Source organism: Chiroxiphia lanceolata, chromosome 7, assembly GCF_009829145.1.
Source record: "Chiroxiphia lanceolata isolate bChiLan1 chromosome 7, bChiLan1.pri, whole genome shotgun sequence".
NCBI classification, from domain to species: Eukaryota; Metazoa; Chordata; class Aves; order Passeriformes; family Pipridae; genus Chiroxiphia; species Chiroxiphia lanceolata.
The window spans coordinates 18,239,972-18,348,909 of record NC_045643.1 but is presented as its reverse complement, the minus strand read 5'-3'; the positions used below and the strand labels follow the sequence as shown (position 1 = coordinate 18,348,909).

Below are 108,938 nucleotides of genomic sequence, written 5' to 3'. Positions count from 1 at the left end.
TGGTTTGTTTCTAAGGAGAAAACATTTAAATTGGAAAGAAGGGATATAAAAGAAGAAGGGATATATTCTTAATTTTAGCTATCTGACTGATTTGTCCTGCTCAGTCAGTAATGTGAGTACTACAAGTTATCTTATCTTGGACAGGATTTTACCTCAGGTTAGTTAACTCGAGACCTTGGCTAATGTGGCACTCGAGAGACCTCTGGCTTCAGTCACCACAGGGCCTGCAGACATGAGGGAAGAGGTGATCTGGCATGAGCCCTTCCCCTCCTGAATACTCCTTAGGATGGCTGTACTACTGCTGGGCAAGCCCTGATGGTGGCCAAGTGCACGCCAAGGGAATGACAATGTTCAAATGGCAAAAGTCTTTCCAATTGCATTCACACTAGTTGTGTGCTGTGGAGCTGGTTGTCATAAAACTGATTAAGCCTGAAATTAGAAGCTGCAACTATTATCTCATAATTACGCTTCAGAGATGACCTAATTGATATAGTCTACATTTTGCTTCAGACAAAGAGTATACTTTTCTTGGCATTGAGCAGGACTGTGTGGAGTCAGTATACACATAAATATTTTTTTATCTATAAAAATAACTGCATCCTTTTAGTCGAAACATAAATTCTGCAAAAGCTGAGAGTCACCAGGGAAATGCTGACACACAGAACCACAATCTGCTCGCTACCTGCGTTCTGCAAAGGAAAGAATTACACAGTTAAGAAATATTCTGCAGCATGATGAAATAATTTATTTTAACTTTGCTGTCTGACTAGAAGTTCAAGATGATTCAGAGGAAAACCAGCTAATAACACAGAGACAAATTTGTGTCTTATTATTTCAAGTGAGAAATATTTATTTCCATTTGTACTGTTCTATGAATATACTTCATATGCCTTTTTCAAATACAAAATCTTCCCAGAAGCAAAGTATGCAGTAGAAGAAACTACAGGGACACAATTAATTCAAAAGGCATTTTTATCTTTACAATCAATTTGTAACATTTTTGAGTTCATGATTTTATTTGTTCCAGATTTGTTCCTATTGTTTAGACTTTCATTTACTTCTGTGTTAGCTGGTTTATAAAGCTGCCAAGTTTTGGCTTGGCTCTGTACATAAACCGATTCTTCATCTGTTTAGCATGTTTTTATCCCCTCGATTTATTCTTTTTTTCTTTAGAATCTTGATCTGTTTTACTTAATTGTTGCCAACAGTCTCTAATGTGTAGATATATCCCAATGATACAAAGACAGGTTTTATGGCACCTCCATATCAACAAATGAATGCAGTTTACCTATTCAATGACACTAGTATCTGACATTTTTTAATTTTCCAATAAAGGGTGCTGTATAAATAACAAGTGTTGCTATCTCTCTGTATCTAACTCATTCAAGTGACTCAGATAGTTGCCATGGTGTTGATCACTGTCTACATAGTTAGATGAATAAAATTACCTTGTGGCTCCGGGATCTTCCTGGGCTTCTCTTGCTCCCTGTGTTGACTTTACAACAGGAAGGCAGCTGTCAGTATATTGCTCTTGCTGTATGAAGTCCAAACAACTGTTGCAATAGTGTGAAGAATGAATAGGAACTCAAGAAACACTGAAATGTCAAAACGCCCATTCTGACTTCACCCTGTGCTCGTGGCAACTTGATCCTGCTTCAGCGAAGACACCCCTTTACCTGCTGGCTCAGGGCTGGTCTATAAGCCTGGGCTCGGAGACTGTGCCAACACAGACAAGCTAAAGAGAGTTGGCTGATCCCCAGCACTGCTCTGCTCATGGTCCACACTGCTTTAGTTGCAGCACTTGGCCTGGTTTTGGCCCATGCGAACTAGCAACAGAGGAGACTGTGTCCAGCTGTTATTTGTGGGGGAGCATGCACCAGGGACCATTTCCAGTGGGAACTACAGACAAGCCTGTCCTTCCGATTTCCACATCCCCCCCCAGTCCTCTAGTGGGACCCACTTCGCGCCTCCATCACACCCACTTGCATGAACAATATAAACACTGCAGCACAGCCCCCTCTGTATTTCAACACTGCAGGTGGAAATACAAAATGTATTTTGTATTTTCACTGTTCAAAATAGTGATTATACCTGAGGGTCACAGGCCACAGAGTGCTAGTATGGCTGGTCCATGCTACTTGGCCTCAGGCTCCAGAGCCCCTGACCCTGTTTTATTTACTGGCAGGGTCATAACTGTAGTTTTCATATGAGAGGTGACTGGGAGGCAGTGTCCATAATAAACATCCACTGCTGAGGACCACTGAGTCAGGATGGCTTGGGCATTTTGGAAAATGTTCTGCATTACAGGGTTCCACTGTTGACATGTTTTTTTTGCTCAGGCAGCAATGGAGAGGACAAACATTTCTGTTTAGGGCTGCAGAGCCCAAAGAGTCACAAGGGTACAGCTCTCCCTACCTGGCACATTTCGCTAGTGTCACTTTGTTAGCATTTGCTCTTTTTCTCAATGACTAGGCCTGGTGCTGACAAAGGCAGGGAACAAAGGTTAAATCCAGGGAGGCTTGAATCCTTCATACCAGGAGGCTACAGCTGTTTGGTAAAGGCAGGATCCAAAATATTTTCCATGGACATCTTGTTCAAACCCAGTCAGCCCCAAAGACATGATAGTGCCAGATAAAAGAGTTCAAATGTGTTTGCAGGACTCTGCACATTGAGGATTTGGGTTCTTCCTTCCTAAATAAAATACTGTAAAGGCACACTGCGTCTGCAGATCAGGTACAAAGAGAGAGACAGAGATTAAAAAAAAATTCCCTCTTTTCAGAGACACTGGCAAAACAACCTTTAAGTACAAGAAGTTTAAATATAATTTAGAAATCTTACAAAATAAGTTAGAGAGAAATCAAAAGGTTTAACCTGCAGGGGTTCCAAAAGAGATAATGAATTTTGCTGGGGAAAAAAAAATTAACAAAATTATAAATCTAAATTGTTAACATAGCTTCTTAGTAAGGTCAACTGCATAATATACAGCACCTTAACCTCTTCCAATAATTTTTAAACACCATGCAGCTTAAATAGACTACCTCTGAATTCAGTAGTATTTCTTCTGGGAGCTCTGAATGCAAATCAAGAGGTAATAGTGGAAGAAAATTAAAAGATGTGCTATTCTCATTTTGGTTTTTGTACTGATAATAAGGAAACCAGCATAGAGTAACGTGGCAAAGCGAACCTCTAACTTGAATAGCTTTTCTTTCACTGTTAATCTGAAATGCATTACGCTCTGCCTTTTCAAATAATCATAATGTTCTTTACTGTAGCCTGCATTAAAGTTTAGCAGGCATAAGCAGCAGCTGTCACCAGAGGTCAAGGTATTAGCAATCAAAGGGAATAATGACCAGATTAAAAAGTTATCATTAAAATTACTATACCAGAAACTTCTTCAGTAGCCTATCTTTGGAGCCCTGCCTGCAGGGCTGTAGCTGTGCCTGTGGAACCTGTGCCACCGTCAGACACCTCACCACAGCACCGTGGGGCTGGCCACCCCTTGGCTGGGATGATGACATGGGAGCCCTCACTCCTCTGCCTCTCCTGGAAATGTGCATTGCTGCCCCAGCACAATTCCTGCAGGACTGGTGGTTAAAGCCTGACCTCAAGCTTCTCGTGTGCTACAGGAGCACGCAGGGTACGTCCCGCATGCGTTTACCTACACGCCATCCAACAGCACCCAGAGACTGGCTCCTACTGCATCTGCCCTATGCACTGCTTTAGCAATTACAGACAGTTTTCATACACCATCTAACTAGGGAAGCAACTTGTTAATTCACAAAGGAACATAATCCAACCATGGGCTTGGCAGTTTATGACTCAAGTGATGGGGGGACTACTGTAAAAAAGAAGATTCTTAAAAGGGAAAAAAGAGCATGTACAGCTACAAAATCTATCACATCTAACTGCTAAAGGATATTTCAAAAAGGGTTCGCTTTTAATAGGCCTGGCATTCAAAGGTAATTTCTGAATTCAAAATAAACTCAGAAACCGACATGATAATGCATAAAGAACGAGTAATTACTGACGCAAATTGGAATATTTTTCTTGGAAACTCCATGTAATAAAAATATGACACATGGAGGTACTGGTAAGAGCTTGACCTTTATTTCCTGGCCCTAATCCATTTGGGTCAGAGTGACAAAAAGCGAAGCCTTTGTCACATGGCAGGGGTCAGCCAGTCATAAAATTTTTTTCCTCTTTTTGCTTTCAAATGCAAATAAAGCACATTACCAATGAAAATAATGATTGTAAATGAATACCTCAATTAAAGGAAATTTACATAAAGATACATAGGATAGAGGTGATAGTAGATACTCCAACATCCTAACAGACAATAATCCATTTCTTAATCAACTTCTGTCAATAATCATAGGCTTCCTGCTCTCCATGGTTTCCTCATTATAACACCACCTCTTGTGTTTTTAAATAGTTCTTTCTTCAGATGCTGTCCAAGCCAGCGAGTGAATCCGCTAGCTGTATTTGCCGACTCTTTGTGGTTTTTCACAGGTGTACATTATTTCTGCACAGGAGTACCGTCGGCAGCATTGTGGATGTTCTCAGATAACAGAGAGCCAGTGTTGCCTTGGGTTTTCTTTAGATGTCCTCATTCTCTGTAGGACTGACCCTTGAGGGCTGCAGTACTGGCAGGTTGCTGTCTCTTGTCTGTTTGAAATCCAACATTTCCTTCCATTTGTGATTCCTGCCCTAGTGTTTCTCCTGTTCCAGTTGTCTGGCATGTAACTCCTTTGTGGTGCTCCTGATCAGTTAGCACTGTTGCCAGAAACGAGTTAGAGGTTTGCATAGATTTTTGTTTCCTTCTTGTCATAACTAGATGTTGTTAATAGTGTGCTTGTGTTTGGGGGGGGCGGTTGATCACCTTTTTTTGGAATCACAGGCAAAGGGATTGAGATGATATAGCTAAAGAGATTTATCTAGAATAAGGGCTTTTCTGAGGCAGTCTAACATTATGGACATTTTCTAGTCTTATTTAATCTCTAAATCCAAAAAGACATGATCTCAAATAGATTTGTTTCTAATTCATGTACTCTGGATTAAACAAGCAGCAAAAAATGTAAGCTACTAATACTACAGTACATCATTAAATGGAGCTAATATTTTCATTTTAATTCAAACTGATTCCCTGTCATTGCTGGCCCGAAATTTTCGTGATTCCAGTACCTGCATATACTTTCAAAGGAAGATAAATGTGTAAATAGTTAAGCACTAATTGGTTTTAATAAAGAAAATATAATATTATGCTTTAAATCAGTTGTTGAAAGTTATGTGATGTCATCTTCCCTTAGTGGTCCTCAGAGGTGGTGGAATTGTGCCTGCCTCTCCCCAGACTCTCTGTGACTGAGCAATCTATTGGAAAAATTTTGAGGGAAAGGAAGGGACTGTCGCTTCAATGGAGCTCGCAGTAGTGTGCATTAGAAAACACAAATGGGCACAACTACAATAAATTCAGTACAGCTTTAAAACAAAGGAAACAAGGTTAAGCTGTATGACATTTTAGAGAAAAAAAGTGCCAAAATTAGAAAAACAAATTAAGTCTATTGGACCACAAAATTTAATATAAGAAGAAGTATAAGATATATATATACAATTAAAAGTAAGTCATGAAATGGTAACTGAGCAGAGTACTACCGAGTGGATTACAGCTGAGTCTAATGATCAGCTAAAAATTGTGGTGCCAGAAAAAGATAAGAAAACCATTCTTGTAAAACAATCAAAAATTGGATTGCTTGTTAATATTTTGCCATTTCATGGCTATCTCATTGTTAATTATATTGACATTTTTGAAGAAGTTATATGTGCTTTTTATACTGCACACATGCCTGATCAAAAGGCAAACAGTGTACAAGCTGTAGCCTGCCAGTTCTGAAAACCACTGTGCACAAAGCAGGTGTTTGATCCACATGCAATACACCTACTGCACACAAGCATACTCTGCCACATGAAGGTCTGTATTAAATAATTCTAGTCTATATTTTAGAATTCTGTACTTAACAATTTTATGATTAATTAATATTAAATAATGTAGTTATTATTTTATATTAAATATTCCATATAGGCAATTTCACAAATTCCTTATTTTTCTCTGTAATAAAAAAAAAAGCAGACAAGAAAACAACAGCAACAAAGAGGAGTCTAAGAGATGTATGATGGTTAGTATGAGCCCTTTCTTCATTTCCCATGAAAGTTGAGAAGAAGCCATTTCCCACAGCACTGGGCAGATGAAGCAAACGAGAATCACAGCCTGCATGTGCAGGCATGGGGGCTGCATGTAGCATCAGGCCAGTGTTTGTGGGTAAATTTACAGCAGGAATGGCAGGACTGCCTCAGAGCCAAATCCAAAGAGAATTCCTTAGATTTTCCACTTGCCATCTCTCAGAAAGAGAAAAGGCAGCTTATTTTGGCTATCAGTACCATGCAAGTTGTCTTTCAGTTATGAAATCACTCCTGCCAGTTGTGTTCTGGGGTGTAATTGCAGAAGTGGATTGCAGCCTATGTGGACATACCTGCATGAATTTCAGTCAGTAAAGTGCAAGCAAAAATAACATAGAGAGGGCTTTCATGCCAGCCACTCATCTACCTCTTCCAGGTCACAAACCCGATTGAATAAATGGCATAAAATTAATGCCACCACCTTGTTACTGCTAATACTGCTCGAACTAGCTGCATTACCACTAGCATACACTAGTGCTATACATCTGCTACAGCAATGTGTGCACAGCCTTCCCAGTATACCCCAGGCATGACCTCCACCTGGCCAATGGCCACCTGGCCAATTTTTAAGCTAGAAATGGAAGCAAGCCATAGCAACCAGAGAAACGGCAGTGCTTCAAAGAAACCTCTGTACTAAGCCCGAGATGAACTCTGAGACAGTCTTGAAGGAGAATTGAAAAATACGGAGCAGGTGTCCACCTCCAGATTATCTGTGTCTAGAGTTTCACGTACAGTTTAAGCTGGCATAAACCAGCACTACTGCTAAAACCACTTCCAGGTTCCATCCTCTCTCAGCTGCTTATATCAGCCCTTTGCTCCTTTCCTGCCTTTGCACTGGCACAAGTCTTCGTGCAATTGCCCAATGACCTGCATGCTGATCAGGGTGAAAACTGATTGCTTTTCCCTGCAGTAGCTTCTCCACAGCCCAGCTCCCTGTGCAGCCGTGCAAACACCGTGCTGGCAGAAGGTGTGGGCAGCGGGAACAGGGCTCGACAGGCAGGGGAGGGGTGTGCCTGCTGCTTTTGGCAGGCAGGATGATTTAAACCTCCTGGACGCATGCATGAAACTGTATTTTCCATGTTGAAAGGTGGTGAGACAACATTGCACACCCTGTGATGAGATGTAAAGAGACAATTCATATGAATCCTTTCAAGTCTAAAACTGAGTTAAAAGTTGCTAGAGCTGCCTTTATCCTTTGCCAATTGTTGTGGCTTTACAATAACTTAGCTTGTTAGCTCGTTAGCTTTTAAATATTTTCTTTTTCTGCCTGTTCCTTAAAAATTGAAGAAGTCTGAGATGAGGATTGAGCAATCCAGAGGTAACTTTTGAGTTTCTCAGGTTGAATTTGCTGCCTCAAAAAGGAGGGAAAGCATAACATACCGTGTGTTGGCTCACTGTTTTGTATCTTATTATGACCACTTAAGAAACTCTGATTACGCTGGTTCCTGGTTGTTTCTTGAAAATATGCAGATTAACTAGCCAGAAGGCAGAAAGAGTACAAGCTCCAAAATGCACACCTTGTTGTAATAATTCCATCTTCACAATAGTGTAGCACTTGGCTTGGACACTTCTCGTGCAGGCTCCTTTGCTTTCTCTCACTTGTCCTCTAACAGAGCAGGTGCAGTTCATGTTTTAAACAAGTGGCATGTTAACACAGTGCCTGGTGCAGACTCTGCACTCCTACTCTTGAAGTAGGAAATATTAACCACCCCCTCATTTCTCATGTGCTACTGGAATAGTTTTTCTTTCTGCAACCAGGGCCTAAAGTCAGACATGATAAATCCCAGCTCTGCAGATACATAGCTGTGGACAAAATACCTGGACCAAGCATGCTGGGCAAGAGACCTCTGAATGCAAGTGTTCAAGTCTCTGAAGAAAATGCCTATGAATCAAGCGATTTAACATTCAAATAGATTTTTAAATCATTTGACTAATTGGCAATTGCCTCAGCAAGAAGGATAAGCACTTAAGTCACAGCATTTAAGAGACTAAGTATGTGGCACTTCTCCTCCTCCAGAGCATGAGTTTCATGTGACTTGTGTTTGATATTTGTGTGTTCTTTTAAAATGTGGCACCTTTGACTGGAGACTTCTCCAGGCTCACCAGCATATCAGTTCATAATAAAGCACAAGCGCTCTCAGATCAGACAAGAAGGGCCTGAAACTTTTGTAACCAGGGGAAGCCAGAATACTGAACCTGCAGATGGGCAAAATGGGGGTCACCAGTGCCCACTTTTTGACTTTCTTACCATCTTCATGTACTTGTTGCACTGAGTGCTTAAGATGTTGCTGAACTTTACTCCTATTAAGTTATTACAGTTCAGTGAAATGTATACTTAAGTACAGAAATGTATACTTGTGCTTATGCTCCACTGTTTTGACTGGTTTTTACCCTCTCTTGTACCAGACTATCACACCTTGGAGGAATGCCTCTGATGTTCATTAAATTATTGTATTTAATTAATCAGTAAAGTGTTCTTCCATGATTCACCCTGATACCATACATCTTTGAGATGTACAATTAATGTATATGATTCAGTGTGACGCTGTGCACCTCTTTGTGAATCACTGTGCTACACAGCTGGTTTTATATGGCAGATCTACACATGCATGTAACAATAGTCAAATATGAGAGATAGCAAGGAGATGTGATTCTCCAGTGAATGGAAGATCATAGTGTACAGTCACCTGTAGATGACCTGGGGAGTGCAGAGTAAAGTGGAGATAGGCATTGAATCTTGCACGATACTGATACAGAAAATGTGCTGTCACAGCCATGTGATGTGCTTGCCTCAGTAGAAAAATTGTTTGCCCCCCAAGTCTTTTGAGTCACTTCCTTTAAGCATGACAGCCTATTTTCAATTTGCAAACAGTTTTCTGCAATGGCAGAGTACTTCAATGCCATTTGGCTAAGAAAGGATTCATGTGACTTCAGAGGGTAGAGGTGGGTTGTCTCTCTGTTTCATTCATGACCTGGGGTGATCGTCCGGAGGGCAGCTGGGGAATATGGACAAAGAGTAGGAGGGTTATAATCGCCAGTCAAATCCTCTTCTTCCACATTCCTAAAAGGAGGACTGCCTGTAGGAGCACAGCCTGCTCCCTTCCTACTCCTGGGCATCTCCAGACCTGTAGCCACAGCAGCTTGGCAATCCCAGAATTTAAAGATGCTGCATCTTGTGGAAACACCATCCCAACTCCAGTGGCACAAGAACAGTGAAGCAGGGTTTTTTTAAAGTTACCACCTTCTGGTCATTTTGGTACACAATTTAGCCATACTCCTGTCACTGAAGCAGGAACCCTGGATGAAAGAATTGTGCTTCCAAAGCTGTGGCTGTGGCAGCGCAGCCCCTGTGCCTGGACTCCCTCAACCTGCAATGTCCAGGCTGCACTTGTCAACTGGAAACACCTAAGCAAACAGCCCTGCTTGATCCAGAGGCTTTTCCCAAGTTTGGCATGGCTGACCAACAAGTAGACCACCACTCAGCCAGAGGCCATCCTCCTTGGTCAGCCCAAGCCAGGAGGGCCAACTGTGTCCTGGGGGGCATCAGGCAAAAGCACTGCCAGCTGGTCAAGGGTGAGGATTGTCCTGCTCTGCTCTGCTCTGCACAGGGGTGGCCTGACCTTGAATATTGTGGGCAGTGCTGGGCACCACAAGATAAAAAAGATATAAAGCTATTAGAGAGTGTCCAAAGGAGGGCAACGAGGATCACGAAGGGCCTTGAGGGGAAGCTGTATTAGGAGTGGCTGAGGGCACTTGGTCTGTTCAGTCTGGAGGAGACTGAGGGGAGACTTCATTGCAGTTACAACTTCCTTGTGAGGGGAAGAGGAGAGGTAGACACTGATCTCTGTGGTGACCAGTGACAGGACCCCAGAGAATGGCCTGAAGTTGTGTCAGGAAAGGTTTAGGTTGGGTATTAGAAAAAGGTTTCTTCATCCAGGGGCTGGTTGGGCACTGGAACAGGCTCCCGAGGGAAATGGTCACAGAACCAAGCCTGACAGAGTTCAAGAAGAATTTGGACAACACTCTCTGGCACATGGTGTGACTCTTGGGGATGGTCCTGTGCAGGGCTAGGAGTTGGGCTCGATGATCCTTGTGGGTCCCTTCCAATTCAGAACATTCTGTGATTCTATAATTCCGTGAAGCCGATGCTCCGTCCTGCTCGCCTCGCGCCAGCCCCGCCACAGCGCTCAGCGCCCCGTAACCCGAAGTGTCGTGGACGAGGGTGGGGGGCACGCGCTGCCCCCCGCCCGCCACACCCGCACCCCCGGCCCGCGGGGCGGAGGCGCTGCCGTGAGGCCGCTCCGCGCCGTCTCCGCCCGCCCGACCCCGGCCCCGCGCCCCCTGCAGCCGGGGCACCGCGCCGCCCGCACCCCCGAGGCGGGGCGGACGCGCCTCCCCGCGGGGCCCGGCGCGGGGCGCGGGGTGGCGCCCCTGCGAGGCGGCGCGGGGGCGGCGGCGGCTCCGCTCCCGGCTCCAACCGGAAGCGCGGGGGACGGAGCGGGAGACGCGTTCGCGCCGGTTGCAGCTCCCTCGGCGGCTCCGGGATCGGCGCCGCTCGGGTCCCGCCAACCCGGAGCCCCTCGGGAAAGGTGAGGACGGCGAGGCGCCCCCCGCGCTGGGGGCGGCGGCGTGGTCGGTGCGCGTTCGGCCGGGCGGAGGGAGGCGACGGGCAGCCGGCGGGGCCGGGCCGTGCCAGGGGTGTCCCCGCCGGGTTGAACGTTCCCCGTGCTGAAGCAACTCGGGAAGCCCTGGGGAGGGAGGTGGCGCGGCCTGACCTTGCGTCGCCCCCGTCCCGCCGCCCCCGACAAACCCCGCGAAGGCAGCGGCGCCCACGCGCGGTGGGACGGGGGTCGGGAGACGGGCCGAGGCGGGAGCACCCGGACGGGCAGGCGGGACGGCCCGGCCGCGGGAGGTGCTGCCAGCGGCGGTCCGTGGCGGCGGGCAGCGGGACACGAGCAGCGGGACACGAGCAGCCGGCGTCCCGCCAGGGGCTGCTGCTCTCGGCCACCCCTACGCTGCTCAGGCCGCGATTCAAACGTGTTCACTTCACACGCACCTGCTGCGTTTTGCTGTTATTTTGGGCATGAAATCCCCCGGGTTGGGCTTTGAGGTGTATCTTTCATTCTCTCCATTTTTTTCCTTTTCTCCTTCATTTTTTAAGTAAACTGTTGATCTTTGTTTTTGCTGTGTTGGCTCAAGTTAGCTCGTTTCTAGCAGTATGCCCTTTTATTAAGCACGGGTGTGTGTGAGCCATCCATTACCCCTGTATCCAGCATGCTCTGCTGGGAGTTTTAGCGACAGAGCCATCGGGAAAGCCATGGATCATTACTTTTTCTAAGTTCCAGAAGCAGAAATAATTTGAAAGCACTGGATTAACTGGGTCACTGCCTGAAAGCATCATAGCTTTCCGCTGGAGGCATGCAGTTAGATGTTTTTAGGACTTTGTCCTTAAATTGTAAGTCCTTAGAAGCTTACTTGTTTTATCTATCAGTAATGTGCTTTGCATACTGGTGGCATTGTGTGAATAATGGTAACCCTGGAGAGCCTGGCTTACTGACTGAGGGGAAGGCTGACAAAACTAAGGCCTGGATCCTGCAGTCTGGTCTGTGCCAGGACTAAGCTTTGCTGTGGGCCTGGATGCAGGTTTAGCTGCCTTGTCTTTCTTGCATGCATGTATACTCCTGTCAGACATCACTTACAAGGTATAGTGTAAGTGAAGTTTAGGGTTTTTCTGAGATAAAATATTTTCTATTTAAAGCAAAGCCTTTAAACCCTTCGGTCTCTGCCATTGACACAGCTTGGGTTGAAAGTAATTCTTTTCCTGAAGTAGTCAAACTGTTTAGGCTGAGTTGAGCCCTTTTTCTGTAGCAGTGCTTATATAAATTAAATTAAAATTAGGAATGTTATTAATGGAAGTTATGCATAATTCTTAGGTTCTGACAAAGGACAGGCTCAAATGTTGTTGCTTCTGTAACTAAGGTAGGCAGAGCCATACCTCCAGTCTCACCATCTGCAGGGCTGCTGCTCAGTCTGATTAAGAAAGTTTAGGAGTTGTAGGGGCTGTTGACTTTATTTTAACTTCTTGGGAGATTAGAAGATTAGAATATATTTAATTTGGAGCTGTACTTGGAGTTTGTTTGCATCTTATTCATCAGCAGTTCAAGATATGATTAAGGGGTTTTTTATTTCTAAAAACTACTTTCTGCAATATCTCTTGTAGCTTGATATCACTGTAACCCCTTTTATGTTTTCTATTTGGACAAGACAGTGGCTAACCATGTTTTGGTGTTTGAGGGTGGAGGGGTTTTTGGACTTTTTTGTTTGGGGGGGGGATTAAATATATATTTTTAAAAAGGCTAAATAAATATGCTGCTGAAAAATCCAGGTTGATATGTTTGAGGACTGTAGGCCATGCTGGATACAGAGGATGATTTGGGTCTAAAAATGGATGGTCAAAGATACTGAAAGCAAATGGGCTGTTTTGCCAAATAAGGAAACTTGGCACATTCGGCTGTGTATTTTAAGATAGCACAAGTGTGGTGTGCTACTACTTTATTGGCAATATGTTGGCAGTGTGCCTTCCTGAAAGAAGCACTGAATCCTGCTTCGTGGAACCACACAGTGAAGTGAGGGCAGTGAGTGGCGTGGTTGTGACCCTTAATAAATTACAAAGGGTGTTCCTGAAGTAATTGAATGCTTGAGCAGCGTCAGGTGCACGTGCAAGATGAGGGATGCAATTTTCAGTTCCGCAGCCACGCACTAAGCAAAATATGAGTTGCAGTTACTGTGCAATTTGTGCTGAATTCTTTCCTGCCCCCTGCCTCTAGCTTGTAAGTCCCTCAAGCAGAAGTTCTCTAAACTCTGGGAGCAGTAGCTGAATGGCAAATAGAAGGGTCTTCTGGTTTGTATGTGGAATAAAGCAGAGTGTTGGTCATGGCAGCACTTCCCCTAGTTGCAGCCTGTTTGTAGGGAGCTGTGAGGTACAAGTTCTTCCAGTGTCACTGTGGTAAGATGCAGGGCAGCCTTCAGGAGGGTTGGTGTGCAACCTGTCTGTCTAGGTGCTTAGGGGTTCCCTCACTTTGTGGGGGCCTGGGTGGAGCAGAAAGTGTGGGAGCTCAGCAGGGTCAGGCCCCCACATGGGTTAATCCCCTAAACTACTGTAATCACAAGAAGCCAGTGATGGCAGATGGTTTCCTACACCTACATTTTTTAGTGTACTGAACTGAGCTTGTGGTGACATAATGGCTTGCTGCAAAGTGACTCTGTGTAATGGAACTAACATGTTAAAAACTAATGTTAAATAATGCTAAATGATTACTTGAAATGTTAAATGCTGCCAAGGGCAGCTCAGATATTTTACTTTTTGGTATGAAATGAACAGCTTCTAACAGCATGCTCGAGTAAGTTACCATGAGGGAAAAGAAAGACTCAGGAGAAGATGGAGATGTTGCTGCAAGATGACAAGCTCATGTTAACTGTTAGAAATAAAACAGAAAAAAGAGCAAATGCTTTTTCCTCCAGGAAGATCCAACTGAAATAACCAGCAGTTGAGTTGTTTCCTGAAACACCTGCCATTCACTGTTTCTGAACTGTCATGTTTTCATTTAGTCAAGAACAAGCAACACCGTCAGTCAGTGTAGTGTTCCCCTGGCTGCGCAAGGACGGTGGCTAAGCGCTTGAGACCATGTGAGTGTGGAAGGATGGTGTGGGTGCCAAACCTTCCTTATACTGTGTATGGGAGAGTTGCTGTCACCCCGGCCCCCAGTGCTGCAGAGGACTGCTCTCCTGGCTGCAGAAGTGAAAGATGTGAAGAAGTGCCACACTGTTGTTGGAATGCTGTACTTGTTTCAGATGCAAATGTAAGACTGTGGAGTTAACTGAAATACCTGATCTATTTTTTTCCTCTGAACCAGTGGTATAAACTCCGATTGTTTAAGAAGGATGACAAGTTAATAACTGTGCAGATTTATCACGTGCAGTTGTTACTCTAAACAGTTGTTTTCTTAAACATAACAAAGAGATTGATCTCTCTAATTGAGGATTAACTAGCTTGCATCCGAAAATGTGGAGTCATGTTTAAACAGGTCTGTTGTTTCATCTAGAAGGAGAAAATGAACTTAGGCTGTTGTTAATTACAGATCTCCAAATAAAGAGTGTCCCTTGTAAGTCTCCTCTACTTTCTCTGGAAAAAAGCATCTGGAAGAACCTGATACAAACCAATGAATCATTCTTTAAATAATAATAATTTATTGTATGCTGGTGCCTATAGCATCTCTACTACTGCTTGAAAGGAGGTTGCAGCCAGGTGGAAGTCAGCCTCTTCTCCCAGACAACTAGCAATAGAACAAGAAGACATAGTCTTAAGCTGCACCAGGGTAGGTTTAGATTGGACATTAGGAAAGATTTTCTTCACAGAAGGGGTGACTAGATATTGGAATGGGCTGCCCAGGGTGGTGGAGTCACCGTCGCTGGAGATGTTTAAGGAAAGAACTGGATGTGGCACTCAGTACCATGGTCTGGTTGACAAGGTGGTGTTTGGTCACAGGTTGCGTAGGTTGGACTCGATGATCTCAGAGATCTTTTCCAGATTAATTGTTTTGTGATCTGCAGCTGGTTGACTGCTGTAGGTAAATTTGAAATTGGGGAGGTGTTTAAAGGGTGAACAGTAGCTTCTGCAAATGCTTGTGTGCCGGGCAGAGCATTGCGAGTGCATTAATGTTTAGGTAAAATCTGAAGCACTAAGGAGGACCTGTCAGAAAAGTTCTCGCTTGTGTTTGTTGTCTCAAGTGTCTGGTGTGCATATTTTTCTGTGCCGGTGTAACTTCCAGAAATCAAATAATTTACTGGTTTGTATGGGTGATTTGGTTCTTCTGGGTGAACAATAATGTTAAATAATTTGACGGCTCTTCAGAGCTATTGAATTCAGATAGGCCAGAAATACTGGCTTCCTGTGATATATTTTTCAGTTGGTTTTCTGTTCCTTCTGCCATCCCAAATGCAGCCATCTATAATCAGCTGTTCCCACTTCCCTGTTAAATTTATGGTCCAGTTAAATTATGGTGCGTATGCTTTTGCCTATGAGTAACGTCACTCTTCTAACTAATTTTATTGTCAGTAAGGATATTGTTCATTCAAGTGTAATTACCCACGTTCGTAAATATATGCAGGGCTGTGGCCTTAAATTGTGAGGTCTCTGGTTTGGGAAGCTGACCTTTTTCATTTGTCTATAAAGTGTCACATATGCTTGAGACACCATGTACACAGCATTAACTTGGGGTAACTGCTAGAGTAAACAGAGCAAATGAGCTTTTGTTTCTGAAGATCTGCTAATTAAGCAGCACTGGCAGAGAGCAAAATGTTGAAACTGGCTTCACTACTCTCTTCGTAGGAGTGACCAATTTCTTTTCCTTTAAGCTTTCTCTAAAGAAAATGTATGCAGGACGGTGCGAAAGATGACTCTGGGATGGCAGGAAATCTTACATCAGCAACAAGGTTAAAACAAGAACAGAAGGTCACTAGGAGAGTTTGGGCACTTGTATCAGGGAAGGGGCTGCAGAGCTCTGGAAGAATGAACTTTATTTCATATCCCACTGGTAACCCCTACTCTGACTCACAGTGCTGGGGAGAGAGCATTCATATTCCCTCTCCAAGAGCTCTGCAGGCCGGCTGCCAATGAAAGGCTTGAAATCTGCCCCTTCCTAAAATGCCTTCTTGTAAATATAGTCAAGTTGTCATGGTCTGGTCAGCGTTTGCCTTTACCTTTATGGGTGGTCAAGAGTTATGAAATTAAGCAGGCAGTTTCAGGAAAGGCTTGATGTTATCTTATATGTTGAAAAGTGTTAGTATCTTCTCTCATTTGGAGAATAGCTGCAACCAAATAGTACCAGAAATTCATGGTCAGATGATGTCTCAGTTTTAATCAGTTTTAGCTGCACAATAAGGAAAGCCAGGGGGCAGATAATGTCTTTGTGTTTCTTACAGAAGGGACTGGCATAAAGGGGGTTTGGCTGTCAGTAGTACTGGGTGTATTACAGGTGCATTTCCCAGCTCCGGACAACACATAATGTGTGGATTCCATCTCAAAAAGCTCTATAGAATGGAAGCTCCAATAAGACATAGTATGTTTTGGTACTTTCATTTACCATTGAAACTGGGCGTGTGGTTTTCACCAGTAACCCAATATCTCGGGTTTTGGCTTGTTTCATTCAAACCCATTTCTCATTTTATGCTGATAAATTTACTTTCATTAATTGCAGGTATAGTAACTTTTGGTGGTAATTAAAACTACTTTGTCTGAAATGCTTCTGAAATGATCCCATGGCAGGCTTGCAGATGGTTCTAGAGGATGCCATGTCCTGCAGTCCCACTAAAGACCTGAGCTTTCTGATCTTACATCATTACAAAAAGGAAACTTAAAATTAGTCATTCTTCATGCATTTAGGTGATGATATTTCTTGAAATTCTCTACAGCCATGAGCTTTATCACCGTGAAATCTCGGAGAGGGACGTTCTGTTCCCGTCAGCAGGCTTGGGATCCTCTCTTCAAACTGCCGACACCAGTCTTGGCACGGGCTGCAGAATTTCACATATTGTAACACAGATCAATTAGCTCGTACTTGCGCTTTGTTGCAACATGCAAACAGAACTGAGTCACTCGGGAAGAGAGATTTACCACGGCCAGGTTTTTCCACGTCCCTGTGCGAAGCGCTCCGGCCTCGGCCCGGGTGCGCGGTGTGTCGCGGTGTGTCGCGGTGTGTCGCGGTGCCACCGCTCGGCTGCCGGAGCGCCGCCTGCGCGTCCGGGGCGGCGAGTGCCTCATCCCTGGACACTGCGGCGGGAGCGCGGCGTGCCTGGCGTGCCTGAGCTGCTAGGCAAGCTCCGAGCCCGGAGCACGCTTCCTGTCTGTCGGCGCGCTCCGCTTGCCACGGGCAAGGCAGCGACCCGCCTGCCTCTCGCAGAGCCGCTTTCAAGGTGTTCGGGAAACGTCAGTATCCCTCTGAGGAATACTTTTAGTCGTTTCTGTCTCCCAGCTGCTCCTAATAGCTTGTGCAAATTATGCAAACGTTTGCACAGCCTGCTGGAGTGCGAGTTTCCAGATTGTTTTCCTTCTGTGCCCTGTGGATTTTACTTGTAGCGTGCTTGTGATTCTGATTTTGGGATGTCTGGGCATGGGTAGGAAAGTCCGTAAATCCTTGGAGAATGTGTGTTAATGAAAGCTTTTCTTTTCACAGGTTTTGCTGTGGGATATTTTGTCATTATGAGATGTCGTCTACCAGTGCTTCATTTGTGCAAATTAAATTTGATGACTTGCAGTTTTTTGAGAACTGCGGTGGAGGGAGTTTCGGGAGTGTCTACCGAGCCCGATGGATTTCTCAGGACAAGGAGGTGGCAGTAAAGAAGCTGCTCAAAATAGAAAAAGAGGTAAAAGTTTACTTTCCATTCACTTTGTCTGCTGTGGTAACAAGAACAAAAATTCTTTCCTAGTGTCTTCCATCCTCTGGATAGTGCAGGCAAACTACCTTGGGCTTTTACTTTGTTTAATTACAAAACCCTGTAAGTGGATGATGTTAGAGTTGAGCGGTCTTAGCCGAGGGGGCTGATTTAAAGCATTATTGTTTTTACTGTTCACTGTTCTCTCCCACTTTTTTTATTTAGCAGCTCCTCAGAAGGAGAGCTAGCTGTGCCTGTGGAGCTAGTAATTTCCCCTTGATACCAGCAGGCATGTTGCTAGATAGGGAGAGGTAGTTTTCACTGTCATGGCCTGATTCTGTTTTCTCCTCGTGACTTCTGGTCTCTTACGGGCTGTGGTTCATATCTGTATGTTCACCATGGGCTTAACATTGTCTCTTCCCTGCCTGCTGCAGGTTTTGATCTAGAAGCTCCATAGCTCCGAGTTAGTCGTAACCACACTTCAGCTTGGTCTTGCAATGAGATATTTTTAAGACTAACTGTTCTACCAGCCAACTCTCTAACTGTTCTACCCTTGTGGCGTCCTGTGCACCTGGAAAGTTGGACAGGTCCTTGGCAATCCTGAGGGAAAAGGCAGAATTAACTTACTGCACCTGTTCTAACGAGGATTGGTCTATCGTTTGTTTTTTGGGTTTTTTTTTCAAAGATTTTTAGATTTGCCTAAAAATCCTGTTCACCCCTCAGCTTTGTACAGTTCCAGTAGAGGCATGGTGTATGTGGTCATCACAGTGCTCTAGCCTGCCTGCTGGTCACCACCACAGATGGAGCAGTGAGGACACAGCAGTCTAGTGATGGACAACACAGTTAGTGGACTGCTAACAGCGTGACTGTTTCTAACTTGTATACAGTGTCCTCCAAGTATTTTAGGAAGACGGTTACAAGCTGGAGGATGGCAGAGCAGTGCTAGGAATAATAGGCTTAGTAAATAACGAGACACGAAAGTTCATCCACTGCTGCAGCAACTGAGCTGTCATGATAACACCATGCTTAGTGTTGTGATAAGAATGTTTCATCGTGATTAAGGAAATTACTGTCTAAAATAATTTAGAAGGATCTTGTGGTTTTTCCAGGATGGTGGAAGATTTATACATTCTGTCCAATGACGGTTTGGACTGTTCTCTTTATTTCTATTATTTTTTAATATCAAAAGATAGAGGAAGACAAGTAAATTGATGCTATGCAGTATCAGTACTGTGCTCCTTAAAAATCATCTGGCTGGCAGGTCTCAGTAGTGGTCAGTGAAATACTGAATATGTGTGTTTCTGGTGTGATTACAGCTGTGTCTGGGATAGACTTGTACTTAAAGCATTTTTTGAAAGTAGATTTAAAAACAATATTACTACATCTTGTGATGGCATAAACCTTAATGGAATGGGAAAGGATGGAGAAAGGACAGTTCTGTGTATTACTTGACACAGTTAGACCATTCAACAAAAATATATTTTTTTAAGACAGCCCAATACAAAGTTCAACTTGTAGTAACAACGAACACAGATTGTTCAGTAGGAAAAGGAAATCATATGCTGGAAAGAATTTATTATAATTTAAGGATTTATTTAGGGATTAATGAAGACTTGCAACTCATTAAGAGGTCATATTGCATTAGGCAAATTTGGTTAAATGTCTTGCATATCCAAATGAGGATCAAGTCATTTGTAAGAACCAGGTGTGCTTTATCTTGGTATGTGGCATTGGGTGAATTGTTGTTAGGCAGTAGGTGCAGATGTGGTTCTGTTTTGTTTAAAAGAGTGTAAATGAACTGGACGGGCAGCCCAAGGGGATTTGCAAAACACAGAGTGGAATGTTAGAGATGGTGGGGGTGTCGAAAAGGGGTGATGAATGTCATCCATCAGAATGAGTTGACAAAAGGGGAGCAAGGGTCTTCCAGCACAAAGTTGTTTATTTTCCTTCAGATTGGTTACTATTTGCAACTTAAACTAAACAAAATAGGTTGTGGATGGGACCAGGTTGGTATGGGCACTTTCTCTTGAAAGTTTTCTAGGAAGGCAGCGGAGAGGCAAGTGGTGATGCCTTAAATAAGTCTAGCAAGCTTTGGCAGAACTGTCTGTCAACAGTCGTGGAGACTTAAGAGCTTGTTTACAAAAGTTGCATTTTCATATGGAAAAAATGGTGGACTCAGTGTAGTGCAAAAAGTTATTGCAAGAACTAATGGTTGGACTTTGTAGCCAGACAAATTAGAATGGAAAAAGAAAAGCACAAATTATCAGGAGTGAGGATGAGTAACGCTTGGCACAGACTACAAATGGAAGGAGTGAAGATGGAGGATCATTTCCATCTCTTTGTCTTCTCATTGAGATGTCTTTTTAGACAGTTGGTTTTGAGCTCAACACTCAGTATCTTGCTGTGTGGTATGGTGGCCTGTGCTGTACCAGAGGCCAACCTTGGTGACCTGAAGGTCTCTTCTGACCCTAATGGCTGTCATATGTTTCCATATGTAGTATGTTCCTCTATAGTGATGACAGTAATGAACATCTGTAACTGAACTGCACTGAAAGTCACGGTGAGTCAATGGCTGTTCTGATAACAATACAGAAATACCTTGCTGTAACTGTATGTGTTTAGCAGATATTTGGATGCATTTAGTCCAGAAAACTAATTATTGCTCTTTCTGGTGTATTTGAAAGGAAGTGTCCTTTTAACTCCATGACTGATTGTCTTGTATTTCTGTTAACTGCTGCCAGTAATCCATAACAACTGATCAGAGGGAAAACAGAGGAGAGTTATGAAAAGCTTGCTCAGAGGAATTTCATGCTAGCCAAGACCAAGGGCACAAGCCAAGTCAATGGAGCTGTGGTATCATTCTGCAAATATGTTGTATCTGTGTGTCATTTTATTAAACAAGCCAATCACAACCAGCAAAGATCTTGAAGGTTTTATATTAGTCAAGGGGCTAACAAGTGCTAACATGTGAAACAAGGCAATTTTTGTTCCAGCACAGCATACTAAAATATGTGCTTAGAAAAACTTATGAATACTTGGAAGAATGTTGCTCAGACACATTGCTTCAAAACTCTTTAAAATTTGAGAAATACCTCTGCAGGGCATTAAGTTTTTATAGACAGGCAGTAAAATGCGACTTTACAGGAGGATGTGTGTGTTTTTGTGAATAAAATACACCTAAATAGGTCTGCTGAGAAAAATAAATATTCTACAAGGCCTTGACTAGAATAGCAGATCTGAAACTGGGCATGACTTCTGCTGAGTGAGTAAAACGTAGAAGTACAGCCTGAGTGATTAAACAGCAGTAAAACCAAAATTAAATTGCCATTTTACTATCTAGTACAAACACTCTAGCAGTTTTGGGTTTTAAGAAGGGAAGAGGAGTTCCTTGTGAATTGTTTTATGGAAAATCAAACTGTTGGTGTGATGTTTGTGATGCATGTGGTGGAGTAAAAATGCCTCCTGTAGTAGGATCTGTGCTTTCTCCTTTTGCCCTAAGTGGTAATTGTGTCCTCTCATGGAAGAAAATCGCATACCTACTATTCAGGAAGTTATTTGGCATTTTTGAGAGTGATTTATATGAATTATTGGGTAAGCCCATAATTTGGCTCCCACTGAAATGAATGGGAGAGATTGGGCCCAGCGTCCTTATTCTGCAAATTGCTAGCAGTTCTTTTGACTCCATTATCTTGAGCAGATAACTGCTGGAGTGAAGTGTTACAAATGTTGTTTTATGCCTTACCACATTAGCTTTTCACTAAAGAGCACTCACCTCCTTTGATTGTACATCTCTGAAGTTCACCCATTATTTGTCACTGCTTTTGAAGGTTGTGCTTTTGATGGTAGTTTGTTGGCAGCTGGAGTGTTATCTGGAGTGTGGTTCTTCACCAGGAGATTTATTCCTGCTGGAATTTCACCTGAAATTTTAATTTAATTTTAATATCACAGCTCTTTGAAAGTATTCCATGATCCATGAGCTGTCTCTGTGCTATTGATGAGCAGCAGTATTGCATCTGGTTTGCTTGCTTCAGCCATTACAACCATGGTACTTGGGTACAAGATCATTTGATTTCATGCAGTTCATGGACTCCTTCATGGAGTTCATGGACTCCTTCAAAATGCTGGCAGTGGTCTGTGCAAACTGCAGGAGAGTGGTGGAAAAAAACTAGTAAAATGTAACTGTAATCTTATTGGGAAATACTTAAATACTTCTGGTAAACTAAGAGAACTAACTTGTGGATAAAAGATATTAAATTGAGTAGGATTAACTATGCATGCTTTGTTCAGTCATGTCTCTGTAATGCATTTAAGTTTTATGAGACTTAAAAATAAAAACATGTTTTCTCTAGTTTTGATGCAGTATTGCCTGAAGTCTGGCTACCATGGAAGTTAATTTTATATTGTTAGGGTTCCTTATATATAATACATGTGCAGTAAGCTTTAGGGGATCTTTTAATGCTTCATAAAAATTTTCATGTGGAATATAATACAGCGTGTTCACTTTTTTTTTATTTTTATGATCCACTTCTGAAAAGAACTGTCCAGAAAACATGGATTGTGCCTCTACCTTCTGAAGGGGATGAGTTAAGTCTAACCACATGCATGTCACTAGACTTACTCATGTTTGTAGTGCTAAAAGTGAGCATGTGGTAATTTTAATGTGGGTCATGAGAGTAAGGACTGGGAATGACTTTCAAAAGTAACAAGAGAAAAACAACAGAGTAAAATAAAGCAAACCAAACCAAACTGAAATTGATGCTTAGTCCTGACAGGACTAAAAATAGTAGACATTCTTTTTGCTTGTGGTTTATAGCTGGTATGGGTGCCAGCCTTGGATATTCAGCTCTCCACACTGAGTCCTGGCTGTAATGAAGGGCAGATTTGACACTTTTTATTATATTATTAGCTCTTTTTAGGGGCTCCTATCCCCTTACCTCTCTCATGTTTGAGTCATCTTGTATTGAGAGTGATTCAATATAATACCTGGTTCCAACTCACCATGGTGGGAATGACAAACCCCGTGTTTCCAAGTAGTGATCCTTTGGTGCTGGTGGTAGTGAACAGTGAGAAAGGGATTAGAGTGTGGGCTATGTGAAGGTACACAAAGTGTAGGAGTCAAATATGTGAACTTTCCAGAGATATCTGCACCTATACGGAAAAATTGCAAAGTTCACAGTAAGCGATTTTGTGGGAACCCTTCCAACCCCATGTTAATTTAAAGAAATACTGCTGTATCTTGTTAACAGCTGAAAGGAAGTAAAACTATTTATTATACCAGAGAGGTGTCTTAAAATGTCTTAGTTTCTGTTTTACAGAGTGGTAATTTTGCAGAATTTTCTGTTTGTTTGTTTGTTTTGTTTTGTTTTGGTTTTTAATTTGGTAAAGAAACTGGCTTAGAGCACTCCTTTTGGTGCTAAGGTATTCCCAGAAGGTGTCAAGAGGATACTTGGAACCCATTAGAGACTGGAAATTGTCAAAATTGCTTCAGATGCTCCAAGTGTTGTGTATTCTGGATCTTGTAGAATAAATAATTTTGGGTAGCACAGACTTCTGCAATAAATCTGTGACTGATTCTAAGTTTGCCTTACTCTTGGCTTTCATTCACATGGTATTTGCTGGAGGACTTTATTTTGTAAATGCATGTCATGTTTCCAGGTGTCACTGCATGAGATTTTCTGTGTGCTTTGGGTAAGACTGTGTTGTAAGTGTCGAGTGGCACATGGGTTGCAACCAAAATATTTTCAAAACCCCTTTGGTATTTGGGAGACACTAGTATAATGAAAGTTGATGTAGCATTGCCAGAATACAATTATTCTTAGGAAGAACAGACTTTAATTTTGTCTGTTTTAAGAAACTTCATTCCTGTGCCTCTGCTTCCTAAAACAATCTTGGAAACGTAGCAATCCAGACACAGAAACATATTGGTCTGTATTTTGCTGTATTTTACTGTAGTGGAGTTTTTAACTTGTGTATTTAAACATTTTTGTACCAAGTTTTTCATTAGATGAATAACATCTTTGGGAGTTTGCTTTGTGTAATTAATGAGTACTCGTAGTACGAGTTGTGTGGCTTACTAATTTTTTTGGACCAACTTAATTTGAGATTCTTACTTACACAGGCTTGCATATACACATTCTTTTAAATCAAGCCAATTTTGCATTAATTTGATATAGACATCATTGAAACTGGCGTGTCAGGACCCAGACTAGCAATCTGTGGCTTCAAAAGTTATTTTGAATCAGTTGAGACATAATAACTGCCAGTGTTGTCATCTTAGCTTGCAGTAAATGAAAAGTAATTTCACACGTGCTGGAAATCTTGCTGTAGCCACATTTAAGAAGCTTATCCTTTTTTTTATAGCTAAACTACCAGGTTTTTTACTGAAATTCTAAAGGGTCAAGTGCACATGTCCTTCTCTTGACTGGTGGCAGCTTTGAACAGTTGGTACCTAAATAAATTTGATAAACAGACAAATTAATAAGCTAAATAGGGTGCAGTAGATATGTCTGTTGATTCCTTTTGCTTATCTTTTGAATTGCCTTAAACTTTGTATGTGAGAAATGAAATTACCTTGCATTTGCTGCTGATCAGGAATATCAGTACAGCTGCCATAGCTTGGTGGAGTCACAAGAACTTACTGTGTGCCTGATCCCTGGGCTAGGAATATCTCTGTGAGGTTTGGACCTTTTTACCTCAGTTATCTTTAATTTTGGTGGTGAGTTTTTTTGTGGTTTGGGTTTGGGTTTTTTTTTTTTCTTAGAAGGTACAACCTCTGCAGGTGAACGAGTTTTTATGCCTGTTTCCTACAAATTATGAATAAATTTTATTTAGAATAGGGAGAAAATCTGTCTCTGATTGTTTAGAAAGCACTCTTTCTTATCCATTTTGCTATCCACAATATGCAACTTGTTAGGATATTATTAAATATTCTTTAGTTTCGTAATTAGTTTAATTCCATCGTATATTCTGTCACTCTGCTGCAAGTTTTTGTTTGACAGTGGGTTGCTTGCATTGCCAGTAGATACTTAGCTGCAATTAAGGGTATTTTTCCTAGGGTGTTTTTTTTCTTCATTTTGGTTTGGTTTGGGGTGAGGGAGAGAGTTTGGTTGGGTTTTTTTGTTTGGTTGGGTTTTTTGGTTATTGTTGTTGGGGGGAGGGTTGTTTTTATTTATTTTTGGTGGTTTTTTTATTTTTTTTTAATTTTACTCTAGATATGTTTCTCCCTTTTCTGTCTTCTTTTTGCAGTTGTTATTTATAATTTGAAGGAGAGGTTGTGTTGCTTATTTTTCCATGCCAGCAACCCTTAACATTAAATGGCAACTCTTTTGTTTCCCCTCCCACGACATTCTCTGACCCCAAGCTTCTGTTGAAGCGATTAACTGCAAAATGGTATTTTTGGATGTTTAAGCTGTCCTGAAGCTTTTCTGTAGAAAAGATCCTTTTTCTTCAAAGTGGTGTTATAAGTTGCTGCAGGTTCCAACAATTGAGGGTTGGTTCAAGTTAGACTTATGTAGACATTTATCTAAGTATGTAGTTTTCTTAAAACAAGGTTACAGTAGAAAATTGCAATGGCAGATGAGTGATAACTTTAGAGATGGTGATTGCATGTTTGAGTCTTGAGTGCTTTGATGGACAGCTGACAATTTGTCTGTGACCCACATTGAAATCTGTTGGTGTTGCAGTTCCTGGGGGTGCTAATTAAATAGCTTGCACTGACTGCAGCATATGAAATGACGAATTCCAGAGTTGCTGTTGAGGTGTGTGGAAGTATTGTTTGAATATGACACAATGTCTGGGTTGTTGGGTGCCTGTGTGATGGTTCAGGTGAAGTCTGGGATCTGTGCTGGAGTTGATGTGATTCTGTGAGTCTGGGACCATCACTCTCCTGGAGGGCATTTTCCACAGGTTATTCAAAGCTGAGCCACGACTCTGGTTGGGGTCCCCAAACTACCTGCCATACACATGGTAGCAGTGGAATCTTGAGCAACATACTTTGTCCTTTTAAGAGGGCAGTAAAATATTCGACAGGACTAGATATAGATAGGCCCTACTTTACTTGCCTTTTTTTTTTTTTTTGTCCTTAATTTTAGACTATCTGCATGTGAGTTGTTTAAGGGTCTGGGGCAAAAATTTCACTGAAAACAAAGTTGAAGGAAAAATATATATATCCTAACTTTAAGGCAAGCCTGAAAATCAGTCTTTTTAGTTGTCATGACACAACTAAGACTGTAAAAGTTATTTCATATTATATATGAATAATATATATGAATAATATTTCCACTTATTAAGGTGCTGATAGAGAAAGTTTCCTTTTTAAGATGACAATATAAATAGTAACAAGAAACATTCAGACCTGTTTATGTTAACCGGAGGCTACAGAGGAGCCCTGAGAACAGCTTTAACATTAACTCTTTCTGTCATATTCAGTTAACTGTGCAAACATACCAAGGAGATGAGGCCAGTAAGGACAAATATGGAGCTGCACTTCTGATCTAGCTGCCTCTAAACTGTTTAAATGTTTCATCTGTTACAGTTCAGCTACTGGGGAAGAATCATATTGGCAAATACATGTTTGTTTACTCGATTAGTGTTTAGAGAATCTACATTCTGCATTATTTCTATTTAAGAAGGTCAGCTCCACAGGGAAACTGGGTGACTTGCACACAGGAGGGGCCTCCCTATGGCTGCACCTCCTTGGCAAAGTAGGGCCTGGCCCCTGGATGTCACTGAAGTGGAACAGTGCCACATACCTCCACACTTCTCTTCTACCTCTGATTGCTTATGTATTTTACTCCAAAACTTCTGAAAATTGGGGTTCCTTGTGGCTAAATGATGTAGGCAAGGGAGAGAAAGAAATCATGTCATGATATACACACCTGACCAAATACCTGTGGGTTTTGTGTATTGGGCACCTGAGTTCCAGTAGCCACATCAAAAATAAGCATGGTTTGTAAAAACCCTTGAGCTGTTGTAGGAGAAGCGTGGAAGCTCCTGGTAGACACCAGAAGACGAGATGCAGTTGCTTGTACAAAGTTGCTCTGGGAGCTGGGAAAACCAAAAGGCAGACATGCAGGCTGGGCGGGTGGCAGCCTTTCAGTGAAAGCTGAGGCGCTCTGCAAATCATTATCTGGCAAAAGCAGAATAGGAGCGATGAGTAGGTTGTTCTGGAAATTTGTTAAAATAATCTAGTTGCTGCACCCTCGAGTGAATGACTGACATTTTCCAAGAGGTTATCTTTTCCTCTTCCTTGGAAGAACAGTAAAGCAGAGAAAGTATAGAGCATGCCTGTCTGTGGTCAGAGGGGAAAAAGCACAGAAATCACTTTTTGTCTACTTATATAACAAGCTTAATTTTAGTAATACCGGTAGCATTTGAGGCAGTCCTGTCAAAGATGATGGCTTATAAGTAGTGATTGCTGGGTTTCAGTTTTTGCGAACTGTGTACTTTTAATCTCTTAGGCCAAAGAACAGGCTTTTTGGTCTCTTTGTGATGATGTGTCTGTGAATGCTGAGGTGCTGCATGTGATATAAGTATATAGCAACAGATGGCTAAAATTCCAAGCTGTTGAATTTCTCTTTCTTTTGGATGTTGCCTTGCTAGTACCCCCTTTAAGTGTTTGTGAGGCCCCTAAAGGCAAATAGAGGATCCAGAACCCTACTCAATAGGACCACACATTTTGGAGTTCTGCTCTTAATTTTTGCTTTTTCTGTTGTTTATGTATTTGTACCAAAGTCTTTATTGTAAAATACTCTTTCCAAGCCAGTATCTCATCTGTCCTGTGCAGAAGTTGGCAGTAATATGGTTTCTGGCACTGTGTCCCAAGTGGTTTACTCTGTTCCCATTGCAAACCACTTCCCTGTAAGCACTGTAATTCTGGAAGGAGTCCTACAGTTTTTCACCAACTGGGAATAAGGCTCAGTCCTCCTGGGATAAACAAGCATTCTGTTGTTACTTAATAAACTTGAAATTCGCAGTATGAAATCTGCCTTTTCATTACTGTGTTTCTGTGCTGTACTGTGAGAAGGGTTGTCTTGCCTGCCTGTTACAGCTGTTAGCGAGAGGAACATGAAGTAACAGCCCTAACAGGGTGCCTGACTCAAGAAATTCAGGACAAGTGACACTTGATTCTGTAGCAACACTGACATCGGCTGTTAGCTCTAGTGACACGGTCATTGCCTTGAAACTGTGACCTGAGTTCCCTTTTTGGGAAAGGAAGAACCTGCAAAGCCCTTTCGAAGACCAGGGCAGCTGCTTTGTTTGTCTTTTAAAAATCTGTATTTCTGCCTTTTTGCTTGGTCAGTATTTAGATCCATTGAAAAAGTAAATGTGACATGGGGACTGAGATCCTGCAGCTAGAGCTCCTTTATAATTACATATTCAGCCACAACCGCACAAAGGAAAATGAGAGTCCCTTTTCCTTTATGTACCATATTTCGGTTTTCCCTTAGGTTTAAATTGGCATTTTGGACTACGTTTGCTCAAGCCACTGAAGAGCTTATCAGAAGAGGAAGGAAACAGAGGGAGGGAAAGAAAGATAGATTTCCAAATGACAAGCTTTTGAATAGTTGAAGTTCAATCCCTAAAACAAAAAGTGGAATCTTTTTTTTTTCTAAATAATGTGCTCTACAGTCTCACCTCTCATCTTGAGAAACATAAAAGAGCGAGCAAAAGAGATGACCCAAATCACAGAGTCCTTTGAAAGAAGAAATTCAGCTGTTTTGAACACTTACAATCAAAGGAAGTGGTTTCCCTAATTACATGAACTATGTGAAAGCTCTCAGAATAGCTCTTCCACCCCAGGATTCCTTGCACTTTAGAAGTTTGCATAAAAGCTCACATGGAGAATCAGATGCAAAGTGTTTGATTCAAATTTTATTAGGCAGAAGTGAGCATACGTTCCTGTCTCTGGGTTTGGCAGCTGCTTGGGTTTGGACCACAAACCTGGGTTTGATGGATTTCAGTCCTATACTTTTAAATCTTTCACTCTTCAGGTCCTCTGGTGAGACACCCCTATCGAGAAAAGTAGAAATGAGAAAATGGACAAGGGATAGAGGGGTCCCTTTGTGAGCTTTCAGTTGAGGATTCTTCACCCTTATTAGGCTGTTCATTTTTGTGAAAACCCATCCCTGTACACAGCTTTTAAAAGAATGAGGAATTTTGCTTCCTCACATTTTAAAGAAACTGTGTATCTTAAAATATATATTTGGAAGAATTGGGATCATAATTCTACAACTTCAATATTATTCTAGCACCACCACTTACTTCAACCCATCAAAATTCTGAATTCAGTAGAGATTTTGAATAAAAAAGCAATATTTTCAGAAGGCTTTTACACCTCATGGTCTCTTTCTGTATGTACACAATAATAAAGGTATGTTAGTCTAAACTAAACAGTGAGGACATATGAAAAGATGCAGGACACTTCTAAAGGCTTAAGTTCTCTATTACTGTCCCTGAGAATACAATATGGAATAATTAATGGTTGAAATATTTTAAAATAATATTTGCAAGGTTTGCAATAATATGCAAGACTATCACACTTGCTCTGCACAACAGTGACCTCAGAATGGTCTCATATTCTCCCCTTAGAGCCCACTATGGTACTTATATCCAGATTTGCTAAAGACAGAGACAATTGTTAAAACTGACCTTGAGGAGAAATCTTGAAACCCTTCAAAGTGCAACAATTAAAACTCAAGAAGGAAAAAGGCAGAAGGGTTTTGACTGTCTTCTGGATATATGGGATCAGCCAAACCCTCTTTATAGTAACACTGTATAATCATTGCAAGGTACCGCTAACTCTTCTTGAAGAGAAGAAATGTTTCTCTGGGTCTTTTTTTTTCTGCCAATACTGCATTTTTTTTTTGTCCCTCCCTTCCCAGGCAGAAGGAAGAACTTTCCCTGGCATCAGGGATTTGTCTCCTTGAAGTGAGCACCCTCAGCAGGCCAGCAGCACATGTAGAAAGGGAAGGAAAATGTCACGTAGCCATACAGCATTCTGATAGGGTGGAAAAAAGTCCTTGCTGAGCTTTCTACAGAGATGTGTCTCAGGCAGCAAAGCTTTGTCATCAATATTGCCAGAGGATGATTTTGTTTGGATGAAGGAGAATGCCTAAAGTCATTCCAACCTTGCTTGACCTGAAGGTGGTATGGAAAATTACATTTGCTTGTGTCTGATCGTTGATGGGAGCTGATGTCTTAGACGAGGTTTTGCATACTTCTGCCTTTGGAAAATGGGAAACTGTGGTATATGGAATGCTGTTATTCTTCCGCACCAAAGGACCTGTTGAAGGTTTGAATGTGCTCTGTGCCACCGAGACATCATGGAGCTTCTGGGCCCTGGATCCAGCTTGTGAGCTCAGTTGACTGTACTGAACTTTGCAAATATAATCCTTGTCATGCTCGGAGCATAAATCAAGCACTTAGTAATTGTGCAAGGACCGAGGTATTGCTAGAATAGGAAGAGATGCAACTTCTCCCTTCTGCACTCAGATTTAGACTGGAATTGTCATTAGCTGCAGCATGATGCCTTCTTTTCAGCATTTCAGGTACAGCCCAGAGTAGGTACAGAGAGAGGTTTTGTTGGATTCTGCACAATGTGACCCCGGTCCTGAAGTTCCTGTAGGCACATGTAATACAGCGTTCCCACTTCCTCTTTGCTGTTTTGTTTATTGCAGGTCCTCAGGAAGCACAGTGCAGGTCGATGGAGGAAGTCAGTTGTTTTGTAACCACAAAATAATGATCTCCATTTTGTAACTGGCCTCTTAAATGTTACTAATATCTCATTAGGGTATGTGTATGATGTTCCTCTGATATTGATTTCTGATATGTCTAGAATTTTTCTAATAAAATGATGAAAGAGAAAATTCAAATCAAGTCTGAAGGTGCAGGTGCAGATTACTGGTGTGGAAGTAGAAACTGACAAATGGAAAAATGCCCAAACTGAACATGGTTGCAAAGAGGTTCTTTCCCCTTACATGTCTACCCTAAAATAGATTGTGTTGCATTGTACAGTATTATTGCGGTGCCGTTCCTTTGCATTCAACTGTCCTCTATTTGCCACTTTTCCTGCATCTGTATTCTTTTAGAAATTTTTGTCTCTTCATGTGTGTGAGTTAGAGCAGTTCTCAGAAATGTTTTGTACATATTAGAGACTGAGAATTAATGGTATGCATAGGCTGTGATTTTTCCACATTTCCAGCTCTCCCTAGAAGAAGTGCTCCTGACTGCGTGTGCTCTGTTCACCAAACCTGTTACAAAGGAATTGGAGCAGGTCTCAGGCTTTGCATTCTCAGTTTGGCTCATTATTCAGTTTTATTCTTTCTAGTGGGTTCAAACTGCAGAGCCAAGGCTGTGACACAGACATGGGTAGAGGTTACAGTACCTCTAGTCATTCTGTCCTAACTTTGGGGGAGGAACTAGCTTGGGATATTGTTGTTTCATGGAGAAGAGCAACGAGAAAATCATTTGACTTAATTTGGTATCCTGTGGTGGTACAAAACCCTGCAAATTCTTTGCTCCTTGTAAGTCTGTTCGTGAAACTCAAAGCAACTGTCTTCACAGGTCACTGTAATCAGTCTCACTCTTCTAGATAGGTTCTTCTAGATAGGTTCTTCTGGATTTCCACTTTCTGCAGAGTTCAGAGATACTGGTATTCAAGTTACTACCTTTTAAAAAAAATTTTTTTGAGGCTGGCCACTCTTCTTACATAACAAGGATTAGAAATGAAATAGTTGTTATTGCCATATCTGTGTAAGCAGATAGCTATGAAGAAGCCTAGATAAGATAGGGAGTCCTGTGTACAAGAAATTCATCAAAGAGAAGTAGGGGAAAAACTGGTTACATGTCAGAAATATATAGTACAGTCATAGTAATAAATGTTTGATGACATTTAAAAGCATTTTTAAAATATTGGTAGTTTTCCTCCAAGGTTTTTATCTTAAATGTTGTTTCATTTGAATTTTTCTTAGTCCTAATGGAAAAAAGATTGAGCTATCATGAAGGTAACCTGAAGAGTCCCAAGAAAAAATAAACAGGGGGTCCATGTTTCATAAAGGTAAAAGCTTAAAATTTCACGAATTTTGTCTACTTTTATTTTTTGACCATCACTACCCAGTAGGGGTAGCATCTGAGCCAAGTTTCTGAGTAAAATACAATTTTCAATCTTAGACAAAGAAGAATAACTTTTCTGAAAAGCAGGTAAGGAATTTATGTGCTGAAACTTTAGTTTTGTTAGAAATGGGGATTCTGATCCATAGTGGTCTAGGTGGTAGTGTGGCATAGACCTGCTGTGAAGTATGCTGTTCTGGCTATTGCTTTATGGGGTGGTCCGGGTTGAAGGACAGTGGTACGTAGTTGAAGAAGGTGCAAGTCAGGTTTTGGTGGAGTTGGAAGTCCTGGGTTTCCAGAGGATGTTTTTGCTTATATTGTTGTGAATTCCAGCTAGGCAAAAGGGAGACCTGGCTGTAACCTGAGGAACGATGCTTAATGCTTAAGTTTTGGTAAAGAGAAAGAGGACTTGGTGACAGAGACAGCTTGCTGCTCTGGATTCAGAAGGAAGGTGATCTGTTGCTACTGCATGGTGAAACCAGAACTGGAAGCAGATTTGTGGTGAAGATTTTGCCATGATTCATGGTGGATTATTTGGACAGTTTTACATAAAAACATGATGGGTGTCATTCAGGTAACGCACAGCAGTCAGAGATTCAGATTATGGTGACAACTCATGTTCCTGAAAGACTTGGATTTTGTGAGGTTGTGTTATGGTGAATGTAAATGTGGCAAGAAAAATGCCTCTCATCCATGGTGGACTCTCAGTTACTTCAGCAGAGAACATCAGTAGTTGGCAACTACTTCCTCTCCTTTCTTTTTATGCATACTGGTTGCAGCTGGGATTTCTGTTTTGAAAGTTTTGTGTCTTTTTTAAGTAGGTGGATTCCAGATAGGGAGCGATTCTTTCCTTTTCTGCAGGGGCAGGTCATTTTGAGAGCCTTGTATAGAGCTCTGGTAGCCCATGTGGAAAACAAAATCACGTGTAATTTGCTGTTAACATATAACAGCAGGGTAACACATCTTGCCATGTGCTGTTTTCATAAGAGTGGGCTCAGCCTGTCTGGTTGAGAAACATTTTCTGGAATTATGACATCCACTATGATTCCAGTAAGAGGGATCCCCATCAAGTGCTATCTCTATCATTAGCTACAGTAGGTTGGATTTATCCACTCTAAGACAGGCTTTAAATGAGTGCTCATCAAGAACATGATGGGTTTTATTTTCCTTGGTTAAATTACAGTTTTCATGATCAAGATGAAAAATACTTTAGTGTAAAGATCGTAGCTGCTTTAGAGGAGTAGATCAGGATGCAGAAGTACAGCTGCTGCTGTCTCTGTTGGAGCATATGCTACTTGTTCAGCAAAAGCCGCTGTATAATGAGATTTGACTTGTTCTAGGTTATCTTATCCAGATTCCTTACAAATACTGTGCAGATCTCAGAAAAATCACTGCTCTGTCTGGATATGTATGGACATGGCTCATTGAGAGGGGATTGGTTTTGCCCATCACTGTCATACCAGAATGTCTTTCCAACACGGTGCTTACGAGATTTACAGTGACTTTGATCTCAGAAATAATTTCCTTGGATATTTTTCCATTTTTGGGGCCTGAAAAGATTCAGATGTTGCATATTAGCCATGATGCCTTCCCACCTGTGGAGGGAGCAGGGAGTCAGAAAGTTTTACATCTTGTTATTCCCATGTATTTTAGGGATCTTGTTTTTGCTACCGTTTTCCGTAGTCAAAGCAGGTTTGTGTTCAAAATGATTGCAGGTAACTGGGAAAATTTCCCAGCATTGAGAAGAGAAATGATGATTGCTGAAAATAAACTGCTCTATGGGAGCTCGGGTATTTCAGCCCTGCTGTTTAATCCACTCATCTGTTGTTTCTACTCAGTTGCTGGTGTTGCTTTGCAGCTGGAGGCAGCTTCATACTCCAAATCTGCCTGAATTAAATATTTATAGTATTGCAGGACATTGATAACTTCTAAACTCTTACACAATTACAAATATGTAGTTTATGCATGTTTTGAAGGGTTGTACTGTATGTGAATAACAGTAATGAAATCCAAAGTAAACTTGTTCTTGTCAGATCTCCCCTTATCAGGTACCTTAATATTAAATGCTCGTACAATCTCAAGTTGTCTGCTGCAAAATGTAACACTTCTGTAGGATATGTTTGGACATTGTGGATTTCTAATTGAAATCTGTGTGAATTATTTGTCCATAATCTTTGTGCTTTTTTGTTGTTGTTAATGGCAGCGTAACTGTAACACAGAATTTTTCCAAGCTTATTAAACCTTCCGTAAGGATTTTCTACAGAAAGTGCCCTTGCTTAGTTTTGTCAGTTTGTTAACAGCCTCTTCTCTCACTGATACCAAGCTTTTTCCATGGGCTGAGCAATCCTTTGCAGTGTTTTGACAGGCATTTACTACCTAGTACTTCTAACCCCATAGCCTCCTTCCTTAAAGTGCCAAGTTATATGCAATGGTTGCTATAAAAAGTTTTATACTCTACTATAACTCAGTTTTCTTTTCAAATGGTCAATATCCAATACATTTTACTACTAACATGTCCTTTGGTGCTGCATGATGCAAATTAATTATTTTAAAGTGTAAAATAATAAGATAAGATGGAGAGAGCCTAAAAGACCACATAACAAATTTATGTCCGTATTCCTTCTCTCTGGTATATTATGACAGTTTAACAGAACTGAGTTGTCTTGGAAATGTGCTTTTTTTTCTTCAAGATTGCAACCTAAAAGTCAGAGCAATGTATTTGAAGTGTGCTTCTACCACAGTATCGCAAAAAATGAGAATTGTTTGGTGATAAAGACCAGTGGATTTAAACCGTAAGATGATTATGTAGCAATGAGAATTTATTAGTTTTCTGTATATTTCCACTTTTAGTCTCTGGGACATAATTTTGGATGCAGATTTGATGCTTTGAAACATTTGCTCCATTGAGATGGTTTTAAGTACAAATTTGGTACGTCATTGTAGATGTACTTGTGAGAATTTAATTCTGTTATGTACAGAAGTGCTGGTGACATCAATCTGAGAATGTAATTTAACTCTTTTCTATATGGTTTAAAAACCAGGATGCTGTTACTTAATACAGCTCGAATGTAGAGGCTGTCTTCTAAGACAAATGCTGACAGAGTTTTAACATGTAAATAGGCTGTAGAAGATTGCTTTCATTTGGCATAAGTTATCCTCTAAATCAGTACTAAAAAAGAAGCCCAAGCTCACACAACTTTGAGTGTCAGGCAACCATAGTTTTAGAACTATAATTTTGAAAAAAGAGTCTATTGAAAATCTATTGAAAAAGTTGGTAACACATTTATTCTGGGAGTGTGTCCATTGGAGCAAGTGATTACTTATTTGCATATAAAAGATCTCACCAATGATCCTTGGCTTTGCCATGTTCATGTGGTTTTCCTCTTGCATTGTTAATATTAAAGACAGTTTAATAGGTTTAGCAAACATTCCCTGAACTGGACAATCAGAATGCTTTGCTTATTATTTGGGGACCCCAAAGCACAAAATTCTTGTTTGTACTTTTTTTCATGGAAAATTTTATGAGAACAGATAAATCAGTTGGCAAAGTCCTAAGGTTTTATTTTGTATCTGCTTGATTTTCTTTTCAGTGTTCAGAACTGTAATAATTGCATATCAGGACAAGAGGGCACGGTCTTAAACTGTGCCAGGGGAGGTTTAGGTTGAATATTAGGAAAAAATTTTTTACAGAGAGAGTAATCAGACATTGGAATCAGCCATTGGAATGGGCTACCCAGGGATGTGGTGGATTCACCGTCCCTGGAGGTTTTTAAGATGAAACTGAATGTGGCACTGAGTGCCATGGTCTAGTAACCACGGCGGTGTTGGGTCAAGGTTTGGACTTGATGATCTCGGAGGTCTTTTCCAACCTGGTTGATTCTATGATTCATCCCTGCTATATAATTCTTAGTAATAGTTTTACGTTTCTGAAGTTCTGCATCTTGAGAAAATAATTTATTAGCAATGATAGATGCTGATTGTCTAGTATTGTGTCTGTAAAATGATGTTTTGGGCTTGTTTACCTAGAGAAATTGGTATATTATAAGAGGCATCATATCTTATTAGACAACAGTGAATTCACAAGAGAGCTTTCATGAGATGCTGGGAATGGAAACAGACTGGATGTATTTTTGAGCAGGAATCTAGAAATAAAGGTGTAGTATTTATTTGTGTTAGCATTTCTTTTTTGTATGTGGTTGCCACTAATGGAATGATTGTAATAAAACATCTGCTGGCCTCTTCCAGCTGCTCTTTTATTAGACTGTAAAACCCCCTGAGAGTAGCTAAGTTGCAACTCTCCCAAGAACATGACAAAACTCAAAGCCTTTAAAATGCTATAAGACTTAGGGAAAAAATGTCTTTCCAAAGCTGCCTTCAGTGTGTCTAAATATCTCCTTAATAAACATGACAAACAGTTCTCTGAAAAAATAAATAACCGAACTTTTCCATGATATAATAGTATTATAAGGCAGTTAAGGAAGTTGTGTTAGTCAGATTCTTTGAGTAGCTAACCATGTCTAACTGTAATTTTACATGGAGCAGAGGTGCCTCTTGCTATGCAGTTTACTGATTTATTAACGGGAGAGTTGGTCGGCTGCTGGCTGACCTGATGATCTCACAAGGGGCTGCAGCTATTTCCTGTGTTAATCCTAAACCAGTGTGCTCAGAGCAGAGTGGAAAGATGGCAGTACATTGCTTTTTCCAGTCAGGTGCTCCAAAGGCACCTGGAAGAAGTGGTGGTTGAGTTGCTTTGGGCCCAGTTTGTCTGGGCCCAAGCAGAAAAGTCTTTTGATACTGAAAAAACTGTGTGGACAGATGTTCTTTTGCAGTTCCAGCTGTACTGCTAGCCCAAACCCTTGATCAGTTCTCTTGACTACAAGTGTGACTGTAATAAATTTCTAACATATTTCTAAGGAGAACCAGAGTAACTAAAATATGCTGAGTCGTTTGGTCTTCGCTAACTTTGACTGCCTTAGGATAGGGAGCTCTAACAAGAGCAGCTGCAGCTGCTGTGAGTAGCTGGCAGGCAACAACACAGCTGTATGCAAAGTGCCTCCGTCCACATCCTTACTGTCTCTGTGGCTGCAATTAAAGATCTGCCGATATGGCCTTGTCTGCTTCCCGAGTAATGCCAGCTCAGCATCAGGCTGCCCACATCTGCAGTCAGCACCAACCTTTAAGTTGTCGTCAGAGCTGAGCTGCATTTGCTGCTTTTGCTGTGCTGGTACAGGACAGAGCAAAAGCAAGCGAGGGCTTGGGTTATCCCAGTGAGCTGAGGCTTGTGGTGCTCATAACAAGACCACACTGTCCAGCCAGCTTGGTTTGTCCCCTCATCTGCTGTCAGCCATGCTTAGAATCTGTGTTTGTGATTTCTGTCCAGTAATTGCTGAACACAGACAAGGCCTAGGGGAGGACCCTGTTTTTACTTGCTGAAACAGCTGAAGATACGGTTATTTATGCATGGCTGTTTGTACTACAAGGTTAAGAGCAGTACTAATGGGTCTAGAGGCAGCTGTAGGGTGATGTCAGTCATAGATGATGTAATTGACATTTTCACATATGTCAGTAAGTAGAGATTAAACAGCCATAAAACTAAATTATCCATTAAACACTGTGATCCATACCGTGGTTCACAGGACACAATTACAATGTTTGTACACTTAGGGATTACCTGAATTCCAAACTCTTATACTGTAGCTATCTTATGAATTGGGTTTGATTTATGGTAAGCCAGTAAGTGAGAATTAACTTAAAATGTTTTCTGTGTAATTTACTTTGACCTCGGATTTTGTGATAGTGGTTGAATTAGGTAAACAGGGGATTAGGTTTGTTTAGAGTTCTGAATCTCTTTGCCTTCAAGAAATGGCATCTAGTCTGTAATTCAATTCAGCAGGACTCGAGAGGGCATAATTTCATCCATACCTGTGATGTAAGTGCAGGGTGAATGGTTTTAGTGTAGTTTGATGGTCAGTAACAGGCTGGGACTAAGTTTATCATGGGACTAAGCATAATATTAAGCTCTCTTGCAGTCACCTTGTGTGTCTGACTGTGTCTCTATATTATATCCAGGGGGTTTGTATTTACATGTTTGGGTGCCTTTCCTTCAGCTGAAGAACCCACTAGTTATGCTTCAATACAACATAAAAAAAAAAAATCTGTTTTTCACAAAACATTAATTAAATAGCTGAATACTTGTTACTTTTCATCACCAGTTAGGAAGGAAATTGGTGCTCATTCAGCTTGCATAAGATGGAAAGCAGCTTTACTGAGGGAAGAGTGTTGTGCCCAAGCCAGTGAGGGCCTTTAGACACAGATGCATGACACGATTTTCTTCCAAGCATTTAGGCATTTTGGATTTAAGTATGAGTTTGATGCTTAAAGGTGATTCTGAATATTCTTGTTAGTGCCTAAGAGACCTTTGAAATACCAGTCTTTAACCATCACTTTGTAATTTGCTATCTGAAAGTCATTTTCATTGAAATATGGCACTTCTTGTCAAAAATAGTACAAAAACTTCAAAGATGTGGACTGACTTGCATCTGGTTCTCACTGTAAGGAATAAGTGTCTTTAAATTGGCTAATGGAGTTCACAGTTGATGTACAGCAACTGAAAAGAACAAAACATAAAAGGAATCATCTAGAATCGCTAGTGCAAACAACAGCAGAGTGATTAAAAGTGTTCAGAAAAGATTCTGTCAGATATAATGGTCCTTAGAAAGAGTTGGCCAATTTTTCCCTCCCAGTTTTTCATTCAGGGTATCTGTGGAAAATTAGAAGGTGCATCTCCATATTTCTTAGATGGAATCTTGCTTTGGTGTCTCTTAAATCCAAGATTAGAGTATGAACATCAAAATCTTGAGTATTTATTTTAATAAACTACAAAGGTGAAACTGGTGAGAGATCTTGAAGGAGTTACCTGACTTTTACTCTCAAAACCTACAGGAAGTATATGTCTTAATTTCTGTGGATACAGTCTCATTGTCTTACAGGGTTTTGTCTTGCAGGGTTTTGTGTGTTTATCCAGAATTGCCAAACATCTGTAGTCTGCTCTGAGGAGCAGTTTCAGCTGCACTGCTGGCTATTTGGCAATCTCAAGCGTGCTTGCTGTGCGTATCCAGTCAGACTCCACAGCGCATGCCTGGAAATTCTGCATTTCCAGTAAATGTTGGATGGAGCCGTGTGTGCATGGTATGCTCTAACAGCCTGAAGTGCTGGACTCGCTGAACCCGTAGTACTTTGTGCATAAACACAAATTCTGGATAGGACTGCTGCAGCTCTGCCAAAAATGCCAGATCTTTCTTTGAACAAAGTTTTCCAAGGCCTTCAGTTTTTCCAAAGACTTAACTTCTACATCTGTGCCTTGGCCATGAAAGAATAGTCTGAAATTTATTATTTTCCCCCCAAACATACAAAGCATTCATCTGCCAAACTCTCTCATAAGGTTTTCAAATGCCAAGTGTTTGTGGACAGTCTTTCCTAGATACGTGTGTGTTTATATATATGTTATATATATGTGTATACCCACTGGGGTATAAAATAAACTATCATAGTAAATGTCCCATTTTAATTGTCTAACTTGTTTGTTTGTTTTCAACAGGCAGAAATACTCAGTGTGCTGAGTCACAAAAACATCATTCAGTTCTACGGAGCTGTCATTGAACCTCCAAATTATGGCATAGTTACAGGTAAGGATTTTTGTCTGACCCTTTTCTTGATTCTTCAAAACTCCAGTGTTACAAAGTATTTGCTTTACCCTGTTTCAGTGTTTCACTATTTGTTCTGTCCTTGTTTGAATGTTAGAGTGCTTGGCACCATCTGCCTCAATGTAAATGGGAGCGCTGGAGGTGGGAACCAGGCTGGAGCATGGCTGGAGGCAGGTGGAGCCTAGGGTATCTCACAAACTCAGCACTCATTTAAACAGTAGCTTTCACTGTGTTCTCTTACCCTTTTCTGAGAATTGCTTTTCCATTTCAACTGGCATATTGCAGAAGTAGAGGTTTTCACGATATGAAATTCTGGCAGGTTCTGTGAAAACAGAAGGCTGAGAGTCTGCTCAGAGCAAAGCTACACCATGAATTCTGCCTGTATTGAAAATAGGAGAATTTAGAGTGGGAAGAGCCCTGGGAAGAGCTTGAAATAAAGTCAAGGGTTTATAAGACATCATAAGACAACTCCCTTTATTCGTTGGAAACTAGGTTTTATTTATTCTGACATTCCTAGAATTATACAGAGGTTGGTTTTTATGGTTTTGTTGGGTTTTTTTGGTGGTGTTTTCTTTTTTCTATCACCACTTTAAGCTTCCTACCCATACCTGGGAATTGGTCCAGATAGAAAATTTTCTCCCTTTCCTGTGTGGGAAAAACTATGTAAGATAGTTGTAGAAAGTAAACCCAAAGCAAAGCAGTCTCCCATCACTGCTGAAATAAATGTTCAGAGAGGTAAAACTCATCAAAGTGTGAATTAAGAGGCATGTTTTGTCACGTCACTTCAAACACTTCAAAGTTTGATGCAAAGAGTAGTCTTTGTGTGTGGTACAGTCTTAATACCAGTTTGAATCACTGCTGTTCAGGTTTTTATTGGTTCTCAGATGGTGGTCAGAACTTGAGAAAATTCAGTTATTTCTCCCTGCCTCTTAGACATCTGGTTGTCACAGCAGTGATAACTGGTGATAAGTGCTCTGGTGGGAGCGCATCAGAGCAGCAGCACTGTTCAGAGCGTGGGAAGCTTTGCTCACCAGAGGAGTATAAGCCTAGTGGAGGTCTGGTGTGGCAGCCAGCACTCCAGAGGTGCGGGGGGTGACCACAGTCTACACTGCTCAGAGAATGCACTGGTGATGGCATGTAGACAGGAACTTGAATTCTTTCTGGAAGCAATAAAATTAATACAAACTAATAAATCAAGTAATGAAATTTTACTATCCTTCTTAATATAACTGTAATAAGTGTAAACCAGCAAGCAGAGTAGCAAAGGAGAGTTGTAATCAATGACCTAGGATGATGTCTGGATCAGAAGGCCTCTGTCTGATCTTGCAAAAGGTCAGTGTGTGGAGACATTTGACCTTCTTACCAGTCACAAGAGAGACAGACAGACAGCAGCTAAAGTAATTCCTAATGTTATTGAGAACAGGGACTCCAACCACCTGTGAGAAAGAGACTACAGTGTGTAGTTCAACCACTTTGTTCCTTATGGAGCTCTGATTACACCCTGGCTAAAGAAAAAAGCTTTTTTTTTTTTTTAGCAAACTGTGTTGATTCTCCCTGCAACTTCTATTGAGACCAGAGTCCTGTGGATTGGAAGGGAAGCAAGGCTCCATTTCCCCACACCATTTTCAAATGAGAGAATGGCTGCTGAGAAATGTTAATTGTACTTGAAATATATTTTAGAGGGGTTTTTACTTCATGATCTTCCGGATGGCCATCAGTGTTGCAGACTTAATCCTGTATTTAGTCAGAGATCCATTTCTTGTGAGGGAAAATCCCAAACAAAAAGAAATGCAGAGAAACTAATGTTTCTTCAGTGATGGAGATGAGAGCATTCAGCCAAGCATTGGCATGTACTGAGTATTAGCTGCACGTAACATCTTATGTGGAATTGTCAAGGAGTTCTCTGAGAAAGGCTACGTCTGCAGTTAAAACACGTTTTCCTGCTGGGATGTATGTCAGCACTACAGCAGATCATCCCGCCTGGTGAGCTGCTAACATGGATCACATCATTCTAGATGTCACTGGCTGTCTGTCAGCAGCAGTCTCAATGTCTGGCTTTCAGGTGTGGCTTTTGACCACAGCTCCCTCCTCCCAAAAGGCTCTCAGAGCTTGTGCCCCCATTGCACAGAACCATATGGTGTATCCCACAGCCCATCACAGGGTGGGTCCAGTCAGGCACTCAGACTGTTTCCTTCTAAAGCAAATATTTCTTTTCCGTTATTGACAGAACATTGTCCTTGCGATATGATATCCAAATCCATAAGCTCCTAGTAAAAACCTGAGGCACAATAAATACATAGAATAAATACCAACAGTGGAGCTTTGTTGAAAAAAGCTTGCTTGCCTCTGTTCACACAGAATGGCAAAGGGCTTGGGGAGCTGAGTTGTCCCTGACCCTGGTGGATCAAATTATGCATTGTAAAGGCATGCAAAGCATGCAGCCAACCTATTCCTGAAGAATCCATTTATAAGACGGATGATGACATCGTGGGTAAAAAAAGCTTCTGTTTTAATTGTGGAAATGTGCGGGTCAGCAGCTTACTCTTCTGTCGGTGACATCAGAAGCAACACGTCTGTCCTTTCAGTGGGAGGTTCTGCTTGCCACTTGAGTGTTTACTTTCAAGGGACTTGCTATTTTCTCCCTCTTTCATTTAGCACTGGAATCTTCTCATCTGGCCTACCATGTTCTAGGATGCAGATTCAGTCTTATCTCCTTCCTTGTCTTCCTTCCCCATGCAACAGTCTCCCAGTGGTTTTGATTTCCTTGATAAGGAACAATATAAATTTTTTTAATGCATTTAGCCTATCATGTTTCAATCATTGATTATTATTATTAACAAAATTCAGATGCATTCAGTATCGTCTTAGTGGCAATGATTTTGTGGCTGCTTTGAAATGATGTGAAGATTCCCTAAGTCTTGTGAGTAGGTTCTAAGTTCTGCCTGAGAAACACACTGAATAGTCTTGAAAGAGGGGGCTAAAAGGCTTAAGTTGCTCCTTGCATCCCACTGATCTCTGTGCTACTTGGGCTACATGTGGTGGCATGTGCCTGCTCTGTCATGGCAAACAGATAAAATGTATCAGCTGCTTCATCTCATAAACTTCCTTTTTTGGTGAAACATGAATGAATTCTAAATAAGTATAAAAATACTAAGCAGAAGAGCTACAGCCTTTAGACTGCTGTACATGACCTACAGCACAAGGAAATCTGTTCTGCATATCTCAGGATTAGGCTTCTAGTTTCATCCTTCTGTTTTTCATGAACAAATTATTTGATTTGCTACTCTGTTCCTCCATGGGGAAATAGGAAAAGAAAATTTTAATTTCCCTTTCTACTTGGAGACCCTTCCTTCCTAACAGAACATTATATATTTAACATGTAGCTTTACTTTAAAAAAAAAGAAAATCCTTTATTATGGGGCATCACTTACACACAGTACTGCTTACCAGTGGGGAGTATCCTTGATTTTGGAAACAGTAAGATGGATCTGATACCACCAACCTCATATGTTAAATGCTCTTCTGATCAAGAGTGGCAAATTCACTGTGTAAAAAAGTAAGAATTTTAGGTTATATAAAAGTGGCGCTGTGCAGGTTTCAGTTGTCTCCATTTTCACACCGGAATGTGTGTAGGTGAAACTAGCATGTTATTCCTGCTTTAAGGCATACAGCTCTGGTAGTCAGACTGGATTCCATCTGCCACACTTGCAAACACCAGTAGACCCCAAAACCCCTTGTTTGTACCCATAGAATCCTGCTGTGGCATTTTGTTGGTGTAGTTAAGAGAAATTAAGAAAAAGATTTGCTTATCCTGAACAAGGAACATCCAGAGCCTTTTACTCTGGAATTTGAACTGCTTTGCCCGATCTTTCTTGATGCCAGACCTTTCTAATGCCTTTTCAATTTAATGTCTGTTGTTATATATGATTACACTTTGTTTGTTGTTAGGTTTTTTTCCTTAGCAGTAGGTTATGTCTGTGTTGGGGTAGTCAGAACAAACTACCACTCTTCTACTACACTACTAATAGTATTAGCTGCTGAACCCAAATTCTTTGTCATTAAGCCAGAGGTTGACTTCTTTCTGGAACTAGCAGAGTTTCTATTACATCTTTCAAGTTAGGTGCTATGTTTTAAAATGTCTTGTTTGTTACTGTTTTTTAACAGAGTATGCTTCTGCTGGCTCACTGTTTGATTACATTAATAGTAACAAAAGTGAAGAGATGGACATGGATCATATCATGACCTGGGCAACTGACATAGCTAAAGGTAAGTAAGATGAGTGGTATATACTGTCCTACACAGCCAGCAAAGTGTACAGCTGGAGATGCTTTCCTTGGGAAGTCAGGAAAGCCTTCGTAGTCTTTCTTATTCGAATTGTAACAAAACCAACCAACCAACCATACATACATAAAAAAAAGCAAAGCCCATTCACTGTGCTTTTTAATATGTTCCTTGTTTATTATGAATCCAAAATACTCTGAAGTGAAAATGGCTTCTATGAGCCAGTTTTACTTCTGCTGTGCCCCTAAGTCCCAAGAGGATAATTTTGCTGATGTAGAGTAATTATGAGGTAAAGTGCATAATTACCCTTACATTTGATTTGAATTGGGGCATTAAAGGAAGCTGAGGGTTTATTCTCAGCAACCATACTGAAACTCTTCACATCATAACGTAGAATAAGCTGTTCCATCCTTTGTGTTCTCCATGACCAACCACACAAGAATTAGTGTAAACTAATGAACAAATGGTAAATTCATATCGGGCTTCCTTGTGTAGACACTACCTTAGAGAAAATAACTATATATGACATTAAAAACCATTAGCATATCCATATAGATGCTCTGATAGATGCATGAGCTTTACTTGATACTTTTTACTCAAAGTAGATTATGGGAAGCTTTACTTCTTCTTCAGCATGTCAGTATGGCATACAGGTATGCCAGCTTGTAACAAGTACAATTAGTGGGAACCAGGAAACATGACTGCAGATTCATGATGGCCCTGCTCAGCCTGTCTAACTAGATTGTTCCCTTGTTTTGTGTAGGAATGCACTATTTACACATGGAAGCTCCAGTGAAAGTTATCCACAGGGACCTGAAGTCCAGGAATGGTAAAGTAGCATGCTTTTGAGTAATACATATTCAATGTGCAGTCTGTACTTAGCAGTTGACGGCTGTTTATGAAATTTGCAGAACATTGACTTTAAAATGAAACTTCCACTACCAGTCGTGGGATAGGAGGGACACAAATTTTCATAATGCACACAGGGAGATAATAGTCAAGAAAAGTCTAGGTCTCACCTCAGTTTTCTCCTTTTATTAATGAGTCTTCCAGAGAGCTTCTTGTTAAGCCTAACTACATTGGGGAGAGCAAAGTTTATCTGTGTTGCTGTCTTTGAACTCAGTAAGGCCTGCAAGATTTTGCATTTGTTCTAAGGCTTGCAGGGATTCAATAGATGTTCTCTAAAGCTTCTCAAAGAAACCAGGACAGTTGTGCACGTGTGCACATTCAAGTGCTGGCTCACCATAAGATCATTTGTCTTGCTAAAAACCAAAGTATTTTGCTGTGAAAACATATTATGTTTATTTTTAGCATTCTTCTAACCTTTTGTTTTTTCATTTTCAGTTGTTATAGCTGCTGATGGTGTGTTAAAGGTATGAACTCTTTAATTATTTGTAGAGAGATGCTGCTTGAGTCAATGTTTTGATGTCTAATGAATGAGGTTGATATTCTATTACCTGTTTAATTTTTTATTTATTCTTGCCAGATCTGTGATTTTGGTGCTTCAAGGTTCCACTCCCATACGACACACATGTCATTAGTGGGCACTTTTCCATGGATGGCCCCAGAAGTTATTCAAAGTCTTCCAGTGTCTGAAACATGTGACACATACTCGTACGGAGTGGTGAGTGCCTCTCATTTTACTATGAGTAGTAGCAGTTGTCCAGCGTGACAGAATTCACATGATGCAAGAACAGCAATTCTGAATAAGAACAACAAAAAACCCCCAGACTTTCTTTTAAGACTGACCCATAATTTGCAATTACATGCTTGAAAATGATAGGAAGAACAGTGTCTTGCATGTTTAGTAAGATCTGATTAGATTAGCAGCATGCCAGTGTAGGGCAACCACAGTTGTTCAGCATATGTTCAAAGGCTTTCAGGAGCCACTGAACAACCTGAGTCATGAATCCCTGCTTGTGTTTTTTTGTGGAACTGAAGGTTGTCTTGTAATAGGGGTATAACAGGATGAAATGATTAGCATTCTACTTTCCCTAAAATGGAGTATCACTGATGTATAATAAAAAGTAAGCCACCGCTCTATTCTTAATTGTTTAAAAGACCCTGCTATCATTACCTGTGAGAATAGAGACTCTACCCATTGGAAAATATAGAAAAGCCCAGCATTACTTTGCAGATTTTCTGAAGGGTGAGCAATCAGTTGTAGTTCACCACAATGTCAGATTTTCAGATTCAATAATGTGAATTACTTCGCTCTGTCCACAGTTAAGCTCTAATTTGGTTTTACTGTGCAATACAAAATAGGCTAGAAATAGCCTTAGTGATCAGATAAATTACGTGGCCATAACCTTTCTCTGACAGAGGACAGTGAAGAGTACTTCGAGGGGTAAAGGAAAGGAAGTGGGACTGTAGTTTCCATGCATATCTGTGTATTAATCATATTTGTGTTTGGATTCAATAGTGGGTGGCAGAATGAGGAATTCTTCAGTACTCGTCAAGTATTGCCTCTTTTTGAGGGATGGAAGTAGATAGATGTGAGGGAGGCACTGTGTTTTTAGGCTTGCACCTAATGGTTAACATACCTAAGCTGATGTTCCAATGGAGGATGACTTAAACCTTTTGCCAAACAGTTGTTTATAGTGAGAAAAAAAATATATGAAAGATGATGTGGCATCACTTAACAATTAAAGGTTGAAGTTTTGCAAGGAGGGAGAAAAAGACTATATTTTCAGATTCAAAATCCTTGCTTGCTTAACTGAACTAGGTCACAAACAGTGAGAGAACATAAGCTAACATGTAAATGTTAATGCAAACTGTTACTGGAAGCAATCACATATTGTCCACTGAAGGGAAACATTCCAGTTTCAAAACAGAACAAAAATGTTAGAGGAAAAAATTCCAAACATAGTCTTATAGCTCAAACTGCTCCTGTAGTCATCCTAGTTTGAATTGACTATAAGTAATGTTCTCTATGTGGGAGAAGGTAAGAAATTATTTAGTATCTTATCATGTGGAGTATTAACAGTGCTTTGAGAACAGTATGTCATGCATAGTTTGTTTTTCCTCATTCAGAAAGGAAGGTTCCTTTGACAGTTCTGTGCTTGGAGCTAAAACTCAACTACCCTCTTTATGAAAACAGTTCAGTGTTACCAGAATATTTTAATGTTGTTATGGGTGTGTAGTGCTACTTTAGAGTGTCTAATAATATTTGATCCACATTTTTTAATATATTTTTTTTGAGCTAATGTGTTCTACTGGGAGTAGAAACTTATGAATTCAGAAACTCTTAGGAGTCAATCTTTTTGTAAGTCTAGTCTTGGAACATCATAATTTTTGGAGGAGATACAGGGCTAGAAATGAAGAACGGCAGGGGCCAGAGTTCTCTGTTGCTGAAATTACTGACCTAGTGGGGTTATACCAGCAAGAGATGGCTTGAATATAACATTGAAGGTTGGAATCTCACTGTAAGTTTTATGACTGTCAGAGAATTAGCTAGGGGACTGAAAAAAAAAAACAACTGAGAAAGGCTATTTTTGTCTCTTCAAATTCTTATCATCTATAAAAACAAAATTTAAAGAATCCCTTTTCAAAGTGTAACACTTGCCAGCAGCTTTTGTGCTAGAGAGACAAATCTGCTTTTCTTTAGTTAAAGTCCTCTTAACAAAGAACAGAATCCTTTCAAATGTAAACTAGTAAGATGCTAGGAATAGATATTCCACTTGAAATATTTGTCATCTTCCCCATGGTTTTCTTTAATTTTTTTTCTGCTATCTTTCTGTCTGACTCTCTGTTCTTTCTACAAACCAGTCTGTGATTTTAAATATTCTGCTTAAGGTGTGTGAGAGCTTTTTTCCATGAAGTGTCGAAGTCTTTCTGCAACCTTATAGGTCTGAGTTTGCTTCTCAACTGAAATGAATTTTCCTCTTTATGAACAATTGTATACATGTTTATAGTTAAGGTTCAGATTACCTTGTGCTGCTCTTCATGGATGATTAAACAGGTCCATGTATTCTCTTTGGGATATATAGTAAATAATTTATATAAACAGGTCCATGTATTCTCTTTGGGATATATAGTAAATAATTTATAATACTGCCATGAAATGCTAAAGCTGATTGTTCCAGGAGATTTATTACAACACAAAGACAGATCTTGCACTTTCCTTCAGCCATGCTGAGATTCTCTTTTCTGATCCATTTCCAAATCCGTACTCTAAACAACAGATACCAAGTGTTAAAAATGATCAACCCTGAAATTGACTCATGCCATTGTGTGTTGCTCAAAAATTATTCCTTGCGTCTCTGCCAGATAGGAAGGTGTATGTGGAATGACAGTGTCACTCAGAAAGCTGTTTTGAAATCATGAAGACATATGCTCAGAATATGTTATTCTGGCAGAGCTGTTTGTAGTGAACCACAGCGTGTGTTTGTGTATCAGTGTAAATGTGTTTAATAATAGAAAGCTTATACGATGTAGCTGAATTATTTTATCACTTACAAGAACAAATAAGTAAAACCATTAATTGGCTATTGGTGGCATAGAGACTGCCATTAAATGTAGCAGCTGTTCAAACATTGCTGTAGCTATGAGAACATACGTTATTTATAGAGGGAATGTTGGCCAGCTCCAGGGGTTATCCCTTACTCTCTTTGAAAAGAATTATGTGATCTTTAACTGCAGTTGGATCAATGCAGAGAAGAGTGACCTAATTTTCACGCCTAAGGGCAGCACCTCTATGAGTGCAATGCTAATGCTCATGCTGTACTTCCGCTCACTGTGGCTCCTGACCGTCATCTGTGGACAGTTTCCTACCAGGAGAAAACGCTTATTTTTTTCAGTAAAGATGTTCAGAGTGTTTCCTTTTCCTCATATTACTCATTTGAATGTTCCCCTACCCAAATGGCACTTTGAATCTTTGTTGGCTTTGCACTGGCGTGGGGATGGGGTGGCAGTATTGTGGGGTTGTTTTTTTTCCTTTGGGTTGTTGTCACATAATTGAGAGGATAAGAACTGAAATGCACAGCTGAGCTGACAGAAGTAAGTGTATGAGCTTTTTCTGAAGACCACATAATTCTTATTCTCAGCTTCATGTATAGGATGACCACACATGCATTTATCTCTCCTTTCTGTTCCTCTATGCAAAGATGAGCCCAACGTCTTCAGAGGCCACAGGTTACAAACCCCTACATTAAATGACCTTCCTTTGTTTTTCATAATTGTTTCTAGCTTAGCTGTTTTTTTCTGTGAGCACCTGCTGTCCATCATCACAGAGAGCTGATGTGATTGGGAAAGCAGGTGATCCTCACCATCAGGGGTGGGAGGGGACGTGAACCATGTCAGTCTCAGATTTTACACCAGAAATGGAAGATAAATTGATTTCCATGTGAAGTGAGCTGGGGAACCAGTTCTGAAAATGAACAGAGCATACCTCGCAATAAAGAGGCTGGGGTAAGTCAGGGTAAGGTCCTTGTCTGCTGCTCAGTGAACCTGGGGAGAGGAAGAGGCAAATGGGAATGCAGAAGGTACCCATTTACTGCTTTTTAAAAGACCGGCGATGCAATCATTCACATTAGCTGATGATTCAGGGTAGCTAGTCCAAGAGATGGGATTGAAGCTCCTATAAAACTGAAAACAGAGACATGTCACTGATGGAAGGAAGTGCTTTATCTATACCATGGACCTGAATATTAAAATTGCATCATTGTTAGAATGTTTTCTAAATCTGTATAAGTAAATAGAAGGATTTCTAGAATCCCCCTTTTGGATCTTTTATTTTAATTTATTAGTAAAATGAAAGCATTAAGAAAACTTCTTCATATTGTGTCAGATTGCTGTTTTTCTCTTCATCTGTGTGCAGTCTTGAAGTGTTTTTAGCTAACACTTGGTTTAGGGAGGCAGTGATCTGTACAAGCAGTGGAAATAAACACTAAAGGTGTCACGATAAAGGAATTCGGTGCAAAATGTTCTGCACAAATGTACATGCATGAATGAAATGAGGCAGCTCTTACAATTTAGTCTTCTGAAAGAAAGGTAGCACAGCAGTAGTTTTCCAGCTCAAGGCTCTTGAAGACATTTAACATGTATTTCATTATGTTCTTTACTTGGAATATATATTTAGATACTGCTCCATCTTGTGCAAACTTGAGTTTTTCCTCTGTGATTTCACAGTACGGTCATACAGATGAGGTGGTTCTACAAGGCTGCTCAACTACATGTTTGATTTGATCCAGGGGCTTTTGTTTTAAACTGACTGCTTTGTACACTGCTTTTTTTATCTGAAGTACATGGGGCTGCTAAATTTTTTCCTCCTCTCAGAGTTAAATTTCCTTCTCTACCAGCAGAGAGGTGATCATTGGAGTTACTAATTGAGGTGCCTTATTTTTCTTCTAAAAGGAGTGAAGTGAGGCAAACAGGATAGTTGAATATGTCTACGATAACTTCCCCCATATATTTCTTATTCTCAAGAAAACTGGCCTTATTTTTCCAAGATACCCTTACCTTTACCAATCAGTCTTCTGACTCAAGCAGAATTATTTGAATAGGTCTATTGTTGGAGTGTACCTTGTTCATTTGATTAAAGACCCAACTCTGCTTCAATGCTTTTTTTTTTTGCTTGACCTCTGTCTGCCAATATTGCTGCTTTTTTTTTTTTCCTGATTATCTTCATGGCTGTCCACAGTCCATTTGAAATGATGTAGCTGGAATAAACCTGGGTACTAACCCAAACAGGGAGGATATAGAGAGTTGCATAATGATCTTAATGCATTTAGGCAAATCCTGCATAAAATATTTTGTTGTTGTTGTTCTGCTTGGTATATGAGCAGAAGAAAAAATTTGTAGATATTTATAATAAGATACATATATGAAGGTTCAGCTTTAAAAAAAAAAAGGGACATATACAAGTGGAGGTAGAAAGTGCTATTAATTTGGTTGAATTCCAGTATGTTGTCCCAGTGGCAGAAAACCAAGTTGGATTCATTGACTTGAAGCCTTCTTGGTGATGCCAGGCTCTTTTCTACAGAGTAGCTTAGATTCTCAGGTACTGTTACCAAAGCACTAAGAGCATGTAAAATTAGGAGATCTTTCTATATCTAAGTACAATACGTATATAAAATCTTGAGGAGAACAGAATAATTTTATATATGCTATATATTGCTTAGTTTAACGTGATCACATACTTTGAGATAAACAATTACAGTTTTGATTGCAAAATTATATTTAATATTTTCATAGGCATATCATAGGAGCAAAATACATTTTGGATAATATTCACTGGTGGCAATCATATAGAAATATTTTTAAATGAAAAATTACTGCAAAGCAAAGGTAGGTCTAGTTAGGGCTGAGAAGGAGAGGAAGAGTTCATTGTCTTCCCAAGTCTCAACTGCCAAATGTGAACTTTGTAGTGTACAAAGAAAGTAAAAAAGCAACCCAGTTTTTCATCTTGGCTTTTCTGTAGAGGAAAAAAGCAGAAACATTCAATTTAATTTAGTGAGAAGATCTCGCACACAAACACTGGTCCAAGTTCCTGCAAATGGAAACTGGTTGCCTGGTAATTGGATACAGAATAGTGCTGTATCAAGGTTTAATAATGTATTTAAAATACAAAGTACAGAAATAAAAATTCTTTTCTTTTTTTCCCTTCCAGGTTCTCTGGGAGATGCTAACAAGGGAGGTCCCCTTTAAAGGCTTGGAAGGATTACAAGTAGCTTGGCTTGTAGTGGAAAAAAACGAGGTAAGACTACGTTTCTACATTCAGGTACATAGATCAGAAAACAGTATTGGGGTTTTGCAAAAGACTTTTTCATCTTCTTCAAATTGAAAGTAAGTTCACGCGTATGGAAAGATTAGCAGTAGGAGCTAACACAAAGGGTCAAAGTGATGTTATTCCTCATGAATGGACCCTTTACATCTAATTGTTGCAGCTTCACGTCGTGATGCTGTAGATCAAAAATTGTACAAGTACTGTACTAGTTTCTCAGTCTCAATTGTAAAACCTAGGGGTTTGTTCTTAGTGATGAAAGAAGCCATTGCGTCCAAGGTAGGGGAACAGTTTAACTCCATCTCCTGCGTTTAGGACATCTTTTTACTGGCCGGGAGTTGATATATCTGTAAGAGACCTTCAGCTACTTCAACTTAACTCTCCCAGCAGGAGTCACTATAGTACAAGAAACTGCCGCTTAGATGAAAATTTCAAAAATAAAAGAAGAAAAAATAGTTTAAAAAAAAGAGAGAAATTACAGTTTTGCCACCTACGTTCAACACTACATTGAAGATGAGCTCCTCACTGGTATCGGCAAGGCTGTGGCATAGCTGCAAGCCTCCTCATGCAGAGTCTTTCCATTTCAAAAGCACTTCAGTGGTGTAAACACCGTTTGTACAGTGTCCCCAGCCTCGCTTTTCTTCTTCTCACAAATTGAGGCTTTCAGTTAGTTGGACATGTGAGCGTATATCTGAACACATAGTCCCTTGATATCAAAGACAGTAACTACATTTAAAAAACATTTAAAGTTGTGACTGTACCACACACAGACAAGCATGGAAATCCTCCACAAAGATGAAACCTCCTCTATCTAGACACAGCGGAAGCTTGGGAAACATTACAATGGCAAGGCAGTGGCTGTACAATACAGGTTTCTATTATTCTACATAAACTGTTTCTCAAAATGCTTCAGAGTTTAACAGAGGAGTTAGGTTTCCTCCTCTTAGTTTAATATTTTTTATTGGTGTTTTTTCCCCCTTTATTTTTATTTCTATTTGAGGACTGGATTAATTCCAGTGAGTGACACTGTGATATACCGATTAGTTGGAAAAGCTACACTGAAAGTGTGAAGATTATGAATGTGGTCTTCTACTGCATTTATCAGAACAGGGGGCACAAAGACACTCTTGTAGTTTTGGAAAAGCCTCATACATCATTTTGAAGGGGTAACCATAAAGCCTTCCATCAACAGTATTTGTTTCTTGTGCCTACTACCTGCAGTTTACATCGGGGTACAAAGTAGCATTGGGAATGTTTAAAGAGATCTAGTCACGTGCTGAAAGATGGCAGAGTACAACACACATTTCTCTATAGTTTTCCAGGCCAAAGAACTGTGTAAAATACGGTATGAACAAAGTGTGGACATGACTATTTTACTCATGGCTGAAGAAACCTAAGGGGTGACATTTTCACAGCCAGCTCTTTGCCTGCCAGGTACCACTAACCTGTTGCTACCATCTTTCTTAGAGGGCTGTAGGGGCCATTGCACAGTTTTTGTTTTTTCCGGCCATGACTTGGGTAACATGTTCAGCATAAGCCTTGTAAAAGTCAGCTTGTGCTGCTTTTCTTCTTAGTTTCCTATATCCCAAAGCAAGTGTAAGGGTCAGGTTCTGCTCTCAGTTCAATCTGTTGATATCAATGGGATTGCATGCTTCCAGTCCACAACAGGATTGAATCACTGTTGAGCCAGTCCTCCATTTTTTGCACTGCAAGGCTCTTGTTAAAATCAGTGTGGGACTGAGGCCAAAGCGTAATTGCATAAGGTGAAAAATCCCCTTTGCAAATCCTGAGGCCAACAAGTGATGTAGATTCTGATGATTCTGTATGGATCTCTTTTGACTCTGTATAATTTCAGTGTTATTTTATTCTGGTAGAGTTTCTGTATAATTTTTTTAAGGCAGAAATGAAAGGCATGAGAGTTCAGATTATACTAGGCATGATCTCATAATAAATGCCACTGAGAAATATGATCTTTATTATAATATGACACTTTTGAAACCTGCTACCTCTATATTACATATTATATAGGTGACATTCTGCACAAGTGAGACAAGTGGTGATTGCAACTGATTGTCCACTGTCTGGAACAGTGAGGGTTACAGAAAATACTGCAGCAAGACTAGCCAGTGTATTTTTAGGCTAATGACTCAATCAGAGATCAAGCACCAGTACAACTTGTTTATGCATTGTACAAATTTCTATGTATTTCTTGCACAGAAACCTTTGTTATTACATTATTAAGTTATAATCTTAAGTTATTACATTATTTTAATAATCAGACTTCTGCAGTGCCCTGCATCTATATCTCATGTTTCCAATTCTCATGGTGTTCAAATGCTTGTGGAGCATAATTTTTTAACTCTTTACTCTTGGCTGCTGTAAGGCTTTGCAGGTTATGCTGCAGCAATATGATGGTAGAGTTCGACACAACTTGCTCTGCTTTGCTTCTGAAATGGCAATAGTAGGGCAGATCAAAGGGTCTTCCTGGTAGGTTGGTCTGAACAGGACTGTAATATCTGGTTCTCACCTGTTAGAGGACAAGGAACCTTTTTCCAGCTTGATCCCTCTTGAGGAGTCCATTTGGACTCATTTTCACTGAAGAACTGTTTTTTTAATCTACATTTTTTTGTTATTTATTTAATATGAAACGTCTGCAGTCAGTAAACTGTGTTAGTGAGAGCAGAGGGATCTTTGGGTGTAATATTGTTGGAAGCACTTGCAGTCAACTGGAGAGTGTGTGTGTATGTGAGAAGGGATTTGCTTTTAGGCTTTCCAGTCTGGAGGCAGACTCTTAGGGTAAAATCCTCTAAGACTGACTGAGTGAATCTTTTCATGGCTTAAAACTCTCAGCAAATGAAACCAAACAAGCTTCAAACTAATTCTCTGTAGTCAGTGGTCCTGGCTATAACCAGCAACTCGTTGTCTTCAGTCATTAGGAAGTATTTATGAGTTCACTGTGCTCTGGGAGTGCTTTCCGAGATCTGCATGTTCTCATTAATCCTTCTGGCCACAGGCTCATGAAACATCTCTTGTGTCATGTAGAGCTTCACCTAACTCTTTTTAACTCACTTAATGTAATCTATATTTCAACCATTTGCGTGTCAAAACTGATTATAGTATTGTACAGCTAGATCATCTGTGTGGGAGAAAGGAATTAAGGCAGGCTATATACATTATGCCTGTCTTGACAAGCATCTTAAAATAACATGCAGCAACCTCCACAAACTATTATGTTTTAGTATTAAAAGCTGTTTGTTTTTAGTTCTTCCCTGAGCTTTCTTAAGGAACTCCATTTGTGCATTTCTTACACTCCTTTCTTTTAGGTCTATTAAAAATTAATTGTATGTCTTGCTAGTGTTAATAATTTTGATTTTTCTTTCTAATATGTCAATCCTCATTTTTTATATTGTGTTTTAAAGAAAGAATGTGCTTTAATTCTTTTAATCGCGTTGCTATTATAGGAAGTCTCTTAGTAGCAGCTTAAAGGGAAATGCTTCCAATAACTGGTACATTCTCTTTCCATTAGAGATTAACCATTCCAAGCAGTTGTCCCAGAAGTTTTGCAGAACTGATGCAGCAATGTTGGGATGCTGATTCAAAGGTAATTTAATGTGTGTTTGATTTCTAACCCCCCAGCCTTGTTTTGCAAAGTGCATTAGTATTTCCGTGGGGAACAAGTCTGAGCTGACACCATTGATGCATGCTAAAACACATTTCTTCACAAAGATAGCTAGGGCTGGGGTTTTTTAATGGGTTTATATATTTGTACGTAAATGTCTCTCACTTTTAATCAAGAGCCACTGTGCTACTTACTAACTTACCTGACTACTAAAGGCAATGACGGGAAATATGGTAAGATGGCAAAAGTATAGACATTTTGGAGCAAGTGGAAAAATGGTGGGGTTTATATTTTCTTTCAACAGTTAATATTTGATCTTTCTTGGATGTATGTGAGCATCATGTTATGAAATACCTATTTCAGGGTCCAATTTTGATGCCATCCTTGTGTTGAAAACACAAATATAATTAAAGAATAAGTTAATCCGTAAAACATGGGTAGCAACAGCAGCAACACATTCTGAATTGACATTAAATCTTTCCTAATCTGTTCCCTTAGGACTTGAATGATGAGCTTTATAATGACTATACTGTAATAATATGATAATAGCAGTACTGTTTAACCATGAACACAGAATAAAAAGTTAAAGAGCCAAACCATTGTTATTATTAATCTGCTGCTACAAGGAAGGAATTAAATAGAGTATTTAGACAGTAAAAGCTTTTGTAGGTTATGAGAGTTAGCTTCTTTAAATGGACTCTGCTACCATCCTGTTTTATGTAAAACTGGCTGGAAAGAGCCTGTGGGCATACTAGCTTTATTACCAAGGATTAACATCCATTTCCTTTGCTTATGAAAATATTCGAGACAGGAAAGGATAGTTAAGCAGAGGAAATTATGCTCTTTTTCTCAAGTCAAGGCACCAGCAAGAACTTTATTTCTTTAAACTCAGGAGAAAGCTAGCTACTACTTCAGAGAAACCAAGATCAATTCTAAGACAAATTACAGCATTTAGGTTCTCTAAACTAGAACTTTTTATCACCAGAGAGTAGTCATAGAAGAATAATATGAGAAAGGAAATATCACTTCTTGGTCTCTCTTTTTTAAGCAAGAAGTTGCTTTCCTACAGAATAGATCTGGAAGACTGAGATCCATCAACATGTGGTTTCCACATGAACAGACATTTAATTGTCATTCTCTTAATAACTCCCTGTATCCTCCCCACAGAAGGGGAGGAAAAAATGCTTTGAGTTTTTGAATCTACAAGTAGGCTGTTTAAATTCTAGGTCAGTAATTACTGAAGAGCACTTTCAATGACAACTACTTATCTTTAATAACTGCTCCCAAGCGTCAGTATTGCTACCAAAGGCCTCAGAATAAGAATTACTGGGGCTTCTTTTCTGTAATTGTAGCACATACTAGATCAACTCACTCTCTGCCTTGCTTTAGCCACAAGGAGAGGGAGGGATCTTCATATTGTAAAAGAAGGATGCTTAACCATCAGGCTAAGTTCTGTCTGCCGAAGTAATTCACCTGGGTGTGGGCTTCTGGGAACATTGTTCCCAGAGGCATCTCTGGATTGTGTGCAAAGAGCGAATCTCATGTGAGAGGGGTTTTTTTGACAGTCTGCTCTTTGCTAGTTTTTTTCGTGGAGCTCTTCTTCTGTTAGGCAATTATAAATACTTTGTTCACATGACTGAAATGGAGTAATCTCTGGTCACAATTTGGGCATGTGACTGACTTATTCAGTCACGTGTTGGGAAAAGATCACTACTTACAGCTCTCAAAATGCTTTGATAAAAGGCTGTGTGGCCTGCATGAGCCAAAAGATGGAGCACGCTCCTCTGAAATAGTGCTCTGTGTAACATTCCCTTTTTGCCAGGATTAGCTTTAGAAAATCAGATCGTTGATGCATGAACTGAAGGTCAAGCAGAGGTGAGCTCGAGGATGTCAGCTGCTCAAAGGCAGTTGCTAAGGTGCATACTTTTAGTCCACAGAAAGCATAAGGTAACTTTTGGTGGCTTAACCCTGAGAAAAGAGGGATGTGCATTTACTGTGGGGCTAAGGAGTACACTTGTAGAGCTGCTGCAAAGCAGCTGGAGTGTCAGATATGGCTCACACCATAACTTCTTCATGGGAATGGACAGAGTTATTAATATTGCTTTGAATTCTTACGAATTTCATGATACGTGGAGAAAAATGTCTGTAGTTCATTGCTCCATGTGATATTTGGAATGGTAGTCTTTATGCAATTTAAACTGCTAGGTGAAATAAACAGCTCACATGTTAAAATTTCTAACAAACAAGTTGCTTTTGCTTGGCTACTAGATTGTAGAAACAAGATTGCTCATTACTGGTGCCTTTGTTTACTGGGGTTGCTTGCTTTTGAAACATAGGTGAATGATTCTTTCTCATTTCATCTATTCCTTCAGTTTATCTCCACATCAAAGATGTTTATAAATTACTGAGTATTTTAATGGAAATCAGAAACCTGGGAACAGAGAGAAAGCAAGAAATGGAAGTCATATGGATTAAATATCCTGGGTTTATGCAGACCTATTCAGTAAGAAATACTGAGTGGAAGGAAACAATGAAAACATTAGCCAGAGTTATTTCTAGAGGGGCATGTATTTTAAAGGTTTCAGTATGAGGCATCACAGATATAAAGGGAAACAGTTTTCAAAGGCGACTCATGCCTGGATATTTTAAGAATCTCTTATAAGGACTTTCTAGAAAGTACTAAGCAGTTATCCACCAAAAATAAGACTTTTTTTTTCAAGGTTTCTCAGCTCAGGCTCCCAGTTTCACAAATCACTTCTTGCCAGTTTTAACCACTCTGTACTTAGAGTGTGTTTATTAAATCTGAAATTACCCTTTCCTAGGGGCAAGAAACCATCAGCAAAACCCACATGGCAGTGTAGGCTTGTCTTCCTGTCACCTTTGTCTCCACAGAAAGCTGGTACCTGTAAATCTGGCAGCTACAAAGCTGGCAGGGTAGCTGCTGGCTGTTCGCAGATATTGCACAGCCAGAGATGTACAAGCTTTGACAGTACTGTGTGACTCTGCAATTGTTCCAGCTCCAGTTGCACAGCTCAGCAGCTCCTTTGCCTGTAATGTAGGACCCACCAAACATGTGGTGCTGCTCCTCCCAAATCACTTGGTTGGTCCTTTTGCTCGCCCTTAGTAAAAGCCCTGTTCTCTGTCATTATCTTCACTCCAGTTAGTGCAGACAGGCTTGACAATAGTGCTGACTGTGCTCACTTAGTGTCAGCCCTGTCTTATACTCGCTAGGGTACTCCCCAAAAAAAAGGAGCAAGCAAAACTTATGAAAGTGTTTTGTAAAATAATCCTGAACAAGCCGTAAAATGTTGTAAGTAATGCAGCGTGGGGATGTTTGCTCTTGGTTTTTTCCTGAAAATAGAATTAGTTTAGTTCAGGCACGTTATACACCTTCCAGTCTGTTGGACAGGGCGTAGCAGTAGCAGTACCTTGGTGTATTGGTGGAGAGCCACCATCTCCTGTCTGGCAGCTTCCTCTCCGTTTGGGAGGCTCTTGAATCACCTCAACAGTTTGTGTCTTGTAACCATGTGGTTACAAGAGACGCGACTGTAGCAACAATAAGGGTGTGAGGGCAGTTGGAAGGTTCTTCTGTCACAAAACTGCACTGGAGTTGTTGTCCTTGTTGGTGCCAGGGATGGATTTTGTGATCTGTACCCCTGGTGCCGCACACTCCCTGACTGGGGAAGTTTGGGCTCTTCCAGGGTGCGTTGAGAGGATCTACTCAGCTGTGTTTGGTCCAGCAGCATCATGCATGTGGAGGGGAGGACTGCTGCCTCCTACAGCTGCCTGTAAAGGCAGGGTGACCCTGCTGGATTTCCATGTCAACAAGTGCTGGTGAACAGGCACCTGTTGCCAGGCGTGCCCAGGTTGCTGCTCCATGGATGCTGCGCTGGGGGCCAAAATGCATAAGCACATAGGGGGCTGGGGCAGGTGTGTCTGTTGCAAAAAAAAAAGCTGTGTAGCTCATTCAACTGCCCATTGCCTGAAATCATGGAGATGGACCAAAAAATGACAGACAAAGCCTCCAGTTACAGCTGAATAGTGCAGCATTACAGTATAAGAGAGCTTGTCTTTTTTTTTATTTTGCATTTGACACTTTTTCATGCTGTTTGACATTTAAAATAAAGAAATTGTCTTTCTTTCATAATGTGGAAATCACTTGGATCTTCCTGAGAGAGACACCTCAGCATTGTTCCTAATTGGTTTTGTGCTCCCAAATTAAAATGCACGTTTTAATTGCGGCATCTGTAATTTTAGCAGAAATGGTATAATTAAAGGCGCGATAGAGAAAGAATGTGCATCATCCTCTTATTATGTATCTACATTTTGTTTCAACCTTTTGTCTCAACCTTGTCTGGGGTCTGTCAAACAGACTAACAGAGTCAGCGCTCTTTCAAGAAACACATTTAACTCTGGCTTTTTCAGTTTTCAGTTATTATCCTACTTCATAGCTTCCCCTTGGGACTAAGGGGAAAGTAGAAAATACAGAAAAGTTTTAACTGCTCTTTGTGATTAGTGAGCACAGTGGGTGCTGGATGGAGAGCCCTGAACAGAAAGTTCAGTAAATGAGCCCAGGATAGAAGAGCACAGACACCACTGATACGAGCTTAGCTGCCAGGTGAGGCATCCTTACCTAGCCTCAATCTTCACTTCTTCCCTGGCTGCTCTGTGGTGTAGCTAAAGTGAGAGGTTTTTCTGAAAAGTCTCTCCTCTGCAAGAGGGGAACTGCAGCCAGAAAACCGTTTTTGATGAGCAGCTAAATAGCTTGTTCACACACTGAAGAGTTTGTGTTAGTACCTGTAAAAGGCCATCTCTCTAATTGCCAGTTGCTGGTGGGTCCAGCCTTCTTTATTTGGCAGCATTTTCCTTCTTAGCTTGAGAAAAACTTTGGAATTGAGAATCTAGATGATTATTGATGCTACTAATGTTGTTTAATGCTGTTTTACTGGTAGACATGAAAGACTAAGCTAAGGCTCGAGTCCTGCTAGCCTATGACTCTTCCCAAACTGACCTTTTCTTTAATGGGAGAACAAAAAAAAAAAAAACAAACATGTACAAACTTGCAGTCCTCTTGTAGGATTGCTGTGTTCAGAAGGGAGCATTGCAATTTCTGTTGCTTGTGGTTTTTCAGTTGAAAAATTCCTGCCCATATTTTTAGTAGTTGTATATAGATGCAAATGTTCTGTTTTGTTTTGGTTTTCCTTTGTCTTCAGAAAAGGCCATCTTTCAAGCAGATCATTTCAATCCTGGAATCTATGTCAAATGACAGCAACCTTCCAGACCAGTGTAACTCATTCCTGCATAACAAGGCGGAGTGGAGGTAAGTTTCCTTCCTCCCGGGATGAAATGATGTGATTTTACCTTGAAATGGGTATGAACGGTCTTTTCAGAAAGACATCAGACTCCGATGATATATTGGCAGCAAATATGTGTGCTTGAGGTATTTTTAGAATGTAACTTACCTTGTTGTTTTTCAGGAATGCCCAGAATGTTGCGAAACTTGTATTAGGAGCCAATGCACTTAGCTGTACCCTCTATTTATTATTACACTGGTTTAGGTATCATGATATTTATGGTTTTGTGATTCACATCTTAAAACCAATTATGAGTTTCCAGTCAATAGTGCAGGGGCAAAAGAACTCAGATATATGTATGACTGATGCAATTTTTGTAGGAAGTGTATAGGTGATGTTAATATTAAGACCAAAAAAAGATAAAGGGCATAAAAAGCCTGTTTCAAGTCAAGCATGTATTTGTCCTCGCTTGTATGTGTTCTACCATTTCTTATGCATTCTCTCCCGTGTATTGACTGTGTGTCCACGCATCCAGCATACGGTCAGGCCAGCTTGAGCATATGATCTTAGCTATTGCTAATTGTTATTGTTATTCATAAGTGGCGATAAATGGAGATGAGCTTTGAGAAAATTTTATTACATGACAGTTTTACAGTTAAAGTTCCAGCCTCTTTTTTGGTATGGGCCAAAACTTCAGAAACCTATCCCCAAAGCTTATTTGTGGGTTAGAAAACTTGCTGCTTTGCAGTACAGCCTTCTGTTTGGGAAAGAAAATTGAAAGCAGATCTCCACAGGCAGAAGAGTTTTGCAGATGATCATGCCTCAGTCTATATTAAGAAGCATTGGCCCTGCGCCAAGCAAGCGGGGAGCAGAAGTACTGAAGGATTCCCAGCCTGCAGGCATCGAAGAAACCGGGACTGGGTGGAGGATGGGGAAGAGCACATGGAAATGGGGCTTGTGTCAAGCCCGGCATCCCACGTTTCCTCCGCTGCCTTCCAAGGAAAGGCAAGGCGTAGAGTTTTAATGGGACGAGTGGAAAAACTGAGCTGGCGATGGGACGCCCCCGGTCACATGGCCGGGTATAAATAACCCGGCCCGGGGCCGGTCCTGCCCTGACTCAGCAGCGCCGGCGGCGGCACCGCGGCCCGGGACGGCCTGCGGCGGCACCGCGCCCTCTGCTGGCGGCAGCGCCGCGCTGCGCCCGCGGCCCGGCCCTCTCCCTGCCCCGCTCCTTGCCCCTCTCCCTGCCCCGCTCCTTGCCCCTCTCCCTGCCCCTCTCCTTGCCCCGCTCCCTGCCCCGCTCCCTGCCCCGCTCCCTGCCCCGCTCCCTGCCCCGCTCCCTGCTCCGCTCCCTGCCCCGCTCCGGGCCCAGCGCTCAGTCCCGCTCCCTGCCCTGCTCTCTGTCCACGCTCTGCCCCACCGCCTGCGCTGCGGGACTCCCCCCTGGAGCGGGGTCCGCCGCAGCCCCGGAGAGCAGTGTTCAGAGTGCCCTCTTACCAATATCCGGCTCTCGAGTGTTTGCCAATGATTTTATCTGTGGCGGTGCTTTTACTGCTTTATCAGTATACTCTCTTCCCCCCAAATCCGTGGTCTAAGGCTTGGGACAAATGTTGGGTATTTCAAGGAAAAAAACTTGTTTCATGTCCAAGGTTGTTTATGCAGACTCTGGGCATCATATTGTGGTTTTGATAGTAGACAGAATACAAGCAGGGTTGAAAGAAAAATATCCCCTAGTGAGGGGCTTCCCATACACCCCTACATTGTAAAAATATTTTTAAAAGAGGAGCAAGTGCTCAAATGTCCTTAGGAAAAAGCAAATACCTACTTAAATCTTGCCAGTATAACAGAATGAAAGCTGTGCTAGCTGGCACTTGGTAGCATAGTTCTATTCTTTTACTTAATCAGTTTATTTCTTGGGGTGTGACTCAGGTGGCCCAGGTTCTTCTTGCAAATTTTATTTTGATGCACCTAACTTACTCAGGTGGGGAATGTCTGAAAAGGTGTTAGTGAAAAGCCATATAGAAACAAAACGCTCTTTGGCACTCTCAAGTAACAGAAAAACTTCTTACTATGGGGACTTGTGTTAAAGATAAATTTGGCATTTTTTCTGGGATAATAAACAACTTGGAGACAAGGAAATATGAGAGAGGAAATACAAATTCCTGATGGGACATGATTTTCCTGAAAGCAAAGATGATTTCTGAATTAAACTGAAATGAAAACACAAAGTACAGAAGGAGCACAAGTTGTGTGGGGAGTTGTTTGGAAGCTGGGTAAGAGGGCTGTTCTCCAACCCAAATTCTGGTAATGGCTGCCTTCCCTGATGTGAAAGCTGTGTCTATATCGAGGCATTCATGAGTGTGAAGTCAAATTAACAGAAAGTATGCAAAAAATATGCCACCTGAAGTAGATGAAAGATGCATAAAGTGATCCCAAAGGATAAACTAAAACAGACTAAGACTGTTTCTAAAAACAATTGCACCAAAGTTAACATGTTTTAACTTCTCCACTGAAAAATCTTTTCTTTTATTCGTTACTTCTTTTTTTTTTCTTTCATGTTTTTTTATCCCACAGTGATTTGCAAAGAGATAGTGGAACGAGCAGCAGGGAAAGAATGAGATGTGTTACCACAAAATAGGGAATTTTAATGAAGGCTGGCTTTTAGAACCCTAGAGAAGGGTGGGCTTGGGAAAAGCAAAGGTTATGCTTGTTCCTTTGAGGGACCTCTGAATTAGTGATCCAGATACTGCACTTTCACAAGGATACTGCACTTAACAAAGCAAATCAAAGCTCAGACAAGATGGATTACATTTTTTCCCACTCTTAAAGAAAGGAAAGCTGAAGTTCTTTCTGTATAGACATGCACAAACTGTATTTGTAACAGCAAGTAACTTCATTGTCACTAACTGGCTCATGTGAAAACTGAGAGTGGGCTGAGTCTATACATGACTGGTGGAGTTTATAACATAAATGACACTTTGACCTATCTATAATGTGGTTTCATTTGAAGCATTCTCTGGTCCTGATTATATTAATAATGCATTTTAATCTGTTTGTTCTATAATTTCCATAAAATATTTCAGTATCATATTTCCTAAGTGTTCTGCACATTTTTATTATTTAATTGAATAGGGATACTGTCTTATGCCTGAGTTGCACAGATCTGTATTTTTAAGTTCATATTCTGTGATGTTTTTGGAGCTCTTTCTCAAGTCACTTTTATTACAGTAGAAAAAAATTACTGTTGAAGTAATGATGTTCCAATTCAGTGAGAGATCACATTTGTCTGCAGTTAATCATATATACTAACTGCATTTCTTCTTCCATCCTCTCCCCACGAGCGGCTGTTCTAATGATTAAAATAATTTATTAATGATACTTTTATTAGTGTATCAGTAGCAATTCAAGACATATAAACAAATGCCAGTCATTGTTTTTAGTCTGTGAATGTTTATCATTATGGTTTCTAGTAATACAATATACGTTCTTCAATGTCACAGAATGAGATTATTCTAGAGAAGCCAGTAAACTCAAGAGTGCACAACTACAGAAGCAAACAAATCCACATGCCCTACCATGTGTAATGTTTCAAGCTGCTTCATTTATGGAGTAAGACTCATTAAGTGGGCAATGTACGGTAGCTTTCTCTTTAATTACACAGTTTCATCATACAGTGAAATTATTTTTCAGAATGCAACTGTTTTTGCAGACTGACCTTTTATTATAAGAGAAGTTTCTGTCTAATGAAGAGACGTAATTACAGCACAAAATAGACTTTTGACACATAGAAAACTATTGTTACCAGGACTTCCCTAGCTCAGAATGTTATTTTAAATGAGAATGTAATTTACATATTTTAAAAATTATAAGTTGTGTGTAAGTAGTGGTGATGACGAGAGACACTAAGAAAAGCTGCACTTGCAGTTGTCCTCAAAATGCTCTGTAGTTCCCACAGTGGATTGCATAGTATATGTTGCACCTGCTGGAAAGGGTTTATGATAGGGAAATGAATGTTTGGAGCAGAGTCACTTTCTGACCTTCTCTCTGGTGCTTTTTTGTTTTATTCCCTTATTGTCTCTTTATTAGGATTTATCACCACTTTCTACCCAGCACAGAGATCAGTCTTGACCTTTGCATGCCTAAATACGATAGAGATTTTGCTTGAAATCTGAAGCATGATAATTAAGAGGGGCATTTGTTCTGACCACCACATCGAACAGCTCGCTCAGCAAGACTCAAGTGTGATAAATGTCTTTGCCCCCAGGTGGCTGATTTTTGCAGTAGAATTAAGCATGGTGCTAGAGTTTGCAGTAGGCTTTGCTAGTTATTCCAGCTCTGAATCCTTTCACTGTACTTTGTAAGCATTGCTCTCTGACGGAGATGTCTTATTAAATTGAGAAATCTGTAAAATTTGGAATATATATATTATTTCATTTGCTTAAATAGCAAATGGTTAGGTATGCAATTTTCCCACATTGAGAGCCCAAACTCTTTTAAGTTGATCGTGGAGAAGAGCTTAATCATTCCATGCTAGGACAGGAGATTTACAGAAAGTAATAATTCTCTTTCCCTACCCCAAATAGAAATGGCAGCTAACTCTGTTAGTCCTTTTATTTTCTTTTTGAAAACATCAGAAGGAGCATATTTTGTTTGCAGTGTGTTTATGCAGGAAAAATAATGTGAAAGTTTGAGCAGAACATTTGGCCTTGTAGAGTCCCAGTAGCTGTCTCCAGAGCTCTCTTTAGGATCTCTGTCTCCTTAGGAGCTAGCTTTTTCTAGGAGGAAAACAAAATACTGGGATTGACTCTTCCCACAACTGTTTCCGAAGACTAGTTGAAGCAATAGTCAGGACACAGGTGGCAGGCAGTGCACAGTCTCCCAGACAGGCACAGAAATGGTTCATTAAATGCAAATACAAGCTCTGATACAAATTGGAGTTTTTTCTTTGGTTATCCCGTGAGCAAAAAATGTGTCCGAATCTGATGACAGAGTTGCTTTTCACCTTCTAGTATACACCCGTGAATTCGTAGTGCAAAGCTTGTTAAATTCTCTTCCAAGAGCGGTTCAATTCATGTGTTTAAAAGATGCTGTCCATCAGAAAGTTTGTCAAAAGAAACCACTTTGCTAAGGGAGGTACGTGCAGTGAAACCAAGTAGAGATGCTATCTGAAGCTTCTCAGAGTACTGCCTTCATTTCCTACCTTTAATATTTTTCATACCTTTGCGTGTACAGTGAGAAGTGGAGAAAAATAAACCAAATCTTTTTCACAGCTGTTCCTAACTTGAGAAGCTTGTGTTTGTAACCATTTGCAGGGCTGGGTCATATCATGGTTTGTGTTCTTGCTCTTATATTTTCACCTAAAGGAACAGGAGGTTAAGAGGGAAAAACACCCCAGTACTGCTTCTGTGCATTTGAGTGCAAGTCTGAATAGTATTTATGGCCAAGTTATAAACCCAGGCAAATGGGCTTCTTGGACTGCCCATAATGTGTTGCTAATGTTTCATGATGTTGAGGGGAAAGAAGGCATTTTCATTTTTTAAATATTGTTATTATATGGCATTTTACTCTTTTAAATGTTATTTTTCTTCAACTGAAGGTATTGTGGTTGTTTTCAAGTATAAACATTGCAATTTGTTCTTAAAGCTCTGAAAGACTTTGCATTTGGTAATTAAATGAACTGCTTGAGCTAGTATTGTACTTTTCAGCCTTTCAGATTTAATTAACATTCAAGTGGGAATTATGAACAATTTATATCTGTCAGGAAAAGACAAGACGTAACAAATTGTCTCTGTGCAGATGTGAAATAGAGGCAACCTTAGAGAGACTAAAGAAACTGGAGCGTGATCTGAGCTTTAAAGAGCAGGAACTAAAGGAACGGGAGCGACGTTTGAAGATGTGGGAGCAGAAGTTAACTGAACAATCAAATACTCCTGTAAGTAGACAATAATTCAACTTTTCATCTTGTGTCAGAAAGTGTTTGGAGCTTTGTCTATGTAAATCTCAAAACACACCAAGGAAGTAGTGCTCCAGTTGTCCGTAGTTGGTTCTTTGGGCCAATTAAAGTCCATTTTATTACATCACTCCAAATAACAATACTTTTTAAAAAATTCATCAATACATTAGATACCTAGTGTTACTGATAGTTCATACTGGGACATGGGCACTTTAAGTAGTGTCCTATTGGTTCATTTAGAGTTCTCAACTTTAAAAGTTGTTTGCATTCAGTAAATTGTTTTTTTCATCTAGAAAGTTGTTGACTTTAATGGATGAAGGATTTGGTCTTAAATGTAAGAATGATTTGTATCTTGCAGAAGGCATCTTAGGAAACCTATGTAGATTTTTTTTTTATTCTGTTCTTTTTCTTTGAGAAGCAGCAAATTTCCGTTCTGTGAAAAGGGGGTCAAAGTTTGAAGTGTTAATTTAAGGTTGTGTTCATAATTATAGTTAACATAACTTTCACTGGCCAGTTACCAGCTGTTAGAATTGCTACATTTTTATTAATAAATTGAACAAAAACCTTCATTGCATTATCTTGAATTTCTTAATGAAATGTGATGCTCTTCAACCACTGATTGGCAGAGGGAGGACCACAGGGTTAGTGCATGGCGAGACATATTACAACAGAGTTGTTAAAAAAATACTGATACCTGCTTGTTTTTGAAGCACTAGCCAAAGCAAGTGATTGCAGTAGCATATGATTTTACTTATGCAGTTTTACCCTACTTGTAACCTTGATTCCAGCCAGACCCATTTACATATGACTTGTTTTCAAGGCATAGCTTATTGCTGTTGTTTGAATGAAGTTGCATTTATGTTCCAGCTGTGAACATGCAGTAATGAAATAATGAAGGATGAATGTTTTCCTATGTACAGATACTGTATGTTCTCAGTAGATATCTATATGTCTGCTTTAACGCTTGCGAGCTTTCAGTAACTGAGCTGTGGGCCATCCTCCATTCTGAGCACAGCATGAGACACAGCCTTAATGAGCAAACCTTTTCACCAGCAAGGCCCTGGGGTTTTTATGCTGTACTTGCTTATGACTTGTACTTTTCACTTAGAGCTAGCATTCCTGAAAGAATAAAGCATTGTGCTAAGGCCTATTGTGCTAAGCATGAACTATCTTTCTGCATAACATTAACCCAACTCTCCTATTGCATTTAAATACAATTTCTTCTAATAGAGAAATATAAGTTTGTTTTTTCTACAGATCTTAAGTGAACTGTTACAGAGAACAGCTTTAAAAAAGGCCCTTTTTTTTTGAAAAAAATTGACACACTGGCAAAAAATGGCTTATGGAAGCCGGATTGTCTTTTTCATAGCAAATGAAGTTCTACAAAGCACTGGTTACATGTACAACTATATTTTAAATTTATAGCTTTAAACCATTTGGAAAATATCCCTGGGCGTTCTGTTTGCAAACTGTAATCCTTAAGAGTCAATCGTCTGTCTCCCTCCATTGGTTCAGGCAGTGTCTGCTCACCAGTATCAACCTGGAGGGTTGCAATGGGGAGCTGCAGTGCTTGATTTTAAACTACCTTGACTGTAAAAACAGTAGTAAAGATATGGCAGCCAGAGCTATGACACAGCTTAGGGTGCCCACTACGGATAAACCTGGTTCTTAACCAACACTAGGCCTTGTTGTGTCCTAGCTGGTACTCTTGTCCCTGCTCTACGTTCTGCGGTCACCTCTTTGGTTTGCTCTGCAGCAAAGACCAGAGGCCAGTGGTATGCAGGAGGAGAAACTCAAACCAAGTGAAAGGAGGACAGCAAAGCTGTCTCTGCCACTTGATTCTCCAGTGTTGTAGGGCTGGTAGGAGCTTCATCCTGCATGGTAGGTAATTATGAGTGGCAGGCTGCTCCTGCTCTAAAGAATAAAGTATAGCTTTACGCACTTCAGCATGAGAGAAGGGTGTGGCCAACATTTAGAAATGCTTCTGTGAAAGTAGTGTTTCTCCCTGTTCTTGTTTTGTCCCTGTTTCTGCTGTATATTATACAAAAGAGACCTTTGAGTCAGATCTTTGCAAATTCCTTTGTGCGGATCTCCAAGAGCCTCTAGCACAAGGGAATCTGGAGCCTTTTGGAGGAGTAAAATATATCCATAGCTACAGTGAAATGGGAGATTTCTTTTGAAAGAGGACCTGACTTTAGGAAGACAGTGTTATGTAGCTAAGCTGAACCTCTTATTTAGAGAAAGACAGTGAGCAAGACATGAAATCTATATGCTCACCTGTGGTGCCCTGTTACCTGCAGGTGATCATGTAAGAACAATGGAATTTACAGAGATTGGTGGATCCCAGCCATCTCTAATTGTCTCTTCATGATAGTCACCCTATGAAATGTGACACCAAAGGCATGTCCTGTCCCAAAGAACTCTTTAAGTTCTCCGGCTAATGAGATGGCAAAATATGGAGGAAGTAAAATGATTATAACTTGCAAAATTAACCACAGTTATGGCCATTCATAGCTTACCCACTCTCAGGCATTGAACAGTCAGTGACCCAGAAATGTGTTCTAGTGGAAAGCTGATTTGCAGCTTTGTTGATTTTTTATTTTTTTTTTAAATAGGGTTTCCTTCCCATATGTCAGGGAATGCTCTTCTAAGGATCTAAAGTGACCGTAACTACCTGGGAAGGAATTGTGTGTGATGTGGCTAGATCTGGTTTTTAAAACATTACTTCTTTTTATCATAGGAGCTTTTGGTGTTCTTAATCCAGCTACTGCTCTGGTGATGGTGTAATTGGGGTTTTTTTGTACAGCCAGGTGTATAGAAGCTTAGCTGCTGGTTCTTTCATCACTTAACTGTAGGATGCATGAAGACTATTTAGGGCACCCCATTTCCCCAACTTCTTAGTTTTATTTTTGTTTCTTAAACTCTGATCACTAACTTTTGTTAACCACAATGCAAATAGAAAGTCTGTGTAAGTTGGGAAAACTCGAGAGGAACAAAAGACAGATATTGTCTTTTTTAATGATAGACAATTAGTCAGTGTAAGTGGTTTTACCAAGAAATGGGCAGTCTTTGAGCAGCCTGGCCATGAAACCTCTTGTATTACAGACCAGGGCATCACCATAATTACCGTTGTAACCTGTTGTGACCAACTGCCATTGACTTTTTGGTCAGTTTTCTGATTAGATTAAAAAAATGTGAAAAAACCATGAATTTTGGGCAGGTAGTTTTTGCAAACAGCTTTGGAAAGAAAGGCCAGTTAGGTGTTCACACACCGCTCCTTTGCTGTTGTTTTAGTAGTTAGTTTAATTTAGGATGGACTCCTGAGTCTTTACTCCCTGTGGAGCACAGGCAAACCTGTCACAGAGGTTACTAGCTTGGCCACTCTGAAGAGGCATTAGTCATTATTTAGCTGGAGAGAGCACATCTCATTTGTTATTACAAACAGACTGGGTCAGGAGAATGCCATTATCTGTAGGTGAAGGTTATATCAGTAGAGATCTAATGTGATGTACAAATGGCAGATAGCTATTGATATCACTAAAAAAAAAAACCAAACCCAAAAAAACTAAGCTGAAGAGCCAGCCTAAAGCAACCCCTCTTCCCCTGCCTGCTCATCCCTGGGACAGCTTGCAAAAGGTGCTAGTGCAGTCTGGATTCCACTGTCATTTGCGTTGGTGAGAGGCTCATTTCTGATTGTGACCATTGCAGGGTGACCCCTTTCTCTCCTTTTGAGCATACACTCCAAACCAGTCTGCTACTGCTTTTATTTCTGATATTTGGGGGCTGCTACTTCTGCGCCAGACTGCGGGAGCTTGTTTGGGTTCTCTGATCTTAACCTGATTTATTCTTCAATCCTGAAAGGTTCAGTTAAGCAACTCACTCAGACTTCTGTTTTATCCACATCGTCTTGGGAGCCAGTCTACCTGGCTGGGAACTGTCATGTTCTGTTTTGCATTGTACAAAACGGAGGATTGAAGAGTTTGAACCTTCTTTTGTCATGAGAGCTCTGCTACCTGTGGTTCTTGCCATGCCACTCAGTGATTTTGCACTTTGATTTAAGAACAATGACCCCAGAAGGACGCTGTTTTAATGAATCCTTACTTGATTTCCATGTTTAGATTCACTAATCATATGCTTTCTGTTGATTGCCAACTAATACGGTGGTGACTTTTTCCTTGATTTTTGAATTGGTTCTAACTTTCACTTTTGCTCTGTCCTTTCCTCCTTTAAATAGTTTTTCTTACCTCTTGCTGCAAGAATGTCTCAGGAGTCTTACTTTGAATCTAAAACAGAGGAGTCAAACAGTGCAGAGATGTCTTGTCAGATCACAGCAACAAGTAACGGGGAGGTAGCTGGCATGAACCAAAGTCTGAAGGCCTTGATGATGACGGGCTTTGGGGATATCTTCTCTCTGAACCAAGCAGGATCTGTCCTGCATTCTGGAATGCAGATAAACATGCAAGCCAAAAAGAATTCTTCTAAAACCACCTCTATGAGAAAAGGGAAGAAAATCAACATGGCTTTGGGTTTCAGTGAATTCGACTGGTCAGATGACGATGATGATGATGATGATTTTGACGACACAGATGATAGCGGTGAATGAAATAAGTTATAGAATTAACCCTGAAATTGTTTTAGCAAAGCAAACCAATAAAGTTTTAGAACAAGAATCCTGTCAGTTTGGTCTGTTTAAATCCTGTAAAAGAACAACAAAAAAACAACAAAAAAAGTGAGATGTTTTCTAGGCTGAGCGTGTTTCTGTGTAGAAAGACATGTTTTTGTTTAGATTGTGCTGACTTATTTCTGCTTTGATGAAATTTGGAACTAAACTTTCCAAACTAATGGAGATTATTATTATTATTTTGAGAACCATGATTATATCTATAATTCTTGATGCCTGATTACAGAAACTATGGCTTGATAAACTTAAGATCTGAAAACACTGGGAGAAACTTCAATGCGTTTAATGCCATTTATGTACTTCAAATTTTTCTTTTGTGTTTTTTGTCATTTCCCTAACCCCCTCAGTTGTCAATTATATGCATATACTTGTACTTCCAGATTTGCTATTCTCTACAATCCATTCTTTCTTACTGTTGCAGTGAAGGGGTTTACTGTGTTTCTAATTTAAAGCCTTTTTCAAGGCAGTATTGTGGGAAGTCACTAATAGGTTTCCAGGAAGAGAGAAGCTTGGGGAGAAGAGAGGGGTTAGCTAAATACACAGTTTAAAAACTGAATAGCAGCAGAATCCAGATAATCCCTATTAGTAGATGATTTGTATAAATGTTCTTTTTCCCCTCACGTGTACATGCATGTGTATATAATTCACTCTAGCAAAGCAAACTGCAATCAGTCCTCTGCATCTATTATCAGATATTGTGATCTAGAAGCTAATTTTCGGTTATGTTGATGTAAATCCAGGAAGCCTCATTAACTTTGATGGACTTATTCTTATACCTGAGAGCAAAAATCAATGTTCGTAAATTTTGATTCTGTTGCATCTCCTACCGTTAGGTAAGGACTAAGGGTACCCTTAGGTAAGGACAAAGAGAAGCCACTATGACATTTCAGGTTGGGCCTTACTACTGTGGCTTATGTGAAATTCTCTGTGATGGCAGTAATGTGAGGAATATTTACTAGTCTCTGCATACCTGTTTTTTGCAGCTAAATCACTTTTAAAGTATTGCCACTGCTGTTATGGCTTACTGTAAAACTGTGTGTGTAACAATCTGCTGCAATAATTGCCTGCCAGGCACTTAGGTTGAGAGCAGTGAGGATGTTTCTCCTGATGACCCCTTTAGTGGTGATGCAGAAGGAGGGAGGGAAGCCAGTGCGAACACAGATGCAGGTTAGAAAGGAAGATGTAAAATATTTGCCCAAGGAAGAAGGGCAGCATTTCAAAAGAAAAATGTTACTGTGCAGTTCAGTAGTAGTGGGAATAGGCCATCAAAATTCTATTCTCAATTACTGGAGGGGTTTCTTTTATGAAAACTTCTGGTTTTGAGTGGCCTCTTTAATTATAGGCTTGCCTGTTACACAGCTCTAACCTACGTATCATGGTGAGTGTTTTGTAGATAGCTTAGAGAAAAATGGATGCATTAGATAACAGCAGGCCTCAAATCATTACATGCTCACTCGACAGAATAAAAAGTTCTTTGAAGGAGTTTTTCTAGAGTGGGCATCTCTTTGGGTCATCAGAGAGAATTGTTTTATCCTTAAGCATCAACACTGGTCCGGTAACCTGCAAGGCAGAAAGTGCTGTGCTTCAAACTTCAAACTCAGTTTGCACAGAGTTAGACCCTCCACGATGCTTAACTTCTGTAGGATGTAGTTTAATGTTCTTCCAAACAGTTACAAATCCGTTGACTTGCAGTTAGCCCTCTTGTATCCAGAATGTTTTTTCATAACAAAATTGTACTTTAAATGATGCAATAAATTTATGGAGTATCCCAGGGAGAAACTTGCTCCTTCAACACAGGTAGGGATGACTTCTTAGGTCCATCAAAACAACCTGATTTTAGGGAGAAAAAGGGACATGAAAGGGCAAAGTATGAAATGGAAAGAAGAGCAAAAAAGCTGTTTGCAGTGCAGATTTGTACTATTTTTGTAAGTCTACGTCTGCTAACACCCACAGCAGTGTTACTATTTTTGTAACTGCCACTTTGCACTCAGCAAAATTTGATGGATTTGTGTTGTGTAATATGTGCACTTTAGATCTTAAGATGTGTGTCATTGTGCATAAATTACTGTACCACATAAGCAGTGTAGGGTTGTACAACTGAAAATGAAATTTGGTTCAGTACAATTTAGGATTCAAAAAATCTGTCCCTTGCAGATTTTGTACTTTTTTGGTGTTTGACAGTGTCAGAGCACTTCATGCACATTTCTATTGTATGGCTTTTAACTGAATTTGTAAATCCACTCTTTAATCTTTACAGAAATAAAAATAGTTCTTAAGTAGTATGACACAGGGTTTCATAGTTGCAAAACCACAAGGTCTGTCTTTAGAGTTTTGTGCTTACCCAGGTGTGTAATTTATGTCAACAAAATATCATCAGAATTTGGTAGTGTGCTTGTAGAAATTTCTACTATGTGCTTAGTTTCAGTATTTTTTAATAAAACAAAGATGGATTTTTCCCTCTTTGCCTTTCTTTCCCCATGTTATTTGTCAAAACAAATTAAGCTATATTAAGGGAAAAAATAAACCCTTATAAAACTTCCCCGTGCTTTCAAGATAGCAAAGGTAGTCTCTGAATTGTAGATAAGATGATAACATAAGATGACAAACTCTTCTGATGCAGTTCCCCTAACATAGGGTTATACTTAGGATATTGGCCGTGCTCACTAAAAAAGTAGTGGTATTGATTGCATTTTTACTTTCCTGTGATGACTTTCATGCCAGATGTCTTCAGTTTACAAACCAAAAGTCATATGTGAGAATCAAGCTGTGTTGTTTCTGCCTCTGAAATGCTTTTCACTAGATAAAGGCTTTGAAAGTGGCTCTGGTGGGCAGGTATGGTGGTTGGAGGAGCTCAGAATATTTCATCTTCCACACTGATTTTCATCTGCACTGTATTCCAGTCCACCTTCTACTTGTATCATCACCAGGTTGTATGATTCTCCTCGTTTTTACCCGGCTGCTGTAATGCCAGCATTGACTTAGGTGGGTAAATGGCCTGAGAGAAGAATGGGAAGAATTGACTTTTACTTAAAGATGTGGGGTCAGCTGGGACCAAGACAGGATGCCCAACTCCCAACTCCTTTTCTTTTCCTTCAGCAGTGGAGAAAAAAATGGAAAGGGGACTTAATGGAGGAAAACTTCTGATCTAGTAATTTTTGTGATGGTGACACCATTAATTCCTCGGAGTAGCAAGTGTCTTAAGATATAGTGTTTAGGTGTGCTGCATCCCCAGCCAAGTGTGTGCTGCCTGACATGGAGCTTTGTCCCCTCTAGATGGGAAGGGCTTCCTGGAGGTGACATCTGGCGCAGCCTCTTGTCGTACAGTCATGTTCTTGACTTGTCATTTGTTTATCGTTCCAGCGGTTTTCTTAGATGTTGATTCTATTTCCTTCTGGGTTTTAGAGTGTCTATTCTGATTTAAATAATGATAATGATAACGATAATGATTGATGTTGCTCTCAGCAGTAGCAATAAATCCATGGTGTCCATTTAGCTGTTAAGTATGCAGCAGTGTTTCTGTGTGTCTTTAGTGCTGTAGTTCCTTTTCTGTAATCAGGCAGCTTTTACAGGTTTTTAAGAAGACCTCTAACTTGACAAAGGTTTTAACTACAGTCCTAGGTAGAACGTTCAGGTAGAAAAAGTAAGTTCATATAGTAATTTTCACAGCCCTTAAAATGCACTGGTAGGAATCTGGAGGAGGGACCTTTCCCCTTTCCTCCAGACTTCGACTTAGTGTACACTGTAAAATCTGCACAGAGATTTCTGATGTGTGAAGATTTAATTTTAAAACTGTAGAACAAACAACTTTCTTTAAACATTTTATATTGTGTGCTAAATATTCATATGCCTTTTAAAGTCAGATATAGTCCACTGCATTTCTTGCTTTTGCACTACTGAAGAAGTTTTGTACTGAATAGTAGGAGTCAATGCTACTTACACTTCTAAGTTTGAACTGATGGAATTTGAATAGAAAATATTTTCACAGTGTTAGAAAATTTCATTTTCCCTTCTGAAAAAGCAAAGCTGAGCGCAGCACCTATGCCAAGACTCTTGTGCTGTAAACTGAATATATCATTTGTGTGGAACATGGAATGTTACACTTTTGTGTGGTAAAACCTTGCAGTGTCAGTTATTCTCTTTATTGCACTTGACATACCATCTCTTGTTTTATTCACACTGTGGATTTGATTTTCCAGTGTAAAACCAAAGCAAACAAACAAAAAGAAATCATGCAATGTATTAAATTTCCTCAATTGGTGTCATAAACTTTCTTTTGATGTGAACTTTTCCTTTGCTGCTCTTTGTTCCAATCTTCTATTTTGCAATAAACATTTTGACAGTAAATTTTATGCATCTGTGTCACTGTGTAAAATGCTGGTGTTTCAAAACATTCCTTATTGTCTACTGGTTTAAGTCACGTTTTTATATTACTCACTGTGTGACATTTCCCCTTTCTTCTATTTGAAAAAAAAATTTGAAATAATACAGAACATATTCTGCCACTGATTATATTTAAACATGGAGAAAGCTGAAAAAATCCACTGTACAACTAAAAATGTAATATTGGACTTCTACATTAAATAATTTGGTTGTACAAGTTATCATACCAGGCTCCTCCTGCAGCACCAGCTGGTTTGACTATAAGTACTTACAAAAGGCACAACCCACTGAGGGTGTTCATGATTGCCACTTGCCCTTCCTTGTGCTTAGGTGTTTCCCCCAGCATTACTTTTGCCCCACAGCATCCTGCCCAGGCTGCGAGTTGCTGTCAGCATAGGGAATGCCTGACAGCAGGTAGGTTGAGAAGGTTGGTTGCAAGTGTGGTATAGTAGTCAGGAAGGTCTCATTTTTGTCTGGCAGGTACATCTTGCCATCTGCCAGTTCACCCTGGTGCCTTTGGCTCTGTCCCCTTTGGGGAAACAGTGGGCAAAGGGGTGGGTTTAAGGATCCGCTAGATCCTCTGTGCAGTGGTGACTTCAGCTGGTCTCATAAATTGTTTGTGCCCAGCAAGATTTGAGTGAGGCATTGGTGGAGGAAGAGGAAGATGATCTGAATAGTCCTCAAAGTGGGGTGGGCAGCAAAAAGTCGATAGATATGGAGGCAGAAGTCAAGGGCACTCACAAGTCCTTCAGTGGGGGTTTCACGTGGATGCTGTGAAGGGTATTTTACAGTGATGGCTGAAAGTTGTGAGCAGATTACACTAGACCCTGGTGTCGTGCCTGGAGAGCCAGGGAAGTGCTAAGGAAGTGCCAGGAAGGCACCTAAGGAGCAACTCTGTCCTGGGGCTCAGTATTCAGCTGGAGGTGGGCAGGGGTGAGTGCCTGCTGAGGGGCCGTGCTTGGCTTGTGGGTGGAGGCCGGGGAACCCAGGGGTGGCAGAGCTCTCTGGAGGAGGGAACAAAGCCATGGGGGCTGGTGGTAACAGAGATGAGTCTCTCATAAATCACTGGTATCTACATCAAAGAGATTGCAACTACGTCATGGTTTTGAGCTTTTGGAAGACACTGACAAATACAGATATACAACAATTAATGTTAACCCTTTAAGCTGGATAAAAATGCCAAGAAGCTGAAGCTTGGGATACTATGTGCTTGGATGAGTAAAATGGCAGTCACTATTACAGTGACATCTCCTCTGCCAGTTTTCAAATCATCCCAGAATTCTGTTTAATGCAGCTGTTCCCCTGTGTATCCTCCATGGTTTACTAGTGCTTCAAGAGCTAATACCATTTTGCATCCAGTGTTGGAGGAGTCTGGGAATTGCTGCACTCCCCCGGCCTTAGGGGAGCAGTTACAAAGTGTTGGCAGAAACCAAGAGACACTTGTCTATACATGGACAGGAAGACTAGCTGTAGAGCCAGACTCCAAATTCCACTTTCATTGCTGTCCAGTTGTGGTAGTTTGGGCTGGGCCTTCCTTGGTGACAGTTTTCCTTCCTTCTGTAGAAAATATCCATCATCTGGGAGGGAGTCATAATCACAGCATTATTTTCATTGCAGAAATCAAAAAAGCAAAAGCCTTCCCAAGTGTCAGAGCCAAGAGGAGAGGCAGCTAGAGAGTCCCTTGCCATCGGACAGTTTACTTTTGCTTCCTAAGTCGTTTCTGTTGGGGATCTGCTGGTAATTTTATCTGCATAGAGTGATGGGATCGATTTAACACCGACAACATGCTGTTGGAGCCAGCCCACGATCAGTGTGAATCTAGTGGTTTAGTATATCAATATGAGTTGCAGGCTAAGTCCTGTACTTTGCAGGGAAAAAATCAGCCACTAGAGTAAAATTTGGGTGGAGGGGATAAAATTGGTCAGATGGTTTTCTTTTCAATTCATATCTCTCACACAGTTGCTGCCCTCCTTTGATATTTGTGCATGGACCGAAGATGATGTGGTGAGTATTTTGTGTTAATGTGGCCAGCATCGTGCTGCTGGAGCTCTCTTAGCATATTACAGTGGATATGGAGGGAGGGAAGGCCGGATCAGAACATCCAGGTGAGATTTTACTGTTGTTTGTTTGGTAAAACTTGTGTCCTAGAAAGGGTTTAAAATGACTGTAAGTAAATTAAGGACTTGAGTTACTGTCATAAAACAACCACATTCTCCAAAGTCCAGAAAATAATGGGAGCTGGGAGCTGTCAGCAGCCAGGAGAGCATTCCTGAGTCACCATTTAAGGGATGTGGAAGTGCCCGAAGACCTGACCCTGGACAGGATAGAACAGTTTCGAAGGTTTTATCCCACTGTGTGCCACCTGGACTGAAATTAACTGAAAAAAAGTGAAGGGGGTTTTAAGGCATGTGGAATTTCTCTTTCATATAAAATAATGGCATTGAGTCTTTTTTATCTTTTTATTTGATTAAAAGGCTAAACAAGACACATTATTGATTTATCTCTGGCATAATGATGTGTCATAATGATTTTAATGTCCTATCTAGCACTCTCTTTGTGTGTTGTGCATCATGGGGTTGTTTAGCTGATGTTTACTGAAAGAATGCCCGGAAAGCCAATGCAAAAGCTGTAACAGCCCTGGCTCCTTCACTTCAGCCCTTTTAGCACATGACATCACTCAGCTGCTGCTTTGCTCATTTCTATTCTTCATGACAATAAACTGAGGAAGATGGCTGCAAAATGGAAGGCAGTTTTGAAAAGCTGAATAGACGTCATCACTTGCACTGGTGAATCTTGAGTCCTTTAACCCAAAGTGAGAAATATTTTTAAATTTTGTTTTAAAAAAGAATGTACTTGTGGACTCCAAATAACTGTAGTACAAAATTTTGGTAATGTGAACTTCAAGATTGATTCCTCTTTCTTTGCAGTTTTTCTGGATGCAACAACTTACTAGAAAAGGTAAAAGCTATTCATATGTACTTTCATATTCACATATATGAACATATATACATTTGTTCATATTTTTCCCCCTCCAATAAAGTGCCCTATGGATTTCTGAATAACCTCTTCTGTCTTAAGGCGATGCTTCTGGTGAAATGAGTGTCTATGCTAGCTTGTTTAAGGAACATCATATCACTGGGAAACAATTGCTTCTTCTAGAAGAAGAGGATTTAAAGGACATGGGAATTGTTTCCAGAGGACACATCATCCATTTAAAGGTATCATCAGCATATATTGAGTGTTGCAGTATGTTATAGTGTGAATATTAAGAAGTAGTCTATGAGTTTTCAGTAGTATTAACGAAAAAAGTGACAAAGTTACATAGAGAACATATTTGGTATCTAAAATAAACAGTTACAGGTTCATATCAATGTAGAACCCAAAGCAACCTGAGAATCTTATGAGGCATGAAAATGTCTGTGGTCTTTATACTCCTCTGTTGTTCTTGGTTTTCTTGTGAGCTAGACTGGCAGTTCTGCTACAGATTCACCTAGGAGGGCCCAGCAGAAAACGTGGGTCTATTCAGAGATAGTTCTCTTTAGCTGAGGGAGAAGGAGATACAAAACCAGCTATTTGAATTGAAATCTCTGAACTTCTTAACTTTCATATCTCGTTTATAGTGTAAAGCATATTTGGACTAACAAAACTCCGTTGGACAACTTTAAAGCTGATTGACAGCCAGGTTTCTTTCAGAAGCTCTTTCAGAGCTTCTTAAAGCTCTGTTTCACAGTGTTTTAAATATCTAATGTTTGTAATGAATTAAGAAAATCATGGTCTGGAAAATGTGATCGGACAGCAGTAATGATATTAATACTGTAGCCACAGGAGAGAGTTCAGTTTTCTGGCAGCTTTGGAAAAGGGTTTCTCTAAGAGCAGCGTCTACAATTCTCTTGGGTCTCAGTCATTTTAGATCACAATTTGCTAGTAAAGAGATACTTGTATCCTAATTTCTAGGCCTGCAAATTTAGCTTCATAAGTCACACAGATTTATTCCCCTTTTGCTCATCAGCCATTTTTTCCATGCCCACACACCATTACTGATATATTTAATTTATGTTTCCTACAGGGAAAATTATTGAAACTTAATAAAGTCAATAATGCCCAAAATGAATGATTTCAGCTTCCTGGGTTGATTGAGCATAAATAAAAACAACAAAAACAACCCCCCGAACATCTCTTTTTCTGATTAAGCAGATCTGATTCTGAATGCAAAATGGGGCCAATCTACCACGATAGTTTCCAGAACAGGGCTGTATTTTAAACTCTTTTCACATGCCCTGATGTATCCACAGTGGAAAACATAGTGCACATGGAGTTTCACTGGTTTTCATGTTGGTATTTGCAGTATGAGATACTAAATAACTCCCATCTGTTTGTTTGTTTTTTTTTTTTCCTAGACTGCTATCGAGAAGTTAACCCATGACTACCTAAATCTGTTTCATTTTCCACCGTTAATTAAGGCAAGTTGCATAGTTTATATAAGAAGTGCTTCTCGTGTTGGTATGAATATTTTATTGTTCTCATGTCTCAACTTTCTCCTATTCAGGGGAGGGCAAAGCAGCAGTTCCTACAGAGAGTTGTAACAAATGCAAAGGCTCAACAGCAGTGATGGGTCAGAACAAGTAATAAGATAATAAAAGTTGTTTTCAATGAGACTCTAAGATTTTGTCATGGAACCAATGGAATTAAATTAAAAGGCTACTGGTTGCAATTCCTTTGCTATCATTAATCAGAAATTACTTTTAAGAGCCATTCCTCCAAACTGATGCCATTGACTGCTCACCACTGAAGAACAGCAGACCCCTGGCCCAGACTGAGCCCATCATCCCTCAGTTTGTTAATGTTATAGAAAAGAAGGATGGTTTATAATGTCTAGTCACCCTTATGTTAACCTCTTGGTTTTCTGGTATCGGTAACAAGAGCCATGCAAAAGGGAGTGAGTGTTTGAGAACCTTGGGGTTGCTAAAACTAATATTTGCCTGATTTAGTTCAGTGAACTAATCAAGCAGTTCTAGAGCCTAAAGCCTGAAGTAGCTTTTTAGTCATAATTTATTGCACAGCTATAGAGTGAAATCCACTTACAGTAAATTTGCATATAGCAAAATTCTGTTCCCTGAAGGGGAAAATGAAAGTCAGGGGGTTGCTGCTGTGCCAGCTGTAATTCCAATGGCAGAGACTGCCACAGTACTCACAGGGACACCACGCTGTGCCAGAGCAGCTTGGCCAGGAGCAGAAATTGTGCAGCATCTCCTAGATGCCACCCACTGCATGCCATAAAGCCATGCAGGAGCCATGGCCCCTCTTGGAATATGTCTCCTTCCTGTTGCCTGCCAGTCTTGTAGCATCTGAAAGGCAAATCCTTTATGCCACCAAAGGCTGTGCTCTTGTCTCCCAGTGGGTTGTGGTAGATGTGGAGTCTCACTTTGCCCTTTGTTTTGGCAGGATTCTGCAGGTGGAGCTGAAGAAAACATAGAGAAAGTAGTGAATCTTGAACTTGTGTTTGGTTATCACTTGAAGCCAGGAAATGGTCCAAAGGTAAGCTGGATCAATTGGTTTGGTTAACAGTCACTACTAAGAGGATCCAGTATCTTCTGGACACAAATGGATAAATTGGCATGAGAATCCTCTGGTTGTGGAAAGTACCAACTGAATGTCAAGGTGGCAAATGGGGCTGCATTGGGGATGGGGAACTGCACCCCAGAGCAGGGGTGCAGCAAAAGAAGAGTGGCACAGAAAGCTTTAAATGAAAGCTTTTGTTTTCTACTGAAAAATTTTTTTAACTGTAATTTTTGTAATTCAGGATTTCGCTTTGTTCCTTTTATCCCAATGGCTGTGAAATAACAGTCCATTTATGAAAAGAAAACCCCAATGACAGTTGAGCAGTGCCCTATGCCTGATACTGGTGCACAAAATGCTACTTTTGTCTCAGCAGAAAGGAGATACCGTTCTATGCATCCAAGAAGAGTTTGGAAAATACATGGTATGCATGGCTGCTGGCTGGGCAGGACAGGACTGGTCCTGGTGGTGACTGTGCCCTCATGGTACTTGGGAAGGAGGGAGGGGTAGTTGCAGCTCATCACCGATAGCAAAACTACTGTGCATCAGCTGGTAAAAGGCAATTGCCAGCATGCCACATCCTAATCAAACCTCAGCTCCAAGCCGAGCTGGTTTAAGGATCTCTCATTGCACCCTGTGTAACAGGAGCATTGATGACTCCAGATGTTCCAGCAAAAGATTTCCACCACGTTGTTTTTTCTTGAGAGTGAGGTTTGTCCCATGCTTTTTGTTTTCTTTATCCACCTTGCGATGGACTCTGAGTTCAAGGGGTTTAGAATTAATCATCTATGTGGAAATGGTGCGCAAAGCATTTCTGAGCTAGAGTCAGGGGTTGTGACAGCAGGATTTGTTTCCTTTTGTATTTGATAAATCTGCATTGTGTGTCCACCCTAAACTTGTGGGAGGCTGACTTTCATCTTGTGTTATCTGACTGCTTTGCTTTCAGGGCATATTGTTTGCAGAAGTCTCTTGATTTCTGTACTTGGTGGTGCTTGCAGAGAAAGCATTTAGGTTTGAACTTAGTAGGAACTTGTACTCGTACTGAAATCATTTCATCAATTTGAAAAAGCTTTTTGTCTGGAGATTTCCTTTTTTGGTTTGTTTCTTTCATCCTAAGTACTTTTTTTTCCTATAAAAATCTTCTTTATCGCTATGTGAATTACTTAGACTGTCTCAGCGTACTTGAATGCATCTTGCTTATAGTGCTGTACAGCTGCTTTTTTGTAGGTGTGCATTTTTGTCTCCCATGTGCAACTAACTCTTCAAAGAACTAAATGTCCATGAAAGAGCTCATATCTCCCTTCCATTTCCAATATGGGCTGTGAGCCATAGTGCAGAGAGGTGAGCAACCGTCCCCGGGAAGGAACAAGAGAAGGAGTGAATAGGCCTCTGAGCACTGGACAGAAATTCGTGTTGTACTAACATCTCCCTAAGTCTGAGGACGAGCAGATGTTTTAGCCATGACAGCAAAATTTACAAATGAGACAGTGTGCCAGAATCTATGGGACAGAAGCTGAATTTTTATGAGAGGACAGAGTTAGTTCAATGGGCCTGTGTAGTGCTGGCATAACCTCTGCAGGTTTCTGACAACCTTTTTTATTTGGTCCTGCCTTCTCTGTGAGCTCCTAATTGGTCCTATCTGCTCTGTGTGCTGTCGGGCCCCCTTTCTAAGGAAGCCATTCCCTCTGAAGCCATGGTTGTGTGCCAGGCATGCCTTCCCTGTCAGCTGCCCTGCTACAGCACCCTGTGTGCTTAGTGATGTCATTCCAGGGAATGTGCAATTTGTCATCTAAATTTGTCTGGGCTGAAAACATCTGTCTGAGATTTGCACATTAACTTGTACCTCTCTTTAAAGATGTTGCAGTGCAGCCAGTTTTAAAAAGTGGACAAGTGGACTGGAAGGAGTAGATCATCTGAGCTTTTGAGCAGGATGCTGGGGCCAACATGACCAAGAAATTTGCTTTAAACATAATACTAACAAAGACTGGTGTGGTACATACAATATAGAAAATTTGGCTAGCTTGCTTCTTTGAAAACCCCTGGATACAATCTTCTAGCTCCCCTAGAGGCTGCTCTGAGCCAGCTACTGCTGCCATCCAGATTTGTTCCAAAATGAACTGGAGATAGAGAGTAAACCAGGATCGAGGGGTTTAAACTTCTTTTTTGCTGTCCCGTTTTTTTAAAAGAGTGGTGCCTGTTCCTGTAAAACTGGGTCAGCAGAAGCACTTGGGATCATACCTTCCACCATCTTTATAGCTAAAAAGCTGGCCTACGTCAGTTTAAAAATAAATTTCTCAGAGGAACTTTACCCTAATCAGTCCCTATAGCCGGCTGCCTAGCTAAGAAACATTTCTCCTGTTTTAGCCATGAGGAAAAAGAGGCAGTAAGCTCAAATCTGGGTTATGCATTGAGGATATGCATTCCCTGGGTGATGTGGAGGTTGCTAGACCCGTGTACATCAAGGGAAGCTATTAGGCTCATCTGGGAGGTGGTGCAGCACAGCAGGAAGGGCTCTGTACAGGGGAACTGGTCACCAGGCTGGCTCTGTGCTGGTCTCTTGGGCTGAGTTCCCATTAGTTATTGTAGAACATTTCCTAGTGTAGTTGCACCTGGAAGCAAGCCCACCCAGGCCATCAGAGGTGGCTCTGCTGAAGCATGGCACAGGACGGACATGTGGGACAAAAGCGCTCTCCTGATTCAAATTAAAGCTCTGGCGTGGGCACAGCATTGGTGTGCAGCATGACATACAGCAATACCACTGGGTATAAAAGTGCTGGATGAACTGATCCGGGACACAGAAACCATTCCAGGAGTGCTGGTTATTTCAGATATGTTTGGCTGGTCAGAGTGCACAGCACCATCTCCAGTGTGAAGATGATTCCTCAGGGCACAGGTGTCCCCTCCCTGGCACTGCACCATGCCCCATCAGCACAGCCAGTGCATCTTCTTCACAAGCAGGCAGAAAATTAAGGGCCTTGGGAATGGCAGTGCCTTTTACTGAGGATCCTGGTGGATATGCTTCAGGTCAGCATTTGAATGTTCAGCCTTGTCTGTACACTGAATGAAACATTGACTTCTCAGTACACATCTTTACCAGCCTTGTGTTTGTTATCTAATTTAAACTGCATCTTGTAGTGGGATTATGTTGGTTTCCACCAGCTGACAGATGCAGTCATTTCATTACAGTTTCCTTCCCTTTTTAGCTGCATCTTTGGAGGCAATAAAAGCTCAGTTGACCTTTGTGCTCTCCGAATGCATAAGGAGTGAGCATTGCAAAACTAACCTGGTTTTTAGAGGTTTCTTTTCCAACTCTTATAGTTCAAGTTATGTGGTTATTTCCATTCACTGTCTTTTAATGACCTTTCTGTACACAATTCCTGCTGAGCTAAAAGGTGATAGATTTAGACATTTTATTTTTTTTCTACAAATTAAAAAAAAAAAAGCAAGGGACCACCAATTAACTTCAACATGGAGGGTAAAACAACAAGCCCTGGCAATTGTGGCTTGAACTGATTTGCAGAACTGCAGAGGGAATTTTCAATGGCTTTCTCATCCTTGGTGGCTCATTAAAATTTCCCAATCAGGGAAAAGTGTCTGAGCTGTGTTGGCTCTGCACTGATGAATCACCCAACCCCATGAGAAGAATGGCTTACAGTCTTTTTGCCTTCTATTGATGCATTCTTTAGTTTTGGTCCTCAAAAGGGCAGATTTCACTATGCCATTGAATCTTCTCATTTTTTACCTGGCGTGTCATAATTTGACCTATATCTGAACACAAAGCCTTGAAGTTGGCTCACCATTTCACCTTATTTTTCCCCATTTACCTCTCCCTCCATTTGACAAGGTAAGGAGCAGAGCCTCTTCAAAACTGTCTGCTAACTCTGTGAACTATTTTCTAGCCTTGAATATCCAGACTGGGATATATTTTAATGCTATTATTTAAATGTGTAGTGCAGAAGTGAATATACTATTAATGGTACTTTAGAGAGATGTTTTGACCAGCTCTTCATGTGGAGAAGCCCAGGCTGGCAAAATGCAGGTAGTACCAGAAAAAACAGTACCAAAATAGTTGTAACTGGAATGCACTTTCACAAGTGCTTGAGACCATTTCTGCTGCCTCTTCTCCTCCACTCTCCCACTATATCAACACTCATAAATCCTTTCTTTATGTTCTTAAAATTAAAGCAAGGGGGCCAAGGTCTAAAATTTGAAATTCTACTTTTGTAGGTTTTAGGTGGCATATATTTCCCATGCTCTATAGGTATTTTAACCCGCTTCAGTAAAGTAAAGCTGGAAGAGGAATTCATTTTATCTGACCCTTGCTTTGCAAGGTAATTGCAAGTACCTTGACTTTCTTACATGGGGTTATTTAATCTTAGCTCAAAACCTCATCTTCTAAATCCTCTCTCTTTAATTCCATCTCAAAGCACAATGCTTTCAGGACTAAAGACTAGTAGTTAATGCAAGAATCGGAGTAGCTGTGTTTGTGTGCCATTTTCATAGATTTGCTCCTATTCTAACAAGTAGTCAGTAAAGGGGTAAACTCTTTGTGAAGGAACACAAAAAATGACCTAAGCTGTAAAGTAAAACCACGGCCACATTAAAATATTGCCAGCACCTCTAAGAACTGATTAATATAGTCTGCCAAGAAGGTGAATCAGTGCGGGTGACTCAGAGCCTCTTGTACTCTTTCAAAAAAGCTTTTCTGGACCACGTATTGTTTTTGCATGAAGTGGAGCTGGTATAACTTCATCATCTCCACTGGGATTGCTCCAGCTGTAGCATCCATGTGTAACTGAGATCAAACGGTCAAACTCAAGCTAACACCTTTAAAAATCCTTGTGCTATACCGGGGATTCCCATTAGAAGTTATTCCATAGCCCTGAAGAGTCATATAGACTTTTCAGCTAGGCGATTTTGCTCGCTTGACTTTCTAGACTTTTTAATCTCAAGATTAAAATCTTGATCACTGAATTAACTTGCTGCCTTCCACACATTATCTCTCACATGCAGCCTTGGTCACAGATGTGTCTGCAGAAGCACAGACAGGTTCCCAGTGGTTTGTAGGCTTGGCACATGCTCTCCAGACAAAGGCCTGGAAGAGGAGCCTTTGTTCCCAGAATGCACAGGACATATCCAGCAGCCCTGCCATGCCTTTCCTGAGCTCCTGTGCATCCTTGTCCCCTGCAGCCCCAGTGTGTGAGCAGCAGCCTCCACCGTGAGTGGGGACGTGGTCTACGTGGCTCCAGCAGATTGTTCCCATGAATCATCCATGGAAAATGGCACTGGAGGATAGGGACAGTACAGGAGGACACCCATGCAGCCCTCAGGGGCTCATATTTCTCGTTCTTCCACCTTTACAATCCTGCTGTCACAAGCAGGGTGCTCCTGTGGATGATGCCTGCAACTGCAACAACCCCTGTTTGCTTCTGATCACATGTCAGGGGCAGCTCTTGGTGAACACTACGGTCTTGCAGAGCTCTTCTCTCACCTGCTGCAAGTCCCTGTTCTCGGGCACCAGCCCCAGTGTGCAGCAGTGCCCAGTATTTACCATGATATCCCACTGCGTCGTGGCACAGAGCTCCACAGAGCTGGATGTTAAAGAAGGGGGCTGTCAAGCAACAGATATTTTTGGTACTGCTGGTTGGGCTGTGTAGGTGTTAAAAAGGCCTTGTGCTTCTCCAGGCAAAGCTCCAGCCAGTCAGTGCCTGTTGCCTCGCAGAGGAGTAGGGGCTCCAGCTCGAAGGAGGCACCCAGGCAACTGATAACATAAATATATCTTTTGCTTGCTTTGTTTCTGTACGTTCTAAGGCCATCTCTCTCGTAAGGCCTCCCCTCCGCCCCTCTTTTTTTCTGCCTGCACAGCTGAAACAAAACCGGCGATGGAGCCACCTTCTCTTGCTGGAGCCTGGCTGGCAGCAGCCTGCCCTGACCTGAGACACCAGCCATTGTTAAGGATATAACACATTTACATATTTTGCAATAAAACATCAGTTATTTGCATTACTGTGTCAAGTTTTATTTGATTCTTTCACCTAAAAATGACTCATTTTCCTTTCTTGTATTTTAAAAACCAACTACTCTAAGCTTGTTTGAGAATAATCAAAAATTGCCCATTTAGCTAGAAGTCATTTTCTTTTCAAAAGGCAAATGTTATTTAATCTTTCAGCTGTTCATTGTGCCATCATAAATACTTTCTTTTCAGCACAGTTGTGGGGACTGAAATGAGCCCACTAATTGCCTCCCATTTCGACTGACATGTGGTGGTTTAGTGGAAAGAGAACACAGCGGGGAGAAGGAAATAGGAGGCTGAGAAAATGAGAGCTAATTATTTTCACTGCCTCATGTCAGGCTCTGTGTCAGCCTTGTTTTTACAAACTGGAAGGTTTAGCACTAAATAAAACAAACTGGCGTCATGTTTTTATATACTGGCAGTGTCATGGAAGCAGCTGCACATCTCAAAGACAATATAATGCCTGCATTCGCATGGACACCATCTGACAGCCACTGTGAGCCACTGCTAATGAGGATATCACAGTGGTGCCAAGTGAAAGGTGCTGAATTATGTATGATTCTTCATCAGTGCAGCAATAGTCCTGTACATCATTATGAGACATTGTTTTGCTGAAGAGATTAAAACATTCTTAGTTCCAGACCCTGCAACCTATACATGCTACAAGAGGTTATTAATGGAATTTTTAGGGAGAGTTTCTTGTGGATTTCTTTTTGGTTAAAAATATCTCATGGGACAAAGCTGTGGTGGGTCATGACACTATATATATAAAGAAGAGAAGCAAATTAACTATAATTGTGTTATCTTCCTTTAAAACCAGTATAATAAAATATAGTGTAGCAGGGTGATACATAATGATAAATAACCCAAGTGCTGTCACTAGATGTTCAACTCTAATGCCTTTAAAACAGCAGGTTTCAGCAGCTGAGATAGATAATAGCTAAGAACGTAAAAGAGCTTCTAGGGATCTAAATCATCAACATGCTACTACTTTTAGTATCAGCATGACCAATATTTTTTTCATATTTGTTTCATCTTGTGCTACATCTTACTTTTCTTCTAATATCCAGTTACCTGCTACAATGCTGTTTCCATTTTTATTTCAATCTTTAAAAAACCAAAAATGTTCATTCCAACCACTGGTTTTAAAATGAATCCTGGATTTGGGCCCCCTTGAAAAATGAAGTGCCTTCCCAGCAAGGGTTTTAAGCTGTTGTTTCAGGACACATGTTTGTTGTTTAGAGCCTGTGCCTGATCTTTTTCATTTCCCTTTCATTATATTTTTTTTGGCAGATGTTAATGCATATGGGGCTAAAGAAGTATTGTCACCACAGTAAGCTGGAGACTTAAGTTTTAAAGTGTTTTTACTTTCTGTTTTGAAACTGATGAGAAGCGGCTCAAATACATGTGTGATTTGCTTTTCTAGAATCATTTTCAGAAGCTGCTGATTTTTTGACTTTGTCGAAGTGTTATTTGAAAATGTTTTCACACAAAGTTTTGTTGGTTTCAGAACTGGTTGTCTCTCAGTTCTGAAACTAGATATTTTCTTAAAACAAAAAGCTGAAATTCTTTATTTAAATCAAAATCAAGGAGGTAAATACTGGGAGGTATTTTAATGTTTGAACGACAAGATGTTCAGGGAAATCTCTTTGAAGGACTCGTGTAAGCATATTTATCAACCAGACACTTTTCCATTTCCAAATTATTTTCCCACATACATCTGGCACTAAATGTAGTCCCAATCCAAGAAGCCTTATGGCTACAATTCATCAAAGAATTGAAATTCATATGCTTGGTTATTCTAGCCACATTTTTGCTTAAGTGGATAAGCATCTCTCTCCTATTTTAAGAACCTAGAACTCCATTGGAAAACAGTGAAATATGTCCATTTCTTTCTGCAGCATGCAAATCATGCATTATTTACTGTGTGGTTGAACAAAATAGTTACTGGATGTGTAAAACAAGTAGCCACCTACTTACTTTAGATATTTCCCAAGTGCCTTGATTCTAAAGTCATCCATCTACTGTCTTTTCTAGTTGCTTTCCCTTCCTTCTTTCTTTTCCTTCCTTCCTTTCTTTTTCTCTCTTTCTCTCTTTCACTCTTTCTCTCTTTGTCTCTCTCTCTTTCTTTCTTATCTTTCTTTCTCTCTTTCTCTTTCTCTCTCTCTCTCTCATCCTTTCTTCCTTCCTTCCTTCCTCCCTCTTTCCTTCCTTTCTCTCTTTTATATCTCTTCTCTTTTTCTCCCAGCATCTCCTTCCCTTTCTTGCCCCTCTTTATTTCCTTCTCTCTTTCTCTCTCTCTTTCTCTTTCTCCTTTCCAGTGATGATCTTACAATAACACAGAATGGAAACCTTGCCGCATAAAACAAGACAGGTATTTTTGGCTGACTGGAGAGGGTATGCCTAGTGTGGTAACTTGCCATTTTGGTATCTGCGCAGTGTGGCTGGAGAGGGCTCCAAAAAGGACCAAAGGTTTGGGGTCTAGGTTTGAAGGACAGGAGAGTGTATGTGTTTGTCTGAAGATGCAGTTCCGATCTGGGGAAGGCCGTGTTTGTGCAGGGCTCGTGCACCCAGCGCTGCGTGGGGCAGCCTGATTCGTTACCGCGTGGAGAGCCGCTCCTGCGTGTGCGGCGGATCCGGCAAGGGGCCGGGCACTGGCAGGTGCCCACCTGCCACACCCTGGATGAACACAGCTTGTCAGCCTTGTCTTTAGAGATGGCTGGTTGATTTCTTTTGTTTATTAAAATGAGATCATGTTTGTCAGATCTAGTCTGTAGGGAAATGTGAGTGAACAGCACAAAATCCTGAGTCATGAGGAGCCCTGGCACAAGGTGCAGCTCTGGCTCTCAGGTTCTTGGCACTGGTATTACGGCAGGAGATGTGCTGAACTAACTGGAGGATAGTACTTTATGTCAATATTTTTTTCTTTCCTTGGCTCAGGTGTTTTTGTAAAACTTACAAATGTGATCAAGCATCCTGTCTCTAACCTCAGGTTCAATTTGCCATAGCACGAATGTAGGAAGTCCTGCAAAAAAGGCTGACAACAAGAATGGTGTGGGCTGGGAGAGGAGCACAATTTGAGGGACAAGGAGGAGTCAGAGACAGCTCTCTTTGCTGTTGCTGTTCGGTTACGTAGGATATGCTATCCTCAGCTCATGTCAGGGCCAGGGTGTCATGCTGTGCCTACCTCAGACAGGACAGGCATTAGCCTGGGTTAGCTCACAAACCCAAAAAGCAGGACAGAAAAGAGATATGCGAAGACATACAGTCCATGATTAGGAAATGGAGGCACAGGGCAACTCCAGCACCTTATCAGGTTGCACAGAAAGCCAGTAGCACAACTGGAAATGGAGCTTGGTGCCTCTGAGTCTTGGTCTGGTCCTTGACCACTGAACTGCAGTTCCCATCACTCAAACTCGCACCAGGGCAACACGAAAACCAACTCACGCATCCACTCTACTCATAAAATGTGAAAGCTTTCAATGGGGACAGATGGACATGCAGGGCCAAATGCTGTCACAAACATAATTTCTTGTAGTTTGGAAATGTTTATACTTCAGTTTTCGTTTATCTTGGTATTGCCAATTCAGTGCCTGATTGAAAGCTTTGAGACTTCTGAGGGCTACACTCCTACGTTACACTTATGAGAGAAGCGTGTGCAAACACTAGCAGATAATCTCGTGTGAATGGATACTTCTTAGGCTGCTGTATGTTTGTGTGTGCAAACAACTGTGGCCCATGCCCTAAGCCGCCGTCTGTTTCCGCACTGAAAGTGTTTGCATTTTCTGAGCAGATTTGAGGTGAAGAATGCGTCCAGCAAGTGCTGAGACCACGCCTGCCAGACACAGACCCTCCTAAGCCCCTGGTATGTCTGGAGGAGCTCCTGCCACTGTGAAGGGAAGATTCCCTCCTTCCTATATGGAGATGGAGAGACAATGCTTTACTGTAGTCCTGTTGTCCTTCAGATTTTTGGAGCAGCTCAGTGCACAGGACAGCACCTCATCCCCAAAGCACCTGCCAGGCACACCAGCAAATGCTGGCTGTTTTGGACCATGGACAGGCAGTCTCCAGTCCCCAGTGGGAGCCTCCCTGGCCACAGACTTCAACCCTGGCTCCAGCACTCAGCCAATGCAGGATGTCCTGCGGGATGCTGCCAGAGCTGTCACCTTCTGCAGGCTCACACCTGTGCAAAATGTTGGATGTTGGCCCCCTGTTCAGCTCAGGGGATTTTTTAAGGATACCTTTTATTGCTTTGGTTTATTAGACTCACTGTGCTTATTTTCTAAGCTGGGCTTGCCTATAATTAATAGTGCAATTGGAGATGAACAGAAGTTGAGGATGCTTAGTGCCTCACTGGGCACTCAGTATCTGGAATAACTGAGCTGTAATAACAAGCTCATCCTCTTGCCCATTATTTGAGCAATTGTCGTGAAGGTGTTTCACAGACCCTTTGGTCATTTGTTCCTGGGTTCATCAGGACAATGTCCTTGGGGCTGGCTGCTAGCACTGACTGTGACCCCAGGTGACAGCTCCCACCACTTTCCTGTCCCTCCACCTCCCTGTGGGTGTGCAGAGCTCCCAAGCCTGCTCCAGCAGGCTGTCTGTCCAGGTGAGGCACTGCAGGGGATGCACACCTCTGAAGACATCCAGACCTGTCTGAGAGGCAGCTGCCTCTCAAGGTGAGCTAAGAGTGAACAAGAGAACTGAGGGTTTTCCATTATCAGCACTTGTACTGGAAAACATGCATATCCTAAAATATGTATATGTCCTATAACTTTCTTCTGGGTTATTTTTTCTCCTCATATATTGAGGATTAGATTTTGAATTGTTTCAGCTTTCAGTTTTGTTTCATTTGGGGTTTTGTTGTTTGTTGGTTTTTTCTATCTGTATTCTAACGATCCAGCATTCTTTTTTTTATTATTCATAGGATTGTAAATGGAAAATGTACATGGAGATGGACGGGGATGAAATTGCAATAACCTACATAAAAGATGTGACATTCAACACTAACCTACCTGATGTAGAGATTTTAAAGATGACAAAGGTATTTACAGCCTTAAAGCTTTCATGAATTCACAGATCTCAAACAAAGACATTCAAATACCACAGCAGTCGACTTTTGTGCTTGCAGAAGCTCAATCTCTTGACAGCTTTTAAATAAAATGCACATTTTAAACAGATTTATATCATAATAGGAGTTAGGTGTTTTGGTTCTCCTTTAAGCTGACAGTAATGTTAACAACAGAAAAATAAGAGAAGGAACTAATTTATATTTTCTTGTTTTAATTTCATGTTATATCCTCTGAATTTATTATCCCTTTTAAAGAAAAGAATATTAAAAAAATTACTTTCTTTTTCAAGAGAAGAAACTGATTTAAATGTTCCAGAAACTTCATGTGATTTGTCTGGGATTTTTATGGGGGGTTTTTTTGACATGGTTTTAGAACTTTTACATGCTTCTAAAACTCTCTTTCATGCAACAATGGATTGCAAAGACTGAAACCCATTGCAGACAGTACATCACTGAACATCTGCAATTCAGTGTCAGTAGGCATTTTACCTTGTTTCAGAACCTCCCTGTAAATATTTACCAGCAAATGCTTAGACCACTTTTTCCTAAGCAGCAGAAATTTTGTTAATGCAAAAAGCATTCTGTTAGCTGTCTTTTTAATTTTTTGGTTTTATTAATATGCTCCACTTGGTAATAGCTAGCAAAATAAATTTCTAACTGAAAAAATATACAGCTTGATTACCAATTATGCTGCTCTAGGTGCACTGGTAAAAGCACCCAAACTCTTGAATGCTTTTAACTGTGAATTTTTGGGGTAAAATTGGGGGGGAAACCTTTGGTTATTTTTTCTCAAGGAAAAAAATGAAAAGCAGATTGTCAACAGTCAGAATTTTAAGGGAAATGTGATACAGGTATATTTGCCAACAGGGATTATAATATTTAATTCATGCTAATACTATTTTAATTGTTAGTGATTTCTGGAACAACTCTTCTGATTTTTTTATTATTATGATTGTTTTTGTTATTATTAGTTTTCTGTTTAATTTTAATCTCAGACATTTCAATTTTTCCTTAAAAAAAGGCTTAAATAAACTAACAACTAGATACAGTAACATTAATGTTCCACATATTTCAACATTTTTAATTTTGTCAAGGAATATCTCTGAGAATCTCTAGGTATTTGTTCTTGCTGGCCTCTGTAAATCTAGAAAAAAAAAACCCTCTACATGCATAAAATTGAAAAAAGGCTTATGCCCCCATGAAAACATTCCACATTGTCTTACCTACTGCCTGTTATGTATGGAAATCTCTTCTCAGTTTCCTTTTGTAAACAAGGAAGTAAATATTTCCAAAATACATTACTTTATCTCATAAAATTTTAAAAAGGTATTGATGTTAGCAATATGGGAATGGATGAATAGAGGCAAATGTTGGAATTATCTCTGGGGTGTTTCAAAAACAGGGCAGGAGATGAAAAGCACCTTATAAAACTTCTACCATGTTTTTTTCAGCCACCGTTTGTAATGGAGAAATGGATTGTGGGGATAGAAGAACACCAGTCTGTAGAATGTGTTGTTACATATGAGGTAAACTCTAAGAAACAAATAAAATTGTTGATAAAACAATTTTAGATAAAAAAAGATAAAACCTACACAGGAGGTGTGGAAATAGCATCCTCTGGCTTTGTTATATCCTATAATTGAGTCTCAGCTGCCTGCAATTAATTGTACAATCTAAAGTTCAGAGCAAAAGCTGAATGAAGTTTACAGAGACAATGGCCTCAGACTGCTGCTTGGGACCGCTCTTCTTAAGAAGGAAAACTCCTTTTTCTTGAAGTGTAATGGTCAGTGTTGTTTACATTACTTGAAGAGGCTGGTTTTTATCTTTTCAAAGACGTGCTAATTAGGAGGGCAGAGAAGCAACAGGAGAAGAGAGAAAATGAGAAATCAAGAGTATAGTAAGATAAAGTCTGGAATACTTTTTGATATGATAGAAATTAGCTGTTGTTAAAAGGGTTTACAGTTACTTACAGGAGTGTTTTTATAAAGACCAATGCTGTGCGTCAGAAGGAGGCTAATAGGGTTAACAACAAACTGCTGAAGAGTTTGGTACTCCTTGAAAATTTTGTTGGGGGTTCCCCTGCAAAAATACCTGCTTAATCCTCCCTCTTTTAGCAGGGCACATTTGATGTTCACATTAATAGAACTAGTAAAATGTATTTTTGTGTTTGTAGAGGAAGGCCTTCAGATCTTTCCTCCACATGGTACAAGAATTTAAACAGTTATTCTCTACCATATTTTTAGCAAAATCACAAAGTACCAGCCAAAATTATATAGAGTCTAAAAATACTTGAGAACTGGCTAAATGGTTTTGCAGAATAGATTCTTTATTGAAAGCACTGCTGCTGCCCAGGCACTCATGGATGTTCCCTCCTAGGAGAGCTTAGTGTGTTGTATATTGTTATGTCCTCACATACATTGTGTCCTTCCTGAGCAGAGTGATGTTAGAGCTCCCAAAAGCACCAGGCACATCCAAGCTATCTGCTGGAGCAAGGTGAAAGCACAGGACGAGGTTGAGACAGTACAGCTCATGATACAGACCTCGGTCCCCAACTCGGAGGGGAATTCGCGGAGCAGATCTGACTCAGGTAAGTCAATACATCCAAACTTTATTGTTGACATGAGCAGTGCATATGTGAGGAGAACAGCAAAAAGTCAATACCACTCCTCTGCTCCAACAACAGAGCACGTCTTTCAGCATCAGCTGTCATTGTGGTCCCTGTGATGCGTTTGTAGATGCATGCATCCTGGCATGTCTGACTTAGCTTAAAGGCTAAACTTCAGGTACTAACTTGTTCTATATCTCAGTGTGATTTCATAGAATTAGAGACCTTAAAGATCATCTAGTTCCAACCTTCCTTGCATGGGTAGGGACACCTTTCACTAGACCAGGTTGCTCAAAGCCCCATCCAACCTGGCCTTGAACACTTCCAGGGATGAGACATCCATGACTTTTCTGGGCAGCCTGTTCCAATGTCTCACCACCTTCGCAGTAAAGAATTTCTTCCTATTATCTAATCTAAGTTTGAAGCCATTACCCCTTGTCCTGTCACCACGTGTCCTTGTGAAAAGTTTCTCTCCATCTTTCTTGTAGGCTCCCTTCCAGTACTAGGAGGCTGCAATTAGATCATCAAGCCTTCTTCTCTCCAGGGTGAACAATCCCAATTCTTTTAGCCTTTCCTCTCAGGGAGAAAATCTTTGTGGCCCTCTTCTGGACTTGTTCCAACAGGCCAGTGTCCTTCCTATGCTGGGGACCCCAAACCTGGATGCAGCACTCCAGGTGGGGTCTCACAAGAGCAGAGTAGAGGGGCAGAATCACCTCCCTCAGTCTGCTGACCACGCTGCTTTGGATGCAGCCCGGGACACATTTGGCTTTCTTGGCTGCAAGTGCACATTGGTAGCTTGTGTCCAGCCTCTCATCCACCAGCACCCCCAAGTCCTTCTCAGCAGAGCTGCTCTCAATCATCCCCAAAACTGTATTGATGCCCCAATCCAGGTGCATTACTTTGCACTTGGTCTTGTTAAACCTCATGAGATTCCCATGGCCCCACTTCTTGAGCTTTTCCAGGTCCCTCTGGATGGCATCCCATCCTTCAGGCATGTCAGCTGCAGGTGTCACCTGCAAATTTGCAGAGGGTGCACTTCACCCCTTTGTCTGTGTCATTACTGAAGATATTAAATAACACTGGTCCCAGTAGGGACCCCTAAGGGACATCACTTGTCACTGTCTAATAGGGTAAAATAACAAGCAATGAAGGTACTACCTATGTGGGCTACCATGTAGAGCATTTAATTCAGTGTACAGAGTTGGTGGCTCAGCGACCATGTGAGGAAGAATCCCCCCAGCCCATGAGAGGCAGTCCCACAGGGCACACTGGCAGATCCTTGCTGGGCAGCTGGTTCCTGAGCTGGCAACCATGGTTGGCTATGAGGAGCAAGGACTGAACAGCCTCAAGGGAGCCCCTTGTTCAGGACAGCATTGGCACTGGTCCCATGGGGCATGTGATGGCCACCCAAGTATTGATAACAAATGAAGACCCAAACTTGAATCCTGAGCCTGCTGCTTCCAGGTTTATGAGATCTGTGACTTATATCCACAGCCTTCACAGGAGGGCATTGGGAAATGGCAGAGGAGATAATGTCTATCAAGTACATTTCAGCATACAGGTTTCTTTTGAAACCATGAGTTTTTAAGAGGTTAAGAAGCAAGCAGGCAACTCCCATCTGTCTTTCTGTGAAAGAAGGTTCATCTCAGTGCAGATGGAGCTGTCTGCAGTGTTGGTGTCACACTCACACTATGACACGAAAGACAGTTTCCTTTTGACATATTTGACATTAAGTTGAAGTGATTTAAATCTCTTTAGGTTCAAACAAAGTCTGGAGAAAGGAGGAATGAAAGACATCATCCATTACGTTTTTAACAGGAGCAATCCTAACGAGGACAGAACCACTACACAGCTCCCACAAAACTCCCCATGGTCAATGCAGCATTCCACTAAGAGGCAGCGAGGGTTATGCTTTCCTACTGGAATGATATTAATGATATTTAAGGGCAAATCATTCAAACCTTTCTAGAGCAAAATAATTTTAGCTGCTCTCCGTGGGTTTTTGGCCAGAGCTGTGGCCTTGGATAAGAGGAATTCCTGGTCTCTGCTCTACCCACAAAGTAGCAAACCAGGCAGCCTTTGCAGTTCAAATGGAAAATTTACTACTACTGTATTTGCTAAAGGCTTTCATGGAAACCACAGGACTGACTTTCAAAACCACTTCAGTCTGATCTCTCAGAGCTACGACTTTTGTTACAACCCCAGGGCTGTCACAGTAGGTGTAGAGGGAACTGTAATACCCTGAGTTGTTCACAGTTAAGCACTGTCTGAGCTATCCTGGCTGAAGTCTGCTGCCTCACTGGCTTTTCCACATTCAGAGATGATTTTTTGCATCCATCATGAAGCTGAATGCAAAGTGGTTTGACTTCTGAATTTGTAGTAACAATAACAACTGAAGTAGCTCTGGTTGTTGTGGTGTGTAGCAGTTTGAAAAGAAATTGGAGCACGAGGAGATAAATCTGGCTGCTGCAGCTGAGGTTTGCACTGGGTCTGCTCTGCCTCCTCTCTGTGCTGAGCTGCAAACAGTATGACCGTGCTGGATGGGAGAGATGCAGGTGGAAGGTGATGCTGCAGCGGTGCTGGTACCTTGGGATGCCTGCTCTATGCCTGCTCTGGAAGTCTCCAGGTTCTTTTGTAAAGAAAGCTGTGTAGAAATCTGCTGAGGTTGCCAAGAGCATCACAGTATTATGTTTAAACCCAGACTGGGTTAAAAACATCGGGAGGGGGAACCCACCTGAACAGCCAAATGGATGGTTCAGTAAGTATCTTCTAGTCTAAGTTCTGATGCACTGGCATCAGAAATACTTGTATCACTTGCTATTTTAAAAGTCCAAAATTATGTTCAACCATAACACTGAACATACTCAAACCTAGGACCATTTGCTTCAAGGCTGGGAGGGAAAGGGTGGTTTGAGACATATTGAGGTTCTTGTGAGAGAAACCCTCGTACTAACCTCATACCTTTGGTAAACCTGAGAACGGTTTTCTACCAATTCACAGAAAGCTGACTTTGTTTCCATTTCCCTGCCAGGAATTGACAGTCAGTGGATGCAGACACTGCGTATGCTTCAGATAGCAAAAGCCGTTTCTCACCAGCACAGCCACCCCCACAGCCCGACCACAGTCACCCACTACCTGCCCTACCTTCACAGCCAAGACTCCTACGCTGCAGCCGTCAGGAGGACACCCGCTCCTGTCAGTCACCAGTTCACATCCATCAGCCACTCCAGGAACTCTTCTCCTATCTCGCATAGTTTGATGAGAAACCTCTCGAATCTGCATCTGAACTCAAAAGGCAGCAGTGCCTCCAGCACAGCCTCAGACACTGCTTCGGAGAGGGACAGGTCTGCTGGCAAAGGCAGAAACACCCCACACAGCGGTAACTCCCGCAGCTCCTCAGGCGGGCGGCGCAGTGGGACCAGCTCCCCAGTGCCCCCCCGACACTTGGGAAGACCCAGCAGGACTGCTTTGCCAGTGGCCCCTCCGGCCTCCCAGCACCGCAGGTACCCCCACACCCCTCCGCAGCCCACGGCCATCCCTGGCATGCCCCCACAGGGTGAGAGCGAGCCCAGGAGGGGCGAAGGGGAGAGCAGAGCCAGCGAGGGCGGGTGGATAAAGGTGCAGCACTCGAGGAAGCCCCACAGGCAGGCTGCTGGCAAGCCGGGGAAGGAGAGGACCAGAGGGAGCTGGCGGGGCCGGAGGATGTTCTGAGAGGAATTTGGCCCTTTATGTAACTGAACCGTTCAACCTAAAGAAGATGTGCCTGCTCCTATTTAATTTGCTGCACTGAAGCCGGTACCCACCTGGCCCGGGGCCTGCCACTGGACAGGGAGAGCTGCTGCCTCTCCTCCTGTCACTGTCAGCACCAAGGGATTTCATTTGGTTTTCTCCCCTCTGTTTGGCTGCTCATGTTCTCAGCTGACTGGATATCCACTCACTTGCTTAATATTTCTATAATAAAATCAGTAAGGCACAGCCAAGTGCCACAACAAAAGGCTCTCCGTTTCATCCTTAGGGAAGAAGTTGTGCTGTTATCCCTCCCCTAACCTCACTTCTGCCTCCAGATGCCAAGTCCAGCTCTGAGCAGGGTCTCCTCACCCCTTGTCTGGTCTGCTTTTGCCAGGGCTATAGGAAAAGATAATAGTCTGAAAAAAAGGAACACAGGGACATTTTGCTGCAAGTCCACTTCAGTAGCTTTACTTTTCCAGTTTCAGCTTGCCATCCCTCTCAGGAATTTCTTACTTTGCTCCTGATTAAAAGCCCTAACACTAGCTACCCACTACCACTGAGCACACTGTCACATACACAGTTGTCATAATCAGGAGTATCAAAACCTAGGCTTCATTCTTCTGGGAAAAAAATAATAAAAATAGAGTGAGAAAAAGACATTGCCTTTATCACAGTTACAGCTAACCCCACTGAGGTCTATGATAATGTTTATCCCTGGGCAGCTGGCATTTTTTAATTGAATTTTTAAATGTGGCCAGACTGTGTTGCTTTTGTCTTTCAGTCTTCAGGTAGCAAAGACAAGGTCACCAAAGTTTCTGATTAATGTGGTCTTTAGCTCTGCTGAGAACAAAGACACAGCTTAGACTCAGTTGGCATCAGAAAGTTTCTTCATGGCCTTTTCACTCCACGTTGATTTCACACAATTAAAAAGGAGGAAAAAAAGTTTGGGTTTCACAAGATGCAAGAGAGAAAAAAAGGAAGAAACAGATAAAGGAAGCTGAACCCAAAGCAATGCATGGTACCCTCTGAAAGCCAAGAAACCGTAAATTAGAGATGCCTTTGAACAAGGTGCTACCTACCATCCATCCCAGGTGGTACTCGCTGGCACACAGTTGTGAGCAATGCTGGCAAAGCTGCTGGCACATCACCCACTCAGGGTGAGGGAGCTGTTGTCATAGCCCTGTCACTGAACATTCGAAAGGACATGTAGATTCCCTGCTCCACACAAAGGTCACTCCTGGGGTACATGCAGCTCTCCTCCCTCGGATTGCCACCAGCCCCAGTGAGGACCGAGCCCTGTGGTGAGTTTCCAATACCTACTAGAGTGAACTGGGACTTGCATTTCATGAATTTAGGACACAGTCCACCAAAAACGATGGAGCAGGACACAATTGATACCAGGTGTCAGGAATTGGAGCTCTGTCATTCAAGCACCTTTCCCTCTGACAGCAGTTAAGAGCAGAACAAATAGAAGCTTTACCTTAAAGTGAATTCGGTTGCACGTGAAGCCCTGCGGTAACAAAATTTGCTGCTTTCCTGTGGCTTCATACTGGCTGAAAGCTAGTTAGTAATCCAGCTTCTGGCCCTGGTTTACTGAGCCTGCCAACTAATTTGGGGGATGTGGACAAATTAGCACTGGGTGTTACTCTGTCACAAATTAGCAGGGGACTAGGATTTTATCTAGATTGGTGATCCTTCCCTGACATTTCTTACCATGATCAAAGTGGGCTGGAGGATACCAACTAATAGTAACTGTACCTGAGAGTTCTTGCTAGAAATGTACTTGTGTTATTAAAATTTGCATATGCATCTCAGAAATCGCAGTTGGGCCTGCACAAGTCCTGAGAAAGAAATTGCAAGAATTTGGAAGGGTACCTTTCTCTTCTAGGGTGATCAGTAGTTGTACAAGCCTGAGATACTGTGGACTGGTGGTGGCAATTCAAGATTTATCAGCTGCCTGTGATTGTTTGTCAAGATGTCCAGCAGGATTCCTCTGCTGTTTGCAAGCAATTTAATGCCTTGCCTAATTTTAATCTGCAATGTACTGTTTGTCCACATCTGTTGTATTACAGTGTTCATTAGCATTTAAAGAAGGAATGGATGGTATTGATCATGCCTGTTAAAATTAAACAATCATACATTAGTGGCTGATTAGAAATCCTTTTGCTGCACCAGCATTGCTGGTTAAAGCCACAGTCAGTGAACTTGTCAAAAAAAAAAGTCTCAGCAAGATCTAGTTTTCCATCTTGTTTTTGTCACTCTTAATGTGGCTACTGCCTATCTTGGTGCTAATTCATTATAAATAAAAATGTGCTTACATTTTCACCCCCCAGTACTTTATGAAGCTGAGCCATTTTTGTTCATGTTTTGCCAACATGCACCTAGAAGACCATGCACAGCAATGTCAAAAAAACAGACTGTCTTGGGCAACAACACTGCAGCAAACTCTCTTTGGAAAGGAGCCATTCTATGTTTACTTAGGGTTTTCTTAGAAGTCTGTTAAAGCCAGTCATATTTAAGTACCAGTATATCTAGATTTGCACACTAGGAACTGGACACGCTGCCCTCCATCCACACACATATCCTTGGCAGTACTACGACTGCTATATCCTCCCTCCATGGTTGACTCTGCAAGTGGCACAAAATATCACTGCTGTAGAACTGCCCCTCTCTTTTCTGGCTTTCCTTTCTCTTGGTCTTCATTTCTACGTGCATGGATGTTGATGTTTTCTTAATCCCCAAAAGGTACCTACATTTTCATTTTCCAGGGTTTAAAAGGTTCTGAATTATAAGAAGCCAGCTCTGAGATGGCTGCTGGAATGGATGATGAAAAACAGCAGAGACCTCATGAAGGCAAATTCAGAACTGGACATCCAAAGTGAGTGAGTATTTGCATCCAATGGAGAGAATGTTTACAAAATCAAATACAAACCTTCCTTCCTCCCTCCCTCCCTCCCTCCCTCCCTCCCTCCCTCCCTCCCTTTTCCTTCCTTTTTTTTTTCTTTTTTTTTGGTTTTTCCCATATACCTAAGGATGTCTTAAAAAAAAGAGAAAAACAGGAGGACGATGGAGAGCAGACATTTACCACTGAGGTCAGCAATCATTCTTTAGCTCAGAGCTGGGTCTGATCCTGGTGGATGTTGTCTTCCTAAGTACACAAGTTTCCCCAGCAGCACTGGTGTACCTGCCACTACCATCAGAAGGACTGGCTGTAAGAGGTGAGTGTCCTGGGAACCTGCTCCGTAGAGGGACTGACAGCCAGACCAGCAGCCTGTTGTGGTGCTGCACGGGGAAGGGGCCAAGCAACTGCACCCTCAGGGCACTTGTTCCCTGTGTCTTGCAGGTCAGAGACATGTGCTGTGAACCAGCTGCCAATTCAAGTGCCTGTGGAACTCTGCTCCTGAGCGTAGTGGGCAGCACGTGAATGTGAGACTCCTTGGAGCAAAAACATTGCCCAGCCCTGCAAACACAGGCTGCTTTTGTTCACATACAACCAGGGCACGAGGGGCTGCCCATATGCAGCTTGCTCGAGAGCCAAAGGTCTTTCTGAAAGGGGGAGAGCTGCTCAGAGGACTTTTGTAGCAGGTCATCTGCCTGAGTTGGAAGAGCAAATTCACAGAAGGATGATTGTCACAGAGGTGACAGCCCACTGAACTGTCGAGGGGGGCCCAAAATCATAAACAACTCCAGGCTGTTCCTCACCCTAACCCCCTTGTGACATGAGCAGACCGTCAATCCATCTCAGGGCAGTGGAGCTGCAGAGGTTGCTTTTTATGGCCTGGGCAGGAATTTCCCCCAGCTCAGTGTTTGATTTGGGCAGCACTGTAATCTCTTTCTCTTCCAGCATTTCTAGTTCTTACTTTGGCCTCATATTGATTTTGACAGACATACCAAAATATAATGCCTGCACTGCGCTTGTCAGGAAGATAAATAGAAGTAATGATCAGAGAGGGGAGATGAGGTGGCCATCTGACCCCTTTTCACTGGGGAATGCAGCTGCCAGGATTTCAGCCTGTCCAACTGCTGCCATGGCTCCCTGTACCTCTGTGCTGGGGGAAATCTGGTCATACTACCTGGGTGGGATGGGGTGACTGTGGGACCTGCTCATCCTCCGCTGATGTTGCTGAGACCTGCCTTCAGCAGGCGGAATGCCAGCAGCCCCTCTGTCTCCCCATCTACACCTAGATCTCAGTGATGCCGTGCCAGTGGACAAAACACTGCCATGCTCCCAGGAATGGTGGGTCTCAGGGCTAGGTTTCACAGGTGGTGTTGCTGCTGGTTGGTTTATTTCCATGAAATGCTAGAGAAAGTAAATCCAGTTCCTGTTCAGCTGGGAGGGGAGAGTGCCCCTTTGTGCCTTCCCCCAGTGCTGCCATGGCTGAGCTAATTCCCCATGAGAACCTGCTTTCTTGCTGGCATCGGTGTGAAATGTGGATGGGTGGTTTTGGACATAGTTTACTTTTTAAAGAAAGTATTTGCTATTGTGCAGTTTTGCTCTATCTTACCTGCTCCCGCTGATTATTTTCTAGCAGTTGGCCTTGTCTGACAGCATGCTGACCACAATCTGTCAACTTGCTGAGCTGATTTAAGCAGCAGAGGTTGCTTAAACCCTCTGTCCTTCCTCACTCAGAGCAAGAGCCCCCAGGCAGGGCACCCCTCACCTCTGTCCTCCTCTCTAGCTCAGCCCATGCTGCTGAGGATCAAACTCCATGTATTTCAAGACTTCCTATAACTTGCAAGCTTGCTGCCAAGAACACTGGACTTGTGCATCAACTATATGCAATTGATTTTTGGATTGTGCTATAGAATGCACTTTGACATAACAACAATAATAATAATTATTACTTTAGGCTGGGAAAGACGGGCAGTGGCTTATGTAACTGTGGAAAAACCCCGAACTAAGAGACCCCCTGACATCTAATGTCACTAAAATGGAACCAAATAGCTGTGCTACCTCTGAAAATTACATCTGACAGAATTATTTTCTGTATGTGTCCACCATAGAAGGGTTTTTACATGATATTCTTATCTAATGAATTGCCAAAGCGTAGCAGTTCGAGCTAGTTTGTTGCAAGAAGTTAGAGGTTAGAGAGGAGAAGTCTATTACAGCAATAACACTAATAAGGGTCTGCCAAGATCACACTTGAGTACATGTAAATACAGGGCATTTGAGATTAACATCTCAGAGGACAGAGGAATGGTGCTGAGAGGCAGTGACCGCTTGGGAAAAACGAGAGCTGGGGCTAGAGGGTGCAGCCTTTCCCTGCAGCTCCCACTCCAGCACCACTACGCTCCCCTCCGCCCACAGCAGCCGCAGCCCACTGCTCCCGCCTCTGCCACCCCCTGCCCGAGGGTCGCAGCCTCTTCCAGGAAATTTCATGAGGCGGTTTGGCAGGTTCTGACGGGCGGCAGGCGTGAACCCTGTGCTGTGTGGAATGAAGTGGCTTAATATATCTGGGGCTCAACATATACACTTGGCAAGCAAGGTGAGGGCTTCCTGCAGCAGAGAGGGCATTTCCCTCATGCTGTGAAAAAATCCGAGGGCCCGAAAACTTGAGATGTGCCCTGGGGACTCCGTGGCAGGTAGTAGCAAGCCTTGAGGGAGGCTTTTTACCTGCCCCTCCCACTTCGTTCCTTCTGAGAGAGCTGCCAGGAGAGAGATCCCTGGGGAGAAGGTCGTGCTACTGTTTGTCCCCCCACTCCCAACCTCTCCCAGCAACCACATTTTGTTGAGGGCTGGTGGAGGCGATGCAAATCAACATTTCCAAAGCGGCAGTGGCAAAGCTTGTGTAACAGGGAAAAAACCTAGACTACAGTAAGTATTTTTGATTATTTTCTGATAGCTTCCTGTTTCCCGCAGCTATACATTTGTAGAATATGTTGTAAGCGATTTCTTTATGATGTTACTAAATGTAATTTGTGTTTTCAAAGGGAATTATAAATCAAAAACAATGAAAAGGCTGGAATCCTAAGCTTTAAAAAGTGGCTACTGCATATCAACAACAGCTACTTTTGATCAACATTTTTTGCTATGCGTTTTGTGGAATGGCTACAGGATACTCAAATGAGCATTGTAATTAAACTCCCATCATGTGCATCATAATTCTCTGGACTCCAAATGATCTGCTACGACTTATACTTGGAATAATCATTAAGGTTTCTATTGAAACTGGCCACATTTCATCCATTCCCTTAGTGCACTGAGGAATACAGTATCAATCACACTTTTTCTCTCACTGAACTGTATTATTCCTCTAGTTTTCCTTCTCTTAGTTTTTTCATTTGTATGGTCTTGCCAGTGTCAAAGAAACACAGTATCAAATAGTATCAGACATGACCACTTCAATTCAACATGCAGGATGCATTTGCACTCAGCCTTTACTAATAAGGAAGTTACAGCAAAGCACAAGGAGATAAAAATCTGACAAATTAAAAGAAGAAAATGTATTTCTCCTTGGAGAGACAAAAAAAGAAAAAATACACTAATTGCATTGGGGAGGTATTTTGTGGAGCTGGTACAGTTGGTCTTACTATAAACTGATTTGTTTACTATATAAACTGATTGTACACTATAAATACTTAAATTTATATTTATATTTATTTTACAAAATCTGATTCTACCTATCAGAGCACAGTGTCAAAGTATTAACATTAAAAAGGTACTCCATAAAAATTCACATCCAGCAAACATGTAGACATCTAACTATAATTAAATCTTCAAAAGTGGCCATCCTCTCGCTTCTGTATAAGAACAAGTGTGTCCTTTCTGGGTTGCAATCAATAGCAGGTTACCTGATTATACACCTTATTATGTCTTGTATAGTAGTGTGAGCCACTGGAGGGTGACATGTGAACAAATAGATATGCTCGATCAGATCTTTTCAAGAAACACACCTTACAGGAGAGAGAAAAACAATTAGTGTGTGTTATAGGTTACTGATTTACAATTTACATCATAAATCAATGTCTGATTATTTTAATGCAAAATATTTTTAGCTTCATTTTTTTGCACTAATGGTTTCAATAACACACTATAATTTGCTCAGATAGAGCAATTGAAGAGGTGATTGGACAGCTCTTACAGAAATTTTTAATTACTGTCATTAGTGGCTGCAATCTTATTCTTTTCTATGGAGCTAAGATACAGGTTATTGCATTGTGCCACAACTGCTCTGTGGCCATGAGAATCCAAACTCTCTCTTTCCTCTGAAATGCTAGCTTCTATAAATATGTGTCTGTGCAAGTCTCACCACAATAATTACAAGCATCACACAAACATTAACTAATGTACCCAGATACTCTTTTAGGCAGGTATGGTGGTACATCCCCACCCTTGGGCCGTGCTGTGATCTCTGAAATACTCATTAGGCCTCAGCCTTGACAAACAGCACCTGGGCTTAGCTTCTGTTGAGCTTGTCAGAAACAGTGTCTGCTCCCAGGAGCTTATGCTATCTAGTGAGCTCCTAGTTTTTAAAGAACAGACTTGAAAAGTGACTTTTCTTGCCTGAATAACAACCCAGCTGAAATAATATTTTTGTTATCAGACTTTCAAAGAAAAGTACTGACCCAAATTGAGGCCAAGATGAAAAATTACTATGATTAAAGCCAACTGTCTTGCAATCCTATAAACAGCAGTCCTAAGTGAGACTCTTTGAGCCCTCCTGGACCACAGTGGACTGTGACCAGCATGTCCCTCTGAGTGAGATGCCTCTCAGAGCCAGAGAACTCTCAAGTTTGCTGTACTTGGAGGACCACCACCGAACACCAATGATGGAGCCTGGGCTGATACCCCCACTCCTCAAGGCTCAACCTATTGAGAAGATGCACAGGCATCTGACATGAGCACTTCACTAAATTCGAGGGGAATTTTTCAAATGTATGTACAAATCTTCTACATACATTTAGGTCTGTGTGTGTGTGAGTGTGAATATGCTATAGCAAATGTAGTATGAATGTTGCTCTCTTAGATTCTTAAGTATTTTAGATTCATAAGGAAGTTAAGCCTATAATTGAGTTGCTGTTATGCTATAGAAAATTCTATAAGAATCTTTTGTCAAATTGTGTACATTAAGCTATCAATTAAGTGCTGTTAAGTTTAAGTGCTTTTAAAAACTTTTAGGCCTAAACCATTATTCAAGTCTGGGGCTAAGTTTGTCAAGGAGGTCAAACTACTCTGAACCTTGTGACTCAACGGGAACATCTCCCTTATTCCTTTCTATCCTTAGCCTTTCTCATCCTTACCGTTTTTCCATGTAGATAATTTTTGGTTGATTTTAGTTTTAGATTGATTGATTTTAGATTTCAGTACAGTTTTTCTCTGTGTGCTTTAACCATCTAGTAAGTAGAAGAGTAAACATTGCCAATGAACTTTGTTATGCTTTCACTTTTGTATTAAACCTGCTTTTGCCGATACCTTTGCCGGTGATTCTCTGAGTATCCTAAAACACTCATTCATGACAGCAGGTAAAAATGTATTGCTCCAATTTGAAAAAAAAAAAAAAAAGGGAGAGAAGCATAAAGTGTATTGTCCATAGTTAAGATAGGAAGTGTGTAGGAGAGCCAGGGATGGGGCAGCAGGAGTCCTGCCTTCAGAGAGAAAAGCTGTGTTACAATGCCAACAGCCAAAATCTGCGGGGTGACGTGGAGGACAGTGTTTGTCCTTCGTCCCAGTAGACCAAAAGTCACATTTTTTTTTCTGATGATGGAGCTATTGTTGGAGCTCCATGTTCTTGCTACTGCTTGAAGCTCCTAATATGTGAACAACTTTGATTCCCCCACATGGATGCAAAAACTGTTGCACACTCAATCTACTGCATGTCTCTCTGTAATTTCAGCCCATTCCCTTAGCACAACTTCCAAAGGCCGCTACCATGCACAGACAACTCATTTCAAGGACAGATGAGAACTTTACAGACTATTTTCTTGGAACACCTGATAAAATACTGTAGATGATCTTTGCTGGCACGTGAGCCCTGAGGAGTGAGCTCCCTGGTAGCACCGGACAGGCCACGCAGGCCCCAGACTGGGGACTGAACAAGCAGAGATGTTTTCTTCTACTCACATTAGCCTAATTTAAGTGTGACTGAAAATGAAATGCTCACTCTTTGCAGTTCTTCAGTTATTGTTAATAGCTAGATGTAGGACAGTGGTGCTGCCTACGTCTTGACAAACACAGGGAAACTTTTTCCATCACGGTAAAGCCAGTTGGTAAGTTTGTTCTGACCATCCACTGAGGGCATCTGGGCCCTGCAGGGCAGAGCAGGGGCATGAAGGGCATGAAGATGAAAGCAGGAGAAATCACGGTGGCACAGGTCACAACAGCCATCACCTGAGTTACAGACCTTAATTTTCTTGTACCCTTGCTATGTGCTGTAGGAAGGGAAGCCCCTGCCTTTCACATACTTCAAATTTCTCTTTTCCCTTTCCTGCTCCCTTCTCCCCAGTCCTCTGTAGAGTATGAGCTGACATACACAATATTCAATAAAATATTTTTCACATATTAGAAAAAGAGCTGAAAATACACTTCACAAAATGTCCTGTACAGATTCACCACAAAGTCCCTGCTCTAGCCTATTAATTTTAAAGCCATTTGACTACATACGTCATTTGAAGATTCAAAGAATGCTGTTTGCATTAAGCATTAAATGGAAAATTAACTGCAGTCTAAAGTTTTGCTTCAGTTAGTACCATCAGTGCTCCATAACATTTCATATGATGCTCTTAAAACCTGTGAAGGTTGGCTGCTTTTCTAGAAAATTCTGATAGCAGTGATTCAAAATGTTAAGGCTGTTACTGTTGATAAACTGGATCTCTTCTTCCATGTAAGTAAACTAGTATTGGTAGATTTCTTTTTCTGAAAGAAGTAAAACTATATCAAAATTCAAAAAACACCCCGCTCTTCCCAACTGAGCTGTGTTGTTTGGAAACCAGGTGGGTGGAAATCCTCCACTAATGTGGATTTAGAAGAATGGAGTGTGGTCAGGTCTCTGGAGAACTGGTTTAGTTCATCTGCCTTTGTGCATGTGCTGAGAAGCCAGCGGTGCAGGTAAGTATGTAATTATAGGCTTATTTAAAATGGAGATTCTTTTACATGACAGATTGCAGCATGTGCAGGAAGAATAATGCCCACAGAAAACAGAACACCTCCGCCAGGGCTCTTGTACTCTATTGTGCTATAGGCTATTTACAGGCTTTGGCTTTAGAGATGATCCGTGGTTTGCCTTACACGGGCACAGGTTTGTGTGTGGGCTGCACGCGCATGGGGCCTCCTCCCTCCTGCCCATTGCAGTGGGGACTCGCCTGCTGGCAGGAAGACACCTGGAAATGCTCAGCAGCAACAGTTGCCCTGGTATTGAGCCCTGCTCAAACTGCGGGATAAACAGAGGATTATAGCAAACACCAGAGCCACAAATCCCATACAGCTTCTTTAGGGCTTCTCCCATTACTCTTGCTGCCAAATACCACGTAGCAGTTATTTTGCTGCGTTTAACGGCTGCACTTGATTTAATGTGCTATTATAAATGTTACCTAAAATGCTTTAAAATCACCGATCTATTTTCC

The 108,938-nt window shown here is 41.2% G+C and overlaps 1 protein-coding gene across 9 annotated transcripts; it reads left to right on the top strand.

Annotated features, from left to right (window-relative positions):
- Positions 1–10,710: 10,710 nt before the first annotated feature.
- MAP3K20 (mitogen-activated protein kinase kinase kinase 20) lies at positions 10,711–106,916 on the top strand. 9 transcript variants are annotated; one of them, XR_004357957.1, is made up of 23 exons: positions 10,714–10,820; positions 17,463–17,652; positions 39,368–39,455; positions 43,638–43,739; positions 44,518–44,583; positions 45,099–45,127; positions 45,241–45,378; positions 51,364–51,450; positions 55,004–55,078; positions 60,310–60,416; positions 66,187–66,322; positions 77,364–77,408; positions 78,332–78,362; positions 78,483–78,622; positions 79,802–79,864; positions 80,847–80,939; positions 91,901–92,017; positions 93,496–93,570; positions 94,481–94,631; positions 97,681–98,152; positions 101,147–101,260; positions 101,411–101,596; positions 101,722–106,916. XR_004357957.1 is itself a non-coding variant. In XM_032692855.1 (20 exons), exons 2-20 carry the CDS (start codon positions 17,494–17,496, stop codon positions 98,358–98,360), a joined length of 2,382 nt encoding a protein of 793 aa, XP_032548746.1. In that variant the 5' UTR covers positions 10,711–10,820; positions 17,463–17,493; the 3' UTR covers positions 98,361–98,635. The 9 variants fall into 9 exon arrangements, 4 of the variants coding, with proteins under 4 accessions (XP_032548746.1, XP_032548747.1, XP_032548744.1 ...); XR_004357954.1 differs by having other exon boundaries at positions 101,124–101,256; positions 101,471–101,596; XR_004357956.1 differs by having other exon boundaries at positions 101,124–101,256; positions 101,430–101,596.
- Positions 106,917–108,938: the final 2,022 nt, after the last annotated feature.

Coding starts and splice junctions, on each gene's coding strand:
- MAP3K20 (XM_032692855.1), top strand. CDS start 17,494: ATGTCGTCTACCAGTGCTTCATTTGTGCAAATTAAATTTGATGACTTG. Junction 39,456..43,637: donor AAATTATGGCATAGTTACAG/GTAAGGATTTTT, acceptor GTTTTTTAACAG/AGTATGCTTCTGCTGGCTCA. Junction 44,584..45,098: donor GGACCTGAAGTCCAGGAATG/GTAAAGTAGCAT, acceptor TTTCATTTTCAG/TTGTTATAGCTGCTGATGGT.